This window comes from Zootoca vivipara, chromosome 15, assembly GCF_963506605.1.
Source record: "Zootoca vivipara chromosome 15, rZooViv1.1, whole genome shotgun sequence".
NCBI lineage: Eukaryota > Metazoa > Chordata > Lepidosauria > Squamata > Lacertidae > Zootoca > Zootoca vivipara.
In genome coordinates, this window is record NC_083290.1 from 3,054,298 (window position 1) to 3,160,611 (window position 106,314).

The 106,314-nt window shown below is 48.1% G+C and overlaps 6 protein-coding genes, 1 long non-coding RNA gene and 1 other non-coding gene across 12 annotated transcripts; 4 read left to right on the plus strand and 4 right to left on the minus strand.

Annotated features, from left to right (window-relative positions):
• Positions 1 to 10,779: 10,779 nt before the first annotated feature.
• On the plus strand, positions 10,780 to 35,799 carry P2RX5 (purinergic receptor P2X 5). Its single transcript, XM_035139404.2, has 12 exons — positions 10,780 to 11,057; positions 21,500 to 21,650; positions 24,751 to 24,822; positions 25,807 to 25,882; positions 26,317 to 26,413; positions 26,526 to 26,606; positions 27,659 to 27,797; positions 29,939 to 30,075; positions 31,053 to 31,146; positions 31,858 to 31,923; positions 33,272 to 33,354; positions 35,268 to 35,799. Exons 1-12 carry the CDS (start codon positions 10,921 to 10,923, stop codon positions 35,362 to 35,364), a joined length of 1,230 nt encoding a protein of 409 aa, XP_034995295.1. The 5' UTR covers positions 10,780 to 10,920; the 3' UTR covers positions 35,365 to 35,799.
• A 4,315-nt stretch (positions 35,800 to 40,114) lies between these two features.
• EMC6 (ER membrane protein complex subunit 6) lies at positions 40,115 to 43,584 on the minus strand. Of its 2 annotated transcripts, none has more exons than XM_035139064.2 (2): positions 42,363 to 42,625; positions 40,115 to 41,737 (listed from the first exon to the last, which is right to left on the minus strand). In XM_035139064.2, exon 2 carries the CDS (start codon positions 41,691 to 41,693, stop codon positions 41,358 to 41,360), a length of 336 nt encoding a protein of 111 aa, XP_034994955.1. In that variant the 5' UTR covers positions 41,694 to 41,737; positions 42,363 to 42,625; the 3' UTR covers positions 40,115 to 41,357. The 2 variants fall into 2 exon arrangements, with proteins under 2 accessions (XP_034994955.1, XP_034994954.1); XM_035139063.2 differs by lacking the exon at positions 42,363 to 42,625 and adding an exon at positions 43,400 to 43,584 and having other exon boundaries at positions 40,123 to 41,737.
• Positions 43,585 to 44,475: 891 nt separating this feature from the next.
• Positions 44,476 to 55,558, plus strand: TAX1BP3 (Tax1 binding protein 3). Its single transcript, XM_035139061.2, has 4 exons — positions 44,476 to 44,634; positions 49,557 to 49,676; positions 50,933 to 51,010; positions 52,297 to 55,558. Exons 1-4 carry the CDS (start codon positions 44,485 to 44,487, stop codon positions 52,432 to 52,434), a joined length of 486 nt encoding a protein of 161 aa, XP_034994952.2. The 5' UTR covers positions 44,476 to 44,484; the 3' UTR covers positions 52,435 to 55,558.
• Positions 54,916 to 71,014, minus strand: CTNS (cystinosin, lysosomal cystine transporter). The gene is made up of 11 exons (XM_035139059.2): positions 70,878 to 71,014; positions 68,543 to 68,626; positions 65,484 to 65,562; positions 64,865 to 64,952; positions 63,832 to 63,935; positions 62,909 to 63,040; positions 61,459 to 61,558; positions 61,250 to 61,369; positions 60,480 to 60,650; positions 59,299 to 59,416; positions 54,916 to 57,038 (listed from the first exon to the last, which is right to left on the minus strand). The coding sequence occupies exons 2-11, from the start codon at positions 68,604 to 68,606 to the stop codon at positions 56,908 to 56,910; spliced, it is 1,107 nt and encodes a 368-aa protein (XP_034994950.2). The 5' UTR covers positions 68,607 to 68,626; positions 70,878 to 71,014; the 3' UTR covers positions 54,916 to 56,907.
• Positions 71,015 to 71,037: 23 nt separating this feature from the next.
• Positions 71,038 to 80,920, plus strand: SHPK (sedoheptulokinase). 4 transcript variants are annotated; one of them, XM_035139058.2, is made up of 8 exons: positions 71,038 to 71,174; positions 71,814 to 72,023; positions 72,671 to 72,812; positions 76,343 to 76,526; positions 76,939 to 77,091; positions 78,445 to 78,620; positions 79,154 to 79,354; positions 79,455 to 80,920. In XM_035139058.2, the coding sequence occupies exons 2-8, from the start codon at positions 71,838 to 71,840 to the stop codon at positions 79,847 to 79,849; spliced, it is 1,437 nt and encodes a 478-aa protein (XP_034994949.2). In that variant the 5' UTR covers positions 71,038 to 71,174; positions 71,814 to 71,837; the 3' UTR covers positions 79,850 to 80,920. The 4 variants fall into 4 exon arrangements, with proteins under 4 accessions (XP_034994949.2, XP_034994948.2, XP_034994946.2 ...); XM_035139057.2 differs by lacking the exon at positions 71,038 to 71,174 and adding an exon at positions 71,258 to 71,641; XM_035139055.2 differs by lacking the exon at positions 71,038 to 71,174 and adding an exon at positions 71,258 to 71,630.
• TRNAA-UGC (transfer RNA alanine (anticodon UGC)) lies at positions 72,370 to 72,444 on the minus strand. The gene has a single exon. It is a non-coding gene; the product is annotated as a tRNA-Ala (tRNA).
• A 6,992-nt stretch (positions 80,921 to 87,912) lies between the features above and the next one.
• Positions 87,913 to 105,016, plus strand: TRPV1 (transient receptor potential cation channel subfamily V member 1). Its single transcript, XM_035139054.2, has 17 exons — positions 87,913 to 88,202; positions 89,285 to 89,466; positions 91,594 to 91,746; positions 91,853 to 91,993; positions 92,520 to 92,818; positions 95,279 to 95,455; positions 96,072 to 96,236; positions 96,578 to 96,673; positions 97,422 to 97,492; positions 98,171 to 98,336; positions 98,483 to 98,549; positions 99,705 to 99,879; positions 101,334 to 101,466; positions 101,631 to 101,758; positions 103,097 to 103,215; positions 104,025 to 104,154; positions 104,888 to 105,016. Exons 1-17 carry the CDS (start codon positions 87,913 to 87,915, stop codon positions 104,898 to 104,900), a joined length of 2,505 nt encoding a protein of 834 aa, XP_034994945.1. The 3' UTR covers positions 104,901 to 105,016.
• LOC118096825 (uncharacterized) lies at positions 91,945 to 101,892 on the minus strand. The gene is made up of 4 exons (XR_009556800.1): positions 101,627 to 101,892; positions 101,279 to 101,406; positions 94,731 to 94,806; positions 91,945 to 92,114 (listed from the first exon to the last, which is right to left on the minus strand). It is a non-coding gene; the product is annotated as an uncharacterized LOC118096825 (long non-coding RNA).
• Positions 105,017 to 106,314: the final 1,298 nt, after the last annotated feature.

A 106,314-nucleotide genomic window follows, 5' to 3' on the forward strand; every position in this document is an offset into this window, starting at 1 on the left:
AACTCATGTTCGTAGCCTCGAGAACACTGTCCAACCATCTTGTCCTCTGACGTTCCCTTCTCCTAGTGCCCTCAATCTTACCCAACATCAGGGTCTTTTCCAAGGATTCTTCTCTTCTCATGAGGTGAGAAGTATTGGAGCCTCAGCTTCACGATCTGTCTTTCCAGGGAGCACTCAAGGCTGATTTCCTTAAGAATGGAAAGATTTGATCTTCTTGCAGTCCATGGGACTCTCAAGAGTCTCCTCCAGCACCATAATTCAAAAGCATCAATTCTTCGGCGATCAGCCTTCTTTATGGTCCAGCTCTCACTTCCATACATCACTACTGGGAAAGCCATAGCTTTAACTATACAGACGTTTGTCGGAAAGGTGATGTCTCTGCTTTTTAAGATGCTGTCTAGGTTTGTCATTGCTTTTCTCCCAAGAAGCAGGCGTCTTTTAATTTCGTGACTGCTGTCACCATCTGCAGTGATCAAGGAGCCCAAGAAAGTAAAATCTCTCACTGCCTCCATTTCTTCCCCTTCTATTTGCCAGGAGGTGATGGGACCAGTGGCTCTACAGCAGGCATCCCCAAACTTCGGCCCTCCAGATGTTTTGGACTACAATTCCCATCTTCCCTGACCACTAGTCCTATTAGCTAGGGATCATGGGAGTTGTAGGCCAAAACATCTGGAGGGCCGCAGTTTGGGGATGCCTGCTCTACAGGATCTACAGGCTAATGTAAGAAATCTAAATCTCCACTATCCCTCACTTTGTGCTCTGTTGGCTGGAGCTGATAGAAATGAGTCCGACATCATTTATTTGGCCTGGATGGCCATAGATTCTCCATCCTTGAAATAAATTAAGAAAATAATCTCTTGTGTTTATAAGATGTTGGAACAGTTGGGTGGGGGACGACCTTTGGGCCTCCCACTGTTGCTGAACTACAACTCCCATAATCCCTGGCCATTGGCTATGCTTGCTGGTGATGTTCCGCAACATCTGGAGAGTCAAAGTTCCCCCACATCCGAATTAGAAGGAAGCTGTTGGCAGGCACACAAGCCACACACAAAGTTCTCTCTTCCAGCCAAGCCCCTTAGCTACTGTGGATCTGGTCCTATTTCAGGTAGGAGACCCTGTCAAAACAAAGCAGATGAACATAAGGAATGCATATATATTTGAGGCAGACATACGTGCTGCGTGTATATATATATATATATATATATATATATATATATATATATATATATATATTTGCAGTCTGATCATCCCTGGCAAGTCGGGGAGGCATAAAACTGACCGTCCTTTGGCAGTTGGCCCAGAAAAAGGAGGAGATTTGTAGGAGCACATTTGAGAAATGGGACCAGACTGCTGGTCCAGCAGATTCCTTCCTGGATCATTAATCCAGAGTGTCCCGTTCTGCTCCGTTAAATCCCTAAGTGGCAACCGTGAGCCACTTGCAAGGAAGATCTATGCATCACCGAGGGAGCCTCTGCATTGCATGTCTTGTAAGTCCTGTGGGATGGGCCATATGTCAGAGCGTTGCTCATCTGCGGAGGGCAAAGCCTTTTAAAAATAACCAAAACGTCTCCTGTGAACTCCCGACACAAGCCGCCTGTCTTTGCCAGCCAATCTCCATGCCCTGCCTTTTCTCAGTAGGCAAAACTGCAGCTGGACCTCTGAAGTTGGGAACATATCTCAGTGGGTGAAGCCTCTGCTTTAAGGTCCCGGGTTCAAATCCTGACATCTCCAGTAAAAAGAAGATGGAGAGCTGGGGGCCAAATGTGGTCCTCTGGATATCTTGATATGACCCTCAAAACTTTCTCCAAGCCACACCTCCTCTTTCCGGGCCACACCCCTCACTCAACTAAGCTTTTCATTTCCCCCCTCCCCAATGTTTTTTGTCTGGATGGAATGTGCCCCGCTCTCTGACAATGCACCTAATTAATTCCACTGTTGGTGATGCTTGAGAAAAGAGATGGCAGACCAACCGTGGCCTCTCCCAAGGACAGCAGACAAACAAATCAAGGTGAAAAATGACCTCCTCAAAAAGACGCTCGCCGTCAGCAAAAACATCGTTTCAGGGGAGTGCGGAAAAAGTGAGGGGAGAGAGACACTGGCAGTTTTCCTCAACGTGGTTTTGTAGTCAATGTCAGAGCTTGGGCGCTGGGATTTTGAGGTGATGGAAATACGGTAATATCTAAAGCCATGTTCAACTGTGATACCACTTTAAGCAGTCATGGCTTCCCCCCTAAGAATCCTGGGAGTTGAGAGCGGTTAGGAGACCTCTCTATTCCCCTCCCAGAGTTACAATTCCCAGAGTTCCCTGTGATGAGGGATTGATTGTGAAACTACAGTGGAACCTCGGTTTATGAACACCTCGGTGTACGAATTTTCGGTTTACGAACGCTGCGGACCCATCTGGAACGGATTAATTCACTTTCCATTACTTTCAATGGGAAAGTTCGCTTCAGTTTATGAATGCTTCAGTTTATGAACAGACTTCCGGAACCAATTACACCCATGTTTCGGGTTAAGTACGCTTCAGGTTGAGTACTCCGTGGACCCATCTGGAACGGATTAATCCACTTTCCATTATTTTCAATGGGAAAGTTCACTTCAGTTTATGAACGCTTCAGTTTAAGTACTCCGCGGACCATCTGGAACAGATTAATCCACTTTCCATTACTTTCAATGGGAAAGTTCACTTCAGTTTATGAACGCTTCAGTTTATGAACAGACTTCCGGAACCAATTGTGTTCATAAACCGAGGTACCACTGTACTCTGTGCGGGAAACGGTATTTTCAGCACCCTTAACAAAAGCGCAGTTCCCAGGATTCTTTGTGGGAAGCCATGACTGTTTAAAGTACGGTAGTACAATAACTGCTTTAAATCCTCTTCCTGAACCATTGGCTGATAGAGTTGATGGAAGACGGTAGTCTACGGTCACTTGGAAGTCCACAAACAAGGCATCAGAGGGGAACTGCAGTTTTTGGAGGCCAACAGCTATTAGATCTGTATGCTGACCGAAACACCGAGGCATTACATTCCGAGCCTTGATTTTGGGACCTCAGAACCCTTTACTGTTTCTGCATCCCCGCCGTCCATTTAAAGCTCATCTCCCTCACCTCTGGGAAGGGTCCTGGGAATTGTAGTTTGTTAAGGATGCTAGGAACTGCAATGCTGTGCCAGGTAAGCTACAGTTCCCGTGATCCTTTGGGAGGGTGTGTGCTTTAAATGGATGTGCAGCTTGTAAGCGTCCGGCAGCAATTCAGTGGCTGAATGGGCCGTAATAGAACGCCCTTCCTCTTCATCATCATTGTTAGGCGATGGCCTGTGGTTTGGCTTTTTTAAAACACACACACAGAGGACACCGCTGCTGCAGGGGAACACTGGCAAACAAGGACCTGTCTGAGGGTGAGCCTTTATAAATGCATCTTGTGTTCTTATCTTAAATGCCCTTTAAACGCTGGATTGCCGGAAGAAATATCAACAACCTCAGGTATGCAGATGACACAACCTTGATGGCAGAAAGTGAGGAGGAATTAAAGAACCTTTTAATGAAGGTGAAAGAGGAGAGCGCAAATTATGGTCTGAAGCTCAACATCAAAAAAACCAAGATCATGGCCACTGGTCCCATCACCTCCTGGCAAATAGAAGGGGAAGAAATGGAGGCAGTGAGAGATTTTACTTTCTTGGGCTCCTTGATCACTGCAGATGGTGACAGCAGCCACGAAATTAAAAGACGCCTGCTTCTTGGGAGAAAAGCAATGACAAACCTAGACAGCATCTTAAAAAGCAGAGACATCACCTTGCCGACAAAGGTCCGTATAGTTAAAGCTATGGTTTTCCCAGTAGTGATGTATGGAAGTGAGAGCTGGACCATAAAGAAGGCTGATCGCCGAAGAATTGATGCTTTTGAATTATGGTGCTGGAGGAGACTCTTGAGAGTCCCATGGACTGCAAGAAGATCAAACCTATCCATTCTGAAGGAAATCAGCCCTGTGTGCTCACTGGAAGGACAGATCGTGAAGCTGAGGCTCCAATACTTTGGCCACCTCATGAGAAGAGAAGACTCCCTGGAAAAGACCCTGATGTTGGGAAAGATTGAGGGCACTAGGAGAAGGGGACGACAGAGGACGAGATGGTTGGACAGTGTTCTCGAAGCTACGAACATGCGTTTGACCAAACTGCGGGAGGCAGTGCAAGACAGGAGTGCCTGGCGTGCTCTGGTCCATGGGGTCACGAAGAGTCGGACACGACTAAACAACAACAACAAACACTGGGGGGAAGCCGGCTGCAGAGGGTGCCATCTGACTAGCATTTGCGATGCCCCCAACCCTGAAAGACTTTCCACAGCAGTCCTTAGTGTAACGTTTTCAGTGGTGCGTATTGGCCTGCGCCTGTGACATCCCGAACACACCCATCTAAGAAGGGCCCTGCTAGTCGCTTCATAGCCATTCTGGACTCCTGTTTATTTCCGATGCCTCTGACAGACGGGCATGGTTAACTAAAGGAGTCGGGGAGAACTTATAAACACAGAACAAAACGAGCTGTCAAGATGTAATGAATTAAACCTCTGGCACACCTCCAGGGAAAAACAGCTTAAGATGGAGTAAATAACAGCCAACAAGAGGTGGGCGGCTGACTATTGAAATATCGTAGTAAAATGGATCGCCGGGCAAAGGCGGATGTAACATTTCTTCTTTTTTTCAAATAATTTTTATTAATTTTTTTCCAAATAAACAAAACAAAAACAATTTTTTAAAAATACAATTCATCTTATGTTCACCCATCTCAGTTCATTTTGCTTCTGCCGAGCTGTGACTTCCCTCCCTCCCATGATTCGGCTTTGTTTCCCACTCTTATCTCGCAGTTCCTTTTCACCCACATTTTAAACCAGCTCGTAGGATTTATTTCAGTCCCGCAAGTGTCTTTAAACTTCTACAGTTCTTCTCCATGTAGTCAATGAATTTACTCCATTCCCTTTGGAACTTTGTCTCTCCCTGGTTACGGATCCCGCAGGTCAACTTTGCTAACTCTTGCATAGTCAATCATTTTCGTCTGCCACTCCACTCTTGCCACAACCGCGGCAAGGACTTTATTAGCCCAAAAATGGAAACTACAAGAGATACCGACGATTGAGGATGTAACATTTCTTAGAACAGTGGGAGCCCTCTCACTGGAAGTGGGGGGGGGGGCTGCAATGGAAAAGTTGCACTATGTGTCATTGGTTTAAAAGGGAAACCTTTTCAGCAGTGAGTGGTGGTGCAGAAGGGTGTGGTCAATGAGAGAGAGGGGGGTCTTCCTACATGCCTTAAGGTACAGCCAGGTATCCTGCTCATTTTTATGAACTGCTCGTGTATCATAGCCTGTAGATATTTGTATATAGCTCACAATAAATATGCTGCACTGAAGAACCTGGAACTCTGAGCATTTCTGCTAAAGCGCTGTGACTGACTGATTGATTGCGTGACTGCAGAAATGGATAAAAGCCCCCCATCCAAACAATGACTATCATCAGTGCAGGTAAGAAAATAATAATGTTTTAATTTGTATATTATTATTATTTTTTAAAAAAATATGAAATCTTTATTTGCATATTTTAAAAAGTTACACGCAAAAAAACTCCAAAAAAGATTACAAAGTAAAGAGAATACAACGAAGTTTAAAAATGCAAATTTGCATAGAAATCAGATACAAAGAGAAAATAAGATACACATACAAAATATATCAGGGATACAAAAAAAAAGAAAGAAAAGTAAACAACAAGAAAGAGGGGGGGAACACAAAGAGAATTTTTTAAAAAAGATTTGACCTCCTTAATTTTTGTCATCTACAATACAATACTGATACTACAATTTCATAGTACAGTGCATTGATTATTGCTTTCATCTTATGGATCAATGGTCTCGTTAGAGAGTAAAATTCATGTTAAACGGCTGTTTTAGGGGTTGTTTATAAAACGGATTAATCCATTTTGCATTACTTTCTATGGGAAAGCGCGCCTTGGTTTTAGAATGCTTTGGTTTTGGAACAGACTTCTGGAATGCATCAAGTTTGGGAACCAAGGTACCACTGTACAAGGCTTAAGTCGGGTTGTGAATCCATAGCAGGGACCAGAGGAGGAATGCCCTCTGGGAGGAGTGCAGAGAGAATAAATGCCATGGTGTATCTGCAGCAAACTGGACGCCTTCCTCTGCCCCGGCTGCAACAAAACATGTCTCTCCTGTATCGGTCTCTGCAGCCACAGCAGGTGCCGTGACTCTCCAACAAATTGATTTCAACTTCCCAATACAGATGGATGCCAACCAACACCACTTTGTGTTGTTTTTCTTAAAAATATAAAGCAGTATAGAAATGAAATAATGATAATGATAATGATTATTAGAGGGAATGGTGTACATTTTCTCTCTCTCTAAGGGGGCTGATAGGTGGGGAGAGAATAAACCAGTTCGGCCAAGCTTCCGGAAAGTTCATCTGAGCCATTGAAAAGACTGCTGCGGAAGGCGCCTATTGGCTAGTGCCAGTATGTCACCAACACTCCATGGTGAGACAATAGGGGGGAATAGCTGGGGGGGGATGGGCAAGGAGCAGCCCTAGGTGCCGCCTAAGGAGGTTGCCTGTCTTTGCCTAATGGTGGAGCAGAAGTCTTGGAGAACTGCCTAAACCGCTGTGCGAAAGAAGACCAGGAATAAAACACCTGAAAGGCGGCGAGTCAGATAAATCCAGCTAAAGAAGAAGAAGGCAATCCATTCTCCATCTCATAAGTCACACTCTTGAAGTGAACTGGAAATTGAAAAACTAAATAGTTAGACAGATGCTTCCGATACTCAGTGGCGGCCCGACCATTGGCATCCCATTATTTTCTTCAAATATATAAATCAGCCAAACGGGTGACACCTCACCATTTTGTGCACAAGGAAGGCCTCCTTCCGAGCAGCGAACAGCAGAGCCAGGCTGTTAAACAATGCTGAAAGGGGCCCATTTTCATTACGATGAGGCTGTTATCTTGCCTCGCAACCATTTCTAGTAAATCACTTCTCTGGCGGACATAAGGGCAATGTCATCATCACTATATAGGTATGTTTTTGCAATGCTGTGCCGTCTCAGCACAGCCGCCCCGACTGGAGACTCTGAGCTGTTGCCTTTGAAATTTATTTTCATGGGAACAGTAATGACCGTAATAATAGTAAGTGCACAGGGAAACCAATAATGAAAACTGCACACATCAATATAGCATTAACTCGGAGGGAATCTTTGACCAGGCCTTGCGGCTGCCTTAAATGCAGAGGCGGGCAAAGCTCGGGGCTTGCGGGCGGCGGCGGCAAATGTGGCCCTTCAGGTCTCTGAAGCGAAGAAGTGAAGAAAGGGAAGAAATGGAGGCAGTGAGAGATTTTACTTTCTTGGGCTCCTTGATCACTGCAGATGGTGACAGCAGTCACGAAATTAAAAGACGCCTGCTTCTTGGGAGAAAAGTAATGACAAACCTAGGCAGCATCTTTAAAAAGCAGAGACATCACCTTGCCGACAAAGGTCCGTATAGTTAAAGCTATGGTTTTCCCAGTAGTGATGTATGGAAGTGAGAGCTGGACCATAAAGAAGGCTGATCGCCGAAGAATTGATGCTTTTGAATTATGGTGCTGGAGGAGACTCTTGAGAGTCCCATGGACTGCAAGAAGATCAAACCTATCCATTCTGAAGGAAATCAGCCCTAAGCGCTCACTGGAAGGACAGATCGTGAAGCTGAGGCTCCAATACTTTGGCCACCTCATGAGAAGAGAAGACTCCCTGGAAAAGACCCTGATGTTGGGAAAGATGGAGGGCACTAGGAGAAGGGGACGACAGAGGACGAGATGGTTGGACAGTGTTCTCGAAGCTACGAACATGAGTTTGACCAAACTGCGGGAGGCAGTGGAAGACAGGAGTGCCTGGTGTGCTATGGTCCATGGGGTCACGAAGAGTCGGACACGACTAAACGACTAAACAACAACAACAGGTCTCTCAAGCTGGCCCGGGGAACTCTCCCCAGGCCTCCAGGATATGCCATGAACTGGTCCTCCTTCATACCCTCTTCGAGTGTTTTTGCTGGGCTGTTGATGTGTTCTTGGACTCTGATAATGCCCCCTTGCCAGGACGGAGGATGAGAGAGGGATCTGCTAGGTAGGACTCCATTACACTGTGGGCTATAAGGTTGCCTCTCGCTCAGAAATCTAACCCCTGAGGGTCCATGGGTCAGTTGGAGAACACCAGCAGCACGCCTGCAAGCAGAAGATCCCGGGTTCGATCCCCAAAGGCATCTTTAAGTAGGGCCGGAAGGGACACTCTGCCTGAAACTCTGGAGAGCTGCTGCCAGTCAGTGTTGACTGTACAGAGCTAGATGGGTCAGTGATTTGGCTCCGTATAAGGCAGCTTCCTGTGTACCAGACATCGCACCTTAAGGTTAGGGCACATATCAGACTTTTATTTTTATTTTTTTAAAAAATAATTTTTATTCATTTTATAAACAAATCAAAAAGAAAACAGAAAAGAAAAAACATGAACAAAAACATACAACACAATAAAAAACAATGATTGAAGAACACAAAAATCCAAATACAATTCCAAATTCCTTTAACATTCTGTATAGGGACCTCCTCGAGTTCCCTCCATCTACGCTTCATTTCATTTTCATCTTTAGCAATTTCCAATACTTTTTAATAAAAATTTCTTTGGGTTTCAAGTCCTTCATACCTCTATATAATTCACATATTCACTAAATCCACAGCTTCTTTACAATTCTAAATCTAATCTTAATATACAATTTTAGCATATTTTTTCAAATAAATTTTGAAATCTTTCCACTCTTCTTCTGTCACTTCTTCTCCCCAGTCGCAAATTCTTCCGGTCATCTCAGCCATTTCCATGTACTCCATCATCTGCATTTGCCAATCGTCCACTGTTGGTAATTCATGAGTCTTCCCGTTCTTAGCTAGTAGTACTCTTGCCGCCGTTGTGGCATACATAAAGAAATTAACATTTTTCTTAGGCATCTCTTTCCCTGGGCACATATCAGACTTTTAGGTCTTTTTAAAAAGCTTTCTTGTTGCTGTTGGGTAGAGTGGCCTGCTTTCTTTCTTTCTTTTTTAGTTGGTGTTTTGTTTTGTTTTGTTTTGTTTTGTTGCAGGGTTAGGTATGTTCTGCCTCTTGTTCATGTGGAGCGGCTGTTCGGAGTATCACCAATTTTTTTCTTGAGTTCTGCTTCCTGCATTGCAGGGGGTTGGACTAGATGACCCTTGGGTGCTCTTCCCACTCTACAATTCTGTGATTCTATGACATTTTCATAGTTCCCAGTGTGCCCCCCCCACACTCAAAAAGCTTTGTTCCCCCTTTGCTCTGAGCTTATTTCTCATTGCAGCTGCTACTGACCACAGCGGAACTAAATTTAAAATACTGTACAGTGCTACCTTGGTTCTTGAACGTCTCTGTTGCCGAACGTTTCGGAAGCTAAATGCTGAAAACCTGGAAGTAAATGCTTCCGTTTTCGAACGTGCCTCAGAAGTTGAATGGCTTCCGCTGCGTGTTTTTCACTTTTCTCAATTGCATTTGCAGCCAGCCCTTTGCACCTCAGTTTTCGAACGTTTCGGAACTTGAACGGTCTTCTGGAATGGATTATGTTCGAGAACCAAGGTACCACTGTAAATGTGGCAGAAACGGATGGATCTGGCACTTCTGGTTCTTTCAGATTTTCATTTTTCCAATCTTGAATTCAACTCTTCACATTCTTGCAACAACATGTGAATTTTTGTTTTTTAAATGAAATTTGGAAGCCATTTAGGGCATATATGTCCCAATAAACATATTTTTGTATGCTGTTTTGAATAACACACACATATTTGGTAAAGCAACTTTCCCTACTATTATAATAAATTGTATGTTATTTACTGCATTGTATTCTATTTTATGAATGCGTTGCCCTAGTAATGGGCAATGGTTGGCGAACGGCATCACTCACAACATTCAGGAAAGGTTTCGAAAGGTAGCTGTGTCGTTCCTGCAATATCATTATTAAAAATGTTTATTCCTTTTATTACTTATTTTTTGCCATGAATGAAAGTGAGAGGGCCTTACAAAGTGAAACAAACATTAAAACCAAGCATAAAAACTTAAACAAGCCTGCCTACACAGCATACATTTAAAATGGATTTATTTTCCAATATAGAATCTGTAATTTACCCCCTCCCTAGAGCTACAACTCCCAGCACCCTTAACAAACTACAATTCCCAGGATTATTTGTTGGGTGGAGGGGTAAACATACTCAAAATGTGCTTCCCGTCACGTGTTTGCAGCATACAACAAAACACTGAAAAAAAGCACACCTGCAAATTCATCCCACCCGTCTTTAAAAGCTGAGCAAAAATGCATAAACAAAGAGGCCACAAATATGCTTAATATCCCCTCCAGATTAAGGACCCCAAACCTGGATGATTGCTAGGAACGTTTTGCCAGGTGCCTAACAGCGGAGCATCACAAGGAGGCCGTTTTGCAAAACTGGGTCGTGAAAAAAGACAAAGGCGGCCAGCTTTCTCCTCCTGCAGAGCTATTATTGCAGGCTTGCAAAGGCCGAGGACCTTCTGACTCAGGCTTGAGATTCCATCACAGGCGGCAAAAGGAAGGTGGTTCTTCCACATACCTTGTCCAACCAGCAAGGGCTGCTGCTGCTGTTGCGAGATCTATGCTCAGCTGAGCTCTTCCTTGCCACCGAAAACCCAGAGCAGAGCAAGCGCAGGAGAAAACTCAGCAGCAGAGCTGAACCGGAGCTGGCGTTTCAGCTTTCCAGGAGAAACACGTGTGTGGCTAATTCCTCTCCACCTGTCTTTTTTATATTTTTATTTCCCCCCTTCCTCCCAACCCCTGCCAATCTTTCTCCTCCTTCAGATGCTGAGCCAGCCGGGAGAAGATGGGGCAGGTCGCCTGGAAAGCTCTGTGCCTGTCGCTGTTCGATTATAAGACGGAGAAATATGTCATCGCCAAGAACAAGAAAGTGGGGGTGCTCTACCGAGTGGTCCAGCTATCCATCATGGCCTACATTGTGGGGTAAGGAGAGAATCTTTGCTCTTCGTTTTTTATATAAAAAAAATTCTGCGTCATTGATACAGAGAGAGAGAGAGAAACCAGACTGGTCCCTCTTCTCCATCACCTTTTCTGATGTCTCTGCCTGATCATAGAATCATGGAATTGTAGAGTTGGAAGGGACCCCGAGGGTCATCCATTCTGACCCCCTGCAAGCAACACAGGAATCTTTTGCCCAACGTGGGGCTCGAACCCACGACCCTGAAACTGAGAGTCTCACACTCTGCAATTGACGGATTGTTTCATGGCTTGTGGGGCTTAGCTCGAAAACTGAAATGCAGGGAAACGTCGCAGCAGCTGAGCAAACTGCCTTCTACCAGGTCAGAAAATCGGCCTGCCTACACACCCAGTGTTGCCCGCTCTGAGTGGCAGCTGCTCTCTGGGGTTGCCTTGGGCACGGCGAAGGGTCCTCTTCATTGCCAGATCCTTTGAAACGGGAGAGGCCAGAGGCCAACTGGAGGGGCTCAGCTTTAATAGTTGTGAGATCCCCAGTGGAGGGAGGGTGGGGTGTCGAGGGGGGGGCTGGTGTGTCACTGCTCAGAACCCCCTGACCTTTGAACCCACCTAGGAGGGCTCATCTTATGACCTGGAAAAAACTGCAGGGAATAGGTACGTTTTATAAAAAACACTGCGGCGTTTCGATTTTGCCGATTTGCACTGATTTTGCTCGATGCTAAACATTCTGCTGTTGGGGCTCCTTTGGGGATGGGCATAAACTGTGTTGCAGGGCTTGGCAAAACCAGATTTTTTTTTTTGCAGGGGGGTTGTCAAGATGCTGTCTTCTAACTGGTGGTGTGGGGTCAGGATCCTCAATCACCAAGAGAGACAGAGAGGGGAGTATTTGGGCTGTGAGGGCAGCAGCTGGGCACAGATCAGCAATGCCCATTTCCCCTGCTTGGCAGATGCCCAGAATGTTGACGGCCGTTACCCATGTGGTTTATGCCTGCCGTTCCAAAACTATTCCTTCTCGGAAACGGCTGCTTCAGAGTCTCCAGGGCGGGCATGTGAAGGGTACCTGCGTCGCATTGCACCCAGGGGTAGCTATCGACGGGCGATCGCTCCCCGCCAGATAGGAACAAGACATTTGTTGGCAAAACACCACCCTTTGGGGGGAGGCCTTCCCGGTGGGCATCTGCCGCATGCCGTTCAGCTTGCGTCTCTCCCTCCCTGCTGTCAGAGTGCAACCAGAACATCTGCGCTTTGCCGTGTAAAAAAGAAAAAGCTCATCCGCATCTCGTTCCAGGTAGAGTGCTCCTGATCATGGGGTTTCTACTTACCAGTCGGTTGAAAGACCTCTTTAGACACGGCCTGTTTTTAAAATAACAAAATACTGGCTGGCGAGTGAGGGCTGTCAGTTGCTTTTAGCCACCACAGCTGAACAGAACCTCCACAGTCAGGTGCAGTGTACCCCGCCATACCAGATGCTGGGGACAGGTATCAAGGGGGTTGCTGTTGCCTCCCCCTTGCCAGTGTGATGTAGTGGTTAAGAACAGTAGACTCGTAAGCTGGGGAATCGGGTTCGCATCTCCGCTCCTCCACATGCAGCTGCTGGGTGACCTTGGGCTAGTCACACTTCTCCGAAGTCTCTCAGCCCCACTCACCTCACAGAGTGTTTGTTGTGGGGGAGGAAGGGAAAGGAGAATGTTAGCCGCTTTGAGACTCCTTCGGGTAGTGATAAAGAGGGATATCAAATCCAAACTCCTCCTCCTCCTCCTCCTCCTCCTCCTCTTCTTCTTCTTCTTCTTCTTCTTCTGCTTGGGAGCATCAAAAAATACCTGGCTGTCCCCTGTTGGTAACAGGACACTGGGCAGAATTCCTCAGCTTTCCCCTCTTCCAACAAGGCTCTCTTTGTTTTCATTGGTCCCAAGAGAATAAAGACCTTTGTTGACCCGCAACCATTTTCCATGGTAGAGAAGGGATATAGTGTTGGATTCCTAGGAAACAGAAGGACTCAGTCTGTCTTTGTGATCTGAAAAACCTTTCTCCTGATCATTTGTGCGGGAGACGTTCCATAGATATCCACCGGTGGTGAGGGAAATGCACTCTGGACATGCTCAGGGGCACCCTCGCCTCTTCTTTTTCCAAGGAGGACCATGTCCAGTTATGGATGCCATATTTTAAGGAGGGTGTCGACAAACTGGAACCTAGAGGAAGGGCAGCCAGGAGAACAAGGGGCCTGAACACCAGGTTGTGTGTGAAGCTATGGCTGAAAGAGAGCTAGGTGTGGTTAGCTTGGAGGAAAGAAGTTTAAGGGGGAGGGAAATGACGGCCGCCTCCAAATAGCTGGAGGACTGTCACATAGAAGATGGAGCAGACTTGTTCTCTGTTGCTCCACAGGGCAGGATTTGAACCCGGGGCTCAGAAATTACAGCGAAGCGTATTTCAGCAAGACACTAGGAGGCAGTTCCTGCTTGTCTCATCCTGACTTGTCACATCCTGCGTTGCAGATCCTGCACCGAGCAGTGGGTTGGACTACATGAGCTCGAGGGTCCCCTTCCCGACCCTGAAATGCTCCGATTCCATTCTGCCCTGTTTCCTTCATTCCCCATTTACCACTTGCATTTCAGGGTATTTGCAATGACCGGCTGTGGGCGAAAGCCAGGGCTTTCCATCATCTTGTAATCTCAGAATGGGGTTTTTGTGGCTGGCGTTGGCACTCTGTACATGCTCCGTTGCTTTGGTCCGGCGTTCCCATAGTACAGGATTGTAACAAGATGATTGGGTCGGGACCTGTGCAGGGAATGGATGTCTCTAGCCCTCTGTATCGAGAGCAAAAGGCGTATTGCACTGTTTCCAGGAGGACTCTGGAATGCAGAATTTATTATTTCCACCATGCTTCACAGCATAAAGGGGTTTATGTGTGTGGCTGTCCTAGCCGTCAGAAAATTTTACAACCCTGGGCATATTTATTCAGAAATAAGCCTCTCTTTTCCAAGCACTTGCTCCCCCCTACCCCTCTGGAAGTGCATTTGGGAACTGCACACAGACTCAGGTGATTAATGGATCCATTGAATGGATTGATTTAATCAGCTAAAACATCTGCATATATTAAGGAACCTGCAATGTCCCACGTCCCCCTGGAGGTTTAAAGGAGACGTGTTTTGTTGAGTTGGTGGTGGGGCTGAAAATGCTGGCGGGGCTCAGGAAGAAGATGGGAATTGCGGGGTTTTTTTTAAAAAAAACACAGTTCCTTTACAAATAATCTGGTGCTCAAGTTATAGAAGGACGTGTGAGAATTTAAAACAGTTGGTTAGAGCGTAGTGCTGATATTGCCAAGGTTGCAGGTTCGATCCCCATATGGGACAGCTGCATTATTCCTGCATTGCAGGGGGTTGGACTAGAGCAGACTTCCTCAACCTCGGCCCTCCAGATGTTTTGAGACTACATCTGGAGGGCCAAGGTTGAGGAAGCCTGGACTAGAGGATCCTCAGGGTCCCTTCCAACTCGATGATTCTCTGAAAGGTTCTGGGTTCGATTCCTTGCAATGATGAAGGATCTCAGCTTAGTGGGGATGAAAGCTGGAAAGGAGCACAGCAAAGTGTTCTTCCAGACCACGCATCCCCAAACTGCGGCCCTCCAGATGTTTTGGCCTACAACTCCCATGATCCCTAGCTAAGAGGACCAGTGGTCAGGGATTATGGGAATTGTAGTCCAAAACATCTGGAGGGCCAAAGTTGGGGGTGCCTGTTCCAGACTGTCTCTATCTATTTCATCAGTACAAAACAACTTCCTGTGCTCCTGGTTAAACTTTTCATTCCAGACCATGAGGACTAGAATCTTGCTTTATTTTTAGGGAATGCTCATAACTCGGTGGTTATGCAGAAGGTCTCAGGTCCAGTTCCCAATGGCATCATCCCCAGGTCGGGCTGAGATATATTCCCTGGCTGAAACCCTGGAGAGCTGCTGCCAGTCCGTGCGGACAGCACTGAGCTAGATGGACCAGTGGGGCTGACTCTGTGTAAATCAGCACCTGGACTTCCCCTGCCTGCAACTGGCTTTCAGCTGCTCTTCTGCAAAGCCCCATTCAGCACATGACAGCAGATCAGGTTGCCATGGCAGCAGCCTCATGGCCTTTCCTTTGTGATCGTGATGTGTGGAGATGGTTTAGCGCAGTGATCCATCGGTGCTGCAGAGTTTGGGAGCAGGCGTAGCCCACCGTGACTTCACGTCCCACAAAGGTGGTCCAAAGTCACCAAGGGCTCATCCACACTTTGAATTCCAGGCACGGGTCTGAAAACCTTTACCTTTGTCTTCATGGGCGTAGGCAAGGGGGGGCAGGAGGGGGCAGCTGCCCCCCCTAGAAGCAAAAAATCAATGTATTTTACAGACCATAACCAGCACTTTTCCCCTCCAAAAACTGAAGTGGAAAGGGCTTTGATTTAGCAAGAGCAGCTAAGTCTCCGGTTGCTGGGGGGGGGGGACACAGCTGTAACAAAAACACATCAAATAAATAAAGCAAAGTGGCTACCAGTAGTTAAGCAGTTAAGACAATGGAGCATATATCCCCAGGCAAGATTCGATAGCTGACCATTTCACCCTATTGTTCTTAAGTGGGAGTTGTTAATGAGCATTCAGGAGCATTAAGAGTTCTATTGGCGATTTAATGAGGGTGCAGACTCAGAGGATTCAATTTGACTAAGGTGGCTCTGCAAGGCTAAAAGGAAGTGAATAAGAAAGGGGGGGCTGTAGCTTTGACAGACACAGTGATGTTTATAAAAAGCAGTGGTGTTCCAGTCTGCCCCTCCTCCTGCATCTGTATACTGTAAATCAGGGGTGGCCACCTCCCAAGAGACTCTGATCTACTCACAGAGTTTAAAACTGGGGGTGATCTACCCCCTTTTGGGGGGGGGGTTCAGGTCAAAGCTGTTGAGTTTTTTTTAAGGAAGGGAAGCCCTGTTTTGGGGGGTTTAGGTCAAACTTGTTGAGCTTCTTTTAGGAGGGAGGGAGGCCCATTTTTGTTTAGGGCTTCAGGTCATAGTTCAACTTTTTTTTAGGGAGGAGGAAAATTTTGGGTGAGCTTTTTTTAGGGGTGCCAGTGACCTACCAGTGATCTACCACAGACATCCAGTGATCTACTGGTAGATCACAATCTACCTGTTGGACGTGCCTGCTGTAAATCAAGCAGAGAGAAAGCTGCTTACAAGGCTCCTGTACATGCAGAGTTCTAGCATCACAGCGTCACCCAGAGGCACCCACAAATATGAGTTATCCCTCTCTCTATTTCTTCCTTCCTTCCCTCCCTCTTCCATCCTTAATAAAATATGGGGGGGGGGCAGATAAGCCCCACATAGAAAGCCCATCAACATGGGGGGATGACTCTTTCAAATACGGTATTTACCAGTAATTGGGGGGGGGGGAGAGAGGCACCTAGGCCTCTAGGAGTTGGCTGCTATGCCTAGGAGTAGGACAATTCAAGAAAGCAGAATGATGCATATGCTATGGTAATATATCAATAGAATCATAGAATTGTAGTTGGAAGGGACCACAAGGGTCATCTAGTCCAACCCCCTGCAATGCAGGAATTTTTTCATAAGGTGGGGCTTGAACCATGGTTGAAATTTTATGCTGATATGCAGCAACGCCTCGGAGCCGTCGTGGCTGCGGCCATGCCTTGCCTCGCCCTCGCCCGCCCTGCCACCCCCTCTCGCCTGCCCGACCCTCCCGTCCTCTTGCTGCAGAGTTCCAGCATCACAGCGTCATCCAGAGACACCCACAAATATGAGTTATCCCTCTCTCTATTTTTTCCTTCCTTCCTCCCCTCCCTCTTCCATCCTTAATAAAATACGGGGGGGGGTGGCAGATAAGCCCCACATAGAAAGCCCATCAACATGGGGGGATGACTCTTTCAAATATGGTATTTACCAGTAATTTTTTTTGGGGGGGAGGCACCTAGGCCTCTAGGAGTTGGCTGCTATGCCTAGGAGTAGGACAATTCAAGAAAGCAGAATGATGCATATGCTATGGTAATATGTCAATAGAATCATAGAATTGTAGTCGGAAGGGACTACAAGGGTCATCTAGTCCAACCCCCTGCAATGCAGGAATTTTTTCATAAGGTGGGGCTTGAACCATGGTTGAAATTTTATGCTGATATGCAGCAACGCCTCGGAGCCGTCGTGGCTGCGGCCATGCCTTGCCTCGCCCTCGCCCGCCCTGCCACCCCCTCTCGCCTGCCCGACCCTCCCGTCCTCTCCAGCCAAGCAGGGTAGCCGCCAACGCTGCCAGCCCCAGAAGCACAAGGTAGCCGCTGCCTCCGCCACTGCCACGATGTCATCAGGCCCGCTGGCCTGTAGCCCTGCCCACATCTCCACTTCGTGGCCCCTCCCCTCCCGTGCCTTGGCCCCGCCCCTGAACGACCATGGCTTGCCCCCCCCCTAGTTTTGATCCTGGCTACGCCCCTGTTTGTCTTGTCACGTTCCCCGGGAAAACCCCCACTTTTTCTTGCTAGATCAAAACAAACGTTGATCGACAGAAAACCCAGTTGGCATCTGTTCTGATTCAGCAATAGACGGACCACGGGTTTTCCTGTGGAAAGCTGTGAGACCAAACCTCTGAGGCCTATGCCTATAAATCAAAGAGGAGCTTGGACGAGTCCCCCCCCCCAATGAATTCCATGGCCCAGGGGAGATTCGCACCCAGGTCCCGGTCTGACACGAATCAAGACACCACATTGGCTCTCTGTGCTGAGAATCACATGGGGGGGAGAGTAGCTGCTCCCCCTTAGGGCATCTGGGAGGTCACTGTGGGACCGGGAGGCTGGACTAGATTGGCCTCCTTTAGCCTGATCCAGAAGGGAATAAAAATAAGGTTTGGGGGAAACCTCCCACAGTGCTTTTGTTGCCATGCGAGGGGGTATTTGTGGGGGTTTTTTGGGGGTGGAAGGTGCTTGGCAGACCTTGTCCTCAGTCTGTGCGTAGCAATTAGGAAGCAAACAATGCCTAATTAAAAAAACCATATATATATAATCAAGCCGTTACACCAATCTGTCACCCCGATCGCTCACTGAGGTCCAGCTCCAAGGAGGGCCATCTGGCAGTTCCCTCCCTGCAAGAAGTGAGGTTACAGGGAACTAGGCAGAGGGCCTTCTCGGTGGTGGCGCCCGCCCTGTGGAACGCCCTCCTATCAGATGTCAAGGAAATAAACAACTACCTGACTTTTAGAAGACATCTGAAGGCAGCCCTGTGTCGGGAAGTTTTTAATGTTCGATGTTTTATCTATTACTAGCTGGTCCTGCCACGCGTTGCTGTGGGTTATTTGTGTGATTTCCCTTCCCCTGTGCCGATCCATGACGTATCCCTGTGATTCCCCCACTCCTCCCCTCAACCCCCCCCCCGGCTTATCCCTGTGATTCCCCCCTCATCCCCCTCCCTCATCCCTGTGAATCCCCCAACTCTGTCCTGATCCATGACCTATTATGCCCCCTCTTCCCCCCACCCCTGGCTTATCCCTGTGATTTCCCCCCTCTCCTCCCCCTAACCCCCCGGGTTATCCCTGTGACCCGTTCATTTTGCACCCCCCCCCCCAATGTGCGTGTTCTGTAAAATTTTGGCCTGTCCCAACCCTGACTCCCCTACCCACGTGTGTTATGTGAAATAGCATTTATTCTACCCAAAGGCACGGCCCTGTAAAAGGCCCATATTCAGTTGATTCTATGCTGCGGCCTATTTGCCCCCCCCCCCGCCCCACCGTCAGGCCCCTAAATCCATTCAGCCTAGTCTGCAAAGCCGAGGTGAGATATTGTGGAGAGGGCAGGTTTCATCCCTGTGTCTCCCCCCACCTGTTCTGACCCATTACCTATCCCTGCCCCCTATTTGGCCCTCCCACCCCCAGGCAGGCCCCTACCTCCCTACATCCGCGTGCGCAATGCCTACATTTATATATATATAGATTATTATTATTATTATTATTATTATTATTATTATTAAAACACAGTTTCCTTTGAGCTGGGGAACAGAAGCCAAGAAAAACATCAACATCATTATTAGTGCAATTAAAACACAGCATTTTTTCTATAAGTTGCAGAATTCTGCTTTCCTTAAGGAGATATTATGAGTTGCAATTTTTCAATTTTTCTGTTAGGGCAGTGTGCATGAGTTTTCACTTGGGAGACGGCTGATGTGATGACCCAGATCCCTGCAAGCATCAAAGGAGAACAAATTGCTCCTGTGTAGCCAGGATGCCTCGCTGATGCATGCGTGCTCAAGGATGTGCCCGTCATTTATGTGGCACGTGGCTGTCAAACGACATACTTTCTGATGCAGCTGTCAGCGTTTAATTACATTTAATTCCCTGCTTCCGCCTGGGCTTGGCAAGTTAGTTGAGGTGGCGATACCACCAAGATTTCGTTTACAAAGAAAGCAGACACACACACACACCCCGAGAATGCCGCTACCTTTCTCTCCCCACCACACCACTGCTGTGTGACAGGCAGAAATTCAACAGGGAATGCTTTATCCTCCCCATGGAGAAGCCAGTGACTTGCTTTGCCTTGCCGTTCCTGCTGACGTATGCAGAGAATTCCCAAGGAGGGAATAGAGGCCACAATCCAATCTGTGTATCAGGAGGGATGGAGTCCTGGTCACCCGGAGACTCACAAAGGGAGACACCAATGAGTGCTCAGATGTCACTGGAAGCAATTCCTAGGACTTCTAGTTCCCAACTGGAAATATTTCTGGAAGTGAAACCCCTTCCAAAGTAGTAGTAACAACAACAACAACAACAACAACAACAACAACAACAACAACATAATAATAATAATATATTTACCGTATACCCCACCCATCTGGCTGGGTTTCCCCAGCTACTCTGGGTGGCTCCCAACAGAATATTAAAAACACAATAAAACATCAAACATCAAAAACTTCCCTGTACAGGGCTGCCTTCAGATGTCGTCTAAAAGTCAGATAGTTGTTTATTTCCTTGACATCTGGTCTCGGCGGCCACTCCCAGTCACCAGTCTAGCTGCCGCATTCTGGATTAATTGCAGTTTCTGGGTCACCTTCAAAGGTAGCCCCACATAGAGTGCATTGCAGTAATCCAAGCAGGAGATAAACAGAGCACGCACCACTCTGGCGAGGCAGTCTGCTGGCAGGTAGGGTCTCAGCCTGCGTACCAGATGGAGCTGGTAGATACCCGCCCTGGATACAGAATTAACCTGCGCCTCCATGGACAGCTGTGAGTCCAAAATGACTCCCAGGCTGTGCACCTGGTCCTTCAGGGGCACAGTTACCCTATTCAGGACCAGGGAGTCCTCCACACCTGCCCGCCTCCTGTCCCCCCAAAAACAGTACTTCTGTCTTGTCAGGATTCAACCTCAATCCGTTAGCCCCCATCCATCCTCCAATCGCCTCCAGACACTCACACAGGACATTCTCCGCCTGTTTTGTGCCTAGTTTGAGCCCTGATTTTTAATTCCACCCAAGCCAAGAACTGACTTCTGATGGAACATTAGCAGCTTCCTTTATTGAAGCAGACCAGCTCAGTCCAGCTCAGTATTGTCTACACTGACTGGCAGCAGCTCTCCAGGGTTTCGCACAGGGAGTCGTTCCCCAGTCCACAGTTTCAGAGGCAGGGAATTTCCAGCCCTACCTGGAGACAATGGGGATTGAACCCTGAACCTCCTGCGTGCAAAGCAGAGGCTCTGCCACTGAGCTACTTCTCTTCCCTGAGATACAAAGCAAGAGTTCTAGTCCTCATGGTTCTAGATTTAAAGGTGATTAAATAAGAACATAGGGAGTTGCCTTAGACCAAGTTATCTAGCTCAGTACAGCATGCATTTTATTGAGTCACCTAGTTCCGTATTGTCTAGACCAGGCATCCCCAAGCTTCGGCCCTCCAGATGTTTTGGACTACAATTCCCATCTTCCCCGACCACTGGTCCTGTTAGCTAGGGATCATGGGAGTTGTAGGCCAAAACATCTGGAGGGCTGCAGTTTGGGGATGCCTGGTCTAGACCAAGTAGATCGTGATCTCCCGTTATATCACTGGACATCTGTGGTAGATCACTGGCTCCCCCCAAAGAAGCTCAACAAGTTTGGCTCCCCTAAAAAAGCTCAGCAACTTTGACCTGAACCCCCAAAAAGGGGGTAGATCACCGCCGGTCTTTAATTCTGTGAGTAGATCGCAGTCTCTTGGGAGATGGCCACCCCTGGTCTAGACTGACGGGGAGATGCCAGGAACCGAACCCGAGACCTTTTGCATGCAAAGCAGATGCCCTACCGCTGAGCTATGACCCCTTCCCAAAGGAAAGGCCAGGTCCAGAAACGAGTGGGGTGTTAATTACATTTTTTTTTAAAAAAAGAGTGCCCCTGAGCATGTCCAGAAGGCCATGCACCACAGCTCTGATTTAGCCCCTGCTTCAGAAAACTCTGGGTCGACTGTTGTTTCACTCTCTGTTGCATTTCCAGGTGGGTCTTTGTGGTCAAGAAAGGCTACCAAGATGTGGATACGTCTATCCAGAGCTCCGTGATCACCAAAGTGAAAGGAGTGGCTTTCACCAACACCTCTGAGCTGGGCGAGAGGCTGTGGGATGTCGCGGACTATGTCATTCCCCCACAGGTACCCACACTGACGCAGTTTTGCTGCCTTCTTTCCCCTGATTTTAAGCATCATGTCTCTCATATCTATATCTATAAAGGTAAAGGTAAAGGGGCCCCTAACCATCAGGTCCAGTCGTGTCCGACTCTGGGGTTGTGGTGCTCATCTTGCTCTATAGGCCGAGGGAGCCGGCGTTTGTCTGCAGACAGCTTCCGAGTCATGTGGCCAGCATGACAAAGCTGCTTCTGGTGAACCAGAGCAGCACACGGAAACGCCGTTTACCTTCCCGCCCTAGCGGTCCCTATTTATCTACTTGTACTTTGATGTGCTTTCGAACTGCTAGGTGGGCAGGAGCTGGGACCGAGCAACGGGAGCTCACCCCGTTGCAGGGATTCGAACTGCCGACCTTCTGATCAGCAAGCCCTTTGCTCTGTGGTTTAACCCACAGCGCCACCAGGGTCCCATCTATATCTATATCTATATCTATATCTATATCTATATCTATATCTATATCTATATCTATATCTATATCTATATCTATATCTATATCTATATCTATATCTATATCTATATCATCTATATCTATATCTATATCTATATATCTATATCTATATCTATATCTATATCATCTATATCTATATCATCTGACCACATTGTTTTTTAAAATGTTTCAAATTTCCTTTCATCATCACCATCATTATTAAAATATATTTATCACTCCCCCCCCTTTTTTTTGCAAAAGGGAGATAGATACTCATGTGTCCCTCCTTACCAATGTGTCAGCGCCTGTTAGTTGAGTGCATTTTTCTATACTGTTCATATTAGTTCTATTAATTTACACGTCACCTGGGAAGACAGGTGAACTAATGCCAGTGTACTGGAAGAAGCAAAGATCACCAGTGTTGAAGCAATGATTCTTCAACGTCATTGGACTGGTCATGTTGTGCGGATGCCCAATGACGGTCTTCCAAAGCAACTACTCTATTCCGAACTTAAAAATGGAAAGCGTAATGCTGGTGGTCAACAAAAGAGGTTTAAAGACTCTCTCAAGGCAAATCTTTAAAAATGTAGTACCGGTATAACCACCGACAACTGGGAAACACTGGCCTGCGAGCGCTCCAGTTGGAGAACAGCCTTGACCAATGGTGTCATGGGCTTTGAAGACGCTCGAACTCAGGACACAAGGGAGAAACGTGCTAAGAGGAAGGCACGCTTGGCAAATCCACACCGGGATCAACTCCCGCCTAGAAACCAATGTCCCCACTGTGGAAGGACGTGTGGATCCAGAATCGGCCTCCATAGTCACTTAGGGACTCATTGTTAAAACAGTGTTTATGGAAGACAATCTTATACGGCTACAAGTGATCACCAAAGAAGGAGAAGATTAATTTACAAGCCCAGGGTAGCTCAGGGATTGCCTGAACCTTTTATATCCTAGCAGAGATCATCTGCAGGAGCGTCTCTGGTCATCCCCCTGCGTTGGTGAGGCTCACTGTGGAACAACAAGAAACTTGGCCACTTAGAGATTCATCGGGCACCTTCTCTGCCAACTTTGGCAAATTGGGATGGTCAAGCCTGTGTGTTTCGAGTCTTTCCAGGACTCTCTGAGCCAGTGGATTTCCCCTGCAAATCCTCCTGGCCTTTGTGGATTCCTTGCCGGCTTCTTTTCAAGGTGAATGCAACCAGCCCCCTGTGCCTCTCTCTGCGGAGATGTGGCTCTATGCCCCATGCTAAGTATAGCCACTGTAGCAATAAACAGGGATTGCAAGGGGAGCCAAAGGGTTTTTTTTAAGAAGAGGAAGAAGGAGCACCCACGGGCCGCAAATTAAAGTGCTTTTAAAATCGACCGGCTGCTTGAAATGGGAGGGTCATAAAACCGGCAGACATGGGGAATGATCGATGCTGACTTTTAATGTCAGTAGCTCTTAATAATGCGCAGCTTGCAAATCACCCGGATGTCTACCAGACGGATGTTCGAAGGGATCCTAGCAGCTGGGTCAGGCCAAAGGGAGCCCATCGAGGCCTGCATCCTGGACCAACAAGATGCCCCGATGGGGAACAGGAAAGCAAGAACAGGAAAGCACAAGAGCAGCTCTGTGGTTTCCACCGACTGATATTCAGAGGCATGGGCATTGCGTGTTGGGGGGGGGGGGGAGGTTATAGCTCTGGTGGGGGACACATCCTGCTCCTTCTGGGGTCGTTCATCCACCTTTGGTCCCCACCCTGCACTTGGCTCTCACCTGTGGCTCCTAGAAGCTGGCAGCATGCGACAGTGGCCACACCCAGACTGGCCGGCTCAACCAGGTGAGGGTAGCCAATGGGTCTCAAACCCTCAGTGAGTTAGGGGCTTCCCCTGCCTGTGAAGACAGGCTCTGGCGGATCAAACGGACGAGACCAAGAGTGGGTCCAACAGTCAAGAAGGCGGTTTCTGCACATGCTGTAGACTCGGGGCAGGTGGGGCTCGTCCACCCGGGAAGGGAGCCCATCAAGGTAGGAGAAGGAAAACTCTGGTCCTAAACCTCCGCTGCCTTGCAGGAGAAGAAAAGGCTCTAGGGAGGAGACCTGAGATGGTTGGATGGCTCCTTATACACCTGCTTTCCTTTTGACCACCTCAGTGAGCCTCCAAGCACACTGCCCAGACTTGAGCCCTGGGGAGCTGCTAACAGAACAGTTTGACTTCACCCCCAGAGGCGGACTCCGTTGTCTCTCAAGGCAGGCAGTTGCCAACAAGAGCTTCCAACAGTCTGGGCAAAACATCTTAACTAGTGGCCATAATAAAGGATATTCATCTGGCGTGGAAAGGTAGAGAAACAAGCAATTAAAACAATTAGTAATTTCTCACAGCAGCTACCTGGACGCCCCAACCAGAACCTCACGAGCAAGACCTGAGTCTAGCAGCACTTTCCCTACCCAGCAACTGGTATTCAGAGTCATTCTTCCTCCAGCAGTCGAAGAAGGAAGAACATGGCCAGTATAAACCAGTAGAGCCTGATCTTTGCTTTGCCCACCCTGACCACAGGCCACATATCATTTTCTTTGTCCTCAAGTCGTCAGATTTTTCCTAGCAAAATTCTGAAACTCTCTTTTCCCCCAACCCCTTTTCTCTGCTTCGTCACTTTAGGGCGAAAGCGTCTTCTTTGTAATGACCAACTTGATCGTCACTCCAAACCAACGGCAGGACACCTGTGCTGAGGTAGGCGTTTGTGAAAACGGAGAAGTGTTGGTGAGTGCTTGTGTCTTAGGCAGCGGGCAGGGCAGCCGTTTTGGAGACCATGTGTAAAGATTTCAGCAACGATGACTTGGGCAGTCCGATGGCAGCAGGCAAGGAATAGGGGCGCTTGCAGTCTGACACTGTTTCGGGGTGGGATTCCGTTAAATGCCAAAAAAAAAACCCAGGTTGCATAGAACCATAGAATCATAGAGTTGGAAGAGACCACAAGGGCCATCCAGTCCAACCCCCTGCCAAGCAGGAAACACCATCAAAGCAGTCTTGACATATGGCTGTCAAGCCCCTGCTTAAAGACCTCCAAAGAAGGAGACTCCACCACACTCCTTGGCAGCAAATTCCACTGTCGAACAGCTCTTACTGTCAGGAAGTTCTTCCTAATGTTTAGGTGGAATCTTCTTTCTTGTAGTTTGAATCCATTGCTCCGTGTCTGCTTCTCTGGAGCAGCAGAAAACAACCTTTCTCCCTCCTCTATATGACATCCTTTCATATATTTGAACATGGCTATCATAGAATCATAGAGTTGGAAGAGACCACAAGGGCCATCCAGTCCAACCCCCTGCCAAGTAGGAAACACCATCAAAGCATTCTTGACATATGCCTGTCAAGCCTCTGCTTAAAGACCTCCAAAGAAGGAGACTCCACCACACTCCTTGGCAGCAAATTCCACTGCCGAACAGCTCTTACTGTCAGGAAGTTCTTCCTAATGTTTAGGTGGAATCTTCTTTCTTGTAGTTTGAATCCATTGCTCCGTGTCTGCTTCTCTGGAGCAGCAGAAAAACAACCTTTCACCCTCCTCTATATGACATCCTTTTATAAAATATCGGGCTTTTTTTCCAATAAGAAAAGTGATGGGAAAAGGCAGCCACACAAGTCAGCAGGTGACAGGCTTTGAGCCAGTCTCTGCCTTCGCCCCTAATTCACGGGAATTCCTTCCCTGTTTCCTTACAGAGCCCTGGCATTCCAGACGCTCTCTGTTACCGCAACAGCGACTGCAATTCTGGAGAAGCCGTCGTTGCCGGCAACGGTAAGGATCTCCTCAAGGCAATTTCTAAAGGCCTCGCCCCAGTGTCAAAGGCTAGGTTGGAAAACAAATGGTTTAGCTGCTTAACGGGCATTTCTGCCTTGAGATAAATTTCCATTTTAAACTGTTACCTCTGCTGCTGTTGATTTTATTTTATTTTATATTTTGGGGGTAACTTTTAAATCGCTGAGGAAGCCACCCTGATTTTCAAAGGCTATCAGATAACTGAAATAAGTAATCTACGCGCCCTTACAAAAGTGAGCGGTTGTTTCTAAAAGTTTCCTGCAAGCTGTGTGTTCCTCTCCTCTGTAGCTTCTTGAAAGCTGTGTGCTTTGTCCATTTTAGCAAACATTACTATTTCCCCACTAAACCCGAACTATTCCAGCTAGCTGATTCTCTCTCTCCCCCCCCCCCAAATAACTTTGTCTGCCTTGCAGGAGTCAAGACTGGCCGTTGTCTGAAGGTTGCCAACAGCCTGAGTGGAACATGCGAGATCTTAGCTTGGTGTCCAGTGGAGAAGAAAGGCAGGCCCAGGTTGGTCCTAGTTCTTGCATTTATTTATTGACTTAAAATCAGTCTAAATTTTTAAATATAGGCCACTTTCTTGAAGAACCATTAACCTGAGCAACCTGTGCTTTTCCTTCAGAAAGCCTCTTTTGGCAAATGCCGAAAACTTCACTGTCTACATCAAAAACTCCATCCGCTTCCCCAGGTTTAAGTTCTCCAAGTAAGTATCCCATCTTCCCTGTTGCTTAACTTTTTGCAGTCGCAGCAGAAGGTACGGCTTCTGCTCGAGGCATGGATGGTTTTGAAATCAGAGTAGCCAAATTCATGGAGGAGAGAAGTGGCAGCAATAGGCTCTTGTCAGAGGAGACGCCTTCCATTCCCTCTATCACCAATGTTCAGTTGGTGGGCGCTGGTAATTATTTTGCCAAAATGGCGCAAGGGAGATTATCAGCAGAACTTGGGGAACCCCCAAGGGTTTGTAAAATTACAAAAAAGTGTTTGGAGAAAAAAGCCTAAGTGGGGAATTCCTTCCTCACCTCCCCCCCAAAAATTGTTTGTGAGTTTTATCAGTGGTTGGTTTATTTATTGGCTGTCTGGTTTAATGGAGGTTTTCTACAATGCTTTTTTCCCTTAAATAAAAGTTATGGGGTACTCTCATTTTGACTCAAGAAAATCCCCATTTTATAGTTCAAATCGGGGGAAATAAATACCTTATTGGCCTGAATATAAGCCTCACTTTGTTTTCCAAATTCTGACTATGAAAAGTTAAAGTGCGGCTTAAATTTGCGACGTTACAAAAATTGGCTTTGACGATACCGCTGCTGAAACAGACATACGGCAAAACAGAATGGATGTGAGTGCCTGCAGAATTGTAAGCGAGCGGCTTATATTCGGGTATTGTCTTTTTTTCTCCCCCCCCCCCCTTGAATTTTAGTGGCTTATTTGCAGGTACAGCTTATATTTGGCTCAATACAGTACAGTAAATGGACAAAAGTACAAAAATTAACTAACTGTTTAGGGGTATGCGCCCCCCCCCTAGGAAAACCCCCACTGGTTTTGCATATGGGACACGTGGTTACTATTTGCTACTGCATTAGTGCGGTCAGGATTTCATGGTTTTAAAGAACGGGCATGTCATTTTCGTACAATTGGTTTGTCCGCTTGGTTGTTAAAAGCCACCCTGAGCTCCATATTGGAGAACGAAAGATCTTAAATAAATCAGTGAAATAAAACGTGGCTGCCCATTGAACTTCCTGCACTCCCTCAATGCAGAACCAACGTCCTCCACACCACAGATGACAACTACCTGAAAACATGCCGCTACGGACCGGACCATCCTTACTGCCCCATATTCCACCTGGGGAACCTCGTCTCGTGGGCTGGGAGCAACTTTCAGGAAATGGCGTCAGAGGTACGGAGAAGCCTTCTGTTCTTCTTCCTTTGGGGGATAGGGCTGCAGCTCAGTGGCAGAGCGTCTGGTCCCGGGTTCGATTCCCAATGGCATCTCCAGGTAGGGGCTGGGAGAGAGACATCCTACCAGAAACCCTGGAGAGCTGCTGCCAGTCAGTGGAGGCAGCACTGAGTTAGATGGAGCAACTGTCTGTACAAGGCAGCCCCATGGCCTTGTTCAGTGGCTAGGGACTGCACAGTGGCACCTTGGCTCTCAAACTTAATCCGTTCCGGAAATCCGTTCCAAAACCAAAGCGTTCCAAAACCAAGGCACACTGCTTTCCCATAGAAAGTAATGCAAAAATGGATTAATCCGTTCCAGACTTTTAAAAACAACCCCTAAAACAGCAGTTTGACGTGAATTTTACTTTCTAACAAGACTGTTGAGCCATAAGATGAAAGCAATAAACAATGTACAGTGGTACCTCGACTTACGAAGTACTCGACTTACGAAATTCCGAGTTACGAATGAAAAAAAATGGCCGCGCGGTTACATTTTTTTCGACATCCGAAAGGAAAACCGTTGCAGTTTAGATGGGGTTTTCTCGACTTACGAATTTTAGATGCAGTTTACTCAACTTACGAATTTTTCCGTTTCCAATGCATTCCTATGGGAAACCGCTTTTTTTGACTTACAAACTTTTCGACCTACGAATGTGCATTCGGAATGGATTAAATTCGTAAGTCGAGGGACCACTGTACTGCAGTCACACACTCAATCAATCAATCAATCAGTAACTGAACTGGCTTCCACACAGTCACAAAAACAAAACAAAAAAGAGCTACAAAAATGCAAAATGAAAAGCAAAAACAGACAGACCTCAGCGTAACACTCAAAACGGAAGCGTGGCACTGAAATCGGAAGCGTAACACTGAAAATGGAGCACGTTTGGCTTCCGAAAAAAGTTTGCAAACTGGAACACTTCTGGGTTTGCAGTGTTTGGGTTCCAAGTTGTTTGAGTACCAAGGCACCACTGTAGCTCTTGAGTTGAATCACAGAATCGTAGAGTTGGACCCTGAGCACCATCTAGTCCAGGCATCCCCAAACTTTGGCCCTCCAGATGTTTTGGACTACAATTCGCATCTTCCCCGACCACTGGTCCTGTTAGCTTGGGATCATGGGAGTTGTAGGCCAAAACATCTGGAGGGCCGCAGTTTGGGGATGCCTGATCTAGTCCAATTTCACCCCAAGGCAGGAATATCCCAGCGTCCCATACGGGGATCGAACCCACAACCTTGACATTATCAGCACCCCTGCTCTAACCAACTGAGCACTTGCTTTGCATATAGAAGGTCCCTGTTTGATCCCTGGCCCCTCCGGTTGAGAAGGGGATCAGGTGATGGGGAAGAATCTCTCTCTCTCCTTGAGATCCCAGAGAGCAGTGCCGGATTTACGTATAAGCGAAACAAGCTATAGCTTAGGGCCCCACTCTCTTGGGGAGTCCCAAAAAAATGTAAAGGGGGAAAATACCTGGATGTACATTTCCAAAATATTAGATAAAAACAAATAAAATAAAACTTACCTACAGCAACAGTGTTTTGTGTTGTGTAGGCTCCTATGATGTAAGTCATGGGCCCCGCCTGCTAGCCTGCTCCCTAAAATATCCCTGGTTTGCTCATTTCTATATATAGGGTGCCTACATTCTGCATGGCAACATGTGCAAATGGCTTTAGATACCTATTAGGTCCATAAATTACCACGTAGCACATCTTCAACACACAAAAAACAGCAACAATTTGTTGTTGACCAAGGACAGCTGGACCTATAAAGGGCTCCATTCCCTTCAGTAGCTGAGGGCCTCATCAATCCTAAATCCAGCCCTGCCAGAGAGCCACTGCCGGTCAGAGCAAGTTGAGGCAAGACTGTGATGCTGCAGCATAAAGGGCCGAAACAATTATGTTCGCCTGACCTGCTGTTCAGGCAGCTTCCTGGATGGCACACAAACATTTCATGACAACTGGAATGGACAAAATCCCACTGGGAGAGCCTTAGTGGGAGGGGGGGGATCAGGCAGGAATCGCAGGACCTCCTGGGGAAAGAGGGCTCTGCGACCTTAACCTGGAGCTCCCGCTGAAGCAAACCTTTGTCTCTCTTTCGTTAAGGGTGGTGTGATAGGAATTCAGATTGAATGGGACTGTGACCTTGATAAGCCCCCCTCTGAATGCAATCCTCACTATTCTTTTAGCCGGCTGGATAACAAGTTTGCAGAGAAATCCGTCTCGTCAGGATACAACTTCAGGTAACAAGACATGGTGTGTGTGTGTGTGTGTGTGTGTGTGTGTGTGTGTGATTCCTTTGATATCTGCAGCAAGCAGAGCCTCAGCCTTTACAAAGCAACCCCAGGCCAGCCCCCCCCCCTCTCTCACACACACACACAACCTAGCCTACCTTGCAAGGTTGTTGCCAGGATTAAGTGAGGAGGCAGGAGAAGCATGTACACCACCTTGAGTTCAATGGAGGAAAAGGTGGGATGTAAAGGTGTGAGAAATAAATATAAACGTAAGAAATGTAATAAATAAATAATAATAATTATTTTTTAAAAAACTGAGTACCGTGGACATTGCTCCTAGGTATGCAAATACAGAACCCCAGCATTCATTGATTCATCAGCCTGATTGGTTGTTTACAACTTTTTGAATTGGGCAACGCTTAAAAACAAAAGTTAATTATTTTCAAGGCAAGACCTTACGAAAAAGGGTGGATGACAGGTTCCACTTCCTTAGGAAATATATTTCCTTTAAAAAAAACAAAAAAAAAACCCCACATACGATCGTAATTGCCAAAAGTCCAGAAGAGGAAAAAACACGCCATAGATAAGTCAGAAATTAAATCGCTAGAAGAAAAAGAAAACGCTATGTAAAAATGGCATAGATTTTTTTCTGCTCTCTGGCGCCATCTGGTTTTGCATGTTTATAATGAATTCAAAAAATTGTGTTTTTTTTTACTAATGTAGCTGAGTCATCTCTCTCCCTCTCTTTGTGGCATGTGTGCCTCTGCTAAGATGTTCCTCAAAGTGACATGTACTGGTTTAGAAACAAAATATGCTGTAAAGGCTGGGGCAAGAGAGAGGAGGAAAATAGGATCTGGGGTCTGATGCAAAAAAACAACAACCACCAACCCCCCCCCCCAGTGCTCCCCATTGTCTGCAGCCTCCCCCATAACAACTTCATTTTGGGTGAAATAACCCCATCCCTGCTCTGCTTTCTGGGATTGCAGGTTTGCCAAGTATTACCGTGACGCAGCCGATGTTGATTTCCGGACTCTGATCAAGGCTTACGGGATCCGCTTTGATGTCATGGTGAACGGAAAGGTAGCTGCTGTGTGTTTTGCTGCCCTCGTGTTTTTCTCTTTTGGTAGGGCCGACTCCAGGTCCGAAGGGTTTTCCTGGGCGAAGTTTTTCCCTGGTGGACCCCCTGCCTCTCTGCATCTGGGATTTAGAAGATTGCTGTCTCTAACAGGGGAGGGAGAATCTCGCTGTCATGGCTAGCAGGCATCAAGGATGTAAAGGGGCAGAGATTTCCATCCTGGGCTGAATTCTTTGCAGTGCTGTTTCCGTTCCACTACAGTTCGGCTTCTGCTAAAACCTACATTCTTTCCCTCACTATCTGCTATGGCCGAAACAAGTACTGTATAATTAATTTCAGTGACAGGGATACATCCAAAAACAATGCAGGAAAACATGTAATTATTTACATAACGTTTTCGGACTAAAAAAAAAAAAGAATGCCGCTCTTACGGTCTTGCATGATTTTTGTTCCTGACCTCAAATGTTGGGACAATTCCAACAGAATTCTCTGACCTCTCCAGTAGCCACTGGTAGTTTTAATCCTCTCATTGAATTGGTCTGTCAAAGTCATCCCACTTTGGGTGGCCATTTCTACATCCTGTGGGAGAGAGTTCCACAGCTTCACTTCGCCTCTCCCTTAACTCCAGCCTCCCCACACATGATGAAAACAAAACTTTCCTGAATGTGATTTTGGTTAAAGGCCCAATTCACAGCTTTTCATATGTTTTCTTTCAGGCGGGGAAATTTAACATCATTCCGACGATCATCAATGTTGGATCAGGTGTTGCGCTGATGGGAGCAGTAAGTCGAGTTGAATCCAATAGATTTTTGCGTTGGCCCAGTTGTGTGCATGAAAATCTGGTCTGCTCCCACCCACCTGCCAAAAAAAGGCTGGTCCCATTGTCTTATCAAGCACATTCTTCATTTCACTAAAAGAAATCTGGTGGCTTGCATATGCAAAGGTTGAGCCATGTTTCTGAAGTCATGTGCAGGGCCTTTTTGGTTTTGGCTCCCTGCCTTTGGAATTTTCTCCCCAGAGACCTACCGTACGATTCCCAGAGTTCCTTGTGAAGAGGGATTGGTTGCTCAACTGCTCTGGGAGAGGAATAGGAAGTCTCCCCACAAACTACAGCTCCCAGGATTCTTTGGGTTTCGGAGTGCTCTAAACAGACAATGTGAATGTGGCAACAACGAGACCTTGGTGGTATCTAAAAACTGCTCTGAAAATGCTTTTAAAAAAAAGTTTTAAAAAATAAATTGAATTTTCCATGAAGCTCACCATCGCCATCTAGTGTCACATTTTATATTGCACTTAAAACACACTGAAAACATTTTTTTTCCAAGGGATGCCCGACACAGAGCATGTTGCTGTAGCCCAGTTGTGAGGTTCCCAATGTATGAATCACGGTGGCTAAGCTATGCAATCAAAGGCTGGGAAGCAGATTTCAACGAAATATCAGCTCTCATTCATAGGCGCTGTCGTCTCATCCTGCACCCAGCTGGGGGGTGGTGGTCTAAATTACCCCCTGGATCCCTTCCATCTTTAAAATTATGTGGCTCTGCAGGCTTACTGTGACCTCTGTGTTATTTTATCGTCTTGATTTTCTGCTGTGAGAGCTTAGGCTGCTTCTGCAACATACAATTAAAACTCATGGAAAGCACATCACCCCCCCCCCAAAAAAAAAGAATGCTGGGAACTGTAGTTTGTTAAGGGTGCTTGAAACTGTAGCTCTGTGAGGGGTAAACTACAAATACGAGGCTTTGGGGGGACAGGGGGATGGGCTTTAAATGTACAGTGTACTCAGCTACCTTAGTTTTTAAAAAAACCCAACGTTTTGAATTTGTTATAAACATGCAACACCAGATGGCGCCAGAGAGCAAAGAAATTACAGTACAGTATATGCAATTTTTACTTAGCATTTCCCCCCCCTTTTGTTATAACGATTTAATTTCTGACTTAGTTATAGTGTTCTCTCCCCGCCCGCCCCCCCCTGTGTGTAGATCCACCCAGTATATATGCAGTGCTTTAAAAAGAACCACCCCAAACATGTTTGGAGGCAGCAATGGGCAGGAGCTTGAGTTGTTTTCATTGATTTATTGCTAAAATGTGTAAATTTGTTGTGTCAGCAATGTCTTGTTTGTTTCCCAGGGGGCTTTCTTCTGTGACCTGGTGTTGCTGTACTTCCTCCAAAAGAGCAATTTTTACCGAGGCAAAAAATATGAAGAAGTGAGGTATGTTGTTTTCAGGTGCAAAGGGTTGTGTGGTGTGGCCGAGGCTTTTGAAACTTCCGCCTTGAAGGGAGTCCTGCCGATCAGCTGGTCGTCGACATAGGGGGTGGGGAGGGAAGCGGGTCCCCCTGACATCATCGTGATGTCAGGCGATTGACAGGTGGGTGGCCCCGCCCACTGGTCAGACTTCGGCCCTCAGGGGAGGGCCTCCCCCTCTCCACAAACCGTTTCCGTCTCTCAGCCTAACCTACCTCGCAGGGTTGTTGTGAGGATATAATGGGGAGAAACATGTATGCTTCATTCACCTTGAGCTCTTTGGTGGAAAGATGAGATATGAACGAAATAAAGAACAGAGCCACACCAAAATCGAAAGAAAGAAGAGAGGATTTATGATGAGACTGGTGCGTCCTGTGGCTCCCCCCCCCAATGGCACACCTGACCATCGTTCAAGCCCCCCCATCAGTTGGAAAATCATTAACCTAAGGACTCCTCTTTAGCAAAGCATTTCCAGGCTGGCTCCTGGCTTGTATTCTAACATGCTTAATTTGGTACCTAGGACCCAGGAATTGGAAGAGGGGTCCAGGCGCCGAGCCTCCCCCCCCCAACACTCATGACAATATAAGGAAACTGGAAGGTGATTTAAACATTCACCTTCTGCCCTTGGCTTAAGACTAGGAAATAGGCCTCAATAACTCATCGTTTCCGTTGGTTTAAAAGCCTCCCTGATTGGCCAGGAGCAGATGCGGCAGAGAGCATCCCTTGAGAACCATATATTACAGTCTGGCAGAGGACAGAAAGTTTAATATTGATTCCTTGCCATATGCATTAGGCTTTTTAAAAAAATGCACCAGCGTGTTTTGATTTTTAAAAACACACCAACCCATACGGGCGAATGGGTTTAAAATGGTCAGTTTTCAAATCCTCCTTTTGGTCTCTGTATTGACTTTGTTTCCCAAGGGAGGCGGTGAAAGTTGGGAGGCAGGCAGGCCAGGCCGGGGGGTTTGCCCCCTTGTTGAACCACGAGCCTTGGAAGGCACCAAGTGATGCTGACTTTTAACGCCAGCCCTGCAAGGGAGAGTCAAGTGATTTGTATTTAGCAAGATATGGGGTGCAAGACCCTTATGGAAGGAGCAACATTCAGAGCAGGTCCTCTGAGCAGCTTTGGTGTACTGGCGTCCAGAGTCTCTGTGGGGCACCCCTGAGATCTTTCCCTACCAACCCATGAACCCCGAGAACCTACCCAAAAGCTTGCTGCGCCCTTAGCCACGAGGGGGTGAGGTTGCTTAGCTTTTCATCCCTTGAAAAGTACATTGAGTTAGTGGAAGAAGTTAGAAGAATGACTGTCTTTCGCTCTTGATCTTTCAACTCTATGTCCTTTTCAAGGCTCAGCTTCTTTCTACTGGATCTATGACACAGACTCCTTGAAAAAATGATGTGCATGTGTGCAAGCGCATGTATGTGTGCGCGTGTGTGTTTTCCTTCTTCCAGGGGAGTGGGGCTGAGAGCTGACGAAAGGAAGTGGCACCCATAGCACTCACTCAGAAATCCATGGGTGCCTCGCACCCTGGGAAGGTCGAGAAGATCTCTCCTGCAAAGTGATCCTCTGTCGCAGAGACTGGATGACCACAGGACACCCCTTGGGTCCCTGGTTCGAGACGCGGCATGTGGCCTAGTTCATTGCCCCACCCAACACATACATTCCAACAAGTCCTTCAAGCCCCGTCTCTTACATTGGGTATGAGGAACCAGTGGCCCTCCAGACAAAGGCAGAATACGACCCCCATCATCCCTTTGTGCCCATTGGCCATCTCAGTTAGGGAGTTGTAGTCCGGAAAGTCACGGGTTCCCCACTCTACGCCAACAGCATTGTCTTATCCCTCCTCTGCTTCTTTCTCTGTTTTTTTTTCCTGCAACAGGAAACCCGTACCAGAAGCAAATATCAACGGAGATCAGAGTTCTGACTCCCTCTCCAGGCTGGACCACCTGAGGCAATTGCAGACGGTTGAGACCTAGCGCCAAGGCCACTGACCGGCGACAGCACTCCACTAAGACTTCATGGGCCGGGGGAACTAAGCCATCCATGATGCCAGAGCCATCGTTTACCTCACGGATAGGCGATGGAGACCGGGAGGATGTGGTTAACCCCAGGCCTTTCACAGCTCCCCAAAGCCTTATTTTCTGGTGACGTTCCGCCATACCCTGAGCCATCTATGTCACTCAACACAGGATTTTACATTTTTTTTAAAAAAAAAACTAAAAATCAAATGCCAAAGCGACCTGCCTATATAATTCCTCAGTGGAGATGGTAGAAGTTAGGTATTGCCATCTTGAATATGCCTGGGGTCCATCCATCGTGGCCCAATTGTTGGGCAGCCATGTTGAATACTGCAGGATCGATCCACCTCAGTCAATAGTGCTACCTATTATTTCCAGGCCTTTGTCTTTCTACAGACATATCCTTGGCGTTCCTGACAGGCAGCATATATTAATATTCCTTGGAGCAACACACTTGGCTAATGAGATTTCAGTCAACTGCTTTTCATCCTGCTGTGTCTTCTGTCCTGCAAATTAGCCTGTTTTAAACTGGAGGGCCCCGAACAAACTGGGGTGGGAGTGATTTTTTTTTAATTTTCCGGCTTGGCAGGGCAAGGCAGGACCCTCCCTCTCCAAAGAAATGTTGTGTGGACTCTTCTGCAGGTCTTGGAGAAGTTTCATGACCCCATCTCTGCGGATAGCAAGGTGAACAAGAAATAGGTGGCCTGTTTACGGCGCTTTCCTCCTGATTCGTTGGCAGGGAGGTTAGATGACATTTTGTGAAACAAAACGACTTCTTTTATTGCAAAACGTTCGGTTGTTAGCGTATGGTTGTGCCAAAGAGCTCCAGATCAAATTGTGCAGCCTGATTTTGCCGGTATGTGATGGGATCTCACTGGGGAAAAATAGCAACAGTCTGCAGAGTCACGCCCTTAAATAAGAAAGCTATGTACATTCTGAAGGAAATCAGCCCTGAGTGCTCCCTGGAAGGACAGATCGTGAAGCTGAGGCTCCAATACTTTGGCCACCTCATGAGAAGAGAAGAATCCTTGGAAAAGACCCTGATGTTGGGAAAGATTGAGGGCACTAGGAGAAGGGGACGACAGAGGATGAGATGGTTGGACAGTGTTCTCGAAGCTACGAACATGAGTTTGACCAAACTACGGGAGGCAGTGCAAGACAGGAGTGCCTGGCGTGTTATGGTCCATGGGGTCACGAAGAGTCGGACACGACTAAACGACTAAACAACAACAACAACATGTACAGGCATAGGCTCCTGAATGTGGGCTCTGCAGAAATCTCTGTCCTCAGAAAGAGAGGTCTTGGTTGACACCCAGCCAGCGTGACATTATGCTCTGGCATTTAACGGGCGTAAAAAAACCCACAGGCTGCTACATTTTGCCCAACATGAGAAATCAAGAGATGGCGCTAGGATTTTGAAAGACGGAATAAATCACCACGTCAAGAGGACTGAGTCATCTCCACGTACCCGGCAGCCTGGGTGAGCTGGTTCGATGGCATTTCAAAAGAAGACTCTGTGCCCTTTTGTTTCATAACCCTTCCCGGGTTCAGTCTTCCAAATTAACTTTCCACCCTTGCACTTCGCAAGAATCGAGAAACTGTTTTGACTTCCAGGTCTGGGGGAGTTTTTCTCTCCCCTGCCCCTCTTATCCCCTTTCTTTACAGATGTCTTGCTTTCTTCTTTATTAAGGGCAAGATCTTTGGGCTTCCATTGCATATTGTTTCAGGAACAGAAGGAGAAAACATGCTTGCTTTTCATAGGGCAGATCCACACGTACACATTTGACACATCCAATCTACATGTAAAGTACATTACTTCCCCCCAAAGACTCCTGGGAAGTGGAGTTTGTTAAGGGTGCTGGAATGAAATCTACAGTTCCTAGGATTTTTTTTTGGGGGGGGGGAGTCCTGTGCTTTAAATGTGCAATGAATATGCTTTCACCGTACAGTGTGGCTCTGCCCTTAATGACTGGCAGATTCTCTGTCGCTATAATGATGGGGTCCTTGCTGCGGTGTCTGTAGGAACCAAGGCACCCTCACCGCCAGCCAAGGCTTTTCCCTCTCCTGTTTTTTTTAATTTAAAAGCAGGTTTGGAGGGTTTTTTAAGGGGTTGCCTGCTTTTTTTTAATGGGGGGGACAACCTATTCTTTTTGTCTGCTTTGGGGTGTCTTATGGAGAGGGGTCTGAGCACTGTTAGGTTTATTTATTTATTTTAGTCAGGGGCCGACAATAGTTTCTTAGATTTCCAGGTGTGCCCCTGGGTCCAAAACAGAGTTAGGACTCCTGTTCTAGTTAGTGGTGTGCGTGCATGGAGGGCGGGGGGGGGGGCAGAAGAGGATGTTTTAAACAGGAATACTCATTTCTCTCTCATGTCTCAGTATTAATCTTTGCTTACTGTGAACACAATGTAGCCATGTATGCCATAACAAAGATGCTTTTATAGGACGTTTACATATTTATACGCTGGGCTGTGCCAAATATCCCCCCCCCCAGCTGCTACTTCCCCTTCCTTGAATTAGCCACATGGCCAATCCTACCCAATCAGGGATCACATAGTGATGACATCATGATGCTGCCTCTGTCTGACATGTCGTCGTCACTGGACACCAGTGAATAAGGTACTTGCCCAAGGATGGCTTGTCTCCACCCTGAGGGCCTGATCCACACCTCGTTCACGCAAAGTTTTCTGGCCCCTCAAGATCCCACTGATATTGACAAGCTCTGGCAAAAAAGGAGAAGGTATTATTAAAATCATAGTCTGTCCTTCCTACCAAAGGAGCCCTGGATAATTTTTGTGTGTGTCTCGATTAGATTTCAAAGCTCTCCATGAAGAGTCCAGGGTGTGCGGCTGTTGTTGTATTTTGCAGAATTAATTAAGGAAGCTAATTATGCACCCTGGAGCCTGCCTTCCATATGTGGAACAACAAATCCCAGCAGCCAGCGTGGCCAATGGTTGGGGGTGATGGGAGTCGTGGTTGAGCCACAGCAGTGGATGAGTGGGGGACCTGTGCTGCTCTAGAGGTTGCTGGACTACAACTCCCACCATCCCTTGGCCATGCTGGCTGGGGCTGAGGGGAGGGGCAGTCCCAATGTCAAGGCTCAGTAATGAATGTAAAAAGTGGTGCAGTGATCACCCCATTGGAAGTCTCACCCCATTGGAAAGGACTATACCAGTAGCCTATGTCTAAAACGCTGACTTGCGTGATCACAGGTGCTGCCTCCCACACCCTCGCTCGGAATGTACTTTATGAAGCCAATGCAGAGAAAGGACTTTGGCACGTTAATAAAAGGTCTGTGCATCTGCGTTGCCAGTGTGAAGGGTTGGGGCGTTTGCAGGATTGGTCCCCGGTCCAAAGCTTCCGACACACCCGAGACTCATTGTAATGTGAATACAGATTGCTGTGAAACGAAGCAAGTCTCTTGTGATGTTTCTCTTCGCTTCGTAGGTGTCAGTGCTTGCTAAACTACAAATTTAGAAAGTGCTGGTTTCAGAAAAAAACACTTGGCCCCACACACCATCAAGAAGAAACAGAAGATTGTGGCTGTGTTGCTGGTGAGATTTAGTTGCAGGCCAAGATCACACAAAGTGGGGCATAAACTGAAAGGCTTGAGAATGAATGAAAAGTGATATTTTAACACCAGGGTGGGAGGAACCGATGGCTCTACAGGTGTCTCTGGACTACAACTCCCATCAATGCTGTCTTTGGTCACGTTGGCTGGGACTGATGGGAGATGGGAGTCCAGCAATACCTGGAGAGCCACCAGTGGCCAACCCAGTCCCTGATTTCACAGATGGAAAAAAAGGCTAGGAAGGAAAGTGAAGCTGCAAAGGAGGGTCAGGCATTGCAACAACAAATAAATACATTTTAAAATGGGTTCAAAGTCTGGGTTGTGCAGAGGGGGAAGCTGAAAATCCCCAGGAGCGACAGAGGCCCAGCCGTCCCCTACCAAGGGTCAGTTGGGAGCCCAACAGGAGGTAGAGGGTATTATGTTGGCAACCCCCGGCAAAGAACTCTCCCCCTGGACATTCTGTCTAGCCTGGTGTCCACATTTCCATCATTAGCCCTGAACAGAACAAGGTGGATCTGTGTAGCCCAGCACTGTTTCCAAAGGAGGGCAGCCTTACAGAAGGTTGCAAGGAGCAGACGAAAGCCACAGCCTTGTCCCCTGATCATAGCTGCCAAGTACCCCGTTTTCCCCGGGAAACCCCCGTTTTTACTTACCTTTTCCCGGTGGTCCCCCGTATCACTTCGTCTCCCGTTTTTCTCCGTTATTTTCTCCTGCCCTTCTATGGGCACCAAAAATGGCCACCGCCGGCTTCAAAAGTCGCATCTGCGCATGTCCGGAAGTGCATAGACGCGACTTCCGGTGTTGGCGGCGGCCATTTTTGGTGCCCATAGATGGGCGAAGCGACACTGGAAGTTGCGTCGACGCACTTCCTGACATGCGTACAAGTGACTTTCTAAGCCGGCGGCGGCCATTTTTGGTGCCAATAGAAGGGCAAAGCGACACCGGAAGTTATGTCGACGCACTTCCTGACATGCGTACAAGTGACTTTCGAAGCCGGCGGCAGCCATTTTTGGTGCCCATAGAAGGGCAAAGCGACACCGGAAGTTATGTCGACGCACTTCCTGACATGCGTACAAGTGACTTTCGAAGCCGGCGGCGGCCATTTTTGGTGCCCATAGAAGGGCAAAGCGACACCGGAAGTTATGTCGACGCACTTCCTGACATGCGTACAAGTGACTTTCGAAGCCGGCGGCAGCCATTTTTGGTGCCCATAGAAGGGCAAAGCGACACCGGAAGTTATGTTGACGCAACTTCCGGGGTCACACGGCTGCCGGTCCCGGATTCTGCAGTCTGGGACTTGGAAGGTAAGCCCCTGATGCATCTCACAAAGGGTGCTGTGGCGGGGCTGGCTTTCCTAACAAAAGCAAGCTGTTGCGACCACACCCCAGCGCTCCTGGGTTCAGGGAACGTGCAACCCTACAACAAATGCTGGAACTGCTAAGGCAGGGCTGGGGGGCGTTCTTCACCCCCAGGGGCACATTCCCACCTGTGTTCCATTGGTGGGTGGGGCCAGAAGCAAAAGTGGGCAGGGCAAGGAATGCAAATTTTGCCTTTGCACAGTAGGCTAGTTTCCACCACCCTGCTTTCCTATCCTCCCATTCTGACGAGCAAGAGGCAGGATCAGACTTCAAGGATACATTTCCAGCCCAGCAAAAACACGAAAGGAGGGTGTGGAGCAGGGCTGGTCAGGGATGTGAGTTGCAGAGAGTTCTGATGGCCAAATAGTGAGGGTCAGAGAGCTGCATTTGAGCCCCAGGCCTGAGGCTCCCCACCCCCCCTTTAGCCTAAGGCTCAGATGATGACCTGTTCTGCAGGTTGGTGGTAGGTGGAGCCAAAAGGGAAAGTGGATGGAGCAATGCATGTAAATTTTGCCTTTCTACAGGAAGCTAGTTTTCTACACCCACACCTCTCTCTATCCAGGCAAGCAAAGACACGAACAGAATTCAAGGACACATTCCTAGCCAGATGAAAACACTAAAGGAGGGTGTGAAGCTGGCCCAGTAAGGAGTGCATCTGGAGAAAGTGTATGGCCAGAGGAGAGCTCTAAGGGCCAGGCAAACAGGTTTTGAGGGCCACATTCTATACCTGGCTCAAATGAACAAATACAATACAATAAAACCACGACTAAAAGAAAGGCAGTACTCTAGAAGGAGCACTATTTTCTCATCACACCACCTTAGGGATTTCACATTTTGTTTAATTGGCAGGGTTTTACAGGCTTGTTTCCCAACAGAAGTTACTGGCAGGGTTAAGCAGCACAAGCAACGGATCAACAGCCCCAGACGTCTGGCCTAGGGGACATGGTGACCGTCTCCCCCGAAGTCCTGTCACTCCACGAGAACCGTACTAACTCGGCGCTTCTCCTCTTCCGCCCCCCCCCCCTAGTAAACATGTACCATGCCATAGAGGAAAGTCCAGAAGAGAACATATGTGAAGAGACCCCCGATCAGCCCTCCAGTGAAAAGGGGCCTTCGGGATTTAAAGTACTTGCTCCACCGCCGCCCGGCTTTCAGCACCAGCAGGATGGAAAGGAGGGCGGAGGCCAGGAAGTAGAAGATGAAGCCATGAAGGCCGGTCAGGCCCAGGATTCCAGCGGTCGCTCCCGAGAGGGCAGAGACTGACGTCCGGCAGTAATCCAAAATGGCTGCGTTCCCTCGGACGGCGGCTTCACTGATGAACTGGGGGCCTTCCCGCTTGGCAATCACAGCATTGGCCATGGCTGTGATCCAGATCCGAGCGCCGCTGCTCACTTTCTGCACTCCTGTGAAAAGAAGAGCAGGGAATATTGATTAGTCAGGAAACACCAGGCGGGACTATGCAGCAGTTTGGCTTCACCCCCAGAGACGCACTCCATTATTTCTCGAGGCAGATAATTGCCAACAGCAACTACATTCATACCACAAAACAGCTCTGTATAGGCAAGATTGCCCTTTCGCTCCCTGAATTAAAACAAAACCATATTGTAAGCTATGAGGTTCTGGCTGCAAATTACAAACCTCTGGTTCATCGTAACTGACTGAGAGTGGTTCTCATTCCCACCCCCATTCCCCTCCTAAACCTCCTAGGTTCTCTGCCCTCTTAGAAATGTAAGCACAACTATAAGGGAAGGACATGTGCTTTGCCTGCAGAAGGTCCCAGGTTTAGTCCTCCTGTTAAAAGGATCAGGTAGTTGATGGTGGGGAAGACCCATCATGGTTGAGCTTCTGGAGAACCAATGCAAGCCAGAATGAACAATAATGGTCTGATCAGGGCTGGGGGACACCTGACCTTCTAGATGTTGTTGAACTACAATGCCCATAATTCATGGTCATGCTTGAGGGAGAGTCCAACAAAATCAGTACGTTTCCAAGCACAATTCAAAGTGTTGGTGCCTCAGCCCAGTATACCTGAAGGAGCATCTCCATCCCAGTCGTTCAGCCTGGATACTGAGGTCCAGCTCTAAGAAGGGCCTTCTGGCGGTTCCCTCACAGCGAGAAGTGAAGTTACAGGGGACCAGGCAGAGGGCTATCTTGGTATTGGCACCCTCCCTGTGGAACACCCTCCCATCAGATGTCAAGGAAATAAACAACTATCTGACTTTTAGAAGACATCTGAAGGCAGCCCTGTTTAGGGAAGTTTTTAAAGTTTAATGTTTTAATGTATTTTTAATATTTTGTTGGAAGCTGCCCAGCCAGATTGGAGGGATATAAATAAATAAATAAATAAATAAATAAATAAATAAATAAGTTGTTGTTGTTGTTGACACCAGGTTCCCAGTTCCTGGACTGAACAGACAAATATGGCATGAGATAGCTTTCCCTGTTCCTTTGGAAGGGGCTGTAGCTCAATGGCAGGTTCAGCCCCTGCCAGGAAAGACCCCTCTCTGAAACCCTAGAGGGCAGCCACCAGTAAGCCGTATTGAGCTTGATGGGCCAACCATCATCTCACTGTAAGGCAGCTTCTCGTAAATTTATACAGTATAAGCCCTTTAATCAGAAACATGACGACTGGAAACTTGCTTTATTTGTCAGGGGAAAGGCTGCAGGTCAATGACAGAGAACCTGCTTTGTAAAGCCTTCTCCAAGCAAAGATGGGAATGTTTCCCAGCCTGAAACCCTGGAGAGGCGCAGCGTCCAAACAGCTGTGATCTTTCCACACATGCGGACAGCTTTGAAGCATATATTCTGTATATTCTGAAGCATAAGCATGGTGATGATTATTGCAAGCGAAATAACGCTGATCCCATCCAACAAGCACAACTCCACTTCTTCCCCCTCCACTGGAAGCCCGCCTCTGTCCCGCTGCGGGATGACGTCAGAGCCCCGTGTTATGGTGTCAGGGTCCTCTGCGGTCTGAAATAAACGCCATAAGTTACCCATTCGGTTCCGAGAAAGAGGACTACCGTCCCTTCCTCCCCGGGCATACCAAGAATCCTGCTGCTTACCAGTTTTTGGTTCCTTTCTTCCTCTCACTAATGCCGATCGAAAAAGTATTTCCCTTCCAACCGTCTTTACCGGAAGTAGGTAGACGCCGCCATCTTACAACAGAAAGGATGCTGGGAGCACGGGTGACGTCACCCTCAGCGCGCGACGCGGCGTAACTCCGCCCCGCTTCTCACATGAGCCCCACGGGACTTGGCCACGGGGATACTTTCGCGTGGCTTATTTAGAATTTCCGGTTTTGTTTGGACCTTTCGGCTTCTTTATGCCACACTTCCGGCATCTTCACGCCACATTTCCGGTAACGTCCATCGAAGTTCTTAAAGACGCCAAGGCGCCTTTGGGTACCATTATATGATGCGAGCTAGAGCGACCGATTCTTCGTAGACCGGATTTCCGGTCTGAAGTTTGGCATGTAAGTTTCAGCGCTGAAAGCTGATTGGGTGGCCTTGTGCCAGTTACTATCCTACCTCACAAGGTTGTTGTGGAAAGTTGTTTGGAGCTGTTTGTCGTGGGTTCATTTTAAAAAAAACCTAGACCGTTAAGGTAACAGTCTAAATAACAGTAAAAGAAACTGAGAGGAGTTGGGGTGGTCAGGTGAGGAGACCGAGGGAGCGGGATGAGGGGGAGTAGGCTTGGCCTCTTGGTAGGCGGAGATACGTTGCCGGGAGCGGGGGCGTGACCACGCCTAGCGGCAGTTGGAAAAGGCGTGGCCCATCCGCGAGAGGGGGCGTGGCCAACGAGGTCGCGAGGGCAAGTATGTGCGCGCGAAGAGGGGCGTGGCGACCGTTGGAGGGAAGGGGCGTGGTCTGGGCGCGGGAGGGGGCGTGGCCCAACGAGGTCGCGGGGGCAAGTGCAGTATGTGCGCGCGAAGAGGGGCGTGGCGACCGTTGGAAGGGAGGGGGCGTGGCCTGGGCGCGGGAGGAGGCGCTTGGGCGTCGCGGAGGGGGCGTGGCCCATGGCGAGAGCGGCGCTTTTGGGGAAGGGGCGTGTGCCTCCTCCGCCTCGGGCGCGTGAGCGACACGGGGCGGGACGAGCGGGCAGCGAGGGCGTGGCTGTGGGCGTGTCCATTCCCCGAGGGGGCGTGTTCATGGCCCGGCTGGGTCGGGTCGGGCCGCTGTTCGCCTTTTGTTCCGTGGGAGGCGAGAGAGCGAGGCGCGGTGCCCGAGGCGGGAAGGCCGAGGCCAGGCCAGCGGGGACCATGTCGTACATCCCCGGTCAGCCGGTCACGGCCGTGGTGGTAAGTGGAGGAGACGCCCTGCCCCGCTTCTGGTGTGGGACCCCCCAAAATACCCAGCCCTCCCCCCACCACGCCCCCCCGTTTCATTCTCCTATTTTGGGCTGGGGGGTGGAGTGGGAAACCCAAGAATTTGCTATATGGATTAACGTTGCTTTTAATCGTTTTGTAAACCGCTTTGGGGGAAAAACAGCCACAAGCGGTATGCAATTCCAATGGAAGAAATGTTGGCAATCCGGATTTAAAATAAAGCCCATTGCTCTGGATGGGAATAATGGTGTTAATACAGTAATGACAAACGTCACGCTCGTCGGTGGCGACGCTGATGGCGATTTGTTCCTTCAGGGCGGGTTGCAACAATTAAAACAGCGTTAAAAAGAGTTTGAAACAGCTCAGAGTCAGTGCTTTTCTTCTGGGGAAAAAAGGTTCCAGTACTGTACCTTGAGTACCTCCAGAAAAAAGCACTGCTCACATTCACAAAAGTGGGTTCTCAAAGCAGGCACAGTCGAGTGTCAAAAGCTAAGGAAAGTAGGCTTTGATGTATTAAAAGAAAAATGTATTAACGGTAGTGATAATTTATTAAATTGTTGATATATTAATAACATACAGTACTATAATCTCCCTGAAATGCATAGTGGAAGACCTGTCTTTTTCATTCAGGATGCCTGAATGTTGAAGGGCCTTCTTCTGGGGTGAGGGGCATTTTAGCCCATCCCACTTCTTTTCTTTACCTGCTTTTTTAAAAAAATGCTGGGGATGGAAAATGGGCCTGAATGTGTGTGTGTAGAAAAATCAGCTATTTTGCTGCCCCTTTCCAACCCTAACTCTTTCTTGCCTCCTTTAATTTGAATGGATGCTTAGAATCGTAGAGTTGAATTGGAAGGGATCCTGAGGGTCATCTAGTCCAACCCCCTGCAATGCAGAAATCTCAGCTAAACACATCCATGGCAGATTGCTATCCAATCTCTGCTTAAAAACCTCCAAGGAAGGAGAGCCTGCCACCTTTCATGGGAGTTTTTTCCCCACTGTTATTCTACTCTTTGGCTACTCTCTTGGAAATGCTCCCAGAACATCTTAGAGGTTGCTTAATTTCAATGGGCTTGCTGATTAATGTTGGATATAACCCATTGTGCAAATATGTGTGTGAGCTTCACATATAATTTATATGTATTCATAAAAATAGCAGTGAAGACTGTTTTTATTCCTAAAGTACTTTGACCTTTCCTATAATTGAATCTCAGATAGACATTTACAAGGCACTGCACTTGAGAGTTTCCAAGACACCCTCCCTACAGTTTTATCTATGTGCGACAAAAAGGGACCATAGAAAGGGCTGTGGAAAGGCAAGCAAATTGATCCCGGCCAAATAGGAATCCTTGCAATGACCTGGTGGGACGCTCACTGTGGGCGACATTTCTGGGCAAGGAAGAGGTGCCAAACGGCTGCATTTGTTCTCTGCTTCTGCTTTATTAGGAGGCTGCCCACAATTTTGTAGTCTCTTGAGAGATGTTTCCCTCTCTTGCTCTCTCCCCTTATTCCATTACCTCACTTACTCCATTTGTTCTTATCTCCCCTTCTTTCCCCTTCCAGATGCTGCTGAACTGCCACCTCCCATCATCCTTGACCGTTGGCCGTGCTGGCTGGCCATTGGGAGCTGCAGTTCTGCAACATCTGGCTGGCCCCAAAAGCCTGTTAAGCCTGCTGCATTCAGGGGCCCTCCTTCAGCTGCTGAGCAGGGGTCTCAAACCCCATGGCATTCTTCCAACCCTACCAGTTGATCAGACCCCCACAATCTCAGAAGCCTTCCGGCTAAAAGTTCCAGAAGCCGTGTGTGTATGGCTCTTGCATTCCATGGATTTACTCCTTCCGGGAAAATTCCTCTCTTGCCCAGCCTGATCAGGGTCTTAAATCTCTCTCCCTTGTTTTGTGCCTCTCTTCTACTTCCGACCTTCCCCCACAATTGCAAATCTTTATACTTTATTCTTACCTGGTTCCACCTGCCCCACCCTCCAAACCTTGCTCTCCCTCTGGCCGCCAGTCTCCCCTAGATTAGATCTGTTCGATTCCATCTGATCGGTTCAGTCTCCTTTGGGAGTGGTTGGGTGATTCATGGCTGGTTGAGCAAATAGCTGGGAGGAGTGAAAAATGCTCTTTTTTGTGGTCAGGGCACTGAATAAGCATAATGTATGTGTATGTTTTGTTGCCGTCTGGTACAGGAAGTGAGAGAACCCTCAGGGCAGACTGGCCCATAACCTGCTTCCTCCACCATATGGAGCAAACCATAGTGTGTGTCTGATCACAAGAGTAACACCCTCTCCTTATCCTAAGGTCTGGGGTGTTTGATGAGTATACACCTTGACAGGAATCCTGGAAAAAGACATGGATGAGTCAATAAAGGCTTGTCTAGCCCGAGTGCTTACAAGCCCAGTGGTGATTTTTTTTTTTAAAAGGTGAATGGCACAAACTGGTAGAGTATGGGTGTGGTGGGGAGAGTTTGGCCCTGGAAATCCCATTTGCCAAACAATGGGGCAACTGTGAAGTTCAGGGAGCGGCTTTTAAATGCGAACAAAGTAGAACAACTTTGTGGACCCTTCTTCCCCAACCTGGTGCCCTCTGGTCATTTTGGAGTATAGCTCCCAACAGCTCCTAGTCCAGAACATCTGGAGGGAAACAGGTTGGAGAATGTGGAACAGAACAGTGGAAGGAAGGGTTTGAAAATATGGGATTTGCTGAAAACTGGCACTTGTTCATTGCATTTATGTCCCCCCCTTTCCTCAGGGCAGTGTAGGTGAAATGGGGCGCACAATGGCCCCGTGAGGTCGATTAAGATGAGAACGCAAGAGGGACTGGCCCAAGGTCACCCAGTGAATGGAGATTGCAACCCAAGCCTTGTTGGTCTGACATTCTGCACTGCTACACCCCGCTGAGCTCACAGAGAGCAAGCGCATTAGTCATGCATCATAAGAATTTGGGGTGTGGAGGGGGATACCCGTGGTGAAAGCACCTCCTTCTGGAAAGAGCCTTTCTAACTGCTTTTCTAACAGGCTGTGAATGCTCTCTGAAAGTGCTAAAGATGGAGAGAGCATGGCATTATCTTATCTCATGGTATGAAGGAATCCAGAAATAACAGTCATGAAGAGGCGGGGTGAGGCTTGTTCCCAGACGTCAAGTGCAATTCTACCCAGATTTACTTGGAAGTCCGTGTCATTTGGTTTAGTGAGGCTTCACCCCTCCAAGTAAGGATGTATAGAAAGCATTGCAGCCTAAAGCTCAGCATTGGTCCGGGTCTGGGTCTTTTTGCACCCCCTTCCCCTAAACATCTGGGTTTCTCTGTCCCCTACAAGGTAGTCCTCCAGATGTTATTGGGCTCCCCTGACCATTGGGTGAAGGGTTTTGGAGTCTGACAATGCTGCTGTTTTCTACAATTCCCCTCTCTACTCCAGGAAACAATTCTTTATCGTCAGGGGCAGGGAACGTGCAGCCCTCCAGATGTTGCCAGATCAGAACCCCCTTGGTGTTTGGGGGGCCACAGTTAGCCACTCCTGCCATAACTGTGGCAAAGCTGTGACCCTCAGGGAGTGTGGGGTGGACTTCTCTCAGCCCCAGCCAGCATGACCAGGGGGTCAGGAATGACAGGCAGGGCAGCCTGATGCCATCAGGAGCGGCTCAGGTTCAGCCACCCCTGCTCAGCTCTGTGATCGTGAGAGAGAAACGCTGATGGTTTTCATTTTAAAACTGAAACTGACTGTTCTCTGAAGGCAGGAGAGTGAGCCCACTTGGCTTTAGACCTGTCCAATAAAAATGCCAAGTGATGGTGCCATTTCATCCCCTCTAACCTTTTGTCCATCTCACGAGGCAGCGAGCCACTTATCTCTGGACTCACTGCTCTCCTCTCTGCCTTGTTTGGCTGTCTTCCCTTTGGTCTCTCTCGCCTTTTATCTCTCTCTCTCTCTCTCTGAAAGTGCTTTTCTCTTTCCCCCCTCAATGAGCTCATAAGCCCAGTCTCCAATAAAAGGGTGCTTGTTTACACGGGTGAAATCCGATGCTTCCCCTCATTTCAGAACTGGCCGTTCTTGACCCCCAAGGAAATGATCTTGGATAGAAAGAATGGGAGCAAGGCACGCTCTGGGAAGATGGGGGCTTTTTATTTCCAAAAAACCCTGCTGCCCAAGCCTTGGCAGATTACCTTAATCTTTACCCTAAGCTACTGCCCTTCCCTAAAAGTATTTCCCTTTTCCCGTGGTCTGTTCTTTCTTCCAACCCTCCTTTCCCAAATTGATCCCCTGCCATCCCCTGTGCTAGAGCATTTGGTCCAATCCAGCAGGGCTCTTCTGAGCTGCCTGTCTCTCCTTTCTGCTCCCTCTGTGACACAAGGGAAGGTCAACCAATCGCTGCTGAGGGCTCCTCTGCCCCCACCAAATCCCATGCTGGGCTCAGATGAAGCTGCTTTGGTTTAGAAAAACGCATAGCTGGCTCAGTTGCTCTTTGTAGTTAAGGATAGGGTAGAGAGAAAAATTCTTCTGCTTTTTTTGGGGGGGGCAGATGGGAAGCAGGGCTTTGTGAAGAGCAGATGGTGGTTTTGTGCAAGATGTTGTGTCTGGCAGTACAACAGCAAAGGCCTTTGTTGTACTGTGACACACAACCTCCTATTGAGACACCCACCCACCCCTTTTGCAGTTTCAGAACCCTTTTCCCTTTCTGAACCAAGCAGGATATGACCCATGGTGTCATCGCATGCTTGCCATATGTCTCTCTTTAAAATAAAGGCCTTGTTGGCTCCAGATTGCTGGACAAGAGCACCTCTTTGTCCTGTTATCAAGCGTCTCACAAGAGCCAGAATGGATGAATCCCAAGCCGCAGGGGTGTTCAAGGGCCTGCAAAGAGTCCTCGCTTTTCACATGACTCTCCTCTCCCTTCCCTTTCAGCAAAGGGTTGAAATCCACAAGCTCCGCCAGGGAGAAAACCTGATCCTGGGCTTCAGCATTGGAGGAGGCATTGACCAGGACCCCACGCAGAATCCCTTCTCGGAGGACAAGACGGACAAGGTCAGTATCAAAAAAGGCCCCAAGGCCTGGGCTAGGCTGGTTTCGTGTGGGACTGGTCTTGGCGTGATTTGGGCTGGCTGGCTCCAGAATTTTGCTGCATCCTGATTGGGTCAAAAAATGCCTCTGTTGCTGTTGCCCAAATCCATCCTGAAAAGATAACTCTTGGTCCGGAGCCAGGCTGATCATGCAGGGAGACTTTTTGAGGGGGTGGCAGTCTCTGCAGGCTGTAGAGAAGACTCTGGCAGTGTGACGGGGGACTTCTGGGCATGCCAACTCTTGTCTGTCTGACTAGCTTTCTTTGGAGCAGACAGGTCAAGATCTACTCACCTGGCCTGTTCTTGAGAAAGAAGGAGTCTTCCCAGGGAACCAGACAGGAAATGCCTGGGGGAACCATCGTCTTCCCCACTTGTTGTGTGGAAGAAGAAAATGGCCATTGCTCCTTTTTCTTTTATGCCACAAGTGTAACTGGGTATGTGTAGACAACAGATGGACTATTTCAACGTGGACTAGCAACTTGCAGGGCTGTTTGGGCTTGTGCAAACAAAAGCCCTGGTACAGGGATGGCCAAGTGGCTCTGAGGACGAACAAGCAGGGAGGGTAGAGGATTTGGCCCCTGGCATTTATAAACTAGATCTCTCTGTAGTGTTTGCTTACTCTTGTGCAGGCCCATCTGGAGGGTGGATGTCTGGAGTTATTTAGCAGAGATTCCACTGGCTGAAGCCTTCCTCTCCCCCCCTCACTTCCTGGTCATTGAGCAGAGCAGAAAGCTCTTTACAGAGGTGCCTCCCAGAAGCAGTAAGCCAAAGGGATCTTTTTCAGACACCCTCACTTCTGGGCAACCTTCTGAGAGCCACATGGGCAGGGGCAGGGATGCAATTTTTACTTTTTGTATGGCAAGCTAATTTCTGCCATTCAGTCACGCATCCCTCTCTACCCTCCATCCAGACAGTCAAGAGGCTTGATCAGAGTTCAAGGACACCTTTTCGCACAGGCAAAAGCCTGCAAGGAGGGTATGAAGTAGGGCTGGTGAGGGTTGTGGCCTGGGAAAGAGTCCTGAGGGCCTGATAGAGAAGTATGGAGGGCCGCATCTGGCTCCTGAAGGTTTCCCACCTGTGAACCAAGTCATCTAGAGTCGATCATGCAAGTGGATCAGGGCCTTGTCACAACATGAGCCTGGATGTCCAGTGGGGGACCCGGCCAACTGCGGAGACCTCCGTGGTGGTATCTTTATGCAGTCTGTCTTCTTCTCCTCTCAGGGCATTTATGTGACCAGAGTGACGGAGGGTGGCCCCGCCGAAGTGGCCGGCCTCCAGGTCGGAGACAAGATCATGCAGGTAAATCCCAGACTGGTTTAAGAAGCAGCAGGGGGGCACCCCAGATTTCTTCCACTGTCAGGCTTTCCAGCTCCTAGTTTTCCCATTTGATTTGTGGGAGGTTAGGCTGAGAGGTCGTGACTGGCGCAATGTGTTTCATGGATGAGGGGGGATTTGAACCCTGGACTCTCAGGTGCAGGCCTAACACCCTAACTGCTACACCACACTAGTGACTCTTCTGAGTGGACTGTCTTTTATGAGCTCAAATTAAAGCTTTTTATCACTCCATCCTGTGAATTAAGTTGCTGAAGACCTTCCCTACAAGACAAAACAAAAACACAGAAAGCTGCCTTATATATACCAAGTATCATTAGTGTCCACACTGACTGGCAGCAGCTCTCCAGGGCTTCAGGCAAGGGGCTTCTCTGTCATTCCTGGAGACACTAGGGATTAAACATGGGACCTTTTGCATACAAAGCAGATGCTCAATCACTGAGCTGCAGTTTTATTATTTAATTTAAATCCCCCTCTTCCTCAGAAAGGAAACCCTAAAAACTAAAACAAAACTCTCAAGTTCTCATGATTCTGAATTAAGGGATGATTAAAATATACCTGGAGGTATATACCTCTATACCTGGAGATGAGGGATTCATAGCTGCCAAGTATCCCGTTTTCCCCGGGAAACCCCCGTATTTTCTTACCGTTTCCCGCAGGTGTCCCGAATGGCAAAATACTCCGTATTCCCCCGGATTACGGAGCTCCTGCCGGCGGCCATTTTCTTCTGGTGCCCCGCCGGCACCGGAAGTCACTTCTACACACTTCTGGACATGCCTAGAAGCTGTGCCATTTCCAAAATGTCCGCAGCGCCAGAAATCTTTTCTACGCACTTCCGGACATGTGTAGAAGCGACTTCTGGCGCTGCGGACATTTTGGAAATGGGCACAGCAGCCGCGCACAACCCAGCTCACGGAGGGATCTCCACTGGAGTGAACCGGCCCAGGCGAGGTAAACCTTGCCGACCCCTGGATTAAAGCAACCCTTTTCACTGCCACAAAGGATGTGGTGGTAGCCTCTTGCTTGGTTTTAGAAGCATTTTCACCCAGATTTGTTGAGGTCTGGGGGTAATGGTTGTGGTGGTGAAACAGAACTTCCATGTGCAGGCAGAGGCTACCCCTGGATGTGTGGCATTAGGAGCTGGCTCCCAGCATCTGACTGCCAGCACCCCTCGGTTGGCTGTCTTGCTGCTCCTAGTATGCTTTGAATTGGTGGTGGGCCTTCGCTCAAGCAATGCTGCAAATGTATTGCAGGTGAATGGCTGGGATATGACGATGGTGACCCACGACCAAGCCCGGAAGAGGCTGACCAAGAGGAACGAGGAAGTGGTCCGCCTCCTGGTGACCAGGCACTCCCTACAGAAAGCTGTGCGGGAGTCCATGATGTCCTAACCATGCCGTTGAGTTGTCGGGGGGGGGGGGGAAGAGGATGGATAATCTCAAACAGGGTGGGCAGGATGCTGATCATGGACCACAGCCAGCTGGGCTTGGAAGACTGCTGCACCCCTCCCCCACTGCAGAAAATCCCTTCCACAAAGGAGGTGCCATCATTGTTGAGACTCACCCCCCTCTCAGTTGTACTAAAATGGCACCAGTGTGCAGTAGCAGTTTGACCTGGCGGGATCAGCAGCTATGGCTGGCGTGAGGATCCTCTGTTCCCTGCCTCCCCAGGTGTTGTTGGACTGATCCCTCAGCTGAGCTGGCTGAGGCTGCTGGGAGTTGGAGTCTAGCAACATTTGGAGGGCTCCTGGTTCCCCACTCCAGTCCAGCAGGGGTCAAAGTGAGGTGCTCCCTTGGGTGGCGACATTGGTACCAGCCGTGCAGGGAAATATTTTGGCTTAAGGACCGACCCTTGTATATAACCAGCCGTGACCTTCTCTTGCACAAATGGACGGCATCCAGCTTCTGGTGAATTTCTCTTCCTAATGCTGGCTCAGTTCCAAGCCTAGAGAGCCTTCGTCAATCAGCCAGGGGGAAGGTGTGGGGTGGGGGTTGGGCGGGACAGGGGACAGTTTTACAAGCTCCAATATCTTAGCTCCTTTATAGAGTTTCCTCTAACATAAAATGTGCCCCGGGAAACTCTTTGTGGCTTAAACACCAAAGGCTCTTAAAACTTGTCATTTTGCAGAAAGCCCACATTTCAATTTTTATAGCAAAGGCATTTTTGTAAATAACCATGTTCCCTCTGTGTCCTCATTCTAGTTCTAAAGCTTAGGTTTAAGATACCGTGTTTCTCATATTATAAGACACGTCTTATATTTATTTTTTCCTCAAAAAAACACACCATGGCTTATTTTCAAGGGATGTCTTATTTTTTTGTTAAGCTTTTTAATTTTTTACCGGTATTAAGCTTTCAGAGAGTTTTGCTGGGTCGGGACTCGGCGCTGCATGCACTGCTGTCTTTGCCGGCTCCCGCTCAGTCGGGACTTGGCGCTGTGACATCAGCGAGGCTGTGAGGGCGGTACTGTCACCTGGGCAGCCCGGGATCTCCATACACGCGGCCCAGGGTTGCACCTTGGAGGTCCCGACGGTTCTGCTACCCCAGCAGTTTGACTTCGCCCCTGGAGGCGCACTCAAAAACCCACTCAAGACATTAAAAGCAGCAGCAGCTGGAGGGGCTTTGTCCAGCCACTACTCTTAAAACTCACAGGGCAGCGTTTGTGCTGCCTTGAGCTGTCATTGCAATAAATCGCGCTAAACCAGAACGGGGTGCCTATCTCGGGGTGGCTTTCTCCTCCTCCCAGGCTCCCACCTTCGCATCTCCTTCGGCGCTGTTGCTTTTTGCACGCAAACCAAGCTCCGCAGTGCTGGGTGCGGACGGACTCAACAGCAGAGCCAACAAACCAGCACCAGAGCTTCAAGCCGGTGCTCTCTCTATGGCGCAAGCATAGAGGCTGCTGCCCCATCGGAGCCTAGAGCGGATTGGTCAAACTCCGCTTCCGGATTGCGTTTCCTTAGAAACCCGAGGCGCGGCGACCCGGAAACGCTTGCGGGGCCAGTTCTGGGTCGCCGCGCCATGGCTGTGCTGGGAGCGTCGGGGTGCCTGCGGGGCGGGGGGGGGGTCGCCGTGGCTTCGCTGCTCCTGAGGCAGCACCCGCAGGGACGCCGCGCCGCGTGGGGATGGCGGAGCCTCCCGCTGGACCCGGCAAAGACAGCAGCGTGCGCTGCGCCGAGCCCTGACTCAGCGGGACCCGGGAGAGACAGCAGCGCTCGGCGAGGCGAGATCTGCTCCCACCACTAATACGGTACCCCAGCATGTCTTATTTTGGGGGGATGCCTTATATTTTATTGCCTCCAGAAAATCGTGCCATGGCTTATTTTATAGGCACGTCTTAAAATGTGAGAAACACGGTAACAAATACAGCCCACAGGAGAGAGAGAGACCAAGCCTACTCTTGAAACTTGGGGTTAAGCTGAAACCTTCTTGTTGTGCCCAAAAGCGCCATGTGCGAGTCCCCTTTCAACCTGTACGTGGCAAATTAGTGGCACCCTGGACTGGAAGTGCTGAACTGCAAAATGATGATAAATAACTCTAGCATAAAAGGCCTATATTGTTATAATACATGTATAGGGGTGGCTCACCTGTGGCCCCCTGGATATCACTGGACTCCAGCTCCCATCATCCCTGACTCTTGGCTATGCTGGCTGAAGGCAGCTGGGAGTTCAACCCCTCTGGATGCCACCCGTCTTGTAATTGGAAACCTCCCCGATTCTCTTCCCTGTTTATCTCTGTTGAGGTCAGGGAGCCTGTTGCGTTCCAACACCCATCAGCCCTGCTCCAAGGGACTGGGGGGTCATAAAAGCTGGGGGTCCCCCAAAAGGCCTGGAAGGTCACAGGTCCCCACTGTCACACTAGGTCTTTTTCTGGGGCTGAAGCCTTAAATCATGCTTTGGGAGGGCTATTGCTCCCCCAGAATTCCTGTCTTCCCATACCTGCTTGAGGCAATAGCTGCATGTGTGAAGTTTGTCCAAAGGGCAAGCGGTCTGGATCTTTTAGAGGGCAGAAGGCATCTCCCTGCCACACCGTTCCTGCGGGGTATCCTAGTACACCCATTTTGATTGATTTTGTATACGGCCTTTCTGGAATTTGCTTCCAATCACAGTTTTTGTATTAAATGTAACGGTCCACATTACTTTTTTTTAAAAAATCCACTGTAAATAAGCCCTTCTTTCTCCCTCCCTGCAAAGTTTGTACCTCTAACTTATTTCAGTATATTACTGCTATTCCACTTTTGTGCTGATTTTACTTCAGTGATGTTAACCTTCAAGCTGAAAAGAAGTTGCCAGTCTTGTCAAATACCACTAGATGCCTCTTAATCACTTCATTTTGTACTTTGATGATGCCAAGGTAGTTTAGGGACTTTCTCTCTTTTGGCAGACTTCCGTGAGGAAGCCTTGGCGGGGTGGGGTGGGGCATGCATGTTCAACTGTTTCGTTTTTTTGTAAGGGTGGGGAGCAAGCAACCGTACAGCTCTGCTCCATCTCATTTTACACAATAAAAGGAAACTGGATTTTCTGTCTGGGGTGTATTTCTGTCACTGTTTCGTTGACATGTTAAGCCTTGGAGGACAAGAGCCAACTTTTAAGAAGCAGTTCCACAAGTGTTGCTTTGTTCTCACTGTAGGAGAATAGGAAGGCCTATAAGCCTTCAGGCTCGGTGGATGCCCTCCAACTCTTAGCAGCCACAGGCAGCAGCATGGCCAATGATTTCCTTCCACTCCTAATTTAGGCAACCACAATGAACATGAGAAGGGCCTGCTGGAGGAGGCCAGTGGCCCATCTAATCCAGCATCCTGTTCTCACGGGAGCCAACCAGATGCCTCTTCTAGGAAACATGCAAGCAAGACCTGGGCCCATGAGCCCTCTTCCCCAGCTGCTGTTTCCAGCAACTGATTTTCAGAAGCATAGCTGCGTCTGACTGTGGAGGCAGAGCAGCGCCATCAATGGCCTCGGCTCCCATGAATATGTCTATTCCTCTTTTGAAGCAAACCAAATTGGTGGCCATCACTGTTTCCCGTGGGAGCGAGTTCGAGGGTTTCCCCTGTGCACCCATCTCCAGTATGGGAACATTCCTACACTTCCTGACCTGGAGATGCAGTGAAGAGAATGCAGTGCTTTGCGCTCTGAGTGACAGCACTTCCCCAATATAAGCCACTCTGCCCCACGGCTGGAGACTAACCAAAGGCTGCTTTGATCAGTCGCAACCGCACTGCTTCGGGTTTTGCGGGATGAGTTTTGAGTCCGACCACCCTTGTACAAAGTTGCTTTTATTTTGCTTTTTTGTTTTAAAAGGGCCAGATCACCAGTTCTTCATCTCAACAGCAAAGCTAGGAAGGGAAGGAAGAGGTTGACTCAAACAACCTCCATGAACCCCTTTTCCTTCCTCTTCCTCCAGCCCAAGGGAAGACTTGCATCTGTGGCACAAATAACCTTCAAGTATATAAGTAGTTTGCGTGGTGGCATAGATTCCTTCAGAGGAACGACCCTTTTCTCCTTCCTTGCAGCCAGCTGCAGAATTTTAGATAGCAAGATAATGCCCCACAAGCTGGAGAGGAGGAAGTACCCCCCAAAGGCCGCTCTCCATCTTCCTTTACTTCTGAAGCAGCTGTGAACAACACTTGCTTGAAAAGCCCCCAAGAGATTTCCCTCTTCCAGGGGTTGTGCTGTAGTCTCAGAAGATATTAAGGCACCGGAAGGCGATTTGGAGCAGCAAAATGAGGTTTGTAGTAAGACGTCCATGTGAGGAATAGGTTGGAGTCACTGTGCTTTTCAGACAACCAAGCCTGCTTTCTGTAGTGTTATCCACCTCAAGGAAGCGCAGCTGGCAAAGGCAAGCAGAGGGGGCGTCGCACCAGGGCAGACGGGTTACTCAAAAGTCTCGTATTCTTGGGGACGGTACAAGCAGTAATGCTGGACGATGAACACAATGTCAAAGATGATGGAGAAGAGGCCCAGACCAAACTTGGTGGGGTCCCCAAAAAGCAGCTGCCATTCATCTGAAAAGCAAAGCAGGGAAGGAATGCAATGCAGATTGTGTATCAGCAACAGAATAAGTTGAGAAAAGATTAAAGGACAGAAGAGGAAGGGACATGATGAAAGCTTATCCAAACTTGTACCCCTCCTGTCCAGATAGTTGTTTATTTCCTTGACATCTGATGGGAAGGCGAATAATAATAATTGGGAGGGCAAAGAATAAAAATAGCCTGCATCTTCGCACAAGGCATGCGTAGACAGATTCACACACACCTCCCTCCAAACCCAATCATTTTGTGGTTTCTAAAAGCAAAGTAGGGGAAACTTCAAGCCAATGCAGTCCTCTAGGGCAGTGTTTCCCAACCTTGTGCCTCCAGCTGTTTTCGGACTACAATTCCCATCATTCCTGACCACTGGTCTTGCTAGCTAGGGATGATGGGAGTTGTAGTCCCAAAACATCTGGAGGCACAAGGTTGGGAGACACTGCTCTAGAGCTCTGCCTAGCAGCCCCAGGGCTCTCCTTGAGCAGCCCTGCTCCACCCCTCTCCTGAAGCACTTTTTCCTAGGCAGAATGTGAAAAAGGAGGAGGATGACTTGTTTGCTTGGGTGGCAGGGCGCCTGTTTCTAGAAACTGCAGACCTGTGGGGCTGGAATGCAGCGTACTGTGAAAAGGGACTGCCCACTTTTGTCCCTGTGCGCCCACCACCACCACCATCAACGGCATGTGGCGCCTGGAATGTCCGATCCCTGTTATAAATGTCTTAAAAGGGGTGCAACGGAAAGAAAAAGGATTTCTGCCCCAAGCTGCTTAAGCAGATCATTGGGTTTTTAAACCGATATATATAAAAAAGGGGGGGGGCATCATCCACAGTGAATTCACCCTGACAAGATGAGGCAGGGGGCAGTAGCTTAGGCCTAGTGTATGCATGCAAGGGAATGAGAGGGTCAGAGGGGGCTCTACCATGGGTGGCGCTGTGGGTTAAACCACAGAGCCTAGGGCTTGCCAATCAGAAGGTTGGCGGTTCAAATCCCTGTGACGGGGTGAGCTCCCGTTGCTTGGTCCCAGCTCCTGCCAATCTAGCAGTTCGAAAGCACGTCAAAGTGCAAGTAGATAAATAGGTACCGCTACAGCGGGAAGGTAAACAGCGTTTCCGTGTGCTGCTCTGGTTTGCCAGAAGCGGCTTATTCAGGCTGGCCACATGACCTGGAAGCTGTACACCGGCTCCCTCGGCCAATAATGCAAGATGAGCGCCGCAACCCCAGAGTCGGTCACGACTGGACCTAATGGTCAGGGGTCCCTTTACCTTAAACCCAGCGCAGAAGTTTCAAGAATGGAGAAGGATTACGGGTGTTTTAAGGGTTTGTTTATACACTGCTACTTTGCCCAAAGACAGCCCCCTCCCCCCAAGTGAACAGCATATTAATATAATAATAATAAATGCAATAATCATTCAAAAAAAGAAAGATGGCAAAAAGAAAATACCAATATTTCCATCAGCTTCACCTAGCATGGGTGATGGGGGCCCAGCGATATCTGGAGGACCACAGATTGCCCCCCCCCGCTTGTGCTCTGCGTGCAGCAGCATGTGGGGAAGATCATCTCTCACCTCCTTGCCCATCTTTAGATTCTTGTGAAAGGTCAGTATCAGAAAAAACAGAACTGTGACAGGACAAACCTCTGGCTTGATCAAGCATGCTGAGCTCTAGGTTAGATTACTGCAACACATTATATGTGGGGCTGCCTCTGAAGATGGTCCGGAAATTCAGCAGCCAGGTTGCTCACCAGTTTGAGAATATAATGGCATCCTGACCCAACTGCACTATCTGCCAATTAGTTTCCAGGCCCAATTCAAAAAGGCTTTAAAGCCTTAAACGGCTCAGGATGGCAATACCTCAAGGATTGCCTCCTTCCATATGAACCTGTCCAGACCCTGTGATCATCATTCCAAGGCCCTCCTTTGTGTGCCTCCTCTGCGAGAGGTCCAGAGGGTGGTAACACGAGAATGGGGCCTTTTCAATGATGGCTCCCTGTATGTGGAATGCTCTCCCCAGAAAGGCTCACATGGTGCCCCTCTTCAGGTGTCAGGTGACAGGCATTCCTTTCTAACCAGCCCTTTTTCTTTGAACTGTCTATGGCTTTTTCGATAGGGTGGGATGTTTTAGTGTATTCCCGCACTGGTTTTAACATACGTACTTACAGTAGGGTTTGTTTTTGAAAGTCTTTTGAGTTGCTGCGTTGAAAAGAAAGCGGCTAATAAATTTAACAATAAAAATAATAGTTACCATTGTTGTAAGACTGCAAGAACATCTGAATGAGGCTGAAGGTGCCACCCGTGAAGTCCAGCAAAACGTTCCCGATGCTCCAGCCCTCAGTGCTCTTGCGGCGGAAATTCAGGTAAGCCTAAAAGAGGAGGGAGAAGGCATCAGGGCAAGGGGACTCCCACTGGGAAGGAAGATTGTCTCCCAAGCTTCAAAAGATGGGTTTTTGGTAGGCTGGCACTGGTTTTCTGATAAATCGGGCCCAACTGCATACAAAATGAGGTGGTCTTTTTAAAGGGAAAATGGGACCGACTGAAGGAGGGTTAGGAGAATTAAGGAAAATGACACATGGATCTAGTTAAATGGCATTATTTGTTTTGATGTCAAGCTATAGAAAACCACGAAAGCTGTAAAGCAAAAATTAGTAATTTATACCATTGTATATCAGATGATTATGTTAAATAGGAGATTATTAACCCACAGGTGGCGCTGTGGGTTAAACCACTGAGCCTAGGGCTTGCTGATCAGAAGGTCGGCGGTTCGAATCCCTATGACGGGGTGAGCTCCTGTTGCTTGGTCCCAGCTCCTGCCAACCTAGCAGTTCGAAAGCACGTCAAAATGCAAGTAGATAAATAGGAACCGCTACAGCGGGAAGGTAAACGGCATTTCCATGTGCTGCTCTGGTTTGCCAGAAGCGGCTTTGTCATGCTGGCCACATGACCTGGAAGCTATACGCCGGCTCCCTCAGCCAATAATGCGAGATGAGCGCGCAACCCCAGAGTCGGTCACGACTGGACCTAATGGTCAGGGGTCCCTTTACCTTTTAATCCTATATTGTGTAATCTGAAATCTGCTCATGGGGAGGGGACAGCCATGTTTATATTTATACCCTAATCAGCATTACAGGCAACTCCTCATTTGCGAAGGGGCTGCATTCTGGGTCGCTGTGTTCTTGCGTGAAATTGCATATTATTGGGACAGCCATTGAAAAAGCCTGCAAACACCCCCTCTGCCGCTTTTTGTGGTGTTTTGGGGTCACTTCCGGGTTCGGCATGTATGGGACATGCCTAAAGCAGTCGCTGCCTGCACTGTACTTTCGTAATATTGTTTGGTATGGACATTAAGAAAGGAGACAGGGGCTTGATGACAGACAGAGGCGAAGCCCAGCCATGAAACTCAGAATGGGTTGCCCCCCCCCCACTTACCTGTGGGAAGTATTTGACAAGGGTGACGCCCAGCTTGATGTAGGAGAAGTAGAAGAGGAAGGCCAGCCACGTGATCTTCCCGGCAGCGGCCACGGACAAGGTGGTGAAGACAAAGAGCCAGGCAAAGACAAGCAAGCCAACGGCCACCCAGGAGACCTTCTGGGACCCTTTCTGAAAGGCCAGATCAGCAGCATAAACAACTTACAAATGAGATATGCAGAACCAGGAGTTGGCACGTTGGGCGGAGGGTTTCTTTGGGGCCTGGCTCAGTGGTTAGAGCATCATCTATGCAGGCAGGAGGTCCTAGGTTCAATGCCCCCTGTATGAAACCCTGAAGAGCTGCTGCCAGTCAGTGTAGACATTGAGTTAGATGGACTAATGGTCTCACTCAGCCCTAAGTCACTTTATTGCATTCCTCTTTAAATCTGCTCTTAATTCGGAACCATGAGGACTAGCATCCTGCTTTATTTTGGGCGAGAGGAAGGGGTGCTGTGGCTCAGCGGTAGAGTCCACAGAAGGTCCAGGTTCAATCCAAGGGAGGGAGGGCCAGAAGAGACCCTTGCCTGAAACCCTAGAAGAGCTGCTGCCAGCCAGTGCAGGCAATGTGCTGGATGGGCCAATGATCTGACTCTATAAGGCTACCTATGTTTCTAAAGGGTTTCTAAAGTGAAAAAGCTTTTCCTTCGAGTTAAACCAATATAGATGGCATGCTGGCAGTCAGAAAAGGCGCAGGTGTACGATCTTAACCCTCAAAAGAGCTCCAAGCTCACCTCGTAGATCAGGCACTGGAAGATGATGAGGAGAGTCACAGCGACAGCGTGGAGGCTGAAGAAGACGTCATTGCTGTCCACCGGGTTCACGCCATTGGGATAGGAGCGCAGGAACTGCTCCTAAGGAGGCAGGCGGCTGCTGGTCAGAACTGGGAATATGAGGCAAAGGCCCAGCCCCATTGGAAGGAAGGAGAGGGGTTCCCACCTACCTTCACAGGTTTGACCCAGAAGAGGCCAACGTTAAAAACAGAGTAGGCAATGAAGCCAGTAAGGTTCAGGGCGATGAAGTCAAAACTGAGTCCCACAACGCTGGAAGGAGGCAGGGGGGAAAACCCCAGAAAATTATTACAACTTGATTTCTTGAATAAGAAATCAAGATAAAAGTATTTTTTATAAAAGAATGAAAATGGTTTATTGAATAAATTGTAACAGATAAAAACATTGGCAGTTTCATAACGGTATATATTTAGAGACGATAAGTAAATGAATAAATTAAGTTAATATGGATATGCCGAAGGTATTAAAAATAAATTTAAAGAACCGCAGAAAGTGGGGGAAGAAAGTCAAGTTTTGAAATGTCAGAATGATTGTAAAATCAGTGAAATGTCTAAATCTGAAAAGTATAAATAAAAAACTAAAAAAGAAAGAAAACTATTGCTACTTATTATTTTTAATTTGTTACCTACCCTTCGCTCTAAGGACCCAGAACGGGCAAAAACAATTTAAAATGCGGGATTAAGGGACTGTTTTGAACAACTTACAATCACAGCAACAGGATGGGCACTAAAACCATATGCATCTCAGGTGACAATGGCCAGAGTAAAGAGAAGCCTTCTGCATTCGCCAGAAACTTATCATGAAGGTGCCAGGGGCATCTCAATAGGGAGGGAGTTATTTGACTTAGGGGCTGCCAGAGAGGATGTTGTGGACTGCTGCAACTCCTCGCCGAGCTTCTGAGGGTGGTAAAAAAGAGCAAGAGGGACACCCACACAACCCGCCGCCAATTTCAACACCTGAGAGGGTCTGTAGGGAAGGAGGCAGCTTTTCAGATCAATCAAAAGGTTATTAAAATGTACACCTTGGTAGGCATTCTTTCAGCCCAACAGGGAAAATGCCATCGGCTAGCTCCCAGGAGTTGTGCATCGTCAATGTCTTACGGCAACAGCCAACTCTGAATTTGCCTATCTGATGAAGTGTGCATACACACGAAAGCTCATACCAAAATAAAAACTTAGTTGGTCTTTAAGGTGCTACTGAAGGGATTTTTTTTATTTTGCTCAAGCAAAGCTAGAATGTTAAGTTCCTAGACCTTATGACTACAGAGATTTTAAGACTGAAGGAAGCCTGTAGGAGGGGTCTTCTGTAAAGTCAGAGGCCAGAGGGGAAGCTGAGGGTGGGACACAGTGGCTGTGTGACTGATCCTTCAAGAGAGACAAAAGTTGCTGTGTCCAGGAGAAAATGGGACAAAGGAGGAACAAGCAAGTCTGTACAGGAGAAAATAAAAGTTGTTTTTCTATATGCGATCTCCCCCTAGTGGTAGCTAGAAGGGAGCGGGAATTGTATTTTAGCTTATGTACGGGCTGCTCCCCAACCTTTCTGGAAATCTGAGAAATGTATCATGGGCACTCCAAAAGCAAGACCCCTCTGCTCCCTTTTTACCTTTTCCGTCTCCAGTTCTCGAACAGCTGAGGGTAAAAGGAGACTGACCAAGCCAGAAAGTAGATCCAACCAATCACCTGGTCCAGGATCCTCACTGCATTGCTGTGGATCACGAGAAAGCGGATTCTGGGCCTGTGGAAGAGGGAGGGGCAGCAGGTCACCAAAGGGAAGCTCACAGCACAATCCATTACAGTATACAAATCAACTCTGGCATTTAAAAGCCACTGGGCTCCAGGAGCCTCACCCTGAGGCCAGTGGGATGGAAGCCTTCAGAGTCCATTTCAAAGACAGGGAAGAGGAGGCCCCTACAGGTTTCTCTTGGGAGGGGCCACCCAAATTTAGGACAGAGGGCCTCAAATGCAGCACTGTCTGGGATAAACATATGTTTTGGGTTTTTTAAAAGCATATTTCCATACTAGCAAGCACCTCCCAATTTACTCTGCCTCCTAAAAATGGTTTTGTTCAGGCAGACAAAAAAAATGTGTTTTTAATTTGGCATTTAGGTTACCCTCAATTTTAATTTTGAATTGTTGCTCTTAACGCTTTCACTTAAGACTTCATGGTTTTAGTCTTTTCGCAAACCTCTGAGGTTTGTTTTTTGTCAGCCAAGCAGTACATAAATTTTATGATACAATATTTAATCAACTGCATTCTGTCATTTTCGAATATCCGACCTTTCCCCCAAAGCTCAAATTGGTGTGCATGCCTCACCCCCCCTCTACATTTTTTCTTCACAACAGCCCTGCGAGGCAGGCACAAAGCTGTAGGGCAGGTGGGTTATGGGTTGGCCAGAATTGCCTCACATCAGAATTGTGGGAAGGGAGGCTGAGTTTAAGAAACAAAAAAAAATCCCAAAATTGTTCCATTATGGCTCTCCTAACAAGGACAGAAAAACAGTGAAGGCTTACTTTACAACCGCTTACCCTGTTTGGCTGGATGAGTTGGACTGAAGATACACAGTCAGCTGCCCGACTTCTTTTGCTCTCACTAGGAAGCTCACCTTCTTCACGCCTGCCGTTACGATTACCTGGTAAGGCACAGAGACAACGGGAGTCGTTTCTTCCCAAAGGACCACCTCTCCCCATATGAACCGACCCGGACCCAGCGATCATCCTCCGAGGCCCTTCTTCATGACAGGTCTGGAGGGCGGCAACATGAGAACAGGGCCTTTTCTGTGGTGGTTCCCCGTTTGTGAGGTGCTCTCCCCGGGGAGGCCCGCCTAGTGCCTTTCGTTATAGATCTTTAAGTGCCAGGCAAAAACATTCCTCTTCTTCTGGGCCTTTGGCTAATTAATATTCTATATCCTTTTAATTGTGTTTGTGGGAGGGGGTTCAGGTTAGTTTTTGTTTTTATTATGTATTTTGTGTTCTCATTTTGTATTTTTATGTTGCGAACTGCCCTGTGATCTTCAAATTTAATAAACAAATAACTAGTCCAGGGCACTCTGCCTGGACCTTGGGACTCCTCTGGGCCACACACCCCTCTCCTAAGGCCACACCCCTCACTGGACATGCTCTGTGTCTTCCTCAAGCGCTTTTGCCTTGATCTGTTGATATCGCCTGGACAGAGGGGGCTGTGCACATAGAAACGTGTTACACAGGTGTGACTCTAAGGCTACACTGCCCTGCTCAACTGAATTGCATGGGTGCCTCTTGCTTGCCTGTACAGGGATATGGGCTGGTGTACATAAAGACATATTAGACTTTGGCTCGGTTGGAATGCAGCCTGCAGTACACAGTTGGGTCCATCTATTTCCCCCCACTCGTCCCGCCCACCACAGCCATGTGGCCCCCGGAAGCTCACCCACAATGGAAAGCGGCCCCCCAGGCCTCATCGCCAGATTCACGTGGGCTGGCAGTGGTTCTCCCGGACTTCAAACAGGATTCTTTCCCAGCCCTTGTTGGGGATTGAACCCGGGACCTTTCCCAAAAGGCTGGTGTGCATTCCGGGACTTACTTGATCAGGCAGCTCGACGATGGTGGCATTTTCCCTGGACGAATATGTAACATTAAACGTGATCACCAGCGTCTGATTGAGCGGAGTGCTGGGAAAGATGGGGCGGGGGAATAGGAGAGACATTAGCAGAACTACAGAGCATTTCTAAGACCCCCATCTGCATTACCAACTTTATACTGTCAGGGCTTCCCTCCAAAGAATCCTGGGACCTGTAGTTCCTTCAAGAAGCTGAGTTGTTAGGAGACCTCTATTCTCCGTGCACAGCTACAGTTCCCAGAGTTCCCCAGGAAGAGGAGAACTTTCGAGGGTAATCCTGGGAACTCTAGTTCTTTAAGGGGGCTGGGAATTTTATCTCTAGGGTGTAAAATTCCCAGGCCCCTTAAAGAACTAGAGTTCCCACAATTACCCTGTAGATTCCTTGGGGGAAGCCATGTGTTTTAATGTAATGGTATGGGTGTGACCTTTGTCCTGGGGGAAGAAAGCTATATTCTAGCTATTTTGCAAGATGAGAAGTGATATAACTAGGCAAATAGGGAGCTGAAACCCACAGTTATTTCTTACCACCACCATCCCTCCCTGTAACCTTCAAGGACAGAGATCAGAAACCCTAAGAGTTTACCTCAAAGTCACCGCAATGTCCATCACGCCACCATTCTCCAGTGAAACCTCCTCAGGAACAGAAAGTGCCGGGGGTCCATCTTAAATACAAAAGGGCAGGGGGAAGAGAGCTAGAAGGCATTTTCCATCTTGAGGCAAGCTACTTCTGGCTTGGGGGAGAGAGAGGAGGTATGCTAAATCCCAACTGCCACATGAATCATGCATTTTTCGCCAACCCCAAGGGAGCGTGGGGGAGGGGAATTGTATGAGCATAGGTCCCCACACCCTCCTTTGATGCCGTGTATAATATTTAGAGGAGAGATTAGCTGGACTAACCTGTGCCCTAGCCTGCAACTGTGTGTGCAGCAAGTGTCAAGATTGAGGGGGATAGCTCAGAGCTGGTGGATTCTGAGCTGCATCACTCTGGTTACTGGAAGTTTGATGTACTGTAAATTTCTTAATAGAGTAGACCAGATTAAGTTACTCTGTTAGAATCTTGAGTAAGGTTTGCAAGTACTCATATTGTAGTAGCCTGGAGGGGGCTACTTTGTATGCAGCGACTGGTCCAACTTGCCTGACTGGGAGTCTGGAGGGGTGAGGGCCTTCTTGGTTGTGGCACCCAACCTGTGGAATGCCCTGCCACCAGATGTCAAGGAAATAAACAAGTACCTGACTTTTAGAGGACATCTGAAGGTAGCCCTGTTTAGGAAAGTTTTAATGTTAGATCTTTTGTTGTGTTCTTAATATCTTCTTGGAAGCCACCCAGAGTGGCTGGAGAGGCCCAGCCAGGCGGGTGGGGTATAAATAATAATTTTATTTATTTTTATTTATTATTATAGTATGGTGTTTCAGTTTAGCAATTCCTTGGTGTGGTAGCAAGGAAGCAAACACTGTTGCTGGTGTGTGACCAAATCTTAGTTTTTCAGACACATGCTCAACTGGTTTAAATGTTGGGGTTTGCATTGCGTGATGTGTAAGCACTCTGTACATGGTCACGGTTCTACTGTTTCTGTAAAAATGAGGGGGGGGTGTTGGACATTCTCTCTTGTGTGTGTGAATCATTTGTTCCAGAAACAAAGAACAGAGAAGACGTTTCAAGAAGCAGCAGAAGGCTGAGATATTTTTTTTTTGTCTATACAAGGACCTTTTCTGTGGGAACTGTCATGCGCAGTGTGGCAGGAAGTACCGTTAACAAAGGTTCTGTGTAAGTTGTTGCGAGTCTCTTGCTTGTGTCTTGTGGTGAGAGAAGCAGAGAGTGCATCTTGGACTCTAGTTGGACTCTAATCCTGCCTTGACCACGGCAGTGGTGAATGTCTGTGTATATTTGCTACCAATATGCTCTTATGCCTGTCAAGTAAGCTTCTACACTTGACTGAATCTTTATGGCGCCCATGAGTGTTTATTGCCTACTATGTGTACCTTTAACCCCAAAGACACTTCCAAGGACGGAGCTGTGTTGAGATGCAAATCTGAGAATGGATGCTGGCACACTGGCACGCACATGCGCACACACACACGCACACACACAGCAAAAGTGATGCCAGACCCAATCCTTCCAAATCATCCATCAGAGTTGATGGATTGATACAAGATTCATTGTGCATTGTAGAGTTCCCTGTATATTTCTCCTAGGGAAATCTCTCTTGAAAGAGATTCTTGAGACAAGTTGCTTCCCCCCACTCACTCCTCAGAGGAGTGGGCAAGAAAGATCTGTTGCTTATCGGTGGTTAGGGATAAATATGCCACAAATTAGGTTTCTGTTTTTGCTCTAACAGATCAGACAAAACCATAATTACGCAAAAGAAGGATCCTGTGGCCTGATTGACTAGAGCCGAACCCAGTTGCAGTTTCGCAACAACCAATCGCTTCTAACAAATAGATTTTGCCTGTGAGATATTGCCTGAATTTTAAGTTTCTTTGCGGGTGGGGAACATCAAGCAGCAGGGGCTGAAAGTCGACACCAACCAATACCGCCCCTCGCCCCCCAAATCTCTCTATCAGGCCACCAACCCCTTTGGCCTTGCTTTGGATCCTCCTTGCGTGTTTTCGCCTGGCTGGAATGTGGCCTGGAACTCTAATAATAGCAGCAATAGAGAGGGGTGCTTGCATGTGTGTGTGTGTGTGTGTGTGTGTGTAGAACAGGGTCCCCAGACTACGGCCCGTGGGCCAGATGTGGCCCAATGGCCTCCCAATCCGGCCCGCGGCGACCCCCGCCGCCCACTGCCGCCGCCTGCTCTTACGGTGCGCAGCACGGGTCCAGATTGGAAAAATCGCCGAAAATTGTTTGTGCGCATGCGTATGGGCCTCTCCTGACCCAGAAGAGGTCATTTCCGGTGCACTTCCGGGTCGGGGGAGGCCCATACGCATGTGCACAAACGATTTTCGGCGATTTTTCCAACCTGGAAGCGCGCCACCGCGCCAGCAAGTGTGTGCGCGCATGCGCACGGGCGCGCACTTCCCCCGGCCTCCGGCCCGCTGCACGCACACTCCCCTACCCTCCGGCCCAAAGCCGGGTAAGTCTGGGGACCCCTGGTGTAGAAAGTAGAGCACAATACAAAAACACAATTTCCATGCTCTGCCCACTTTTGGCCTCTTACCAAGCAGCCCCGAGAAAACCACTCAGAAATGTGGCCCTCAGACTGAAAGAGACTCCCGACTCCTGTTGAAAGGACATTATTTAAACATATTCCCATCTCAAGGAAAGGTATGCCTGCCGCAGGGTCAAAGAATGAGCATCGTTAGACACCCACAGCAGGGTAAGTGGGCTCCTTCCAACTCAGTGGAAGTACTTTTTATTTCCCCCCTATTTACAGCTACCACCCAAATTGGTGGGGGGTCTTGTAAGGAGCTAGCAGGAAAATGTGTTTTGAGAGAGGGCGGATCAGCACCCTGAACTGGGGGCTTCCCACCCCAGCCTTAAAGCCACTGAAAAGCCATTCCTACTTAGACTCAGGAAGTGATGGTCTTTGGAGGAAGCACTGCTGGTTCGTGAGTCTCATGACAAGATCACACTCGCTTGAAACGGCAAGGAATCTATCCAGAGGCGAAACTCCATCCTTTGATGGATGAGGGGTGACTTACCACAGGCTCCCAAGGACGCGAGAGACAGGCCCAGCAGAAGGAAGAGGCCGGTTCTTGGCACCATTTTCCCCCAACAACTGGCAGCTGCAAAGTGGCAAGTTAAAAGAGGAAGTCCTGGTTAGAGAGGCAGGGAGCGAGGGCTGACGTCCCAAGACAAAATTATGCTAGTCAAGGGGCAGGCATCAGTCTTAAAAGTGGGTAGGCCTTGGTTCAAATCCCAGCTCAGGTGCGAAGCTTAATCGAGGAGCCAACTGCCATCTGACTTTCAGCAGTCTACCTCGCAGGGTTGTTGAGAAGGTAAATGGGTACAGTGGCTTCCGATGGCCTGCTTGTAGAGCATTAGTTACAATTTGTTTGTGCTGCGTCAAGCAATCATTACCCCATGCCTACACCAGCGCATTTCCCCATCCTTGTCGCAGAAAAGTCCTGATTTTGAAGTGAAATGGGTTTGTTGTGCAATACCTCCTAATGTAACTATAATTTCTCAGCCCTCCAGCATGTGACTGAATTCTCGGTTGGGAGAAGACGATGATGACATTCCTGCCACCTTGAGCTCCTTGTGTTGTAAGCCAAAAATGGCTTATCTTCTGAGTTAGCCAATAAAACTCAGAGACAAGAGGAGTTAGGAGTCCATTATGTTTATTGCAAAGCAATAAGGTTACAGTCGAATCATTTTGGTAAACTGGAACCCCGCCCAAAGGTCGGGCAGGGGTATTTATAACATTTCAGACAAAGGATTTCAATTTAACCAATCACATAAATCATTACATCATTTTATATTTAATATTCATCACCTCATTTCATATTTAATATGTATGTCATGTAATACGCATGCGCAATAAGCATTGCTAACTAAACTTTGATTCTTACCATGATCTGTTACATATTGTTAGTTTGCATGTATGGGAACCTGTGTTACGTGTGGATGTAACAATTTATGTTCTAGTTTATTAATTGCTTCTTTGTGATTTACGTATTAGGTGACCTTCTATCCCAGTAGGGACGGCTTCTTGCTGAATCATCAGTTTCTTTAAAGCAACAGATTACCATAATTCACTAATATAAGCATATTCCAGGATTTATAGGGAAATACATTATTACCTTAATTGGGGCCCTTTGGGCCCCTGCTACACTTGGAGGAAGGGCAGGATAAAAATGAGAAAACTCTTTTTCTCACGAGATATTTAAGTTTTACAACATCCCAAAATTAAGGACAATAAAACGGAGCAATACAGACACTTAATGCAGACTCTTGCACCATCCAACTGTCATGATTGTGCATTTGTACAAAATCATATGCTCCCATTAAATTGAGGTGGAAATCTCATATCCACTTACCTGGGCATGCGCCCTGCTGAACTAAATGGGGCTTACTTATATGAGGAGACATATTCCAATACGGACAGCCCAGCCGCCCAGAGTGGCTGGGGAAACCCAGCCAGATGGACGGGATGAATATGATAATGATAATAGGAATAATCCTAATTATTATTTGACATTTGCTTTAAAAAAACAACAACACCCCCCTCATGGGCAAAGTTATATTGCAACCAGAATAAAAGAAAAAGCCCCAGCATAAAAAAATTGATTGCTTGACCAAATTTTGAATCACACCAAAAGCAGAAGTGAGCAGGAGAAACTCTTATTACCATCATTATTTTACCATTATCAAGACCACTCACTGCCAACCACCTCAGCGTCCAGCGACTGCACTGTTTCAATGCAGATTCCCCACTCCACCCGCAACCCGAGATTTTAAAAAAACATACCAGTATGGCTTAAAATCTAAGTAAAGAAGAGCAGGTTTAGAAGTGAGACGCTGAAAACATTTGGACTGAACTCTGTATGTGCTCAGAGGGGCTCTCGGACCCTTGCTTCACTGCCTCACAGCAAAACATATGCACAGAGGCTTCCCTGGTTCCCTGTTTTTTGGGGGAGGCGGGAGTAAAGTTTTGAAGGGTCTCAATGGTGCGGGGCCCCTTGGGTGGGGACTGGGGTGCCATGCCCCCTGTGGCCATAGGGTGCTGCTGGGGGCTGAGAGAAGGAGGAGGGGAGGAATGAAAGGGGGACACTTCTCTCACACGACCCCCTTCCCAGCCCAAAGCGCCCCAATTTTAAAAGTTACAGGGCGTCCGTATACACCTCAAGGGAAAGCACCGCTGGTATACACTACAAGCCCCGTCATGCAACACGGCACCTGAGGCTTCCCAATGCCGGCGGCAGCGCACCGCAATGCACACTGGGAGTCGTAGTCCTGCTCCGTCTGATTCCCACCCCTCCCAGAAATAAACTTAAAAGGCCGCCGCGCAATCCTTACAGCGGCCCCATAACTCACCGCAGCGGGGCGGGGAGCGGCGTCTCCTCCTGCCAAGCGGTTCCCGCGACTGCCGTCTTTCCCCTCACCGGCGTTGCTCCCAGGGAGGCCTTTCACGTCGTCACCAAGGAGACGGGCTTTATATAATGGCCGGCCGCGCCTCAGGCCTTCCTCCCTCGCCCGGTGGCCATCTTGGGTGCGGCAAAGTCCCCGCTCTCTCCCCGCCCCCTCTCTCCTTCCTGGCTTGTGAATTTTTTTGTGTTTCTCTTCCCCACCCTCTCAGGTGAAGTAGTGATTTGAGGACACCTGTAAAGTAAGGTAAGCTTGGGGAAGGTCCCTAGTGAGGGAGGAAGGCGGGTCTGAAAGAAGGCAGCTGACACGCCCAATATGGCGGTCGCAATCTTAGTTGCGTCGTACTTCCCATCGTAAAAATCGTACCCACATCCTGAAGGAGAACGACGCACCCAAGATGGCGGTCGCGCCCTGAGGTCGCCATCTTTGGTGTGGCGGACACCCCTCGGACGTTGGTCCAAAGTTCACTTTCTTCAACGCGATTCTGCTCATTTGATCTGCTTTTTTACTTCGTATTTTAGCCCCATCGTCTTAACACTGGCCCCATTTTAAGGTTGGAGGGGTTGTTAGCAGTGGCAAGCGTTTAGTCTCCTTTGCATTGATTTACCTACCTGTTTTCCTCCCTCTAAATTGTATTTTAATTAGTTCTATTCTTACATTCTTATATTGGTTTTGTTGTAAGCTAACTCTCGCGCAGGCAAGGTAGGATACAGGTTTGTTACTGTGCATTAAGTAAATAGAAATAGCATAGCTGATGGCACCATTCAATATATGTTTACTCAGGAGTAAGCTGTGTTGATCAGTTGGGCTTACTCAATTTCAGGTAATAGATTATAGCTTTGCACTCTTGTACAGCATTGAAACCATCCCTTCCCTTCCCTGCAGTGACCCAGGTTTTGTATAAGGAAGATGCCTCCCAAAATTCAAGACAAGGGTTTGAATCCTGCCATGGCGTCCTGCGTCCTGGGGATCGACTTGGGCACTTCATCAGTGAAAACCATCCTGGTGCAAGAGATGGAGCAGGGACCCACCATGATCGCAAGCTGCGCCAGGGAAACCCGGGCTCAGGTGGAGAGCCCCAATGCCGGGCCACAGGTGAAAGAGGATGAGATGAATTAATGGAAATCAATTGGGTGGTTATTTGTCGTGAGTGGCCCATGGAACCTTCAAGTGCAGGAGCAGTCTACCTTTGAATATCAGCAGCACATTGTAGGCTTCCCTAAAGTGTCCTGTAGGCTGTGGTGGAGCACAGGAGACTTGACTAAATCGATCTAGCAAGATGGATCAGAGGGACCTTTGGTTTCATCCAGCGTTGCGTTCTCAAGAACATTGGAAGTTGCCTTATACTGAACCAGATCACTGCTCCATCTTACTCAGTATAATCTACATTGACTGGTATATTTGTTCTCCATGGCAGGCAGGGAGTCTTCCCACCCAGGGCTGGAGAGGCCAGGATTGAACCTGGGACCTTCTGCATGCAAAGCAGATGCTCTGCCACTGAGCTATGGCCCTCTCCAAGTCCACTGGGGTTCAGAGGAGGCTGTGGACTTAGGTCGCCACACTTCTCCCCCTGCTAGAGCTCCTCTACATTCAACAGCAGTTCATCCAACTGATAGAGCACTTCTTCTAAAATAAATCTGGCATGCCAAGATGTGAGCTGCTTTGCTATCACCGAAAGCAGGTAAAACTGCTTCCAAGCTTCATTCCCTATGGACTTTCTCTCTCTCTCTCTGCTCATGCAGGGGAACGAGCAAGATGTCCGCAAAATTGTCGCTGCCTTGAATGACTGCCTCACCGTTCTCCCCCAGCAACTCCTGGGAAGGGTTTGCCGCATTGGCGTTTCCGGACAAATGCATGGGGTCGTGTTTTGGAAAACGGGTCAAGGTGAGAGAGCTGATTTGCAGAATCCTCCTTTCCAAATCCAGCACCACGCCTTCCCCAACACTTGTGTGGTGGCATCCTATTTAAAAATGCGAGCATTTAAAAAAATCATAACTTAAAACTTTCAAGCCTAATATCTCCCTATCCTCAGATTCTAACACCATGGGGCAGGCAACCCCCCCCCAAAAAAAACCCACCCCAGGCAGATTGAACCCAAGATTGTATCTCAATGAATAAAAGCAAAGATATTCAGGACTTTCCTTACACTGTTTGTATTCACGTGTGTGTGTACATGTTCTCTGTTCTTTTCTGTTCTTTTTCCTCTCTCAAAGTCATGGCCAAGATAGCATTAAAACGCTGGAGGAATTCACAGAGGGGAGGTTAAGGTAGGGTTACCAGACGTCCCCTGTTCCCGGTGACAGTCCCTGGATTTGCAAATCTGTCCCCGAACAAATTCTGTCCCCGGAATGTCCCCAGATTTGCAAATCTGTCCCCAGGAAATGTGGCAGCGGCAACCTCAGCAGCCCAGAAGCACAGTGGGCTCTGGCTGGCTTCAGGAGCTGCTTCCTGCTTGCTGCAGTGATGCCCACCATTTTTCCTCGCTGGAAGTCCCCATATGATGTGTCTTGTGCACAACACATCATATGGGGACTTCCGGAGAGGAAAAATGGCGGGCGCCACGGCAGCGGGCAGTGAGCAGCTCCTGAAGCCAGCGAGAGCCAACTGTGCTACCAGGCTGGCTCTGGGCTGCAGAAGTTGCCACTGCCGCCGCCACTGCCAAAGGGGAACTGGGGACGTCCGGCGGTACAGATCTCCTGCCCCCTGCCTCCTTTGTTTTGACTGATCGGGGGAGGCTTGGGAGTCACAGGCGGCCGGCCATTGCCCAGTTTTTTAAAAACTCTGGGCATTTATGTTTCACAGGATGTGAAAGAAGGGCTTTGCACCTTTATACAATATGCATGTGTGCTTGGGCCCACGGTCCTTCCCCTCACCATCCCCACTACTGACTCCCTGTTGCTACTCAGCTCCAAAAAAAAAAAAAAAGTGTCCCTGGATTCATTGAAAAAAATCTGGTAACTATAGGTTAAGGGCTGTTAGGAATGATAGTGTAAATCAGGAGATGAGAACCTCAGGCGCCCAGGGGGCAAATGTGGCCCTTCAGGCCTCTCATTCCTGTCCATGGAACTCTCCCTGGCAACACCCCCTTTGCAACCAAGCACTTTACTGGTCAAGCTTTGCTTGAGTGCTTTTGCCTGGCTGGAAATGCATCCTTGAACTCTGATAATGTCTCTTGCTTGCCTAGACAGCGGAGTGTGTGAAGAAGCAAGCCTGCTACTTCACCCATTTTTGCCTGCGGCCCCTCCCAGCACTGGTACCTGGCAGCCCAGAAGGGCATGTGGCCCTCAAGACTGATAAATATTCCCTAAAACGAACCATAATAATAATGATTATAATTTTTTTTATTAATACCCCGCCCATCTGTCTGGCTTGCTCCAGCCACTCTAGGCGGCTTCCAGCACACATAAAAATAATAATAAAACATCAAACATTAATAGTAACAATCAGATCCTATATAAAAAGTCACAATAGCTTTAAAATAAAGAGCTTTTGTCAAATAAAGCAATATTCAAGAATCCATTAGCAATTAAGCACCAGCAAATAATAAACACTTTACACTTATCAATTACAATAAAGAATTACTAATCTATGATCAATAAATATAACAGCAAATCACAATGCAGAAAATACCAGAAAACGTACAAAACCATGTAAAAGAACCAAACAGAAACAAGGACACACAACTTATACAATTATTTTTTTAAAAAACTATCCCTGAACTCCTCTCTTCCCAGCTGCTTGTGCTGTTCTCCAAACTATGGTCTGTGACTGGAGGGGCAAGGCAGGTGGAGAAGCCATTGCCTGCAGAAAGTCTCTCCCATCAGAAAGGAATTGGGTCCTGTAGTGGGGCTGATTTCCTGAAAGAATTAGTTGCTTCTTGTCAGAGATGAATGTGGTCTTTAATGGCCTAGCAGGGTTCCCAAGCGATTTTATTCCTGGAATGCTAAAGCAATCAGAAATGGCTGATAGGTTGAAAGACAAACTTACTCCATTTTCCAGATTTCCTGTGGGTGGCGGGCGTAAGATGAAATAAAATCTGGAGGTTACTATTTGTGTGTGCTTTTGAGTGGAAATGCTTAATTTTTACCTTTCTCCAAAGCCATGAGTATTTGGTTTTGACCTCTGCCCAGATGTAAATGGATGCAATCTCTTTCTTCCTGCTCCTGAGTGGATTAGCCAAAATCACATCTTCTTTGCTGTAAATGATGATTTTTTATCTTTTTTTGTTTTGTTTTTAACTGATTACCATTAATGTCCTTTCAAAGAGCCCATTTTCATGTTAGGAAGAGATAAATGGGAAGGGAAGGACAACCCAGCATGGTTGAAAACAACTTTTTAAAAGGAAAACAAAACAAAGGTCAGGAGAAAGAAACGAGGCAGATTTTTCTTTCTTTTCTTTTTTGCTTTTCTGTGGTTTTAATCTTCATTTATCTAATGTCTGAAGAGCTACGCCTCTTCCAAAAATTCAGGCAATGTAGTTTTGCAAAAGAGGATTGCCCTTAACACCATTATACCAGTGGGTTGGTTTTGGGCGCAGGGAAGGGCCATTGATCAGGATTTGAACATCTGCTTTGCATGTAGAAGGTCCCTGGTTCAATAGGACTGGGAAAGAAGCCTGTCTGAAACCCTGGAGGGCTTCTGCCAGCCAGTAGGACTGGGCGATATATTGATATATTGTCCAAAACCAGTTTGAAGTTCACATAGTGATAACTGTTTCATAATATTTGAGCTGGCAATATATCGCAAATCACAGTGTGTGTAAGGGCTAGGCGATACCTGGTTTCCAACATCACTGGAAGCGGTGTCCTGGTTGTAGAGAAAAACAAGCACACTCAAGTTGTCAAGTTCAAGCAGTTCTCTCAATGACCAGCTGGGATGGAAACCGCTCAGAGAGGGGAGGAACCCAATGGAGCTGGTCTCTCAGCTGAGCCAATGGAAGAGCCCTGCTTCTGATCTACCTCTGCCACAGCATGATGGAATATGTGTTGTCTGTTGCCCATTGGAGAAGCCCAAAGGGGCTGATGTCTCTGCAGAGCCAACCAAACGGCCCTGCTTTCCACCCACCCCTCTCAAGACGCTAGGAGGTTCTTGCTGGGTGCAAGTCACTATATTTCGGCAATGGACTTTGCAAGCCTCAGCACTTGGAATTTGCAGAATGGAAGAGTTTATTGGGACAGTGTTTTCTGGGGTGGAAGTTCTGCTAACTTGGGGGCAAATGGAACGCCCCAGGTTCCCCCCCCCCGCTTCATTGAAAATTAAGGGTGGGGGTCCTTGTGTCCGTGCAGACATCCACAGTGCTTCGGGAGGAGACAATGATGGATGAACACGTCTCGGTATGGTCTGGGTCGCTTTGAATGAGCTGCACCTGGCTAACGGGTCCTCCTTCACCAGCTCTCTCTCTCTTCCTGTTCCAGGTTGCAAGTGGATCGAAAGCGAGCACGGGCGGAGGTTTGAGCCTGAAGAGGTCAGTCACCTGATCACATGGCAAGATGGCCGCTGCAGCATCCCCTTCCTGTCCTCGCTGCCTCAGCCGCAGTCGCACCTCAGCGTGGCCACGGGCTACGGCTGCGCCACAATCTACTGGTACTTGAAAAACAGGTACTGCTGCCCCTCCCCACTTCAGCTTCCGCATCTTGCTTTGTCGCCTGCGATTCTGTGATTATTTATTAGCAGCCAGAGGCTGGGGTGGCCTTCCTGGTGGGTTCAGTCATGGGGGAGAGGCAATTGGGTTCAGCATTGGGACTCAGACCAGGAAAGTTCACGGGGCGACCTTGAGTCAGTTGCACATTCGCTCTCTTGGCCTAACCTACTTCGCGGGGCTGTTCTGTGGATCAAAAATGGTTTTTTTGGGTGAGGAAATAAATGCTTTGAGTTTCTTGGAGGAAGAGTGAGTTCTCTTTCATTGTATATAAGTCGTTTTTTCCACCCAGAGTCAGTCACAAATTAAAAGTTGTATTAACCAGTGGATGCCCAGGTTCATCAACTTTTTGTTTGCATGTTTATTGTACAGCCCAGATTTCCTGAAGTGTTACAATGCTGCCGGCACCATCCAAGACTACGTTGTGGCCATGCTGTGTGGCCAGGAAAGGCCACAGATGACTGTCCAGAACGCAGCCAGCTGGGGCTACTTCAACACCACAAGCAAAAGCTGGAATATGGACATGTAAGTTAGTGCTGTGGACTCAGATGGAGCCACTATTTTGAGGGGGGGGGATCATTATTTCCTTTTTCAATTCTGTGTGATGGGATATGAGAGAAGGGGGAATGCATTTTCTTAGATTCCACCCCAGCCCCACCCACCAGCTCAATTTTATTTTATTTTGTAAGTGAATCAGGAGCAACCTCTCTAGCAAACCAAAAATGCCTTTCATTTTTAAAAATCCAACCCCTTGACGGACTGAAAACATTACATTCCTGACGATCATCTCCCCCTCCACCCAGAAAAGCTGTGTTAGCTGCTGTTTGAAGTGGCCCGGTTTGCTCTTTTCAGGGACAGGCATCTGAGGCCTCCAGCTGACTCCCCGAAGGGAAGATTCTCACACAACCCTGCCAGGGAAGATAAAATCCGCTTCCTAAATCTGACTCAAGGTTGCGGACAACTTGGATTTGGCTTGTGTGTGTGTTTTCGGGGCTAACCTGGTGTGGCAACAGCAGCATGTGACGGCCATAACAGGGTAGGGGTCGTCCAAGGGGTGCTTGTTGGGTCTAACTGCTTGTGTGTGTTTTAAACTTTCTGAAGGGTTAACCCTTGGAGCGGTGTGTCCACACACAGCACTCTGCTTTTTAAGGGCAGTAGCTCGTCCTGATTTATCTAGCATGTCTGTGCATGTTTTTAAAGTACCACCCATACATTTTCTTAACAACAGCCCTGCAAGGTAGGTGCCAGGATAACCAGCCCCATGTTGCTGGGGAATGTGGGTGGGTGTCTCTAGACTTGCGCTGCTGTTGACAAGGAAAGCTGATCGGGAACACCCTTTGCGGGGAAGCCGTGACCTTCCAGATATTGTTGGCCTCCAACTCCCACCGCCCCAGCCCAGGGGCCGCATTCCCATCTGTGCAACCTCCCGGGGGCTGCATTACCAGTGGTAGGCTTGGCCAGGGGCAATGGCGGACAAAGCAACAAATGTAAATTTTAGAGTTTCTATTCTCCATTGAAGCAAGCAAGAGGCACTAACAGAGGTCAAGGACACTTCCCAGCTTGGCAAAAATCCTCAGTGAGAATGCAAAGCAGGCCTGGTGAAGGTGTTGCCAGGGGAGAGGTTTGAGGGCCGGAAAGAGAGGCACGGAGGGCCGCATTTGCTTCCTAGGCTTGAGGTTCCTAACTTTTCTGGTTTCTGGCTTCCGCCAAGGGCCTCCCCTTCCACCTTCTCCCCCATAATTTGAGCAGTGATTTGGTGCAACTGTAACCCACACGGCTGTGTTAGCCTGAGATCCCTCCTTCCAAGCATGTCCGGTAGCCGGGCCCTTCTCCTCCTAACACAGACGGCTCCCCGTTGACCTCTGCCTCTGGTTTCAGCCTTAAAGAGTCCCACTTCCCCGTCCACCTGCTTCCTGAAGTGGTCCAGCCCGGAGAACTGGCAGGGGAGACCGCCTACATGTGGCACCAGATACCAAAGGGGACGGAGGTCGGGGCCGCATTGGGGGACTTCCAGTGCTCGGTGTACTCCTGCATGACCGACAGTGCAAATGCAGGTAGGGGGCACAAAGCAGCACCTCTCCCCCCACCCCCACCCCCATAGCCTTCTGGAAATAATTTATTTGGAGCAGCTGTACCTGCTCTTTAGCAGGAAAGGCTCTCGGAGCAGCTTACATACAGTCAAACAAGACAGTCCCTACCCTCAAATTTACAATCTAAAAAAACATGAGATGCAAGCAAAAAGGGAGAGGGAAGGAGGAGGAAAATAAAAACACGGGCACCCATTTCTATACAGTAGTTGCTATAATGATCAGCTGGCCCAGTTCAGGGGCAAGAGGTGCCTGAGGGAGGTTCCCCTCCCTCCCTCCCTCCCTCCCTCCCTCCCTCCCTCCCTCCCTCCCTCCCTCCCTCCCTCCCTCCCTCCCTCCCTCCCTCCAGGGAGTTTCTGGGGACATGCAGGAGGACCCCTGTAGAAGCTCCCTTGTGGGTCCAGACTCACCCATTGAAGGCCAGTGTTACATATCTCTTTAAGCAGAATTTAAGCCCACCGGGTATTTTCCAACTTTTGCTTTCCTCTCCATTCTCCTAGTCCTCAACATCAGTACTTCTGCGCAACTCACCGTCCTGATGCCTCTGGGCTTCCAGCCGGGTGATTCCCCGAACCCTCGTTCCCCGTTGGCCTACTACCCGTATTTCAACAACACCTACCTGGTAGTGGCTGCTTCCCTCAACGGCGGCAACGTGGTGGCGACATTCGTGAACATGCTTGTGCGGTGGATTGCTGAGCTGGGTAAAGGAAGGGATAATAAGACGGGGACCTGTTTTTCCCCTCTACCTTTCAGTCATTTGATCCGTCTTCTTCCCCCAACCCTTTTAATATCCTTATGCAGGACTCCAAGTCCCAGAATCGGACCTCTACCCACGTATAATCAGCGCTGCCTTGGCCCAAACGGATACCGACCTCAGCATCTGCCCCACCATCTTTGGAGAGAGGCACATGCCAGAGAGGTTGGCCTCGGTGATTGGGATCGCGGCCTCTGAACTCTCCCTGGGCCACGTGACTCGGGCGCTGTGCCACGGCGTGGTCCAGAACCTGCACTCCATGCTGCCTTCGCAGCTCCTGAAAGAAGCCGGGGTCACGCGGATCCTGGCCAGCGGGAGCGCCCTGGGCAAAAACGAGGTGATGCGTCAGGAAGTGGAGAAGGCATACCCGTTTCCTGTGGTCTATGGGAGAAATGTGGATGCAGCCGTGGGCGCCGCCTTGGCGATGCTGCGCAGGAAGTGACTTTGGGGCTGCAAGAAAGCACTTCCTCCGTAAAGAGGGTTCGTGAACACACAGAGGGCCAAATGTTGCGGGGCAGAGGGAGAAAGGGAAGGCAAGAGAAAAGGCACCCCCTCCCCTGGAATAAAAATGCAGTGGATTCAGAATGATTCCATCTGTCTACCCAAAAATCAGATCCTTCCTGGAGCTTTCTGCTCCACTCACATCCCTGGCAGTAGAGGGATTGATGCAGGCCTCAGACGCCACTGGAAATTTGTGGGGGAAGACTTTTGGTGCCTATTCTGTACCTCCTCCCCTCAGAGTTACAGTACATACAGGCCATTCTGTGTTTCCATTGCTAAAAGGAACCAAATATTTATCCCTGTATTTTTTCCAGTCATCTGCTATTCTATTGTAGCAGGAATGTCCACCGGTATTGTTGCAGGAATTTATGTATAGGTTGGGGGGGGGTTGCCCCTCCAGCAGATATCATGCACATGAAGCCCGCTACCAAAACCAGCACAATCACTTTTGTGACTTTTGTGATTTGTCCCCACAAAACACTTCATCACAGTTTCTTCCTATCTGTTCAAAGGGCCTCTGCTGCAAAGTACCAAATTTAACAATTCACTGATAAATGTGTCTATGTACTAGCTCACTGGGAAAACTACAGAAATTCATAAAGAGACGTGAGCTCAGCTACTCGGCCGCCCCTCGGCCTGAGTGATAATCCCTGGCATCCTGATACCTGAGTGCCAGACAGGTAGCCATTCCAAAGGTTATGATTAACTTGGCTGGGAAACAGGGAAACGTAAATATCTCTTTTGTTACACTTGACAGATGTTTGGTGGAGGGCAAGGGGAGGCATGGGGCAGGGTCCAGCGTGCTCAGATGACTGCCACCAGACCTCCCCTTTCATGATGTAACCATGATGTAGTTTGGGGGGGGGTGTAACATGGGGATCAGCAACTAATAAAAGTTTGGGTTCTCTTTTGTACGGGGCTTCCATCTTGTTTCACCTGGTGGCAGGTGGGAGTCCTGTTGCGACAGTCTTCAATAAAGACCAAGCCTACTGGCTGCTGTTTTGCTCCGGTATTCCTGGCTGGTGTCCTTGTTTTTTGTCCAAGGGAGCCCTCAGATTTCTCTGTTAACAGTCTCTACCGGTAGATCACTGGACGTCTGTGGTAGATCACTGGTAGATCAGTGGCTCCCCCCAAAGAAGCTGAACGACTGTGGCTCCCCTATAAAAAGCTCAAAAGTTTACCTACTCCCTGAAAAAACCTCAACAACTTTGACCCTGAACCCCGCCAAAGGGGGTATATCACTGCCTGTTTTTAACTGTAAGTAGATCGCAGTCTCTTGGGAGTTGGCCACCCCTATATTATAGGGACAGGGAAGTGATGCCTTCAGATCCTGCCAGACTCTTTGTTGGTGCCTGTGATGGCAGCCATGGGCTTTTGGGAGGCTCCTCCCTTTTGCAGATAAACCCAGTGCAGCAGTACATTCCAGAATTAAATCTGGGAGGTGGATTACCCATCCCGTCCCCCCGAGTTTGTTATTCCTCTTGCCTTCAGGATCTTTTGGGGAGGGGTTTCCCATACTGAAGAGGAAACACACACACCCTTGCATTAGAGAAGCATTTCTGCTTCGTAGTGGCTGCAGATGTCTCAGTGCAACAGGAATAAGAAAACTTGCCTGTGCTGATTTTGTGCCGTTGTCGTCCTTGCCTCTCTCTCCAGCCCACCTGCACTCGCTCATGTCTCTCCAAGTGGGGAGGGAAAATGGGGCTTGGAGCCATAATATGGGGGCAGGGAGCAGTCAGATGGAAGCAACAGCCCGGAGGGAAGCTGCGTCTCTAATAACTCAGGGATGGGGCATCTATAACCCTCCAGTTTGGATGGCATTTGGATACGTGCAAATTTTGAAGCATAGCTGTGTTCCGGTTCTCATACCATTCCAGAAAGTGCGGGTTTGATTGATTTTGCAATAAACGCACACTGAATGAAATTGCTCCATCCCAGGGAGAGACCCGTGGTTTTCTCAGCGCATCAGCGATGCAATCTACTAATCTAACCCTAAACATTTAAAAGCACCCTTTTCAGTGGTGGATTGTCAAAGCCAGCACCATGTGTATGTAAATGTCAGGATTGACGTGAGAAAGGTTTTCACTAAAAGGTCTTGAGACCTTCAGCGGTTTTCAAGGGGGTCCATGAATCTGCCAACATACGGAAACAGTTCTAGGTGTAAGGGGCTGGCCGAAATGTCCTAAATGAGCAGGTGCCAGTTTTGCATTTTTGATAGATTTCTCAAATACAGCGTCTACAGGGTTGCACTTGTTTTATCTCTAAGGGAAACAAACCGGAGAAGCAAAATGCAACGGGAACACTATCAAGAGTTTAAAGTGGGGGTTGGCACCTTTTGGCCCAGTGGCCTTGGGACTCCCCCCCCAGACCACACCCCTTCTCCCCCAAGCAACACACCCCACCAACTCTGCTATTAACTCTTAAACTTCCTCCCCTCCCAAACTAGAAATATGTCCTTGCCCTCTGATAATGCCCTCTTTACTTGCCTAGAAGGAGCATAGAGGGAGGCGAGGGTGGTTGTAGAAACCAGCCAGCTGTACAAAGGTGACAGTGGCACTCCCTGCTCTGCCCACCACTGGCACGTGTACCCCAGTGGGTTGCTCAGATGGGAACGTGGTCCTCGGGCACAAAAAGATTTCCCCATCCTGGAGCAGAGTAATCAATCCTGTGGCGGACAGATCAGTGGCTTGATTCACGGCAGGGTAGCTTCCTGTGTGGATGATGGGCCTTGAAAATACATCAGTAGTGCTGAAGCTCCCCTTTAAAGCACAGGTCGCTAACTCCCCTTCTCTACACCAATTTGAACCTTCCATCAGGAGAGCTTTGCATTTCCATTGCTTTTTTATTGCTGCCATTATCATTTATGCTCTCTGTCATTTTACTCAGTCGCCTTTTCTTTATAAATTACTTATTCCGCAGAGGGCTCTTTGGAAGCATGGCCTGCCTCGGAGGAAACAACCGAGACACCAGTCTGGCTGCAACAGTGGGGCTGGGCTCTCAAAGATGCACGCAAACAGGAAGATGAGATCAGAGTCTAAACCAGGGGTCCCCAAACTAAGGCATGGGGGGGGGATGCGGCCCAATAATTGCCTTCTAAATCCGGCCCGCGGATGGTCTGGGAATCAGCATGTTTTTACATGAGTAGAATGTGTCCTTTTATTTAAAATGCATCTCTGGGTTATTTGTGGGACCTGCCTGGTCTTTTTACATGAGTAGAATGTGTCCTTTTATTTAAAATGCATCACTGGGTTATTTGTGGGGCATAGGAATGCGTTCATATTTTTTTTCAAAATATAGTCCGGCCCCCCACAAGGTCTGAGGGACAGTGGGCCGGCCCCCTACTGAAAAAGTTTGCTGACCCCTGGTCTAAACGGCCCCATTTTTCTCCTCCTTTGAAGGGAAGAGCTCTGGCTCAGTGGAACAGCATGTGCTCTGCATGAGGGAGGGTCCCAGATTCCACCCTTAATGTCTCCAGGTGGGGCTGGGAAAGAGGACCCCCACCTAAAATTCTGGAAAGCCGCCAGTCACTGTAGGCTGTATACTGAGTTAGGTGATCTGGTTCAAGAGAAGGCAGCTTCCTATGTTCCTGTTCAATCAGCCTTTAGTTCAGAACCACAAGGACTAGAATCTTGGCTTCATTTTTTAACTGAAGAGCTGTAGCTTAGTGATAGAGGTCCCCTGTTCAGAAGGCGTCTTGGGTTCAGTCCCTGGCATCTCCTGGTAGGGGCTGGGAATGTCCCCTGCCTGAAATCCCGGAGAGCCACACTGCCAGTCAGTGTGGACAATACTGGGACCAATGCTATGACGCGGTATGACGCAGCTCCCTCTAACTCCTGCGTTCCTCTTCCCTAGCAAAGTATCAGATTTTAATGATTGCTCAGTCCTGTATACTACAGGTGGGGAACACTTTTCAGACCAGCGGCCACCTTTCCTTCTGCACAGCCTTCTGGAGGCCAGAGGCAAAAGTAGGCAAAGCAAAGAATGGATACGGTAGGCTGCAAAGGAGCGTGGTTGTGCAGAAACCTGTGACTATTCGAGCCCCAGATGATGGCTGCAATTTAAATGTATTTTTCTCCTCTTGTCTCAGGAAATGTGAAATGTCTGCCACTAAACTGTAAGTGTGCTGGGGGCGGGGGGGGGGCAGGGAGTGGGGAATAAAATCCCGAGCAAAAAGATTTGATTTGTTTGTTTGCAAAAAGCCTCTGGAGGTCTCCTGGGAATAGCAATCACTTCGGCTTCCCTGGCCGATTTCTCCATTATTATATCACTCAAGTCTGGGTTTGCGCTCCACATCACCGCCGCCTGCTTATTAAAACTGCCACTGTATGGTCCAATCTACAAGCAAAGAGAGAAACAGGCACTTGATATCCCTCACCCCTCCAGCCAACGCCTAAAAAGAGGCTCTTGCAGGATGCGAAAAGTTTGCTGAGCCGAGAATCCAGGTGCAGAAGAAGAAGGACCCTTTCGAGAGTTGTAAGTTCTGTGATTTACTTTCCTAGGAACGCTGGAAGCTGCCTTATACAGAGTCAGACCACGGGGTGCACATAGCTCAGTTCTGTCTGCACAGACTAGCAGCATCTCTTCAGGGCTTCAGGCAAGGAGCTTTGTCCCTGGGTTGGAGTTTGGACCACGGACCTTCTGCATGGAAAGCAGGCTCTCTGACACTGAGCTACAGCTCTTCCCCCTAAATTTAAATCAGTTCTAGTCCTCATGGTTGTGAATTACGGGCTGATTTAAATAGGGACTCCGAAAGCTGTTGTATAGAGAGAGAGGCCGTTGGTCCATCTAGCTCAGTGGCAGAAGCTCTCCAAGGTCTCATCCTTACCTGGAGATGCCGGGGATCGAACCTGGCACCTTCTGCATGCAAAGCAGGTGTTCTGACACTGAGCTACAGCTCTTCCCCCTAAATTTAAATCAGGGTTCTAGTCCTCATGGTTCTGCGCACAGGTGTTCTGCCACTGAGCTATGGTTGCTTGCTTGCTTGCTGTGCATGCAGTGCTCATGAAGTCCAGTTTGGATTTGTCCTTTTGACTTCCACCATTTGCTACCATCAGCTGCACTGTCCCAATACTGTAATTACAGTATTGTGATTACTATTCTCTGTTCCTTACCCATCCACATTCCCTGGCAACTTCACACCAACCTGCAGTACGGGGGATTATAGTATCTTTAGGCACCAGGCAAAACCACTTCTTTTTTCACCAGGCTGTCTATGGCATTCTTGAGTGCCTGGGATGTCTTAATTCAGCTTTTTGGAAATAGAATTGTCTTTTAGATTCCTTTGTGCTTTATGCTGGTCTTAATGGATGTGTTTGTTCATACTGCAAGTCACTTTGTGTTACAATGGTAAAAAAGCCAAATTATTATTATATTTCTGTTTTACATTTTAAAATATTCACTTAAAAATATCAATGACTTCCCTTCTTCTCTTTCCATGGTATATTCTGCATATCATAAATCCCTGCATATTTTAGATAAACTAAACCGTTCCGTATTACATTATAACATCCATCAGAACTTATTTACACTGTTGAATTTATCTTAATGCCGCCCACGTTTTCAGATATACACAATTTTACTACATATATTCAATAAACATTTTTCCAAGCTTATTTAAACATATGTTCTTGTTCTCTTATTCGATAAGTCCGCAAGCTGTGCATATTCCATCAGTTTAAGTTGCCATTCTTCTTTGGTTGGGACTTCGCTCGTTTTTCCATTTTTGGACTAACCAAACACAAGCCACAGCATAAATAGCCTTATTATTATTAATAATGATAATAATAATTATTATTTTTTAGCCTACCTTGCAGAGTTGTTGTAGGTCATACTTAGAACATGCAGGAAGACCACACTTGGAATACTGTGTGCAAAATTCTGGTCACCTCACCTTCGAAAAGGATATTGTTATGAGCTGGGAAAAGTTCAGAAAACATGAACTGAAATTATTATGAGGGCTGCAGCAACTCTCTTGTGAAGACACGGCATTTGGGGCTTTTGAAAAAAGTGTTTTTGGGGTTTTTTTTAAAGGTGAGTTAAGGGACACACACAGAGACACTCTCAAATATTCATAGACTTTGAATGGACCACAAGGATGATCTAATTCTAGTCCAAACGCTTGCACATGACAGAGGTGTAGAAGATTATGCACAATGGGGAGAAAGTAAATACCGTATATTCCGACGTATAAGACGACTGGGCGTATAAGACGACCCCCAACTTTTCCAGTTAAAATATAGAGTTTGGGATATACGGTACTTGCCGTATAAGAAATATGACTCGGCGTATAAGACGACTCCCGACTTTTGAGAAGATTTTCCTGGGTTAAAAACTAAGTCTTATACGCAGGAATATACAGTACTCTAATGAATACTAGTGTGGTGTAGTGGTTAAGAGCGGTAGACTCGTAATCTGGTGAACTGGGTTCGCTTCCCTGCTCCTCCACATGCAGCTGCTGGGTGACCTGGGGCTAGTCACACTTGTCTGAAGTCTCTCAGCCCCACTCACCTCACAGAGTGTTTGTTGTGGGGGAGGAAGGAAAAGGAGAATGTTAGCTGCTTTGATACTCCTTCAGGTAGCAATAAAGCAGAATATCAAATCCAAACTCTTCTTCTATCTACTACTAGAACTTGGGGTAATCTATTGAGGCTCAAAGTTGGAAGATGCAGGAGAGACAAAAGAATGTGTGTAAGCTGCTCTGGCAGTGCCAGATTTATGTATAAGCTAAACAAGCTATAGCTTAGGGCCCCATCTCTTGGGGGCCCACAAAAAATTGAAAGGAAAAAAACCTGGATGTACATTTCTAAAATATAAGATAAAAAACAAATAACATAAAACCTACATACAGCAACAGTGTTTTGTGTTGTGTAGGCTCCTAGGATGTAAGTAATGGTGCCCCAATCATTTTAAGTTAGAGCTTAATAATAATTTCACTATTAATATACTGCTTCTTAATTGTATTTCACTATTAATATACTTCTTAATTGTATTTCAGTTCAACAATTACTTTGAAAAAATACATATTGTGTTATGTGCAGGTGGCTTTAGATACCTATTAGGTCCACAAATTACCATATAGCATCTATTCAACACCAAAAAAACCAGCAACAATTTGTTGTTGACAAAGGACAGCTGGACATATAAAGGGCCCCATTACATTCAGTAGCTTAGGGCCTCATCAAATCTAAATCCAGCCCTGCGTTCTGGGAACCGTTTTTGCTGAAGAGCAGGGTACAAATGCTCTAAATAAATAAGCATAAAAGCAAGGACTTCCTTCACACAGCACAGTCAGTTTGTGGCAGCTGTGGGGAGAAGGCTAATTCCACACTAGGGATCATTAGGAAAGGAATTGGAAATACGGTACCATAACCCCTTTACACAAATCTATGGTGCAACCGCATTCGGAGTAATGTGGACATTCCTGGTTGCCTCGAAAATGATATTGCAGGGTTGGTAAAGATTCAGAAAAGGGCAAGCAAATGATCGGAAGAATGGCGCCACTGCCCTGTGAGGAAAGATTGGAGCGTTTGGAACCTTTTAGTTTAGAGAAAAGGCAAGTAAGAAAAGGCAGCATAAAAAGGAGTTTATAAAACTTTTGCATGGTATGGAGGAAGTAGTTTGAGGGGAAAAAATTCTCCCTCTCCTCTAACGCTAGAACTCGTGAAAGATTCAGGACAGATAAAAGAAACCCTTCTTCACGCAGCGTATGAACTATGGAACTCCCTTCTGCAGGAGACAGTGATGGCCACTAACCTGGATATCTTTAAAAGAAGAATAGAATAATTCAAGGAAGAGAAGGCTGTTGTTCTGCCTCCGCATTCGGAAGCAGCACGTCTTGAAGCTGAAGGAAGGGGATAGAGCTCTTGTGCTCAGATCCCGCTTGCAGCTCAGATGGGCGATGCAGGCCTGATCCAGCAGGCTATTATTAGTTTCTTTTTCATTTGTTTTCCTTAGCTTTCAGGGAGAGTCAGAATACTTCCCCCCCCCAGCCTCGTTCTCCGGAACATGTCTGGAATCCTGGGGAAGATGCGGAAGCTTGGGAGCTCTGACCTGGAGGATTCGGAATCGATGGACGACCACTTGGAAGGCGAGGAGTCCGGCGCAGGCACGCCCGGCAGCAACAGGTCGACCAAGCACAGCATCTTCGCCAGGCGGGCGCGGTTCGGGATTGGGGACGGAGACAAGGACGCGGCTCCCATGGATTCCTTCTACCAGATGGACCACACTGTCTCCAGCCCCATCCTCAAGTTCAGCCTCAGCTTGGAGCGAGGGAGGTGTGGCAACTACTCTCCCAAGTGAGTGGGTCCCCTGGGGGCCTTGGGGGTCTAAGATGCCCTGTCCTTAACCCCCCTTTGTAGCAAAACTAGGAAGGGAGAAGAACTCCAATTAAAGTTCAGATTTCAAAACGAAGTTACATCATTCGCACTTTCCAAAACAACATGAGAATTGAAGTGCGCCAGCTGAGCTGGTGTTGCAGGAAGGAAGACCAGTAAGGTGGTGTTTGTTCCTGGCTGTCAGGATTCGACCTGATCTGTTTTATTATAACTCTATGCTGCTTTTCATTCGAAGGAATCCCCAAGCAGCTTGCAAACAATAAATACCAGTACAGTCAAACCTCAGTTGTCAAACGTAATCCGTTCCAGATGACCGTTCGGCTTCCGAAACATTCAACAACCGAGGCGCGGCTTCCGATTGGTTGCAAGAGCTTCTTGCACTTCAGCAGAAGCCGCGTCGGACGTTCGAGTTCTGAGGAGCGTTCAAAAACCGGAGCATTTACTTCTGGGTTTTCAGCGTTCTGGGGCCAAAACGTTCGAAAACGGAGCCATTTGAGAGCCGAGGTTTGACTGTAGCATGATAGAACAGAATAGAACGCAGCCTAAATCATATCAAACGATTAACAAATCATCTGTGAAACAGATATGATGCAAAACAATGTTAGCAAAACAACAACTTTAAAAAACTATATGATTGACAAATCAGCATTTATAAAGCAACATTGCCAACATGAACAAAATAGCAGCCCAAAAATAAACTAAGCCCTTTTAACTATGCATGTCAGCCTGTAGACCTTCAGGCCCTCAATGCCTCTTTAACTGGCCCTGGTAGGGTTGCCATATTTCAAAAAGTGAAAATCTGAACACAAAAGTTGTTGAGCTCCGCCCCTCCCCCTGCACATAGAGAGGAAGGTGTGAGTGTGTGTGTCTAGAAACCAGCTCACCAGACAGAGGTAAAATTGGCCTCATGTGTTGCTCTGCCCACCAAAGGCATGTGGCCCCTGGAAGGTTACCCAGAAGGGAATGTGGCCCTCAGGCTGCCATGGTGGTACATGTGTAGGGGGGAGGAGCCAGTAACCCACAGCCTCCCTTCCTCGTGGCAGGCTTCTCCATCGCGGGGCTCGCCGAGAAACCTCCATGGGCGGGCGCCCCGAGAAAGCGTTCAGGATCTACAACCGAAGGAGGCTCTTTGACGCGGTGGCCCAGGGGGATCCGAGCGAGCTGGACGACCTGCTCACTTACCTCCTAGAGACCCTGAAAAACCTGACGGATGAGGAGTTCAAAGGTGAGCGGGGATCGTGTGCCATTGATCCCTTCTGGGGTTTGGGACACAAAAGCCATTTCTGGAGCGTGGAAGGCACTGAGTAAGACTTAGAGCAATGAGTGGGTGGTTGGAGGAAAGCTTTATTGGCCTGAGGGCTACATTTCCTCCCAAGCAACCTTCCAGGGGCCACAGGTCACAGGCCAAGCGCACACGCGCACACACACGAAGGGGAAATCTTGGGCCTGGCATCATCAGTGACCCCTTGCCCTAAACCTTGAATGCGGAAGGACATGCAAGCTAAGATTCTCTCAGGCTTCTTCTGATCCCTTTGGGTGCATTTTGCAGAGTGGAAACGTTAGCACCGTTAGGGCAAGGGTGCCCTCTGCTGCTCTTGGGAGTCCTGGCACATGCCCAGTCTTGGCACATCTTGCCATCCTCTGGCACCAGACCTGGAGAAAAGTACCGTACTGTACCCTCCTTATGCAATGCACCCCCACTGCTTGCTCCCATTTTTCCTGGATCTCGGCTCCTGTGTGGGAGCGATCAGCTACAGGGTGTAAAGGTCACTGCAGGGAGGAAAAAGATAAGCAGCCCTTCCTGGCTGGGCTGAGGTGCTTAATGAGGAATGGGACAGGGGGGGGGATAAATGGGACTATCTTGGGGATTGCTTTTGCCTCGGTCACCGGATGAACCATAGAATCGAAAGAGTTGGAGAGGACTCAAAGGGTCATCTTAGTCCAACCTCCTTCAATTTTCAGATTTTAATTTATCTTTTTTAACAGAGCATAACAAAATGCAACAACGAAGGCCAAAAATAAAAGCAAAAGGGATATCTAGGACTGAACACAGCAGGGCAAATTCCCATATCAAAATCAAGTACAACAGATCAACGTTAAAAGGTTCCTAGTAGCACAAATTGGTTTACAGTCAGGCACGTCCAACTCCCAAGAGTCTGCGATCTACTCCCAGTACATAAAAAAGGCAGTGATCTACCCATTGTCATTGGAGGGAGGAGGAACGTGCTTTTGGGGGTGGGGGAAGGGGAGGATTCACCAGAGTTGTTGAGCTTTTTTAATAGGGTTGCCAGACTCAATAGAGGAGAGGACTTCTGTGCCTTTAATTGCTCTGCTCTCTTTTGAGTCTGGAAACCTTAAAGAGAAACTAGCAGGCCCTTTGTTTAATTTCCAAGCAAAAGGGTATGCTGGTTTCTCTTTAAGGTTTCCAGACTCAAAAGAGAGCAGGGCAATTACAGGCACAGAAGTCCTGTCCGCTATTGAGTCTGGCAACCCTATTTTTTAAGGGAGGAATGACCAGAGTTGTTGAGCTTTTTTTAAAGGGGAAATGCCCAAAAAAGCAAAGATAAAAATACGCCACTTCTAAACGCTAGAGTATCCCCAGTCGCCAGCAGCAGACGCCAAACGACCGAACACTTGACGCGACAGAGGGACAGAGAGAGAGGGGAGTGGAGACATTCATTCAACAGCTTTTTTCATCCAGCGACCGATAACGGTCCCGCAATCGACTGCAATCGACCACAAACTCCCGGGGAACTCCAGTACGTTATAAAGAGACTTCATTTCTCCATAAAGACATCACCTTGCTATCCACCTGCCCTGGTTGTAACCGTGTGTGTGAACTTAGTTTTGCATACTACATCCTAGCATTTAGTTATCCATTGCCTCATAGATGGCATTCTCTTCTTACACACACACACACCCCTTACCCAGTTTTGACAAAATTCCTTCAGTAGCACCTTAAAGACCAACTTTTTGTTTTGGCATGAGCTTTCGTGTGCATGCACACTTCTTCGTATCTGAAGAAGTGTGCATGCACACGAAAGCTCATACCAAAATAAAAACTTAGTTGGTCTTTAAGGTGCTACTGAAGGATTTTTTTTATTTTACTTCGACCCAGACCAACACGGCTACCTACCTGTAACCAGTTTTGACAGATAATAAATCTGGCAGCAGTCAATGGGTGCTACATCAATTCCCTTTCTTCTATTAGTGCAGTTACACATCTAAGCAGTAAGGTCAGAGGAGGATCCATGGGTAAAGCCCATTACATTGTTATATCTTCCCCAACGTTTCTCAAAACGCCAGAGTTTAAGGGTGCCTTCTTGTCAGTGTGGTGTGTTTCTTCCCCCAGAACCGGACACTGGGAAGACATGCTTGTTGAAAGCCATGCTGAACCTCCACAACGGCCGGAACGACACCATCCCTCTCCTGCTGGAGATTGCGGAGAAGACGGACAACCTGAAGGAGTTTGTGAATGCCGAGTACACGGACAGTTACTACAAGGGTAAGGAGTGTGTGATTGCTGTGCGTGGTAAGACGGGTATGGAGCTATTAATGGGGGCAGAGGGTAGAGACAGACCTTCCAGCTCACGGTTCTGCCTCCTATTTAGGCCAAACCGCGCTGCACATCGCCATCGAGAGACGAAACATGTACCTTGTGGACCTCCTAGTCAGGAACGGCGCCGATGTCAACGCGAAAGCTCATGGGGAGTTCTTCCAGAAAATCAGTGGCAGGCCCGGGTTTTATTTTGGTAGGCACCGTCTTTGGAAGGGTCCTAGGTCTTGAGTTGGATGGGGGCTGGCCGAGCCAGGAGGAGAGGCAGACAGAAGACCCCCATGGGCTGGGAGGGTTTCTAGCCGGGTCAGGAGAGCCTGAGGAAGAGGACTCAAACATTAAAGCTTTGGGTAGAAACCACAACCTGAGCTCGAGTTCTCCACCTGGCAGGAGCCAGGGCAGGAGCAGGGCCATCTTAAGCACCTTTGGCGCCGTGGGGCGATGGATCCCTCCAGTTTTCCAGTGTGACGGGCGGGTGGGCTCAGCGCGCAGTGCGGTCACCGAGGGCGCTGCTGCGCGACGGGCGCGCGCGGGGGCTTGCTGCGCGGCGGAGCGGCCCACGGGCGGGCAGGCGCGGCTGCATGGCGCCCCACCTGGCGGGCCGGCGCCGTGGCACCCTGCGCCACCCAGCCTGGCCGTTAGAGCCGGCCCTGGGCAGGAGAGGTTTTTACCTTGCTCTCCCTCCTCATGTGACTCTGATGGCCCATCATTGTTCCCACCAGGTGAGCTGCCGCTCTCTTTGGCTGCCTGCACGAACCAGCTCAACATCGTGAAGTACCTTCTCAATAACCCCTACCACCCAGCCGACATTGCCGCCCAGGATTCCATGGGCAACACCGTCCTCCATGCTTTGGTGGAGATTGCCGACAACACGGAGGACAACACCAAGTTTGTTACCAAGATGTACCACGACACCCTCATCCTGGGTGCCAGGCTCAACCCCACCCTCAAGCTGGAAGATATCGCCAACCGAAGGGGGCTGACACCGCTGACCCTGGCGGCCAAGACTGGGAAGATACAGGTAGGTTGTGTGTGCTGCTTGTGAGAGAGGTTGAAATGAACAAGCACACTCATTCCCAGTACACAGCCTGGAAGTCATTTTGGACTCATAGGTGTCCATGGAGGTGCAGGTCAATTCTGTGTCCAGGGCAGCTGTTTACCAGCTCCATCTGGTACGCAGGCTGAGACCCTACCTGCCCGCAGATTGTCTCGCCAGAGTGGTGCATGCTCTGGTTATCTCCCGCTTGGACTACTGCAATGCAGTAGAGCACGTGGGACTAACTTTGAAGGTAACCCAAACACTGCAATTAATCCAGAATGCATCAGCTAGACTGGTGAATGGCAGTGGCCGCTGAGACCACATAACACTGGTCCTGAAAGACCTGCATTGGCTCCCAGTATGTTTCCGAGCACAATTCAAAGTGTTGGTGCTGACCTTTAAAGCTCTAAACGGCCTGAAGGAGCGTCTCCACCCCCATCGTTCAGCCTGGACACTGAGGTCCAGCTCCGAGAGCCTTCTTCCAGTTCCCTCACTGTGAGAAGTGAAGCTACAGGGAAGCGGGCAGAGGGCCTTCTTGGTAGTGGTGCCCACCCTGTGGAACGCCCTCTTATTAGATGTCAAGGAAATGAACAACTATCTGACATATGAAGGCAGCCCTGTTTAAGAAAGTTTTTAAGGTTTGGTGTTTTATCATGTTTTTAATATTCTACCAGGAGCCACCCAGAGTGGCTGGGTTGAAATAATTCACTATAATAGTGAATTATTATTATTATTATTATTATTATTATTATTATTATTATTATGCAACACCAACCAGCATTCCACCTGGAGATCAGAGCTAGCTTGATTTTGTCAGTTGCGCAGCATGGGAGGGGGGCTACCGGGGCAATTGCCCTGGGCACAAAAATGTTGAGGGGCATGCCCCTGCAGCTGCCGCCCTGACCGCATGCGCTCTCCGTTCCACCCGCCTCACCTGGGCAGCACGCCAAGCAGGAGCTGGAAGAGGATGGTCCCTTGCATCTCTCAGCCACGTGGCATCCCCACCCCACCCCCAGCGGGGGAGGCGAGACTCATGGTGACAGTGACGCCGCAGCCCCAAGAGGCATACACACACATCCCCCTGCTGCTCTGCAGCTCTGTCCAGCAGTAGCAGCGTTGCATGGAGGTTTCAGTTAGGGGGCGTAATATTTGTCTTGGGGAGGTAAAATGCTGATCTTGCCCTGGCCGCTGGCAACTCATGCTATGCCACTGATTTTGTGCTCAGGTGGCTCAAAACTCACCCTGCACTCACTTGGAGGTCTTAAGCCAGCCACTGTTCTTTCAGTCTAGGCTCCTGCATCTGCAGAATGGTGCTATTAGCACCCGCCCCGCCTTGTTTGTTGTTGCAAGGCAGAGACGCCCAAGCTTCCGTTGGCATACATTTTCTGACTAAAAACATTCCATTCTAGTTCTCAAGAATAGTTTTTTTTAAAAAGCCTATATATAAACAACAGCCCTGGTAGCACTCAACCCTAAGTGAGGTCACTGTTTGGTTTCGAAGGAGGCATATGAGGAACCGTGACTCAGGGAGGGATGCAGCCGTCGCCTGAGACTGCGGCACCTCTGAGTCAAGAGTGACCGTTTCCAGGGAGAAACAGTAAATCATACAGAGGGGCAACAGGAAGTCTCCTGTCCCAGTCAGCACTTGGGATTCACATGAAGTCTTTAATTCTGTAGTTTTTAATTCCTGGGAATCAAACCCAGGGCAATTCCAGCAGAAACACTCACAAAGACCCTGCGTCAACAGGTGAGCTGTAATTCCTGCATCGCAAGGTGTTGGACTCGATGATTCATGGGCTCCCTTCCGACTTCAAAATTCTATGATTTTAAAATCATAAGGAAAAGAATCCCTATAAGAAAGGAGCAGGGGAAAGACTTTATTTGTAGGACTTACCATTTGTGTTCTGAATTCAGCTTGCATTTGTTATCTCTCAAACCTTGGCAGACCAAATCAAGCTTCTTTTGCAAAGCTTAAAAAGAAAGGAAAGGAAAGGAATAGTTACCTCATATGGACCACTTTAGTTTAGAGAAAAGGCAAGTACTGTAAGAGGAGATAAGATGGAGGTGTAGAAAATTATCCACAGAGCGGAGAAAGCAGATAGAGAGAAAAGTTGTTCTTCCTCTCTCATAATAGTAGGACTTAGCAGGGCTGTCCCATGAAGCTGAATGTTGAAATATTCAGGACAGAGAAAAGAAAGCCCTTCTTTACACAGAGCATAGCTAAACTATGGCTTTAAAAGAGGACGAGACATGGAGGACAAGGGTGCTGGTTCTCCCTCCGCAGTCTGCCTCTGAATTTCTGTTCCTGAGAATCACAAGTGGGAAGAAGCGTTACTGCTGTAGCAGGTCCTGCGGGCATCCCATAACGACCACTGTGAGATCAGGATGCTGCACTAGATGAGCCTGACCCTGTGGGTCTTTTCCTTGTGTTCTCATGGCTAGGTCTTTGCGTATATCCTCAGACGGGAGATCAAGGAGCCAGAGTGTCGCCACCTGTCCCGGAAGTTCACAGAATGGGCTTATGGGCCCGTTCACTCGTCACTCTACGACCTGTCCAGCATTGACACCTGCGAGAGGAACTCGGTCCTGGAGATCATTGCTTACAGCAGTGAGACACCGGTATGTCTGAGGCCCAGTTCCCTGGCCTCCAGTGTCACAGCTTAGAGGCTTCTTTGATGGCCCTTAGTGAGGTCAGGTTTAGGGATGGGCCAATCTGCCGCAGTCAGTTTCCACATGTCCCCATCAGTTTGCAATATATATATATTTTAAATACCCTAATGAAAATTTGTCATCAACAGGGCGAATTCCTCCGGACATACTCTATGACCCTTGGGGTCCCATCCAACTCTACGATTCTATGATTCTATCCAACTTAGCTTAATTTTTTTGCAATGCATTTTGGTATGTTATTTTCACATATGCATCTATAGAATGTACACTTCACTCAGGTATAAACATTACTCGGCTGGAGAACTGCTTTGCAAAATCAGCCATTTTAATTTCTGATCACAGTCCTTTTGCCCTTTTAATTTTCACTCTGCCCTTGGTTTTCTTCCAGTGGGGAGAATGGTCCATTAACGTGCAACGGGGGCAGCTAGCAGCCCCCCACCTGCCAATCATCTGACTTACAACCAGCCTAGAGCTTGGCACTCCCTTTCATTGGCTCTGGCACCACCTGCTGTTGGCCTCCCTGCCTCCCACCCTCCTACTGGTCTGATTTCCTTCTCCCTTCCAGAACCGTCACGAGATGCTACTGGTGGAGCCTCTCAACCAGCTCCTGCAAGACAAGTGGGACCGATTCGTCAAGCACCTCTTCTACTTCAACTTCTTCATTTATGCTGCCCACATTGTCATCCTCACCGTCGCCGCCTATAACAGGCCAACGAAAAAGCACGGGGAGGTGGTTTATAACTTGGAGATTTTCGGGTTTCTAGCTCTCTTTTGTTCATACCAACCCTTATGGAAGGGGTTTCTATACCCGTGGATCCTGGAGTTTGCTTCACCTGCTGAATTTCTTCCTGACATGCAGCTGTGAAATGCCCCAGGGGTCAGGTTAGGTGGGAATGGGGGTGGTGGGGTGGCGGCGGCGAATGTGCTATTCCTTTTGAAGTGGGACCTGCAGGGAAATGGTCAAACAGGGTGCTGTGTTAGCCACGCTGCCTGCCTGCCTGCCTGCCCCACCCTTTCCCAGGTACTCCATTCCATTCTGATTCTCTAAAGTTCTGCCCTTCTCGTCCACAGCCCCCATTCGCCTTTAATCACACAACCAACGAGTATTTCCGAGTCACCGGGGAGATCCTGAGTGTGTTGGGGGGTGCCTATTTCTTCTTCAGAGGGGTAAGAACTTCACCAGAGTCTCTTACGGGTGGGCAAAGGGTCAGGTTCCAGGGGAACATGTGCATTTTTTTAGCGTGTGCCGTGGGGCCACCCCCTCTGGTCACTGCTCTCTCCCCTCCCTCAGATCTTCCGCCCTGCACAGAGAGACAGAAATAGAGAAAGTGCTCACCCACACACATGCACAAACACTTCACTTTCCCAAGGAATCCGTGTAAAAGTCTGATCCTGATTAATCTGAGCCTTGGAAATCCCATAGAATTGGAAAAGGAAGTGGGAAAGAGCGGTACTCTTCCAACTTCCTCCCATGGTTCTAGGGCAGCGCAACTGATTCTGCCACACTGGGAGCTGAGCCTAGGAGGTAGCACTCCTATTCGTCATGAACTATATCTGTGGCTTGTGGTTCTGTATTTAACCATGGGAGAGCATTCCACAGACAGGGAGCCACTGCAGAGAAGGCCCCATTCTCGTGTTAAGTGAGTTTCATGGCTAAGGCTCCAATCCCAATCTACTGGGAAGACAGTGTATGATCTCTCTGGATGAATTTCTTGTCCTTTATCATTTGACAATACATTAGGAAGGGAGTGTGGCTCACTGGTAGTGCACATCCTTTGCATGCTATCTGGGTTAGGGTAGGTCATTTTATTGTGTATCTGTGTGAGGGGCAGTGGCAGTAAAAGGCTTTACGGGTTTTTGTTGGACTGAAGCCCTTTTCACACCAACCTCTATTTATTCTCCTGCCTTTTTTCAGATCAAGTATTTTAAGCAGAGACAGCCATCCCTGAAAGCAATCTTTACGAACAGCTACAGTGAACTTCTCTTGTAAGTGTGGTATAACCAGCCTTATATAACCAACATGCTTAAGTCTAATTAACACATGAAGGGGTTAATTCCATAGAGTAAGCTTTCCTGTCAGGTTTAGCATTGTCCCTCGCCTTGGGACAAGGCAATCCAGCCTTCCTTCTCCTCCCAATCTACCTGAGAAGCTTAGCATGTGAAGAAGTTTTGAGGTGGTTGCTGCAGCTCAGACCACATGGCTCTTACAAGCCTCTCTTGAGTTTCCATACAAATAATTTGGGAACTTTCACCACTTGGCCAAGTTTTATCTGCCTATGAAACTTTTCTGATGTATGGAAAACAGCATGAAGCTGACCTTTGAAGGGTTTGTAAGTAAATCAGTTTTTAACTTACCAAATATGTGGTCGTTTCCTATGCTGGGGACAGTTTTGGAACTCTCAACGACATATTGTAAAGGTCTAACAGATTGTATTTCCACACTTTTACTTTGCTGCATGTTTTGGAATTTTAAATCTCTGCTGGAATTCACTCACCAAAGAGCACCTGGAACTTGGCATCCAGGGAATTCTCATTTCTTTATGCCAAATTTTATGTGTTTATGAGTGGCAGTGTGGTGTAGTGGTTAGAGTGTTGCACCAGGAAGACCAGGGATCAAATCCCCGACGCAGCCAGGAAGCTTGACTCCTCCTGTTGCCCACTCAGCTTCATCCACTCTGTCCTTATCCTGGGCTCAGCGGTCCTGTACTTCAGCAAGCAAGAACTCTATGTCATCCTCATGGTCTTTGCCTTGGCCCTGGGCTGGACCAACCTGCTCTATTACACCCGTGGCTTCCAGCAGATGGGGATTTACTCAGTCATGCTGGAGAAGGTGAGTCTGGGATAAAAGGGGCAATGGGTAGCAGAGGCTAGTCCCTTGGGGCGAAGGGTTCACTGCTTCACCAACCTGAGCCCACCCTCATCCAGTTGGGCCCTGGTTCTCTCTTCCCACCCACCCCTCCACCTCTTTTTTTACAGATGATGCTGAGAGACCTGTGCCGTTTCATCGTGGTCTTCCTCCTTTTCCATTTGGGCTTTTCGACAGGTAAACGGAGTGACTGTTTTGGATTCTTTTTGGTGGGGTTGGAGAGAGGACAAAAGCGAACACATACAGATGTGTCCTGGTGCTGCAAAAGCTGGGTGGGATAGTTCAGAGGTGGGGGAAGAAACTGGCTTGGGATCTGCTAGTACAATTTGCAAGTAGATCAGCAAGGCTTTTCGAGTTCCTGATTTCCCCAGAGACCGAGGTGACATTTGCACCATTCTCAGAAGATCCCAGTCCCCAAAGAACAATGGCCGATGTCCCCAAAGAGAGCAGCCTCCCACATTCCATGCACCAAACGGTGAAATATGCCCAATTAAATAAATAAGGAACTTCTGTGCATCTTTTAATAAATCCCAGAGGCTTCCTTGGTCAGTTTTAACTGTTCTACTGTGTGCGGGGTGGGGGGAGGGGGTGTTCAGTGCTAGGGTCTGGATATTTCCTTTTATCTTCTTAACACTGGTCTTCCCTCAACATCACCGCTACTGTGGTTGGATATAGGCTGATTAGTCAATTTATTCTTCTTCTGCTCACTTCTTCACATTTCCCATCAGTTTGCGAATTTAAAAACAAAAATCAGTATAGATTTCTCCTGATACATAATCCTTTTCTAAAAATATCTTTTCCCATTTCCTTTTTCTCTCTCTCTTTCTTTTCTCTCCCCCCACTTTCTTTTCCTTTCCCCCCTTTTTCTTCTTTTTGCTCTTGTTCCTGTTTAGATTATATTTTTAAAGTATTTATTTTATTCTGGTGCATTATATAAAAGATACTTCGTATTGGGCATGAACTTTTGTATATCTTTGGATAAGTATCAATAAAAACAGATATTTTTTTAAAAAACCACTTAATACACAATTTGTATATGCAGTTTTTGCCTAATTATACTTTTTGGCTTTTTGCAAAGCAATTCCCACCCCACCTAATCAAATTCCTTTTCACTAATATATGCGTTTTTATGCCTGCTTAACCCCCCGCCCCCCCGCCCCGCCCACCCCAGTAAGTTTGATTTTGGACACAATGCTTTGCTGGAGAACTGCATTGCAAGGGACGATTCTGAAGGCCAGCTGCGTTGCGGTTGGCGAATGGCTTTGCAAAATGTGGATTAAGTACTTTCGCCTTGGAATGTGAACTGAATCGGGTTTCTTCCTCGTTCCTTAGCTGTCGTGACCCTCATTGAGGACGACGATGAGCTGCTGGCACAGAACCAAACTCACAGTTCCTGTCAAGCAAAGTGCCGCCCTTCCTACAACAACTTCTACTCCACCTGCCTAGAACTTTTCAAGTTCACGATTGGGATGGGAGATTTGGAGTTCACAGACAGTTACCACTTTAGGTTTGCCTCCCCGCTCCTCTTTTCTTTTAACGCGTGTAAACTATTTTGTTCTGACATTTTCAGACTCTGTGAACAGTTCTGGCCTCCTCGTCTCAGACAGGATATAGTAGAGACGGAAAAGGTTCGACCGAGATGGTCGTGGGGATGGAGCAAAACTCTCCTTTGAGAAAAGGTTGCAGAGTTGGGGATTTTTTTAGTTTAGAGGAAAGGTGCGTCCAGTGAAGCTGAACGTTCAGGAGAGATAAAAGGAAGCGCTTTTTCACACAGCGCGCAGAGTTTAATTATGGAACTCTCTCCCGCAAGAAGCAGGGATGCCCACCAACCTGTAGGCTTTGAAAGAGGATTAGACAGATTCATGGAGGAGAGACTATGGATGGCTACTACCGGTAGCCATGAAGGCTCTTCTCTTCTTCCACAGCTGGAGACAGCCATGCTTCTGAATCCCAGTTGCTGGAAACCACAGGAGGGGAGAGGGCTGCTCTTGTGCTCAGATCCTGCTTCAGGGCAGGCCCTATGGCCAGGCTGGGTGGCACAGGGCCGCCAGGGGGCACCACACAGCTGCGCCCGCGGCAGCCATGCTGCGCCCGCCCGCCGCGCAGCTGCGCCCACCTGCCGCACTGGAAAACGGGGCGGGGGCGCCGGAGGGATCTGTCGCACCACAGCACCAGATATACTTAAGACGGCCCTGTCCTGCTTGCTAGTTTCCCATAGGCAGCTGGCTGGCCACACTAAGAACAAGATGCTAGACTGGCTAGGCCATTGGCCTGATCCAGCAGGCTCTTATTACATTCTAATAAGAATGCATGCAATTACAAAAAGTTAATATAAATCATTAAAATCTGGGGGGAATCTCCCAATAGAGATTGTTCAGAGGCGGTGGAGTGGGAGAGGGCATTCTCTGTGGTAGCCGGGCCCTTAAGCTGGATAACTCCCTCTCCACATATGTGCATCCAGCATTTGAAACTTGAGAGATGCGTTTCAGGATCCAACCTACTCCTGTGTTTGTAATTTGTTTTTAATGTTTTTAATACTGAATTTTAAATAAGCCGCCCTGGGACCCGCTGGTGAAGGGCCACATCAGAGTAGTGGTAGTAGTAGCAATAGTAATTAATATAACCAATTTATTTGCATCAGTTGCCCCAAAATGTAAAGAATAACGTACTGAAGTTATAGGGAACTCTTACAATTTATAATAATTAAGAGTGCTGTTCCTATTTTCGTATACACCCTAAATCATTATCATTTCCTTTTCATCAGTTCAAAACAAATTGCAAACTATGAACATCAAACCTTTAACTTACAGGAGATCCTTGTGTTTTAGAAGTATAAAATGTGCTGTTCTGAACTCTCCCCCCCCCTTCCTTATGGGCCTGTTTGCCCAGCGCGTTCACACAGTTACCTGTATTTCCTAATGTTGCCGTTAGTTTCACTACCTTTAGTTCCCAACGCTTCAGGTCGGTCTTCATCATCCTGCTGGTGACTTACGTCATAGTCACGTACATCCTCCTCCTCAACATGCTCATCGCCCTGATGGGAGAAACAGTCAACAAGATTTCTCAGGAGAGCAAAAGTATTTGGAAGCTCCAGGTGAGTCTGGCTTCCGATCAGCCCCTCGGCCTTGGCGTGTCCTTGGCTGAGTGAATTCAGCCAGCTCTGGGTTGGGGTCGGGAAGGCTCTGGAAAACGCAGGAATTAAGAGCCTCAGGCTCTACTAACTCTAATATATATATATATATATATATATTCACCTAGAGAGCCATCACCATCTTGAACATCGAGAACAGCTATTGGAACTGCATTGTCAACTCCTTCCGATCTGGGAAGCAAGTTATGGTGGGGACTACTCCAGACGGGAAAAACGATTACCGTTGGTGCTTTAGGTAATTCTGGTTCCCTTCTCCGTACACCTTGGGATGACAAGGAAATAGAGGCTGTCAGGCCTAGCCAAACCATCCCACCCGCCAATTCTGCAATCCCATTCTCAGGCTGCAAAATTGTGGCCATGGACAGGTGAGAACTTTTGAAGCTTTTCAGGGACTGAGTGTGCGGAAGTTGCCAGCCCTCCTTACAGCTCTGGTCAGCTGGCAAATCACCCTTTTGTATTGCGGAGAATGCCCTGCTTGCTTGAGGTACAGTGGTGCCTCGCTTAACGAATGCCCTGCTTAACAAAATTTCCGCTTAACAAAAGGGTTTTTTTCTAGCGGAGGTTGCCTCGCTAGACGAATTCGTTTTATGAAAAATTCATCTAGCGAATCACGGTTTCCCATAGGAATGCATTGAAATTCAATTAATGCGTTCCTATGGGCAAAAAAAAAATTCAAAAAAAATTCAATGCATTCCTATGGGATTCGCTAGACAAATTTTTCGTTATAAGAAAAGACCCGTGGAACGAATTAAATTCGTCTAGCGAGGCACCACTGTACTTGGAGTCACGTGTTTACACTGTTCTGGGTTGTAGCAATCTGTTTGGTAACGGTAACAGGAAGTGACGGTGTAGCAGTAAATTTTGAAGTACTGTACATGAGCTCATCTTGAGAGACATCTCCTGCATAGCTACATCCTCAAGGAGATTCTGTTGCCAGCCCCTCTCCAAGCAGCATAAAACAAAAAACAAAAAATGCAGGCAGCTGTGTTATTTGTATCTTTACACACAGATAGCAAAAAAGTGTATAGTACATTTGCCTGACATAGTACCCAACTGATTTGGACCAGCATCACTACAATCCTAGTTTCCTGGGAGCAAATGCCCTTGTAATACACATTTGTGCTTCAACAAAAGATCTTCCGCCAGCTGAAATGCAGCGTCTAGCCTTTCATTAGAAAGCCAAACATGTGAACCACTAGCATGAAGCAGGGACTCCATCAAAGGAAAGCTGTATCCAGCCTCAGCCCGAGCACATTTGAAGGCAGCCCTGTTTAGGGAAGTTTTTAATGACTGATGTTTTAATGTATTTTTAATCTTTTGTTGGAAGCCGCCCAGAGTGGCTGGGGAGACCCAGCCAGATGAGAGGGGTAGAAATAATAATAATAATAATAATAATTCCCATTCCTCACTGCCATATCACGGAAGGTCCATCAATTCCACCGGTAGATGATGTAATTGCTCCTGTTCTGCCAAAAAAGAAGTAGCAGTCTCGGAGCTGGGCTGCCCCCACATTCCCTCCCCCACTGCGTTGCTGCTAGGGGGAGACCTGACCATGTTTGCTTCTCCTGAACAGGGTGGATGAGGTCAACTGGTCCACATGGAACACCAATCTGGGCATCATCAACGAAGACCCTGGTGGATACAGTGAGGAGCTGAAACGGAACCTGAGCTTTTCTTTCAAGTATGGGAGAGGTGAGGAAATATTTTCCTTGTGACTGGGCGGTGGGAGCCTTTTGCAAACAGTTCACTTTTTAAGAGTGAATGAAGCCCACAGGTGTTACTCAGTTGATGTTCTCTGTGTTGGGGGGACCCCGAGGAACTACCTGGTGTGGACTGAGCATGCTCAGTGTGCACAGAATGCTGGTCGTGGGAGGGACAGAAAAACTAGGTGGAGGGGGGAGGGGGAATGGAATGGAGTTTCCTAGAGAAGGGTATGGCTGGCAGAAACTAGTAAACAGGGGTACTGTACACTGCTTTTTATTGTTGGTCTTACCGGGGGGACGTGGAGAGAAAGGCTATTGGTGTGAGTAGGGGGGGGGGAGGAAATATAGGTACAGTGGTGCATCGCTAGACGAATTTAATCCGTTCCACGGGTCTTTTCTTATAACGAAAAATTCGTCTAGCGAATCCCATAGGAACACATTGAATTTTTTTTTTGCCCATAGGAACGCATTAATTGAATTTCAATGCATTCCTATGGGAAACCGCAATTCACTAGACGAATTTTTCATAAAATGAATTCGTCTAGCGAGGCAACCTCCGCTCGAAAAATCCTTTCGTTAAGCAGAAATTTCGTTAAGCAGGGCATTCGTTAAGCGAGGCACCACTGTAGGTATCTCTGCAAGGAAAACTGGGAGGTAAGAGGTGGGGCCGGAGAAACTGTGTGCTGTTCATATGCTGTTCTTTTTAAATGCCACTGCCAGCTGCACTGAGCTCAGCCACGTTTCTGGAAAATCGGCGTGCAAGTGTCAAATCGAAACAAAAGCCAATCCCCGTGTCAGTTTCAGGGAAAAACTGGAAGACCTTGGTCCCAATCCGGAGAGATGGGAAACGAGAAGGGTCGCTCAAGCCCATTTCGGAAGACGGCGCGGATTCAGAAGAGCAAGGCCCCCGGAAGAAATCTCTCCCCAAGTTTGTCCACTTTTTTGGTCTCTCGTCATCTTCTGCAAGGTTTTTTAATTCTAGAAGCGACGGCCCATAAATGGGTGTGTTGTAGCGAGGAGATCGGACGAGGGCAAAGTGCTTTTTAATCGTTAGAAGGATGCAGGAAAGCAGTGGGCCAAATACCTGCCCTCCATGGGGCCTGATTTCGGGACAACAGGCTGCTGGTTGCTGAACACAATATCTCTAAACATTTTTTTAAAATTTGCAAGCTGAGACTCCTAATATATTTAGGGTAGAGATGGGGAACCTCTAGTCAGGGGCCAAATCCAGCTCCCCAGGTTTCTTTATATGCACTTAAAAATGAGAAACTGGGAGGAACAGGATTTGTCCCCCCCCCCCACCTCCTTGGCAGGGAGCCTTTTCTGCATGAGACCCTAGAGTCATAGAATCATAGAATTGTAGAGTTGGGAGGGACCCCAAGGGGTCATCTGGTCCAACCCCCTGCACTGCAGGAACCTTGGAGGGCTGCTGCCAGCCAGTGTAGGCAATACTGGGTTAAGGTGGATGAATCGTATCAGTTGTGGTTTATCTCAGTTTCTCGTTTTTCCCGTCCTGAGTTCAATTAAGCTCCCTACGTTCAGGTAGATTTAAATGGCACATTAAAATTTCTACTTATTTTGATCCTGGGTGGGGGCAGAGGGTGTGGGGGGGACCCCTTAAAATTATTCTAATTGTACACTTCTGTTTGTTTCATTTACAGCCCTGTCTTGTGATTTGGGGAAGCTGCTGAATCGGTGGAAGAATCTTCCCCCAAACCTTCTGTTAAGATGTGGCAAAAAAATTGTGTGTGTGTGTGAGAGAGAGTGCTGTTAAACAAGCATCCAACAGGCCTCGCTAAATGTGTGCCATGAGCATTGGCTTTTTGGGGTAGACTGCCTCTGAAAATGGAGGCTTGTCTGATCAATTATGTCTAATCACAGAATTGCATATTTAAGTGCTTTATCTTCCGAGGATCTTAAGGTGGTGTACATGGTTCTCCTCCCCCTCCCCATTCCATCCTCACAACAACCCTGTGAGGTAGGTTAGGCTAAGAGATGGTGACTGATTCCAAGGTCACAGCCAGGGAGCTTCATGGCTGAGTGGGGATTCGAACCCTGCTCTCCCAGGTCCTAGTCCAACACCCTAACCCGTATGCGACATTGGACCTAAGTGACAAAGTTAGGTCCATTAATTTCAATGGATCTACTCTGAGCAGGTATAGTATTGGATACAACCAGAAGTAGTAGTATTTTCTCAGCCCTTTAAAATCTGGCATTGGAATAATCGGTTTTGAAACAAGGCTTTTCCTTGTTTTCATTTGCTTGCAATCTGTCCTGCAAAAGTTTTTACCCACCTTTAAATATATATATATGTTGGGACATAATATAAATGCATAAAATAAACTGACATACACAGACCTATATAAATATATATGTGTGACAAGCTCCTTTCTATTCCTGTATGAATGAGTAGCTCACACCTCAGAAGCTCCCCTCCTCCTGGTTGCCATCAAGTGCAAGCTGGACGAGGGGATTCCTGACCATAAACTGTATTTCTTTCCAAACAAACAAAGATTGCATTCAAATGTCATTTCTGCATCAATCTCCTCCCAGCTGCCATTATGTCACAGCTACACCCCCCCCCCCAAGCTTTTGGCAGTGTCAGCGCAGGGAATGGAATTGTCAAAAATTGGTTAGGTTGCTTCATCCTGCTCCACACGCCCTAAGTAGAGCCTGGCTCCTGGATGAGGCCAAAAGGGGGCAGTCTAGCCCAGCAGCCTGTTCTCAAAGTGCCCAGCCAGATGTCCCCATGGAATTGCTGGACACAGAGGAATGGTGGGAGGCACCAGACATAGCTGCCAAGTCTCCCGTTTTCCCCGGGAAATCACCATTTTCCCAGCTGTTCCTAGCTGAAAAAACTGATTTTTTTGTTTTCCCCCGGTTTATTCTGGTGCGGCGGCCATTTTGGAACTGGGCGGAGCATGCTCAGAAGCGACTTTTGATGCTGCTCTGCCCAGTTTCAAAATGGTGGCAGTGTTACTTTCGGTCTGCTATTTCCGGCCCGGTCCCTTATTTCTCTGACAGCAACTTGGCAGGTATGACACCAGCTGGGGAGGGACCCCCAAGGGAAGAAGGCTCAGAGCCCGGG

Coding starts and splice junctions, on each gene's coding strand:
- P2RX5 (XM_035139404.2), top strand. CDS start 10,921: ATGGGGCAGGTCGCCTGGAAAGCTCTGTGCCTGTCGCTGTTCGATTAT. Junction 24,823..25,806: donor GGCAGGACACCTGTGCTGAG/GTAGGCGTTTGT, acceptor GTTTCCTTACAG/AGCCCTGGCATTCCAGACGC. Junction 26,414..26,525: donor GAGAAGAAAGGCAGGCCCAG/GTTGGTCCTAGT, acceptor CTTTTCCTTCAG/AAAGCCTCTTTTGGCAAATG.
- EMC6 (XM_035139064.2), bottom strand. CDS start 41,693: ATGGCCAATGCTGTGATTGCCAAGCGGGAAGGCCCCCAGTTCATCAGT.
- TAX1BP3 (XM_035139061.2), top strand. CDS start 44,485: ATGGCCCGGCTGGGTCGGGTCGGGCCGCTGTTCGCCTTTTGTTCCGTG. Junction 44,635..49,556: donor AGCCGGTCACGGCCGTGGTG/GTAAGTGGAGGA, acceptor CTTCCCTTTCAG/CAAAGGGTTGAAATCCACAA. Junction 49,677..50,932: donor CGGAGGACAAGACGGACAAG/GTCAGTATCAAA, acceptor TTCTCCTCTCAG/GGCATTTATGTGACCAGAGT.
- CTNS (XM_035139059.2), bottom strand. CDS start 68,606: ATGGTGCCAAGAACCGGCCTCTTCCTTCTGCTGGGCCTGTCTCTCGCG. Junction 63,936..64,864: donor TCGTCGAGCTGCCTGATCAA/GTAAGTCCCGGA, acceptor GTGCCTTACCAG/GTAATCGTAACGGCAGGCGT. Junction 61,559..62,908: donor GAGAACTGGAGACGGAAAAG/GTAAAAAGGGAG, acceptor GCCTCCTTCCAG/CGTTGTGGGACTCAGTTTTG.
- SHPK (XM_035139058.2), top strand. CDS start 71,838: ATGCCTCCCAAAATTCAAGACAAGGGTTTGAATCCTGCCATGGCGTCC. Junction 72,813..76,342: donor GTTTTGGAAAACGGGTCAAG/GTGAGAGAGCTG, acceptor TTCCTGTTCCAG/GTTGCAAGTGGATCGAAAGC. Junction 79,355..79,454: donor GCGGTGGATTGCTGAGCTGG/GTAAAGGAAGGG, acceptor ATCCTTATGCAG/GACTCCAAGTCCCAGAATCG.
- TRPV1 (XM_035139054.2), top strand. CDS start 87,913: ATGTCTGGAATCCTGGGGAAGATGCGGAAGCTTGGGAGCTCTGACCTG. Junction 89,467..91,593: donor GACGGATGAGGAGTTCAAAG/GTGAGCGGGGAT, acceptor TTCTTCCCCCAG/AACCGGACACTGGGAAGACA. Junction 103,216..104,024: donor TTCTTTCAAGTATGGGAGAG/GTGAGGAAATAT, acceptor TCCCCGTGTCAG/TTTCAGGGAAAAACTGGAAG.